The 144179-nt window shown below is 42.6% G+C and overlaps 3 protein-coding genes and 3 pseudogenes across 3 annotated transcripts in view; 3 read left to right on the plus strand and 3 right to left on the minus strand.

The window, feature by feature from the left end:
• Window positions 1–21368: 21368 nt before the first annotated feature.
• LOC147148107 (uncharacterized) lies at window positions 21369–35905 on the minus strand (annotated as a pseudogene).
• A 4298-nt stretch (window positions 35906–40203) lies between these two features.
• On the plus strand, window positions 40204–49558 carry LOC147148108 (uncharacterized). The gene is made up of 2 exons (XM_086029466.1): window positions 40204–40247; window positions 48838–49558. Exons 1-2 carry the CDS (start codon window positions 40204–40206, stop codon window positions 49556–49558), a joined length of 765 nt encoding a protein of 254 aa, XP_085885592.1.
• Window positions 49559–59731: 10173 nt separating this feature from the next.
• LOC147148109 (uncharacterized) lies at window positions 59732–62773 on the minus strand (annotated as a pseudogene).
• Window positions 62774–68655: 5882 nt separating this feature from the next.
• Window positions 68656–72517, minus strand: LOC147148110 (uncharacterized). Its single transcript, XM_086029467.1, has 4 exons — window positions 72455–72517; window positions 72001–72067; window positions 70051–70106; window positions 68656–69965 (listed from the first exon to the last, which is right to left on the minus strand). The coding sequence occupies exons 3-4, from the start codon at window positions 70091–70093 to the stop codon at window positions 69334–69336; spliced, it is 675 nt and encodes a 224-aa protein (XP_085885593.1). The 5' UTR covers window positions 70094–70106; window positions 72001–72067; window positions 72455–72517; the 3' UTR covers window positions 68656–69333.
• Window positions 72518–93497: 20980 nt separating this feature from the next.
• On the plus strand, window positions 93498–94268 carry LOC147148111 (uncharacterized; annotated as a pseudogene).
• Window positions 94269–136829: 42561 nt separating this feature from the next.
• Window positions 136830–144179, plus strand: part of pard6a (par-6 family cell polarity regulator alpha) — a 22543-nt gene continuing 15193 nt past the window's right edge. The window contains exons 1-2 of the mRNA XM_086028258.1: window positions 136830–137178; window positions 139618–139840. Coding sequence (XP_085884384.1) covers window positions 137065–137178; window positions 139618–139840 — 337 coding nt within the window. The 5' untranslated portion in view covers window positions 136830–137064. The remainder of the gene's footprint in view (window positions 137179–139617; window positions 139841–144179) is intronic.

A 144179-nucleotide genomic window follows, 5' to 3' on the forward strand; every position in this document is an offset into this window, starting at 1 on the left:
GTCAGAGTCATCATTCGTGTCAATCTGTGGAGGAGGAAGATTATTATTACGACACATACTTTTATGATGTGACAAGGGTACTCTGTAACAAGAAATTTATCCCAAGCCTTGATTACATGTTGAACCTGTAGCAAGTGCCCACCGAGTATCAACAAGTCAAAGACACGGCCCAGATAGTTCTGAGAGAGTTATCGCATGAAAAGAAGATTTTTGACAAGCTCTGAGGGAGTACATGGGCCTCTAAAGGCATCAACATCTCTGACAAAGATAGAAAAGTGTTGGAAGATTACTAGGACAACGAGAAGTTACAAGCCATAGACTTCAACACTGATGAACCTGTTGAGAGAAAGTGATTTTGTTGAGATAAAGTGTCAAGATCTATGTTTTTTTATGTTTGAAATAAACGCTTACCTTGTCAGGTATTCACCTGTTCTCATCAACCCTGCCCTTTAGGTCAAACAGTAACACCTTCTCAACCCTTCAACAGTCTGTTTTTTATTTCTATCAATAAATACTTTTTGAAAATTCCTGTAATTTTGCATATGTTTAGGTAAGATTTATCGATATTGTACTTTAAAAAAAGTGTTCATAAATGTATACTTTACACAATTATACAGTCTCTAATTAATAATCTACAGTATAACGATGAATCATATTACAAGTACAACCAAAGATTACATACAGCAACTCATATTGTTAAGATTTATTGATACTGTACTTACAAAAAAAAAGGTTAATACATTTATCCTTATACTTGAAACAATTATACAATCAATGATGTTTTTACAATTTTTCATTTATTTAGGTGAGTTTCAATAAATGCAAAAGGCAAAATAAGTATTTGGAGGTCTTCTAGATGTGCTTGGATGATTTTTTTTGTTGGTTTACAGCTATTTAGGTCACAGTTTGGTCATTGTAAATTTAAGGGCTTATTTCAGTATATTTGAGAATATTTAGGTGATAGAGTATGTAATATTTAAGAATTATTTGACTACTTCCAGCTCTGTTAAATTCACATTGTAATTGTACAAGTGGACTAGGAGCTGCTCGATTATGAAAAGGTATACAATTAGCAATTAGATTTTTGAAACAACGGTGCAAATGTATTGTAAGAATAATAATGTATTTTATTATTCATGTGTTGGATTCTTGTGGACAAGGCCTGTTAGCTTTATTAGCTTGTGGGTTTAGCTTTAGCTTTTTCCAAATCTACGCCCAACTTGCTTGATGTGCTTTGCTTCCACATATTAATTTATTTATTAGATAATCTATCTTTTCTTTTGATTGAAGATAATTTTTTTCTATCTTATCTTACTGATTCTAGTTCTTAGACTATACTACTGTTCTGTCTTTTAGTTTTGTTGCTCTCTGCCGTTGTCAGCTTTTAGCTCCAGTGTTTCCTCACGGGGCAGCCCCCGCTTTGAGGGAGGGGTGGCTGCCCTTCCCCCGGGGGCTGTCATCGCAGGGACCCCTTGGGTCTGGGTGGCCGGCGGCCTCTACACTTTGTGTGGGGTTCGCCTGTCTAATCGGGGCCTCTATGATGGTGGCGCCCCTGTGGCCGTGGGCTGTCATTCCCCTCGGCGCGGAGAGCTCCCCTTGGGTACCCTTTCCTCATATGGTTTCTCTGTGCCTTGTCATGTCTTTTTAACACATTTTATCAGGTTGTGCACTTTGTGTGGGTGTGTGTGAATGATTGCTGATGTACTAATGGATATCTGTCTTGGGTTTGTTGGGAGGGAGGACATGAACGGATTTTTTTTTTTTTTTTTTTTTTTTCTAATTAGCTATGTTTTGCTTTGACTGTTTTAAAGCACTTTGAGTTGCATTTTTATGTATGAAAAGTGCTATATAAATAAAATGTGATTGATTGATTGATTGATATGTATGCTATGCTTTGGTCATACCGGAAGGGTCATAAATGACGTGTTAAAGGGGTGGGCACTAGGAAGTACCAAAATGGCGGACAGGAAACAATGCATGGCAATGTAAAATGGCCGACCGGATGTGAGATATTGGGGCGGGGTTAGGGGTAAAATTGCGTTCCCAGACTACAAAGGGGTTTGTGGTTGGATGAGGTATTGGGCGTATTTAGGGGTGGGGCCATACTTCAGCACTACAACATCATCAAAGCACGCGGTTAGGGGTGGGGCTTATGGATTACAAAATGACGTCATCAAAGGGGTGTGGGCTAGGTGAGGGGCTCTACTTCCGGACTACAAAATGCCGTCATCAAATGGGGTGGGATTCAAACCAGATATGACCTCATAAAGGGGCGTGGTTACGGCTTGACTTCCTGCGTGACGTCACACCTGTCAAAAGTTTGACGAAAGTGGAATATTCTTATTTTTTTCCTGTAGATATGAGGGACAAGCCTTGTCCCATATCACTTACTACACTGTCATCAAATGACAATTAACTTAAACAATCAGCTGGGCAGATGCTGGTTATGTTAAAGATTCTGCCATTTCTCATTGACACAACTGGAGAAAATGCTCACATGCAATTGTTACTTAAGTTGTTGGAGAATTCTGTTTTCACCTATTACTGCATTTTCAACTCGTTTTAGGCTGTAGCAATTAATTGAGCAGCATTTAAGACATTTCAAACAGCTGTTTCCAGATGTAAATATTATAGCCAAACAACATTACCTGCTGCATCTTCCCTCCCCGATTAAAGTACTAGGTCCTACTGTGAGGCATATGTGTTTGCGTCAAAGCACTGCTTTTTCAAGCAGTGGGCTATAAAAAGCAGTTTTAAGAATATTTGTAAATCTCTCGTGAAGCACAACCAACTGTATGAATGTAGTCATAATGTATATGAGAAACATCCTATTTTTTTGTAATGAAATTGATATTGGCCCAGCATCTGAGGGGAAAAATGTTCACTATGTAGAAGGAAAGATAAAAGAATTCTTAGGAAAAAAACGCATTGAATATGTAGTGTCTGCCCGGTGGATTGCGCAACACGGAAATAAACATACATGTGGAAAATCTTTGGTTATTTCTAATGTTTTCAATAATACCCCAGAGTTCACACTTGTAAAAAACATCTTCAGTGTAAATGAATCAGTGTATTGTTTCGAATGCCAACCTCTCTCTCCAATTGGTTGGCATGAACAGTATTTGTCTAATGAGGTAGAGATTCCTCACCTTGAACAAGCAAATATTTTTGTGGATACTGAAAATTGTGTGGATTTTACACCATATCCTTGTGTTAACTTTAATAATGGCATGTACGTTCCATTGAAGTATGATCTCACCGACATCATTGCATGTCACTCTTGATATGCATTCTATCAATTGCTGCAATATGGCATAATGCTGTGCTTTTATTTTGGACAAGCTTTTGACCTGCAGTTTCAACGAAGCTGTGTTGTTTCAATTCAAGTTTGGCCTCTTTCTGGAAACAAGATTTTTCACCTTACAACCTACATCCAAAAAGCAGAAAAACCTCATGACGTGTCAAAAAGCTTATTTCGTCTAAAATATTTCTCAAAAAAAGATCATTTCAAGATTTTCTCACCTACCAAGATATTCAAGATGTACTGTCTTGAAACAAGGGATTTCCCTCCTTATAATTTTTGTTATAAGTCATATTGTCTAAAATTATGCACATAGTCAAAATTTGACTAGAAATAAGACAAATGTTCTTGGCAAGATTTCATTTTTTCCAGTGTAGAGAGCATAAAAGCTCCCTCATTCCTGTTGATAGGCCTTGGGCCTCGCTTGCGGATCTCAATGGCCCCCCTGATCCAGCGCTGATGTTTGTTTTCTTCAGTGCGGATGACACTGGCATTCTCCCAGTCCATAATGTGTTTTTCTTTTTTATAGTGGTCAGTGATGGCTGACTTGTAGTGTTCCTGTTGTGCTTCTTCTTTTATCGCTTTTTTCTTGTTGCAGTTTTGAAGGGTTTTATTATTAGTTTGTGAAGAAATATACATGCAGGTTAACCATTTATTACTGATTCAAAGTTGTATTACAAATGAGTAGAAGTAAAGCTGTTTTAAGGTTGCAGTATCAGGGGAGCGGATGAATCAGAGGAACACAATGTGCGGGCGGTTTGATGGTACCAGGTGCCGCCAGTGAAAAACAGGAAGACAAAGACAGGGGCCACAGTTTCTCTGAAGGCCCCGGCCTCTTGGAATGCAGATAACTTGGTGTTTTCAGGAGCTACGACCCAGCAAGTCACGTGGACAAGAAAAGGCGTCATCTGAGACGGCGGGGAAAACAGAACCAATCAGCATCTTAAGAAATATATTGCAGATACCATGTAACTAATGAAATGATAGTGGCTAGTGTTTTTGGTGTGTTTAATTTGCATATTGTTTTCTATAACTGTTCGGGGCAACTCGGGTGTGGTGTCGCTCTCTGATGGCCACAGGAGCGCACAGATCTGTATTGAGAGGGAACCGAGCCCCCGATACTGTATTAGCTTTTGCAGTTAGGAATAAAATCTCGGTGATTCGACTGATTGGCTTTCTGGAATTCTCTCTTTCGGAACGAGCACGCATAATTGTTAGGTAAGGTGAAGCTAAGGTTAATGTCGGTTCAAATAATAAATATATGGTAAATAATTTGGAGTCAGATAATTAGGGTAAATGTCGTGATTTAGACCTTAAACCTAACAGTTTCCTTCTCACACTCCTTCTTATGTTCTTTTTTTATTGTAATAAAACTCTTTCCTGTCTCGCCGATGTATGATTTATTGCATGATTTGCACGGAATTTCATAGATTGGAATTGCATTTATTTACCGGGTTTATTTTGTCTTTTGAACCAAAATCTGGCGGACAGTTGTGTGTGGCTTGACGGGTGTGTTAATGTTGTATTTTTTCATTGCCTTTTGGATACGTTCCCTCTCATGTACGGCAACGTTACCATGCCTCTGTGTTCTTGTTTGTTTGTTTGTTTTTTCCTTCCCCCATGTGTTGTGTTATTTTTGTTCTTGACCTGCCCTGCACCTTTTGTTATTGCCCACTGTGGATACTGACATCTTTTTAGTGCATGTTGTATGTGTTTTTCCTCCTGTGTTCTGTCCTCCGGGTCCGTGATTATTGTGGTGCGTTCATGTAATGTTCCGACAACTGACAATTTATGGGTAGTGGGTTGTTCTGAAGTCCAAAGGAGGTATTGATCAGTGTCTGTGGGTTTCCTGTGTACTTTTATTTTAATGTCCCCGTTGTCTGTGTGATGTATGTTTAAGTCCAGAAAAGCTATGGATTGCTCCATTTCTTCTTCATTCATGAATTTGATGCTGCCTGTGGTATCTATGGAGTTGAGGTGATCTGTGAGGTGTTGCATGTGTCCGGCTTTGATTTTTTCCAGAATGTCGTCCACTTAACGTTTCCATAGTTGGTTTGTATTCTTCCGGGGCTGTTGAGATTGCCTTCTGTTCCATGTCCTCCATGAAAAATCCACACAGGATGGCAGAGAGTGGGTCTCCCATGGCAAATCCTTCTTTTTGTGAGTATATGGTGTTTCTGATTTGGAAGTATGTAGATGTGGCGATGAATTGGAGTAGCTGGGTAAATGTCCTGTGCTGTTAGATTTGTGTGTTTTTTGAGTGTCCTGTCTGCTTTTAACCTGTCCTGTACTATCTGAATGGTGACTTGTGTGGGTGTTTTGGTAAAAAGTGAAATGACTTCATGTGAGATGAATATTTCGTCTTTCTATACTTTCATGTTGGTGAGTTCTGTGGCGAGCTGTTTTGAATTCTTGTAGTGTTGGTCTGTAAGTCCCAGTAGTGGTTGTATTATTTCTGCGAGTGCTTTTGATAGATTGTACGTAACTGATCCTACGCTGTCTACTGTGGGGCGGGGAGGTGTACCTGGTTTATGTATTTTTGGCGTGTCGTAGATCCTGGGGATGATGTTTGGTCTGGGTATCATATGGTTTTATGACTGTTTGTCTATTTTATTTTCGTTGAGTAGTGGTTTAAGTAGTGCTTTAAGTTTATTTTTCTCGTCTTCTTTTGGGTCTTTCTGTAATATTTCATAGACGTCGTCATGTATTAGCTGTGATTGGTCGTTACCTGAGCCCTGAGCAGTTGTGATGTAATTTTCAGTCAACAGAAGTGACAAAATGGCTGTCCCCTGAGATGGCTAAAAAGGGGTGGATTTTGCTGCTTCACTCATATTCCACAAACGGATCAGAATAATCATAATGCCGTGTTTCAACTATTGGGCCTGCTGGGAATATATTTAAAAAAATATATTTGGGCTGGGCGGCACGGTGGTCGACTGGTTAGCACGTCCGCCTCACAGTTCAGAGGTCGTGGGTTCGATCCCGGCTCCGGCCTCCCTGTGTGGAGTTTGCATGTTCTCCCCGTGCCTGCGTGGGTTTTCTCCGGGTACTCCGGTTTCCTCCCACATTCAAAAAACATGCATGGTAAGTTAATTGGATGCTCTAAATTGCCTCTAGGTGTGATTGTGAGTGCGGATGTTTGTCTCTATGTGCCCTGCGATTGGCTGGCAACCAATTCAGGGTGTCCCCCGCCTACTGCCCAAAGACAGCTGGGATAGGCTCCAGCACGCCCCGCGACCCTTGTGAGGATAAGCGGTACAGATAATGGATGGATGGATGTTTGGGCTGATGTTAAGGCTCCTTTATTCTCCTACGGGCGACATCCGCATGCACATCACTGCGGCAATGCTGCGTGCAGTTTGCCTTTATACTCGCACAAAACCCACACGCGTTGTTTTGGAAAATGTGTTGCAGTTTCACTCCAAGTTGGGGGTCGTCGCTACAGCTGATTTGGGCATTTTTATTGCCGAGCAACGATCAAAAAGACAGCGACAACAATGGATATCGTGCCTGCTACAAAGGAACCTAGATGACTAGATGGTGCATTTAATTGTATTGCATAAACAATATGGAAGGTGGCGGCGAAGGTGGTACATGCATGTGTAGGCTTCTTTACACATGACAAAACCTACACTGCTGCCAAACTAGTTTTCTTTGCAGCAGCAACAAGCTGTGTGATGGATCCTCTACAATATCTCTTGTATGTGCACTTATACGCTGCGCACATAAAACGACAGCGGCAAAACAATTGTGATGTTATGGCTAACTACACTTAAGTGTGGCTTGGAGATTTGTATTCTGTTTAGTGACATTGGCTAAGATATTTCATGACCCAGCACAATCCCTGAAAAGTTTGTGAATTTTTTTTATTTTAAACTTACGCTGTTGCTGTGACGATGCGCTGTATAGGTCTACAGTGAAAAATTATGGTGATTTTGAGGGTCTAAACTTGGGCGAAAACTCATTAAACTTTGCACACACATGAAAATAAATATTTTAGAGCAGGCATATCCAAAGTCCAGTCTGGGCCTGGCCACATACGGACTGTGTTCAAATTTCCATCGGCCCGGCCCGCAGGCTCTAAAATTAATAATGTGTGACCCATCAGTCCTGTTGACCACAGTAGAAATAGACGTGTAAAATAGGTATTATGTATTTCACCAGAAGATGGCAGCAGACCTGTGACATAGTAGTGGACCCTACAAATGTTTAACGAAGCATTCTTGGTTCCATGTTTCACCTAGATCTGTGAAAATTGGGGGACATGTAATAGCCGTCGCTACAAAAATGTATTTTGGAGTCATGTGCTAAACCTAACAGGAGGTCTGCCAGCTTGAATTTAGTTTTGAAATTTTGCACCTATTTTGGCCTGTTATAGAACAAACTCCTCCTGGAGATTTTATCCAATCATTTTCAAACTTTGTTTCATCTCAACATGTTGAAGATGAAAATTTATTGAACGCTTTTTATTTCGCCGCATGCTGATGCCATGGGGATGCACTAATTATAAAAAAAATTATGTTGTTTTTGTCTAAACCTGGGTGAAATCTTTGAACAGACATGGCATGAAAATACATACTTTAGAGATTTCTTGTGCTGGTTTTTCTTATTTCATGCTATATAAGTATATACTGTATAGCAATCATAGCACCTCCTACAGAATTTTAAATGCATTTTTTGTGGCGTAAATTTAAAAAACCCACCAAACTTTGCATATTCATCGGGCCTGGGGAAAATGTGGGTATTTTAAAGTCATCATGAACAATGCAAACAAAATGTAGCACCTAGTGAGGAAAAAAAACAAAACAATCAGGATACATTTGACCTAGGGCTACGAAAATTGACAGGCACATGTAGCACCCCGACATACAAAAAAGTCCATTGCAGCCTTGTGCTAATATGAACGGGAAGTAAGTTATAAAGTAATGAATGTCCAATTTTGGCCCATTTTTGTACATTCTCAGGTGTCATACTTTTGTACCCTAATCCTAGAGCGTGCATCTGATTTACTTCAAACTTGGGCTAAGCCATCTGGGAAAACAACAGGGGAAAAAAATCTTGAGTTTTCAAAATACTATATGACTGGGACGAGGCATCAAATTTTGCGTTTCATATTTCCTTCGTCACAAATGAGGAAATGCTTTATAACTCCCCTGCACATACCCCAAACTTCACGTGTGTATAAATAGTCGCGGCCTGAGGACATCTGTATGACATTGTTTTGGTATAACTATTGTGCCACCTAGTGGTGACAATAAATGTCTTATTTTACATTTTAATGTACTGCATCGAGCCCATTGAACAAATCCAACTGAGAATTTGTCAATTACGCCTCAAGATGCTGATCATGCTCTACACTGAATATTGTGAACTTTTCAGCAAAGGGCGTGGCCATCACGGTGCCACAAATTATGAGGATTCACCGTGACAATAATAGCTGCTGTAACTTGACCCTGATGATACTAGCGTCCCACATTTGTTGATAGTCCAGACCGAAAGACTTCTACAAACTTGTTATTCGTGGTAGTTGTACCGCCTACTGACTAAAGGCAGTAAATGTTTTATTCTTTGTTGTTTTTCTCCTAGAGGGGTAACCAAACCTATCTCATATTTGCTCTGTAGAGTGTTTAGGCCTTCATGATGTTGAAACACTATTGCCATAACAACGCACTGTTGGCCAAGAATATTGAGGGTATAAACGTGCATCAAAAGTCATGAAACTTTGCGCACACATCAGACTAAGCAAAATCATCAACAATCAGTTAATTGTGTGTAAATGTCTTTTTTTTTTTTTTTTTTTTACAAATGTCTCAGTAGCGCCCCCTACACATTTTTAAGCAGCCCCAGTTGATCATTTGCAACCCCAAGTGGACATTAGTGGGTGCGCTCGAGAGTGGTTTAGATCCTATTTGGGTGGCAGGACCTTTTTTGTTAGCCTAGAGTCCCGCTCTGCCCCTCTATCATATGGCGTTCCACAGGGTTCTATTTTGGGGCCATTGCTGTTCTCGTTGTATTTGCTGCCGCTGGGTTCCATCCTTCGAAAACAAGGTATTTCCTTCCATTGCTATGCGGACGACTGTCAAATCTATATCCCGTTGAGCAAAAAAGAGGCATTCTCCATAAGACCACTTTTGTCCTGCCTAGAGGACATCAAAGACTGGATGTCACAGAATGTTTTTAAATTCAATGAAAAAAAAACAAGTTATGGTCTTCGTGACCAGTGGCTCGTCTGCATCCCACCTTGTTGACCTGGGCCCCATGGCTTCATATCTAAAGCCAACAATCTCAAATTTGGGTTTTAAAATGGACAGTGATCTTAAATTGGACCAGCAAATCAGCGCTGTTGTAAAGTCGAGCTTCTTTCACCTTAGACACCTGGCTAAGGTAAAGCCCCTCCTTTCCCATCAGCACTTAGAAACAGTCATCCATGCCTTTGTTACATCTCGGCTAGATTACTGTAATGCACTTTATTTTGGAGTCAGCCAGTCCTCTCTCAAGCATCTCCAGTTGGTCCAAAATGCTGCTCCCCGCCTACTAACTGGAGCTCTGAAGATGGAGCACATTAGACCAATCCTGGCCTCCCTTCACTGGCTCCCAGTGCATTTTAGGGTTCAATTTAAGATTCTCCTATCCGTCTATAAATCATTAAATGGCCCCGCTCTGTCGTACTTCTCTGAGCTCCTCCACTCCTACGCACCTTCCCGCAGCCTCGGGTCTGTGGACCAGGCACTGCTCGAGGGGCCGAGAACCAAGCGGAGCCTCAGAGGGGTTCAAGCATTTTCAGGTGCTGGTCCTTCGCTTTGGAATGACCCCCCATTGGATGTTAGGCAAGCCCCCTCTCTGTCCATTTTTAAAACCCGGTTGAAGACACATTTCTATTCTCTAGCTTTTGATCAGACCTGAAATTTTCTGCTCTTTTCCGGTGTCTATTGTATATAGTGTTTTATTCAAATTTATTAATTCCACTTGTATTATGGCCTTTTTATTGTTTGTATGTAAAGTGCTTTATTACAGCTCTAGCTGTTATGAAATGCGCTATATCAATACAATTATATTGTATTGTATTGTATGGATCTTCAAAAATGTTGTGTGAAATGCAACAGCCCGGGCAGCACTGTGAACAACTGGTTAGCACATCTGCCTCACGGTGCAAAGGTCGAGGTTTCGAATCTGAGCTCTGGCTTTCCTGTGTGGAGTTGGCATGTTCTCCCTGTGTCTTAATGGGTTCCTCTCACATTCCAAAAACATTTATGGTAGGTTGATCAATCATTCTGAATTGTCCCTAGGTATGATTGTGAGTATAAATGTTTGTCTGTGTGTGCCCTGCAAATGGCTGGCAACCAATTCAGGGTCTACTGCCCGTAGACAGCCAATAGGCTCCAGCATCCCCGCGACCCTCGTAAGGATAAGCAATTTGGATAATGGGTGGATAGATTTGACTGTCATCATTACACATTTTTTTGTGATTGACATTTTACTTTGAACATCTGCATTTGTTGTATCAACCTGACATTGCGAATTGATTCTTTTATTTTTTACATTGATGCATATTTTAAGCATTCATTCATTCATTCATTATCCATACCGCTTATCCTCACAAGGGTCGCGGGCGTGCTGGAGCCTATCCCAGCTGTCTTTGGCCAGTAGGCGGGGGACACCCTGAATTGGTTGCCAGCCAATCGCAGGGCACACGGAGACAAACATCCGCACTCACAATCACACCTAGGGGCAATTTAGACAGTCCAATCAACTTACCATGCATGTTTTTGGAATGTGGGAGGAAACCAGAGTACCCGGAGAAAACCCACGCAAGCACGGGGAGAACATGCAAACTCCACACAGGGAGGCCGGAGCCGGGATCGAACCCACGACCTCTGAACTGTGAGGCGGACGTGCTAACCAGTCGACCACCGTACCGCCCATATTTTAAGCAGTTTAAATCTATTTTAAATAGATTTTCGATTAATCATTACATCCAAAGGCCTAATTTAAATCAGAGCGTCTTCCGTGTCTGAATTGGATGTATTCTTGAGATTATAAGGTAACAATATGGTTTGGCTAAAGGAAAATGTTGCTTTCGTCCATACTATTAGGAATTTAGACTATATTGAGAAGGTTAAATAGAATTGCATAACTGAAAAGAGCCTAGAAAACAATTTTCTTTGACTAAAATTAAGACTAAAATGTCATCAGTTTTCGACTACTTAAACTAGATTAGATTAGACTAGACTAAAATGAAGAAGCTTGAGCTTGTTTACCTGCCAGTTGAGTAGAAGCACCTGTGGCTAAATCCAAACTGTGGCAGTGTTTTTACTTTCTGAACCTGCATTTGCAACCTCTGCTAAAATGTCATCAGTTACCTTTGACTAAAACTAGACTACAATAGTTATGGACACTTCTGACTAAAGTAAGACTAAAATGTTCAGACTTTTAGTTGACTAGAACATGACTAGACAAGAGTATGACACGCCTAAAACTACTAAAAACTAAATCGACAGCTTGACACAAAGACTAGACTAAAACAAAAACTGGCTGCCAAAGAAAACACGAATTGGTGCTGTTTAATCCATCTTTTTTTATTTTAGGCAGATGGGTAAAATAAAGCTTCTCCTTTCACAACAGCTCTTACAAGCAATAATGCATGCCTTGGTTACATCTCAGATGGATTACTGTAACACACTTTATTTTGGAGTCAAGCCAGTCCTCCCTTAAGCACCTCCAGTTGGTCCAAAATGCTATTTATTGGAGTTTGTAAGAGGGAGAACAAAACCCCAATTCTGGCCCGCCTTCACTGGCTGCCTGTACACTTTAAAATTCATATTAAGATACTTTTGTTTTAAATGGGATGACAAATTTTTTTAAATGCCTGGACTAAGCATGGCCGGAAGTGGATTTTAGTCTTTTTTCTTTTTTCTTTTTATTTCTTTTTTTAGTCACTAATCGGCCCTCATACGTTTGACGTGGTCGCAAGGCGGCCAAATTTAATCTCAACCTACTCAGTGGAAGGGTGAAAGGTTTCTTTTTAGGCTTATTTCTACTCCCGCGTCAGCGCGAGCGACAACTGCCGCATTGATTCATGTGACCGACGCATTGTGCTGTTGGCGACAGGTCTCTAGTCATCTTGGTCCCTATATGGTTGTACCAGGCACGATATCCATTGTTGTTGCTGTCTTTTTGAAGCGATGCCCCCCGACTTGTTTCAAAACTTGTGTCCATGAATATATTCAAGCTGCGCGCAGCACTGACTCAAGGATGATGCTGGCATATCAAGGTGGAGTTCATGCACTTCATCTGGCGTTTTCCCTACTTTCGGAAATATGTCGTAGCAAACCTGCTGTGTATTGTGGTTTGCTGGTATGCTTTTATTTTGAAGGCCGTGAAGGAGGGGAAGTGTGCAAAATAAATAAGTAACTTGTTGACGCGACTTCTGGCCGTCTGTTGGACCCAAATAATTATACAATACGACAAAACCAACCCTGGGGCTCGCAATGGAAGTAATCACACGCAGTTGGGTAAGTAGTAAAGTACTAGTGCGCATTTTGAAGCGTGTCCATAGTGGCTTTGAATAGTAAATTAGCCAGCTAATGATCCTTAAAAAGCCTCTGCCGTTCGCATCCCTCCCGCGGCCGCGTCAATCATGGACACGGGGGGGGGGTGATCATTTTTATGAATAAGGACGGGGGATCGCCGCCGGAAGGGTACCCAGGTCAAGGGTGGAGGGTCCCGGCCGGACCGGCAAAAAAGGGTCAAATGCTCAGCTCTGCCGAAGACTAAGATGAGGCTCAGTGGGGATCGAGCCTTGTCCTTTGCCAGTCTCCCTTTGGAATGGCCTTCTGTTAAATGTTAGGCAAGCTCCCTCTGTCAATTTTCAAAACTCATCTTAAAACACTTTTTCATATGATGGCTTTTAACTGGCACGAGTCTGCATTATTTTAGTGTGTTATGGCATCTGCTGCATCTGTATTATCAATTTATTGTTTAAATTGTGTTTTTATATGGCATTTTTTCACTGCATGTACAGTACTTTGTATGCAACAATGCTTGTTTTAAAGTGCGCTATAAATAACATTGAGTTGGCTAAGATAAGATAAGAAGATAAGAATGCCTTTATTGATACCACAGTGGGGAAATTTTCAGTGTTACAGCAGCAAAGATATAGGTCACACTAGTAGGAAAAGATATATAAGAAGATATAAAAGAAGTACATATTGATGAAAAATCATCTTTATTACTAGAATTGAATGCAGGTGGCAAGGATGGGAATCTTGCATTTACACATCAACGATCACACAATGATCATTACGATTGGGATGGAATGCTTGATGACAAGTTTTCTTTTGGAAAAAACAACTCACTTTCTACTGTCTGAGGTGACATGTCCAGGTAGCCCAGGTGGTGGACTAGATGATGGTCCAACTGGTGGTCCAGGTGGGTTGTGTTCATAAGAAGTAACAGGTTTTCCGGGTGGGCAAGGTGGTGGTCCAGGTTGGTCGTTTTCATCTGGAGTAACTGGTTTTGGCCAGGTAGGTCCTGGTGGGGGCCTAGGTGGTTGTCCAGGCTTGAAGGGTCATGCTCCCGGTTGATTATTTTCGTCCGGAGTAACAGATGATCCGGTTGGCAGGGTTTCAGGTGGGTTGTTTTCATCTGGAGTAATTGGTGTTGGCAAGGGTATTCTTGGCGGTGGTCCACTCTGGGACAAGTAGTGGGGCAAGTTGACAATTTGTTCTCCAAGTGGGTGGTTTTATCCAGGACAACAGTGGTGTCTTGCATTGGTCTGGGTGGCTAATTGTGACATTAAATAAAATGTGGTCCATGTGGTGGTCCCACTTGGTGGTCCAGATGGGTCATTTTCATCCACAGTAATAGGTGGCCCTGGTTGTTAATATAATGGATCAAAAACTGGTTGATCAGCTGGTGGTGGCAGTGCCCCATGTGGCGAATATTTTTGTGGCCCAGGAGGCCAAGGTGGTTGTGGCCTGGGTGGCCAAGGTGGTAGTGACCCAGGTAGCCAATGTTGTAGTGGCCCAGGTGGCCAATAAGGTAGTGGCAGAGGTTGGGAAGGTGGTTGTGACCCAGGTAGTCAAGGTGGTAGTGACCCAGGTAGCCAATGTTGTAGTGGCCCAGGTGGCCAATAAGGTAGTGGCCCAGGTTGGGAAGGTGGTTTTAGCCCAGGTAGAAAATGTGGTAGTGGCCCATGTACCCAAGGTGGTAGTGACCCAGGTAGCCAATGTTGCAGTGGCCCAGGTGGCCACAATAAGGTAGTGGCCCAGGTTGGGTAGGTGGTTGTGACCCAGGTAGCCAATGTTGTAGTGGCCCAGGTAGCCAATGTTGCAGTGGCCCAGGTGGCCAATAAGGTAGTGGCCGAGGTTGGGAAGGTGGTTGTGACCCAGGTAGCCAATGTTCCAGTGGCCCAGGTGGCCACAATAAGGTAGTGGCCCAGGTTGGGTAGGTGGTTGTGACCCAGGTAGCCAAGATGGTAGTGACCCAGGTAGCCAAGGTGGTAGTGACCCAGGTAGCCAAGGTGGTAGTGACCCAGGTAGCCAATGTTGTAGTGGCCCAGGTGGCCAATAAGGTAGTGGCCCAGGTTGGGAAGGTGGTTGTCACCCAGGTAGCAAAGGTGGTAGTGACCCAGGTAGCCAATGTTGTAGTGGCCCAGGTGGCCAATAAGGTAGTGGCCCAGGTTGGGAAGGTGGTTGTGACCCAGGTGGCCAATAAGGTAGTATCCTAGGTAGGAAAGGTGGTTTTAGCCCGGGTAGAAAATGTGGTAGTGGCCTATGTAGCCAAGGTGGTAATGACCCAGGTAGCCAAGGTGGTAGTGACCCAAGTAGCCAATGTTGTAGTGGCCCAGGTAGCCAATAAGGTAGTGGCCCAGGTGGCCAATAAGGTAGTGGCCCAGGTTTGGAAGGTGGTTGTGACCCAGGTAGTTAAGGTGGTAGTGACCCAGGTAGCCAATGTTGTAGTGGCCCAGGTGGCCAATAAGGTAGTGGCCCAGGTGGCCAATAAGGTAGTGGCCGAGGTTGGGAAGGTGGTTGTGACCCAGGTAGCCAAGGTGGTAGTGACCCAGGTAGCCAATGTTGTAGTGGCCCAGGTGGCCAATAAGGTAGTGGCCCAGGTTGGGAAGGTGGTTGCCACCCAGGTAGCCAATGTTGTAGTGGCCCAGGTAGCCAAGGTGGTAGTGACCCAGGTAGCCAAGGTGGTAGCGACCCAGGTAGCCAATGTTGTAGTTGCCCAGTTGGCCAAGGTAGCTGTTGCTCGTATCAATAAGTGAGTGGTAGCCCAGGATATCCAGGTGGTCCTGTTGAACCAGGATATGACCCATCTGTGTCATGTTGAGTAACATCTGGAGCAACTTGTCTCTTTATCTTAGAAGAAAGACAGCTGGTTCCTGTGATGAAGAGTTGACAACTTTTGTTATATGTTGACCTTTCACTTGCGCTTTGTTACTTGGTATTTACGATTTTGATGACTTACCAAACAGCACAAAGGCAACAGTGAACACCTTGAGAATGATCATGGTGACTGTTATCCTGAAAGACAGTGAAAAAGAACGGTAAATGTACATCGAGAGAAAGTCAGGTGAACATGATGGCAGCTGAACATGATGGCAGAGCTGGCTGCTTAGACAGTCCCAGTTTGCTGAGGCCCAGGTTCCATGCTTGGCCACGAGGCACCTGCACTGTCCTTGAAAAGAAGATAACTCTCTGCCAATCTTCATGTCGTCACCGACTGAAAACACTTCTTTTTAGGGAATCAACATTTTTATTCAGTTGCTAATTGCTTATTTATTATGCTGTCATTGACAAACATGGCGTCAGCAGCAACCATGCACTTCAAAGTCCACGATCACACCGAGCCCCCACCGTGCAAAATTTTCCTTTAACTTCACAGAAGGATTTATTATCAAATGCTTGCATCGTAGAACACAGTGGATTCTACACAGTTTAATCCTACCTGGTGGCCCATCTTGTCTAAGTGTTCAAAAAAAGGTTTAATTCTACCTTTCTACCTTTTTCTGTTCTTTAGTATTCAGCAAGAGAACATAGCTAAGTTTTACGGAAATCACCCACTTCTTACAGAATCTGGTGAACAATACCTATTTGTGGACACAAACACCAAGCAGAACAAAGACTTTGACGATAATATTTAAAAAATATATTTTTCAAATGCTCCTCCTTTGCCAGACTATTTTGCTAATGTGTCCACTCCACATGTCCCTCATGGTGATTTTGTGTTTTTGCTTTTTGAAAGAACTTTTATTTTTCCCTGTAAGGTTTTTTTTTTTTCCTTGCGGTTGTGATGACTTTTGTCACCAAGTCTGCACCTGGGTCCCTTGCTCCTTGATCAAACCCTAAATCTTTGTTTTAAAAGTTATTTCATTTTTGAATGCTTTTAAATGTTGTACTTGTAATCATGTGCTGTATAAGTAAGGTTGCCCTTCCCTATCGATCCAAATGTATTTAAAGCAAATATTTATGGTGGTGGGTAATTATAGGGATGCTCCAATCGATTGGGCACCAATCATGATCGGCCAATTTTTGTGAAAAATTACGCGATCGGAATTTTCGATCAAAGTCTTTTATTGCCGATCAAAACATCCGATCACCCGCTCATTCTTGGCTGCCGCGAGACGAAATGCCAAAAAAGTTGATTTGTTTTAATACGCGACGACTTCTCTCCGTCCAAAAGCATCACTCACGCCGCCCTGCACGCAACCACGCCCACCCGCACGAGCTACATTGACTCCAATTGAAACGCGCCGCCAGAAAGGCTCCCTAACACGGCCACGGCAGAGGGGAGGGTTGCAACACAAGGCTGCGAAGCATGAGCTGCGAGTGATCGGATGTTTTGATCGGCAATAAAAGGCTTTGATCGAATATTCCGACCACCGCGGTTGGTGTGAACATAGCATTGTCTGCTGTGTGTGTGGAGTATGCGTCTTGTAATACTGTATATGCCATGAAAAGGTACCTCACGCGGAGAGCATGGCCAAAAGTTTCAACACAACCAACTTAATCCGACATTTGAAGAACAAGCAATTGGGAAACTATGGTAAGTTTACGAGGCTCTCTGCATTGAATAAAGTCAAGGCAGACACAGCGAAGTATAAGTGGCATTATTGCCACAGGGAGACACATTGTAGGTCACTTGTGGGCAACAGACCCACTATATCGTTTTATAATTCACAAAAAGATTAACAGTGACTTTTTTCTCGTTGACAAATGCACAAGACAATAATGTTCCTGAGTTGTTTCAATTTGGGAACTCATTGAATAGTTTATTCAAGTGAAGCCTGCATGTGACTATTTTTTCTACTTTGATTATATTCTGAACCATGCAATGTTTAGGTGGCATGTTATTTATTTGGCTTTTTGCGTAATTAAGTGTTTTGAGACTACTGATTATTTTGATCTGTTAAAAACTGTGTTACTAAAAGCTGGTAAATTTAAGTTTTTCAGTTATCTTTGTGGCTGAGTAATTGTTGTATTGTGCCAGCAACAGTTTTGTATTTCTTCATGCTTTTGAAAATATATATAGATTTTTGTCAAAATTCCGGCAATACTATGGCTGGGTTTTTTTTCAGATAATATTGCATAATAGCAGTCACCATAAATAAATGGAAACATATACAGATATTCCATGTGATCGGAATCGGTATCGGTCGATCTCACTCGTGCATGATCCGTATCGGTGTCATAAAACCTGATCAGAACATCCCTAGTTAATTCAATATTTTTAATTTATCATGTGTTTTCTTTTTTCAATGTACACAATGCAAACTCCACACACTCCACTATGCATGCAAACAATCTTGAATCAGAAACACTAAATACTGTCACACACCTTTTGCCAAAATGCCTCCAAAAAACCCAAACAATCAAACAAGGACCGCGATGCTTCAGAGCTGTGCAATGCCGCGACTCGGGTTATTGCCTGTCCCAACTTTAGTATTGAGGGTGGTAATGCTTATGCTAATCCTGCAGCTACCTCTGTTCCTATAACGGAGGCTTTGCTTAAGAGTATTGTATCGGCTGTGGCAGCTGTGGCAGATGGTGAAGTGCATTGATGATGCCGTTGCTGCTACAGCGGCGCTTGTACGACAGAGGCTGAATCGTGCATTTCCTGCTTGGAGGACGGTATAGCTCAGATAAATAAGCGACTCAATGCCATGGCGAAAACTAATAAGGCTCTGAGGGACAAAAGTAACTGACCTGGAATGTCAACAAAGACGGAAGAACATGAGGCTGCTAAATCTCAATGAGTCAGCCGAAGGGAGAGACCTGCTCATAATTTTTGAGGGTTTCATTCCTAAACTGCTGCAGCTACCTGTCCCGTTTGTAGCAATCGACCGTGTCCATTGGGCATTTGGAGTACCTGGAGACGGACGTCCGCGCCCGGTTGTGGTGGAACTCCAGCGGTCTAAAGATGTCTCGATGGTGTTTGAGGTAGTGAAACGCCTTGGGAATCTCCACAACACAAAATGCTTGCAAAAGGCAAGTATGCTACAACCAAGAGTACGTAGATCTTAATTAATACAGAAAATAATAAACACTACAATGATCAAATACACAGTGATGCGGAAAATATACTTACACATGTGAACAAGATTATGACAGGAAGGCAAAGCAATGAATTATGAGTCAAAATTATCTATAATGTGGAGCAATGATCATGAGCAAAGGAGAATAATCCGACAACAGCTTGCTGTTGTCAACGTCCTTTTAAAGTCCCCTGATTAGGATGACCAACAGGTGGGTGTGACACTGGAGGTAAGGCCCCTCAGTCAATCAGTTTCTGCGAGGAAACAAAAGCACACACATGACAACAAACAGACATCCCAACCATGACAGTGCCTCCCCCTCAACGGATGCGCCCTGGCGGACCACCCGGCTACGACGGATGTGAATCGTGCAGTCGTGCAGAAGAGATGGATCCATGATCCACGAGCAGGGGACCCATTGGCGCTCCTCAGACCCGTAGCCCTCCAAGTTGACCAGGTATTGCATACCCGTGCCGTGAGAAGGCACGGTGGAGTAGGAGGAGGACTCAAGGGGCTGGCCCTCACCGGCTCGAGCAGTGAGACGTGGAACACAGGATGGACCTTAAGGGTCAGTGGCAGGCGCAGCTTTATGGACATAGGGTTCATGCCCAGGTGCAGATCACGGGTGGACGACAACACTTGTTGGCCAGCTTGGTAGGCAGGCGGCGGTCTGCGATTTGTTTATTGCAGGACGTGGTGTGTGATAGTGCAGCTCTGGTCTCCCTCCAAACTCGGTGGCCTGATGTAGGTGGAGTTGTACAGACGGTAAGTTTACTTGGGCCTCCTGTGATAGGAACAACAGAGGTTGATACCTATAGGCAGACCATGAATGGGAACTTACCTGAGGGTATTATGAGCATATTCCACCCAAGGCAAATGGATGGCCCGGGATGCTGGCTGATGAAGACACAGGGACGACTCCAGCTCCTGATTGCCCCTCTCTGTCTGGCTACTGGTCTGTGGGTGGTACCCCGAGGACAGACCCGCTGTTGATCCCATCGCCTTGCAGAACCTCTTTCAGACCTGTGACACAAACCTGGGACCTCGTTCAGATACAATGTCTCAGGGAGACTGTGTAGGCGAAACACGCCGTACCAACAGTTGGGCGGTTTACAGCGAGAACGGGAGCTTAGGCAAAGCCACGAAATGGGCCAGCTTGGAAAATCTGTTCATCACTGTGAGTATGACGATTTTTCCTCGGGATGCACGTAGGCCGGTGACGAAGTCGAGTAAAAAATGGGACCATGAGAGAGACAGAACGCAGCAAACCTCATGCTCATGCTCATGCTGTTCTACCATTTCTCCTTGGCTGGCCAAAGCTTTTCTAACCTTGTCCAAGTCTACGAGATCCATGGTCAGATTATTCTGTCAGATTCATTTTAAGTGAATGAAAGGGATCCCAAAAATGTAGACACAAACAAAATTTTGAATGAACAAAAATAGATTTTATTACAGAAAACTCAGATAACGGCAAAGTACAACAAAAGACGCTGGCATGAAACAGCCAGGATAAACGAAACACAAAACGTTGCAAAAGGCAAAAATATGCTACAACTGAGAGTACGTAGATCTTAATTAATGCGCAAAATAATAAACACTACAATGATCAAACATAAAGCAAAGCGGAAAGTATACTTACACGTGCGAACGACATGACGACAGGAAAGCAAAAATAACCCCAGTGTAAAAAAGTGCTGTACAGAAAGAGTGAATAAAATACAATAGAAAGCCTTTATTATCATGTTCTACGGTGCAGATGCAGCAAAATTGAAATTATGAAAAAATAAAAGACAAACAATCATAAAATAATCGTCATGTGAGGATCGCCAGTTGGACCCATACGCGGACATGACACGGAAGTAGAAGAGTAAAAAGTCTTGTACAAAAGTACAAAGTAACGACAGAGATCAAGACTGGAAGAGAGTTTGCATCCTCATTCAAAAAAGGTTTGACGTACTGACGTGTCACTGTGTAAATCAAACTTTTAAACTGTAAGACCTCAGGCCTATATGATCTCATAAAGGAAAAAAGCATAAGAGGACCACAGAAACTGCAGAGCAACTGATACATCACGTAACCAGTTATAACAATACCCCCCCTAAGGGGCAGCACTTGGTGCCCAGAATCTAAAACAACAAAAGGAACATGGTCAAAAAATGTTTTAAAAAAAAATAAACAAGTATAAAACAACAAGAATTAAAGTAACTAAACAAACAAACCAGCTGTACTTGGATCAAGACAGTAAACAAAAAGCAGTTAGACTCGACAAAGACAATGAACCAATAAAGACTGACGAAAACAAAATGAGCAACACAACGAGCAACACTGAACAAGGCACAAAGTGTACAGAGGGAGGTCACACAAGGGATCGGGGTAAACGAGCACAAGTGGAGATTACCTGCTTGCAACTTGGAGTAAGACAGCAAAGAAAAAAACGTAACAGAAACAATATACTAACAAAGATAAAGGAAAGCAAGGAACTAAATACAAAATGATGAGATGAGGAACGCCTGGACAAGTCACAAAGTGTTAGAGTGAGGTGACCGAGTACTTCAAGGGATCTGGTAACCGAGCACAGATGGACACCAGTCCGGTGCGCGTCCAGGAGGCCTGACGAGAGGGTCTTGGCAGGACCAGTCTGGTGGGCGACTCGGAGGGCAGATGAGAGGGTTGTGGCGGGGCCAATCCAGTGGCTGTCCCAAAGACCAGACGAGAGGTTCTTGACGGGGCCAGTTAGTTGGGCAACCAGAGTGCCACACGGGATGAAGGCAGCCTCAGGCCTTGCGCTGTCGCAGAAGAATCCAAGGGCAGTCGCAGGGGTTGCACCGCCGGAGCAGAGTCAGAGGGCAGCCGCAGAGCTTGCGCTGCCAGAGCAGAGTCAGAGGACAGCTGAAGGCCTTGCGCCGCTGTAGCAGAATTGGAAGGAGTTCGAAGAGCTTGCTCTGCCGTAGCAGAATCCAAGGGCAGCCACAGAGGTTGCGCCGCCGGATTAGAGTCAGAGCCTGGTGGTGCTGAGGAGCCAGGAGGGGGACCTGCATTTGCTGAGGCGCCAAGAAGGGGGCCTGGCGCTGTAGAGGCATTGGGATGGGGGCCTGTATTTGCTGAGATGCCGGGAAGGGGGCCTGGCACTGCAGAGGAGCTGGCATGGGAGCTATAGTTGCCGAGGTGCCGGGAAGAGTGCCTAACACTGCCGAAGCACCGGGTGCAGAGGAACCGGGCATGGTCGTTTCCCAACCCGGAGGTTGTGGGTTCTATCCCTAGCCATTGTGAACATGTTGAAGTACCCTTGAGCAAGATACTGAACCCCCAGTTGCTCATGATGCTGCATCAATATGTAGATGAGGTACAGTGTGAAGTGCTTTGAGTACCAAAGGTAGAAAAGCGCTATGCAAGTGACAGTCCATTTACCATTTGACTTTGTGTTGAACTTCATACATTAAACAATTTGTGATTTGAACTTTGCTCTGTTTGAGTCGTGCATTTGGGTTCAAACCTAGTTCAGCCGTGACAGAACGAACTAGCCAAAACATGAATCCAGCCGACTCAGAACTCCTGACTGCCACTTTACACTCACATGGTGCGGCATGGCTCAGTGGTAGAGTGGTCATTTCCCAACCCAGAGGTTGTGGGTTCGATAATCGGCCCTTGTAGCCATGTCGAAGTGTCCTTGAGCAAGATACTGAATCCCCAGTTGCTCCTGATGCTGCGCCATCAGTAGGTGAATGTGAACTCAGTGTGAAGCGCTTTGAGTGCCTTAATAGGTGGAAAAGCACTATACAAGTGAAAGACCAAAGACCATTTACATGGCGCCCGCCTCAATCAGCAGGAAGACCTGCTGATTTATCTGGAACATGGAGTAAAAGGACTGCCCAATGATTATGACTGTTTCAAGGCTGGCATGACCACCCACTCCTGTCTACCCAAGTGGAACTGTTTCTTTCTCATCTCACAAAGATTCCATCTTCCACGGATCCAGTTCTCACCCCAGCTTCAGTGCCTTCCACTGCACTGGTTTCATCACTCCACACCTCGGCTCTTTATCTATCTCTGCCTGAGAAGTTCTCCGGTGAGTCCGGGGACTGCCGGCCATTTATTGTAGACTGTGAAATGCACTACGAACATCTCCCATGAGCCTTCACCACAGAACGTTCAAAGGTGTCATTTATGGTGTCACATCTCACCTGGAGGGCGACGTTCTGGGCAACCTCTCAGTGGTCCAGGAGACCACCCATCTGTGACTCCCTCAGTGACTTTGTAGAGGCCCTGAGGTCGACTTTTGACCCTGTTTCATTGGATCGTGAGAAAGCACTAGAACTGTAACATCAGACCAAGTAAAGAGGCAGTAAGTGATTATGCAATCAGATTTCGTACCCTGGCCACGGGCAGTGTATGGAATGCTACGGCCCTTTATGATATCTTTTTAAAACGACTCTCTGACGAGCTACAAGATTTGTTAGTGCCCCTCAACCTACCCTCCAACCTTGACTCTTTAATCACATTAGCAATAAGAATGGACAATAGCTTACAAGAACGCAAGAAAGGTGTTTTCACAACAGGTTGGCTCGGCCGGGAAAGAGGAACCCATGAAGATGGGACGGCCAAAATTGAACCAGTTGTATGTCAAAGTAGAAAAGACTGAGTAACACCTGATGGCCGGAAAAAGGTGCCGCAATTCTTGGGATTTGCTAACTTTTATAGATGGTTTATCAAAAACTTCAGTGCCATAGCTGCACCTTTCCATGAGCTCACATCACTCCAGGTTCCATTCCGGTGGTCTCCTCTGGCGGAGAAAGCCTTCCTGCTCCTTAAGATGTGGTTCACCACTGCTACAATCCTTGTGGTTCCTGATCCAGACCGGCATTTCGTGATGGAGGTGGATTTGCTCCAATGATGGAGTAAGTGCTGTTCTCTCTCACATTGTGCCTTCTTGTTTCAGAAGGTCTCAGAGGTTTTGGTGTCCCTCAATCGAGCGGGACGTGAAAGAGTATGTGGAGGCATGTCCAGTCTGCGCCCACAACAAAACTTACTCCAGGCACGTATTGGATTGTTGCAGCCTCTCTCCATTCCTTCTCGGCCCTGGGCTGAGATCTCCATTGACTTCATCACTGGGTTCCCGGTCTCTCAAGGTAACACCACTATTGTCATAGTAGTGGAGAGATTTTCAAAGATGACCCATTTCATCGCTTTGCCTACGCTGCCATCTGCCAAGGAAACTGCTGAAATTATGACAGCTGGTGTCTCAGAACCTAGCGTCCTGGAGCAAGAACCTGGTGTGGGTTGAGTAGACTCACAACTCTCTTACCACCTCAGCCACTAGTATGTCTCATTTCCATTGTGTTTTTAGATACCAACCAAAAGTATTGTAGTTAACTACTTATGCACCAGGTAAAAGAAAAAAAATCAAAATGTGTGTAAACGGCTGAAGTCATTTTGGGCTTCTCTTTTCTTTACCTCATTTTTGTTATTTTCACCAGGTTTTGTCTATGTGCTTGTGAGCAACAAAGTCTAATGATGGGCATGTTACAAAATGTAGCCTTCCCTTCCAAAGAAATGGTCAATGAAGTGAAGTCTGCTTGTAATACCAGAGAGCAAGCATCTCCCCTGTGGTTTTGTGTTCAGGTGGAAGAAAACCTGAGGAATTTGGGTAGGGTGCGAGGGGGGGGGGGGTGGGGGGCAATTGCAGTGGGGTGGCTTCTGGGGCTAATAAACTTTAACATAATAGCTCGGCTGATCCCATGACACACACCCAACCAAAAAAACAGGCATGGAAACCCCGGGGGGACTGGTCAATTAACCAGGCAATGGAAGTTCTAGTGTTAAGGACACTAGAACTTCCATGTCCTTGTCATTTGACCAGCCTATCTGGACCTCCCAGGCCTGGTCATTTGACCAGGAAGGGAGGGGTGTGTCAGGGTCTAAGCCAAGCTATTGTTATGTTAAAGTAAATTAACCCCAGAAGCCATCAACCCTGCTTTGCAATGCAATCCCCCCCACTCTCTCTCAAATTCCTCAGCACAAAGGAGCACGCACAAAGCCACAGGGGGATGGTTGCTGTCTGATATTGCAAGCATTTCAATGAATTATTTTTGAAGGGACTCTTTAAAGCTTTACAGACTGATTTTAAGATAAATCATTAAACACACAATTAAAGATATCAAGTTAAACATTCACAACAATAAATGTCATCTCAGTGTCAGCCACCCTGGTCTTTGCACACAGTTGAGCACCACTGCACTAGGCAAACTCTCCTCGAGCAGCGTTTGTTGTACTGAAGTCTGAGTTGTGAAGCTAAAGACTTATAGGAGTGGCAATTGCTTCAGGTGAGAGCCTTCCTGATGGCTGAATGACCTTCAGCTGTTGGAAATTTTTGATTATAATTTTTGTTCTATCCTGTGGGGGGGAAATGGCACCAAACTCACATTTTTGAATTGGGGCTCTTTTGTTATTTTGAAGGCTTTTGCCTTGTGTAGAGTTTGCCAAGACACCTCCCACTCGATCTTTCCATGGATACATTGGGAAGATCGCAGACTGTAGGCGAATTAAGTGCGTGTGGTGGATTTTGATGGTTTCCTTTGGGATAGCTGGTCTTTGCCTTTGAGACTTTTGTCAGGGGGACACAGTAGCTTAAAAAGATCCTGATTTGGACATCTCTCACAATGCCTTTGTCGTCTGGGTTAGGGCTGACAACTCTGCCGAGCTTGAAGTGACCTCTTAGTGCGTTCTGGTCACATAACATTGCGTTCTGGTCACATAACATTTTGGTCCTCACCTTTGGAATAGCCTGCCAGAGGATGTCAGGTCTGCAGAGACTGTTGATATTTTTAAGAGGAAGCTCAAGACACACCTTTTTAGTTTGGCTTTCAACAACTTTTAAATAATTTATCTTTTCTTTTGATTGAAGATAATTCTATGTTTTGCTTTGAATGTTTTAAAGCACTTTGAGTTGCATTTTTATGTATGAAAAGTGCTATATAAATAAAATGTGATTGATTGATTGATTGATAACCAGACAATGTCTCTCACAGTGACATTTCTTTCAGCAGTATGCCATTTGCTTCAGACAACAAGATCGGGACCTACGAGTTGATTACAAGATTTCCAGAACCTGGTTACCTCTGCTTGCATTTCCCTGAGTCTTTTGTAGAGGTAGCTGGCAAAGTCAAATGTTTTGAGGTCTCCACTTTGAGATGCTTGACCAAGAAGGAGGCTATTTGGTGTGACATATTGGATGCAATTTTCCCGACTCTGAACTAAGGCATCAATCGGGCGCTTGTTAGCGAGGTTTGCTGCAGTGTAGAGGGCTGTCTGGAACTCTGAGAAGCTGAGCCCGTACTCTTTACCAAGACTCTGGAGTGCTCTCTTTACAGCTCGTACAGCGGCCTCTGCTGCACCGTTCCTGTTTGGTGTGTCAGCTGGGTGAATTTTCCACATCCACTTTATTCCATTCTTGGCTGCAGTATCTTCCAGCACTGTTTGATCCAGACAATCCAAGAAGCTGTACAGTTCCTCGAGGACAGATTTTGCGGCAATGAAATAGATGCCAGGATCAGACCAAATCTTTCTTGGATGCCCCCTGAGAGATGTGAATCGCTGATAAGACATCAGAAAGCTATCTGTTGATAGGATGTTCACCAGTTCAGTGTGGATAGCTCTGCTAGCCACGCAACAAAAGACAAATGCGGAAAATTTCAAGTATTACTCTTTTCTTGACATCATCTCGTACTTGGTACGGTCCGAAAAGCTCTACTGTTGTAAACTCAAAGGGTGCCGCAGGCTCTGTTCTCTCTGATGGCAAATCACCCATCACTTGTTGGCACTACTGCTCTAGACTTCCTGCAGGTAACCATCAACCATACAACCATCAACCACCTTTTGAGCAATTCTTCTTCCCCTTACAACCCAAGCTTTCATCCTCAACTTGAGCAGTGTGCCAGCCACTCCATGATGGCTCTCATTGTGGGCCTCTCGGGCTAACAGTGTAGACACCCAGGCATCATAGGGTAGGAGTGGGACACAGCAGTGGTTGTCCTTGAATGCTTGCACTCGGCCACCACAGACCAATAGTCCAGAGTCCTGGTCTTTGTAGACCACCAGCCTGTTAGTGGTTGAGTTTGGGAAGATTGCGCCCTCTTGTGCTGCAAGAAAAATGTCTCTCAGGGCATCTTTCCTTTCTTACACAGAGATGGCTCCTTTGGAGGAGACTGCCTCCCACTTTGGGCTATCCAAGGCCTGAACTAATTGACGGAAACTTTTTGCTGCCCTCCATACCATTGCAACTGTTTTGACCAGTCTGGTCAGCACACTGAACCATCCACATCCACAAAGCTTTGAACATCTGACCCTACTGGTTGTCTCCCCCGTTGTTTTCAAATTTGGTTCAGGTTATGTTTGGGCCCTTTTTCCAAAAACTGTTCCCGATCTTAGGCCCTTCTCAGCAAAAAGCAGCAAATGCTTTTCTTTGTAACTTTTTGATGCACTTTCTGGCAGTGGTTGCTAGTTCTTTAGCAGATTTGGTTGGCCATTTACTTTCTAGCAGACTCAAGAACTTGGGTCCATTTTGCCACTTTGACTGTTCATCCAGATCCTGAGGGCCTGCTCCTCTGGTGATGACATCTGCAATATTTTGTGAGCCGGGGATCCACCACCAGTCCTGTACTGCTGTGCTGTTATGAATTTCAATGTCAACAAAGTGAAACCACCTTCTGACGTGGATTTGGCTGTGCACTTCAAAGAACTTCCTGAGTCATGAGGCAAACAACTGCTCCACACATTTCTGCTTTGACAGCATCACCTTTATGGTCCAAGGGAGTTAGTTTTGCTTTGTATCCAACCAGTCTAATGATGGAAGCTTGGTCTGTGGTCCATTTCAGATACATCACTGCTTCATAAGAATGCTCACTTCCATCAGAGAATGTGATCACTGAGGGTGGTTCAATGATGGAGCTTTTGGGGTTAGAGCCCTGGTGAACATATTCTTACTGATGTGATGGTCCTCCTCAAACAGATAGATTGCATCACCTCTGAGTCCATCTGAGAGTGCAATGTCCCATCTTGTCCCATCTGTCTTTGACTGGACAGCTTTCAGCCTTTGCCTCTTGAAACGCCGTCCGCTCCAGAATAGCTCCCTCTTGCTTGGCAGGAGTCACAAGGCCAATTGGATCATACAGTCCTGACACTTGACTGAGAAGTTCTCTTCGTGTCAAGGGGTAGGGTGTCATGGCTCTGAATTCCTCTGGCAGAAAGTCTTTACCCAGCCGCATCTTTTGCTTCCTTTTAGGAAAGTTGATTCTGATTCTGATCTGGAGCTTATCTTCCTCAACTCTATAGCCCAGACCAAGTGCCTTGTTGTCATCTATGCCCATCTGATTTGGTAGGATAATGGTCTATTTAATTATCCTTTCCTCTTCAGAGCACTCCTTCCTCCTACTTTGCCCAGAGAAAACCCATGGCTTCAGCTCAAAACCTCCGGCCTTCAGGATCTTCTCTATATTGGCGGTGATGGTGTTTAGCGGGTCAAGGTTGTTGTGGGAAGTGAGGATGTCATCAACGTAGCTGTCATGGTGAAGCACTAGACGTTCCTCTTCAAGTTGGGCAAAGAGAGGGAGTTTTGCAGTTTCACACATTGCCAGCTGCGCTATGCACCCTGCTGGTTTGTCTCCTATGTTCACACTTGTAATTGTGTATTCCTCTAGGTCCTCATCCTCGACAACCCGCCAGAGTAACCTGTGAAGGTGCACTTCCTGGTCTTCCAGCCAGACTGAGTTATACATCTTTTTTATGTCTCCCAGGGCAGCATATACTCTACTTCTAAATCTGAGAAGCACACTTCTAATCTGGTTGAGGACGTCAGGGCCTTTCATCAGCAGATCATTCATGGTGACACCTCTGCACCTTTGACTGCTGTTCCAGACAATTCTTGCTGGAGTTGTAAGTGAGTGTGGGTTAGGGGCAATGAAGTGACTGAGATACCAAACTGGTCCATCCCAAATGGTGATGGCGTCTTTGGGTAGCTTAAGGGCTGCTCGTCGATTAACCATGTCATGCACTTCTGCAGCATATTATGCTGCCTTCCACTCTGGTGTTTTGGCTAGTTGCTTTTCTGTTCTCAGGAATGTAGCCTCAACTGTTTTTCTGTTGTTTGGTAAGGAAATGGATACCTGAGTTGGTAGTATGCACACACTGTTCACCAGTAGCGGAGTTTGTGATCATAAAGTGCCATCCATTCTACCTGCTGAGGGAGTTTACCGCGATTCTGCTAGTTGCTGTTTACATTCCAATTGTCATGGAATGCATCACTATTGTCTCACCGCCCTCGCTCTCCCGTGCCCCTATTTCATTAGCTGATGCGCATAGAGGCTGCTAGGAAGGAGTCATGCAAAGTTGCTTATGTTGAGGAAACGGTCGGAGCCGCATTTGAGTCTGGTTGGCTGCAGCATAGCAGGTAATCTTTGTGTTCTTGTCCCGATTCGAAGAACAGAAACCTGTTAGTTGGGGTCTCTATTTCAGTTGGCCGCTACTGCTTTAAATAAGCTCTCAACTGCATTGCAAAGCAAGGGGGGGGGGCTTCTGGGGCTAATATTCTTTAACATGACAAAAGCTCAGCTTATCCCCTGACACCCACCACCCTTGCTGGTCAAATGACCAGGCCTGGAAGTTCTAGTTAGATTGAAAAACAGTGTGAGTCCTAGTGTAAACATGTTTAGGTGAAATTCCTGAAATTTGAAAACGATCTGAAAAAATCTCCAGGAGTTAAAATATGACATCTATAAATAGCCAAAATAGGCGTAACATTAAAAAAAAAATTAAAATGGTGGACTTCCTGTTAGCACAGTGGTGGCCAACCACTCAAAGGCAAAAAGCCACAGTTTTGACTGTGTTACTGCAAAGAGCCACAGCAAACACAAAACATACCTGTCAACCCCGGGGTGTATCGAATCTTACAAAAGTTGTAATTTGCCCGTATATATCTGTATCCAGTATAATCTTACAAATTACACATTATTTTGGAATGGCTGCTGTCACGTGAACGGAAATCAGCTTTAAAAAAAAAAAAAAAAAAGTAAACATGATGTTGCGGATATTTGTGACAACTTGTGCGTGACGTGTGGGTGTGTTGTGCGCATGTGTGAGGAAGACCCTTGTCTCCCTCTGGTGTGTTGCTGGGCTAATGGTCCCTCCCTTTTCTACGATCTGCGACGGTTGCACTGTTTGGAGAAAGCTCTCCTCTGTGTCTGCTGACTAAGGTTAGGCAACAAAAACAGGAATGGATAACACTGATAAAATTGACATTACTGGTACAGATTCGCGATATACGCGTACATGTTTGAAAAGGTGTTTCCACCTGTACAAATTACACCGAAAACGTACAACTTGACAGGTATGACAGAAGCACTCAACTCATAAACTGCTCCCTTGCGTCCCCTCACCCCCTAACACTCGTTTGCATGACAAAACATTTTGACAAACTCCCATGCATTGCATATCGTTGTAGGCCGTGAAATGTTCTAAGCAAGTTGATATGAGTGCTCCATAAATTTTGGGAACAACTATACTTTTCTGCCTGACCTTTTAAAGCGAAAGTCAACCCAAACATATTTTTTCAAGAATATGTTCCCAGCAGGCCCACTAGTTGAAACACGGCATTCTGATTAATTTTGCGTTTGTGGAGAGAGATAAGTTAAGCAGAACAATTCACTCGTTTTTAGCCATCTCTGGAGGCGAGCATTTTGTCTTGTCGACTGAAAATGACATCACAACTGCTCACAACGACCACTCACTGCTGACCTGTTTTCTGAATCTGAGCCGTAAAGATGAGTGCATTTTGCTGCTTAACTTATATTCCACAAACGCAAAATTAATCAGAATGCCATGTTTCAACTTGTGGGCCTGCTGGGAACATATTGTTGAAAAAAATGTTTGGGTTGACATCTGCTTTAAGTGAACAACCTGTGATTGAGAAGTTCATTCCTGGTTGATGTTAGAATGGAGGGAACCTAAACACTGCTGAAGATTTGAAGCCTTGAAAGGTTCTAATGATGCACAGGCAGAATGGTTTGCCATTAGGCTTACACTACACAACTTTTTTTCCCTCCAAGTCATTTGTGTGAAAGTGCATGCGCATGGTATGCGGGCACTTGGTACCTTGATTGACAAATGTAATCTGTTCCATCAGCACGTTCAAACGTGCCCTCCCACACACACTGTATTGCTCACTTTGAGTAAAACAGAGGTCAGCAATTTAGTTTGGCGGCAGGCCAAGGTTTTCATCACGATGGTTATCATGTGAAAGCTCACAGCACTGCAGTAAGCCTCACTGTATTGCTGGAAGGTTCACGGTACACCGTCTGCTCACTGTCAGGCTCATCAATTAGACATTTCATAACACAACACCAATGAAGAGGAAGACACTCAGTTCCTTGTTACCAGCTCATGAGGAGAGCGGAGAGATAGCATCATTTCTGCTTCCCGCTGTCCTCATGAGGAGAACGCCTCATACGTTCTAACCTTATCTCTCCGTAACCTCTCTTTATTAACTTTCAGGATTCCCTGGTTACATGGGTGTTTCCAAACTAAGGGGCGGGGAATTTATGCAAGCCATTGGAAACACTTGGAACTTGTTTCTCTATGTGTGTGTATGTGAGTGAAAGATTCAGTCACATCCTCAACCTTCTAAACCTTATCAGATGGTGTCAACAAGTCTGCTATTGACAGATCTGAAAGCAGAAGCAATTTCTTCATTGCGAGCACATACAAGAGCGGAACCAATATTATTCTTTGCAGGCAAATATCACATCGTACTTATATGCAGTTTACAATACACATATACATTGTAAACTAAATCACTCAAACATATGTTCATTTAGCATAATCAGCAAATGTGTGATAACTATTTTATAATTATTCCTTCATTTCCCACCTGTTTATCCCACATTTGCACACAATCATTCATCATGACACAAAAACTCCCATCAGTCTTTATTAAATGCAATCATTCATTCTGAGCAAGTATAGTAATGCCCAGAATCTCACAGTATCATATTTCTTATTTATAGCATTAGAAATGTGATACTGCCTAATTACAGTGGTTCATTTGCTTATCGATTTGTCCAATATTAGAATCGGGCTCGTAATTACTGAGTCTAGATGGATGGCTTTATATTAGCCAATATGTTAGCCATATGTTGATCAGACGGTAATTGCATTACACATTTTTGGTCATCACACACAAACAGCTAAATGTCTTTACACATTAGCAGTCATATAACAATCAATAGTAAGGGAAGAAAGAAAACTCTTGTGGATGGAGAAGATCAGAACCAACAGTTTTGATTAGACATATCTGTCAGGACAACACTATATATGTGAGGGTTGCATCTTTGACAGTGCCATTTTCTCACTTCGGCTTCCACGAGTATGTTGAGATGAATATGTGATGAATACTATTTTAAACAAAGGTGAAGATTAACTTTGGCCTCCTCGCAACCACGTCACACACGAGGGATGATTAGTGGGCCGGACTAAAATCCACCTCTGCCCTTGATTAGTCCGTCCCATTTTTAAAACTTGTCGCGCCCCGTCCTCCATCCCAACAATGGGCGTCCGTCCGGGTCGGACCGTTCCGCCCCTGGGACGGACTACCCAGCTCTGAATACAACTTTATTTATATAGTGGATTTCACAACAGCTACAGCTGTAACAAAACACTTTACATTACAACAACAAAATAGCAATAAAATAACTGGTGAAAGCAATAAATTACACCCAAAATCCTATATACAATAGACACCGCAAAACAACAGAAAAATGCCAGTCTCACATTGGACCACTTCCTGTTTCCTGTTGGCTGCACCTTGAGCTTGCTCTTAAGCTGCTGTTGCTACTTTTTAATGATATATGCAGACCCTTTAAACATGTCAAGTCAACATACACTTTATTCCATTGTTTGTAGTGGAAAAGTGTTTAAAGGTGACACGTTGTTGAGGATTGACGGTTGCAAGTGGAGATATCTGATGGATTTCAGTTTGGGCCTAACTGAGGCAGCTCAAGCCTTGGGCTGCTCAAGCCTAGGACCTACGTGAGGGCGAGGTGGATGCTGCAGTGTATGAATTGATCAGCACTCAACAAAGCAAGTTGGATATGCTTGACTCCCTACAACATGACACCCGTGAGTTGAAAACCAGCTTGGAGTTTAGTCAAAAAGCAGATAGAAGACTTGAGACAAGAAAATGCCTTCCTTAAAGGTGTGGCGGAAGAAGTACAGAAATCTGCTCTCTCACCTTGGGGAAGAAGCTAATGAAAGAGACCTTAATGTGCAGAGAGATGAGAAATGTTTTATGGCATTATTGAGGATAAGGCTGAGCCTGAACAAACTGTGAGAGACTTTATGTCCAAAATGTTAATTAGGGACATAACCTTCTCTAGGTTTCACAGACTGGGAAGACCTGTGGAAGGAAAAAACAGACCAATAATAGCTTGCTTTGAGCACTACAGGCATAAGAAATTAGTGAAGCGCTGTGGTAAGGAACTGAAGGGGACCTCACTGCAAACATCAGCCATCTAACCTCGACTTAAACTCTTATCCATCCATCCATTATCTGTACCGCTTCTCCTCACAAGGGTCGCAGGGCGTGCTGGAGCCTATCCCAGCTGTCTTTGGGCAGTAGGCGGGGGACACCCTGAACTGGTTGCCAGCCAATCGCAGGGCACACAGAGACAAACATCCGCACTCACAATCACACCTAGGGCCAATTTAGAGTATGCAATCAACTTACCATGCATGTTTTTGGAATGTGGGAGGAAACCGGAGTGCCCGGAGAAAACCCACGCAGGCACGGGGAGAACATGCAAACTCCACACAGGGAGGCCGGAGCCGGGATCGAACCCACGACCTCTGAACTGTGAGGCGGACGTGCTAACCAGTCGACCACCGTGCCGCCCTTAAACTCTTATATCAAGCTAAAAATGTATTTTGATCTTGTTTTGAGAATAATATACTATGCAAGAGCAGAATTAGTAAGACAATTCATATTGTTTTAAGATTCTTTGTCTTTTATTTCTTACTTAGTTTGTAAATCCTAAAATTAGTTAATTTACAAACACAATATGCTAAATTACTGTCAGTCTCTGTTTCATGACTACTTTTTTTTCCCAGAATTTTTAGCAGTAAAAACTTGTTTTAAGACCTCCTAGTAAGTGTTACATGCACTAGTGGTGCATGGTGACATTATGACAAACACTGATGTAGTGCCAATAAACACATTTATTTACAAAGCTGCAATGAAGAGTAACATCACATGATGTATCAATTTAATATTGCAACACAGACAGTAACACAGCATGTTATGACATCACCACATCACCTTGGTCATTCATTTGAGTTTTTAAGTCCAATGACATCATCAAGGTTATATTTAGGTAAAACATATACACTACTTTTGAAACTGACTGGGTAATATGATGTATGATCAATGAGCTTTTCAGCATCTCTCAATTCAGTTGCCTGGGCAAGATTAGGTACTGCAACTTCATAGGCTAAAAGATCACTATTCCAACCCACAGTCTCATAAAGCTGGTATTCAAAACAATGCAATGAACTGTCAATCGCACAAAAGTTTTTTTATAAGCCCAAAGACAGGCACTATTTCATTTGCACTAATGATTATTAGAGACCTGCCACTTACGTACTTGTTTCCATTGAGAATAATACAGTTTACTTTAATGGCATGTTGTATTTCATAATTCCCCAAAAATTATTTAATTTTTTTTGCAATCTACTCCATATTTAGTATTTTGGGGACAGGACCCAATTCCTTCTCATGCACAAAAAAACGGATGCTTTGTTCCCATTTCATTTTGACAACATTCAAAAAGCTGATTATGGTTGACAAGTGACTTACAGACATTTTTGAAGTTCAGTTTTGATGACCACTGTTTAAAGAAACGGTGCTTTGATTCAAATCTCATGCACATATGTCTTATCAAAGGTAGATGCAACAGATAATGTTGCTTATGAATTACATTATTCTCAGGAAAAAGTAGCTTAAACTGTTTTAGATGCAGTTCAATCCAATTTTTTAATTTAAATATACTCTGCACAGATAAAACAGGGGCAAAAAGTATCTGAACTATCACAACTAAATCCAAAACAAATTGAACATATATTGAACATGAGGACTGTTTGAGTTTGTTATCATTCGATGCCAAGGTACTGACACTAATAGGGCAGGGCTTATCACGAATATCTATTGGTGACAAAGGAAAACTCTGCACTGCTGAATTGAACATATCCAACTCCATCTGTCCAGAGAGAACGGGATATTTTAAAACACACTTAATTTCCATAGGTGCAACACCCTCAAGAATTATGTGCATTATATCCTGAGGAGTTTGCTGAATGAGGTCAAAGGCTGGAAAATCAATCAATTTGCTTCTTCTATTCATCCCATAGGTGGTTTTGAGGGAAGATTTCAAGAAATCTGTAGTAGCCTTTTCTATTTCACGGCACTGTTGAATATGTTTTTCCATTGTCCTTTTAGTAAAACTGTGTTCATTAAAAGCTCTCTGCATTTCCTCAAAGTTACCCTCACAATGCCTACACTTACTGTATGCAAAACCAAAACCTTCTTTGAAACGAGCAAGCTCATGTTGTGCAAGTGTGTCACCACAGACTGAAATTACAGCACCAAATAAATCCATCCCACCATTTTGTGTTTGAATTGTAACACCACGGTACAGCAACTTTAAGTCTTCATCAATTCTACGTAACACAACATCAACACCACACTTGTCTATATCATCAGCTTTTGCAATTGCAAGTAGTCTGATTGCAGCAAGCTTTGACCTAAACTTGGGGTCTATGTTTCCTAAAATATAATAAATCATCAGTAATTTGTTTACTGAAGCATGTGACCCAAGGGGATTGCATATCTCGATTTCATCAGCATACAAAATTATCTGCAAAGCTGAGGGTTTTACTGAAAATAGTGGGTGGGATTTGAAAAGGCTCCCATCAGTAATGTCATACAAAAAACCCTCTTTGCGGCAACTCTGTGGTGTAGTGTTGATCATTTCAAAAATCCTTGAATTGGACAAAAGCTGTTCAAGACTCTTAATTAGGGGGATATAGTAACAACTTTTGTTTTTGATGGAAATAACTCTTGATTGTCCTTTCTTTATTCTACAAACCCTTTGAGACATTACTTCCTCCTCTGTTTTAACTGGGTTGAAAAGCATTTGGATGGTGCTGTCTTGCATGTATGTAGTGGGCATCAGGGAGAAAGGATCTTAAAAATTGTCCGGCATTGCCAGTGCCTGGAGTTGCTCCATACTGTCCGAATGTCTTGCAAAGATCCTATTCATTGCATCTTGCAAGCTAGTCAGAAGGGCAGTTTGATACTGCTGGACTCCAGAGACAATTGTATTGACACTCCTCTGCAAGACAAACAAGAAAGAAGTATGAGATAAATCACACATAGATTACTGACCAGTCTAACAGTGAATATTGCAATATACAGTTACTTAACACTTTTTAATGCATATATATACCTGTACACACATATATATATATACACGGTGGTCGACTGGTTAGCATGTCCGCCTCACAGTTCAGAGGTCGTGGGTTTGATCCGGCTCCGGCCTCCCTGTGTGGAGCTTGCATGTTCTCCCAGTGCCTGCATGGGTTTTCTCCGGGTACTCCGGTTTCCTCCCACATTCCAAAAACATGCATGGTAAGTTGATTGGACACTCTAAAATTGCCCCTAGGTGTTATTGTGAGTGTGGAAGTTTGTTTGTCTCTGTGTGCCCTGCGATTGGCTGGTAACCAATTCAGGGTGTCCCCCGCCTACTGCCCGAAGGCAGCTGGGATAGGCTCCAGCACGCCCCGCGACCCTTGTGAGGATAAGCGGTATCGATGATGGATGGATGGATGGGTCTTTCCGCATTACAGACATCGCGTTAATGTGAAAATTAAAAAAGTTTCCAAAATTGGAGATAAGGACAGTGACGATATGTAAAGTTGATTAAATAAAACTAGAAGCATAATATTAGTCCTGGTGATAATGATTGTGTGACGTCATGATCAAGCTGACAAGGAAGTTAGTAACTTTGAACTGAAAGCTGATTATTCTATTCTAGTGGAATACAACATTGCACTGTTCAGGGCACTCCCCACGCTCTTCCCATCTCCAACCGCACTACCCAAAAAACTGCGACATGCCAGTGAGGCATTGCTTCACGTCCTCGAGGTGTGATCTTGTTCACATTTTTTTAACACTCAATGTATGCTGTGTGTGTTCTCCTTTGTTTGTCTCTAATGTGTGTAATGAATATGGGCAAAGCCTGGAAAGGGACAACGTGAGGAATACAGCATTGATTTCTTCTTTTTTCTGCATCTCTGCTCCCCAAATAATAATAATAATAATGACAATCCCAGCATTAAACTGCTTTTGCAGTTTTGTTTTTTTCCTATCCGGAATAATTTTTCTTCTTTTTATTTTCGCCAACAGAAGATCCTGTCATATACCTCCAGAAGAGATCTTTCTCCAGCCCTCTGTTGCTCTTTGATGGGACGGGCTGTGTTGTGGCAATTGGAACCACTCCCATCACCACCTCGGTCATCCTCCAGGGAGTGGTCACCTGGGCAGGCGGCGTCTCGGCCCGGGACAAGAAGCGGCTGGACAAACTGGTCAGGAGGGCCTGCTCTGTCCCGGGCTGCTCCCTGGACTCTGTGGACTCGGTGGGGGACAGGAGGATGTTGGCCAAGCTGTCATCAATGCTGGACAACCCGGACCACCCCCTCCAGGGCACCCTAACAGCACTCCACAGTACCTTCAGTGACAGACTGTTACACCCTCGCTGTGCAAAGGAGAGATTCCGCCGTTCCTTCTTGCCTGCTGCTGTCAGACTCTTTAACAAGAACATTGTGTAGTCTCTACAAACTGGCGGACATTAGTGCAATTGTGCAATTGTGCAGTCCTGCACCTGAGCTCATATCGTGCAATACCCAATATTCCCCACTACTTTAATACCGTGCAATACTCAACATTCCCCACTACTGTTAGTCTAGTTTTATTTTTATCCAATGCTGTCCCTTACATCTCACTACAGCACTGCAGCACTGTCACTTACTTTTAGTAGAGTATTTTTCCTCTGTACTATGTACAGGCCAAAATGAGTGTTCCTCATACTTTTTATGTAGATGTATGTTGGTGTGTATATACATGTGTATATACACATGTTACTGTGTATATTTACATAGGTTTGATCCTGAATGTTTGCCGTCAATGTTATACATTAATGGCTACATTATGCCGCCGTCCCTGTGTGACCTATATCTTTGCTGCTGAAACAATGAAAATTTCCCCACTGTGGGATCAATAAAGGCATTCTTATCTTATCTTATCTTTGCCAAAGAAGATCTTGGTCAAGATCTGCTATATCTGCTGGCTTACTACTATACCTTGCATCTTACCTATCCAAAGTAGTGGCAACCCTTCTTTCTGTCATTCAGACAGAAGTATTAAAGGACAGTATCCATGAGCGAGACACCACAGGCTCATACAAAAGAGCAATGGCAGAGTGGAAGGGATGTACTGAAAAGTAGAGCTGCTTAGACTGTGATGGGGACCTTGTTTGGGATTTTTCAAATCTATACCCAAAATGTTTTGCCCTATAAAGTTACTTAAAATGTTAGCGGCAGTTGATTATATTTAAAAACATATTTGTACTGCTGGGAGCTGTACAACATAATGCACAGTTGTGACTACAGTGCTGTAGGATAAAAAGAAATTGTATAATTTTATACACAGTTTATATTGAAATGCTTCAAGCAATTATTTTTATTTTTAGAAGCAACAAGCAATCTTTGTTAGTAGTAGCACTGACTGTATGTATGCAATGTTTGAAAACGCAGTTCAAATAAATGGTATTGACAATTCTAATTCTGTGTGGTTTCATGTGGTATTCATGCTTCGTTTTATTTTGAGCTGGAAAAGCTAATAACTCTTGAATGAAGATTAATAATCTTGTTTTGTTGTTCTGGTTGTAAAATGTTTTCACCTCAATTGAGCAAGTTACAAGCAGTCAAAGAAGAATTAACTAACTAGTTTTGAGTTTATTTTATTTAATATAGTGCTTGGAATTAGTGTTTCACCACTTGTATTAAGGTATTTTTGTCTTTTCAAAAGCCGAGATATTTTTCTTATTTCAAGAAATCTTACGAAGTGTAATTATCTTACTGCACTGGCAGATAATTTCACTAATTTCACTCTGAATCCTCTCAAAGCAAGCATTTATTTCTTATATTTAGACAATTAATTTTTAATTTAAATTAGATTTAATTTAATTTTTTAATTTTTAATTCTCTTTGGTTAAATGACCACTTTCCTGTGGAGGTCAATGAGAGGAGGAAAAATGTAAAAGGAACAACTGTATCGAGATTCAAATGTGACCCCCTGGCTGTTTTAGTTTGAGTATGTGTGTGTTTTTACATTTATTTTTTTTACTTTAAATTGCTATGACTACATACAATACTGTTATGTCCTGCATTAAATCGGGCCTTCAAAAGGGCCTAGTTTTAGCACATGTGATAGTATGCAGTTTGCATTACAAGTATCAAGATCAGGGGCGGAGCGTAGGTGTCAGCACAGAGGGGGCGGAGCATTCTTGATGGGCCCTTATGAAAGTCACTTTACTACCGTTGCTAATATCCCTAGCAAATGAGTAAAACAAACAGACGTATTCACCACTTGCACCCCCCAAACCCCCTGCCCCACCCACTTGCCTTATTCCAAACCAATTCTAGTATGTTGTTTCTACAGACCCCTTAGTGCAGATGTTATGTATTTGATTGGATTGTGTAATGAGTCTAGGCATAGATGGTATTAACTCTGGGACATGCATTGGACATATTTATACAAATGTTTCTGAACAGTACTCTAAGGCACCGTTTCCATTTTCACTTCCGGGTTGTCGTTCGCCAGGCACTCACTTCGGAAAAACAATTACTTTTTATTTTATTTATTTATTTATTTATTTTCATGCTTTATTTTTTGTGTTATGTTTAATTGGATCGAGGTAGAGTCAACAGCCCGGTCCGGCTCCAGAGTGGTTAGTCCGTGCAGACTTCCCTGCGGCAGACTCTGCCTCTCAAATTCACCGGAGGGACGAACGACGAATGAGCGAGTCTTTTTCCCCCCGCATCCTACGACTTTCTTCTTTTTTGAGACTACTCCGAAGTTTTTCTTTGGTAGCAGCGGATCGCCGATTCCATCAGTCTCGGCCACACAACAACTCTGACACCGGCGAACTTCCTCGGCTGCCCTCCAGCTGCTCAACTGCCTTCATCCACCGGGCGACAACACGCAACTATGTCTTCGTGCACCACTTGCGCTCGTCTCATTGAAAGGCTTTCAAATCAAATCAAATCAAATCAAATTTATTTATATAGCACTTTTCATACAAATGCAACTCCAGTAAAAATGTCCAGTAAAAATGTCCAAAATGTCCAGTAAAAATGTCCAAAACACAACATAAAAAGTAAGACCCGCTCCCGCCCTCCTTCCCAACAAACCCAAAGATATATATCCGCCTGTACATCACCACTCGCACTTATACACACCACACACACACACCCCACATATACACACAAAGCACACAACCGTATAAACTTTGTTAAAAAAAGACATGACAAGGCACAGAGGAACCATATGGGAAAGGGTACCCAAGGGGGGCTCGTCCACGGGCCACAGGGAGTGCCGCCATCACAGAGACCCCCGGCCCGGATCAGCCGGGTGGACCCCACACAAAGTGTAGAGGCCCCCGACCACCCGGGCCCAAGGAGCCCCTGCAATGACGGCCCCTGCGGGAAGGGCAAACAGCGATTCTAAAACTGGTGTAATGTGCTCCCGCCCTCTGGTTCTCGTCAGCACCCGAGCTGCTGAATTCTGGAGTAGTTGTAAAGAAAAGATACTCTTTTTTGGGAGGCCAGAGAGCAGGGCGTTACAATAATCTAAACGACAGGAAATAAAAGCATGCATCAGCACTTCCGTGTTAGCCTGAGAGAGAAACGGGCGGACTCTGGTGATGTTCTTAAGGTGATAGAAACCTATCTTGATTACATTTTTAATATGAGGAATAAAACTGAGCTCAGAGTCAAAGATGACGCCCAGATTCTTCACACATTCTGAGGGTTTAAAATCTTGTAGTTTTGGTAAATGTTTCTCTCTCTGACCTTCAGGGCCGATAACTAAAACCTCAGTTTTGCCCTGATTGAGCTGCAGGAAATTCTCTGTCATCTATGACTTAATATCTAAAATGCAATTTAAAAGGGTATCAATGGGTCTTGTTTCATCAGGAGACACGGCAATATACAGCTGTGTGTCATCAGCATAGCTGTGGAAGCTGACGCCGTGTCTCCTGATGACACCCCCAAGGGGAAGCATATAAAGATTAAAAAGTATTGGGCCTAAAATTGACCCTTGGGGAACCCCACATTTAATTTCATGGGTTCTCGAGGAACAAGTATCTATACTTACAAAAAAAAGATTGGTCTGTGAGATAGGAATAAAACCAGTTAAAAACAGTACTGGAGATGCCCACTAGGTTTTTAAGTTTTATTTAATAAAATTTGGTGATCTACTGTATCAAAAGCAGCACTTAGATCCAGTAGCACCTAGACTGTGAGTTTTCTCACGTCTGCAGTATACCTAATATCATTTAAAATCCTTAAAAGAGCAGTCTCAGGACTGTGGTTCATCCTAAAACCAGATTGATATTTCTCTAAGATATTATTTGTGTGTAAAAAGTGATTTAACTGGAGAAACGCCAGTTTTTCTAAAATCTTACTTAAAAATGGTAAGTTGGATACAGGTCTGTAAAAACGCTGGGGTCAGAGTTCCTCTTCTTCAGAAGGGCCTTCACTGCCGCCATTTTAAAGGCGGTGGGGAAGACACCCGTCTGGAGAGAGCAATTGACTTTGCTTAAAATTTGCACCTCAAAGAATCCATAAAATGTCTTAAAAAGAAATGTGGGAATTGGATCCAAAAGGCAGGTTGTTGGATTTACCTGGGAGAAAACTCGACCAAGTGTCCTTGCGTCAACCAGGGCAAAACTTTCCAGTGTTTCCTCAGGTAAATGTGGTTGTCCAGGTTTACTGAAACTTATGGTTTGACGGGTGTGAGAGAAATCGACAATTACATTTATGTCATGTTAAAAGCTTCATTTCAAAATGGAGAAACAAGTATGGTTTTTCTGGTGATCTAGATGATAGTGAAGAATTGGGGAGAGTATTGAGTAAATTGGCGTTGAAAGATAAAGGGAAAGGAAAGAACAGTGAACACGGGAAACAATGGTTTAAGTGTAAAGCCCTCGTTGACCGGGCTGGAGTAAAACGAGCAAAGAAAACAGTAGAAAAAAGAAAAAAAATTGATGAGGACTTAACAATGGCCACTACAGCAGCCATTTATGATTAATTATTTTATTAAATAACTATCATTATTTATCGGTAATAATTGAAATCACGATTACTCAAACGATTATTTATTTTTTGCTACAAAACAAGAACAGATTTAAACATGTAAAAGATATTAATAATATATAAGATAATATATATAGTATAGATACTATAATAATTTAAGTTCCTTTTAGACTCAACAACATTTATTGAATTCATTATTTTGAAAATGTTTTAAAGTGCAAATGTTTAAATTGAAGTATGTTTTTTCCTTGTATGAACAAATAGTGCATTGGAGTTAACTTGCTATGCCCTTATAAAGTGCCAAAGTAATAATACGCTTGGAGTAAAATGCTAATTTTGACAGAATAACAGACATGCTATTAGTCTGTACATTTAGACCTTTGTCTGGAATTTTTTGTTTTTGTTTTGTTTATTAAGTACATTTTTTGTTTTTAAAGTAATATTTACAACACTTTAACAAAGTTAAAGTAATTTGCTTCTGATAACTTAATTTATGATAATACATTTAATATGCTGATTGGGTCAAACTAATTTAAATGTTGATTGTTACATACTAGTATGTAATCCATACAATATTTTTAAATTACAGTAGGTCATATATAAACTGTATTACAGTATAATGACCAATAATATGTTTGCAAATTTCATTTGAAGCAATTTGAAACAAAAATAAACACAAAAAAATTGACTTTATATAATAGACTACACAAGAAATTTAAATTAAGCCATAGAAATAATGTTTAGCATGGTTTCTATTTTTGTGCTAGTAAAAGTAGTGTATATTTGCATAAGATATGTTATTTAAAAGACCTGAATTGAGAATTTTAAATTATGCACGAAATTTAGAGCGAGTTGAGAACAAGAAAAAGAAGACTGAGAGTCACGAGACTAACATTTATTATACCGAAAAAAATAAATAAATAAAACACCAAGAAAGATCCTTATTATAAAAATGGAAAAAAAAACAAAAAGGCCATTTGATCCCTCCAAATTGACCCCAGAGAAACAACAATGGCTCAAAGAAGGCAGATGTTTTAATTGCGGTAAAACAGGCCACATTGCACGACAATGCAAACAATACCAAAAAGATAGACGCATGCGGAGCTGTCCTCAGATGAGGAATTATGACTAGAATGGGGAAACACAGAGGAAGCAGTCATGAAGGCTGTAAAGCCCTCTCCGCCTCTGTTAGAACTCATCAATACTTGCTTTTCCAAATCATGACAAACCTTTTGAACAAACAGTAACAGTTAAGCAAGGTTTTATGACCTCGACGTTGATGCAAAAACATGGAACAAAAATGAGGCCTGTAGCTTATTATTCACAACAACTTGATCTTAGGCTAGAGCTACTCCTGAGTACGTCCAAGCAGTGCTGGCCGCAGCATTAGCGGTTGAGACATCGGCAGAAGCAGTTTTGTTTCATCCTTTAATGTTGAAGGTCCCACATGCAGTCTCCGTGCTGCTCTTAGAAACGAAAATGATATTTTTGTCACCAGCACGACACCTACACTGCACCGCGCTTCTCCTATCACAGGGACACATTAACATTGTAAGGTGTGGCACATTAAACCCAGCGACACTTCTGCCCACACCAGTAGATGGCACGCCACACGACTGTGGTAGCCAAGTCCAAATTTCCACCAAACCCTGACTCGACCTAACTCACATTCCTCTCTCGACTGGAGAAATGGTTTTTGTTGACGCATCAGCTAGCAAAGGGGAAGACGGCCGCAAAGAGGGTGGGATATGCAGTTAAAACACAGACCAAGATTTTATTTCAAGGAACGTTGAAGTCAATGTGTTCAGCACAATTAGCTGAGGTATCAGCATTGATTCAAGCATGCAAAATGTTTCAAGGGAAAGATGTAACCATTTGGGCAGACAGCCACTACTGGGGTTCAGTGCATTGTTCTGTCAAACACTGGGCAAACCGAGGGTTCAAAACCCCAACAGGAAAAGAAGTCGCCCACAAGGCATTACTTCAACAGCTACTCGAAGAAGTACAACTGCATAGAAAAATGCAAATGTAAAGCACATTTGACAGGAAATGACCAAATCACAATTGGCAACTGGTTAGCTGATAAAGCTGCTAAGGAAGTGACCCAGGGGATTTCCCCAGTTGACACAACATTAGCACATGAACTGTTTGCAGCAGAAACACAGAACACAACACAAGACATTTTGAAGTTGCGACAAAAACAAGCACCACATACAGAACAATATTGGGAAAACACGGGGGCAAAACTAGATGACACAGGAATAGGAAAATTGGCCGACAGTAAGCTATGGCTACCTAAATCCTTATATGAATGGGCAGCAAAATTGACACATGGATAGAGTCATGTGTCAACAGGAGGGATTATAGCACAGGTACACCAGCACTACCACACACATGGATTTACACACTATTTAAAAAAAAAAAAAACATAACTTGTGTAAAAAAAAGCAACACACGATACACATGAATTAAACTGAATTGAACAAAACACAAGGGAAACAGAATTGTCTTGTTATTGTTGATGTGTTTTCAAAGTGATTGAACTGTTTCAAGCACCCACAATGATGCGAAAACTGTTGTAATGGCATTATGTGAACGCATAATTCCAACGTTTGGAATTCCATCTGTAATCAGAAGTGACAATGGAACACACTTTGTGAGCTGTTAAAGATTGACTTGAAGCGACATTGTGTGTACCATCCACAGTCAGCTGGACTAGTGGAACGAACCAATGGAACAGTTAAAGCCAGACTCATTAAGACCATGAAAGAAACAAAGGGACATTTGGGATGATTGCATTCCCATTGTAGCCACAAGAATGAGGATAGTACCTACAGAAGGGAAAACCTCGATCCCCATTTGAAATTCTGTATGGATGACCACATAGACTTCCTGACCTTGCCCCAGAGCAACCAGTAGCAGGGACCTCTATCCCTGTCCACATGAAAAGGCTGTTCGACCGGAAAGAAATGCATAAGCACAATGACTTGCCAGTGTGTTCTGCTCGACAGACGCGGCAGGTCCAGATTGGAGACATGGTCTTCCTCAAAGGTGCTGAGACGACCCCGTTGGGACAGTGAACGCTGGAATGGCCCCTTCCAGGTGATTGCAGCAAGTCCAACTGCTGTAAAAGTCGAAGGGCGTGACGGCTGGATCCACCAATCGCAGTGCAAGCTCCTTCGGTTGGTTCCCTGTTGATGGGCTTTGCGACACCAGTCCTTCAAAGTAGGATCAGTAACCAGTGCGCTGACTGCGCACCGCCGAAAGACCACAGTTGGAGAGAGGGTTTTCCATGCTTACACACCCCTCTCGGGAAGATGGAGCAGACCACAGGCCGGAAGCTGACCGCAGTCCTGTCGGCTAAGGACACTGTTTGCATCCTTGCAGGACTGTGCCTGATGGAAGTTGGCACACAGCCTCGTGACCAAGAAAACACCCACACTGAACAATCACCTATTCGGTGACTGCTGTCTACCTCTATCCTGGGAAATTTACAGCTTCTGACGGACAAAACAGGGACAATGATGAACTGGTGTATATGTTACTAGAGTCCAGCAAACAACCTCCTATGTTGTCAATGATGATGTGGTGACACTTAACAGTACACACAGAGCGAAAAGACATTTGGGAAGTGCTAATTCAAAACTTCAGATTACACAGAACACCCCTGTTTATTTTGATGCAATTGGCCAACCTCGAACTATTCCAGATAAAGATAAATTATTAGATGAAATAAGTAAATTAGTAAATAAATAATTCACACAGTTGCCACTTATAGGTTATCTTTTTCCTCTTACCACGTATGAGCACACCGAACTGATCAATTATCTGAATCACAAGGTAAACACTAACAAATTTCACAGAAGCATTATTTACGCATACAGCTTCACAATTGCATGCAACTTCACGTGTGGCTTTGCAGAATAGGCAGGCATTAGACCTCTATATTAGCGGAAAATGGAGGGGTTTGTCAAATGATTAAAACTGGTGATTGTTGTATATCCCTCTACACACATTGTCTAATGTATCATTAACAGAAACCCTTACACTGCTTACAGCTTACAGAGAAAACTCAAAATATGTATGGAATTGAACCAAACACCTTTTCGCAATGGCTACAGGATACATTTGGAAATTGGAAAGGTATAGCTGTCGCTATAGCAGCGATTATCATTAGTATTTTATTATTATCCTGTTTTTGTTTCTCTTTGTGGTATTCCCCTGTGCAAAAATTTGTACTGCCAATTTTTTGGATGTTGATGAATTGAAAGTAGCTGCTCATGTTACTGTAGCTATGTCTGAATACCAACAAGCGTACATGAACTCTAATGATGATGATGATTCTACTATTTTGTAATCCTTTTTGAAGACTTCACAGAAAAGCAATGCAGTTGTGAATGTTTGATGTTTCCGGGTTTACATTGTACATACATGTATTGGACCAGAAACAGCTTTAGTGCTTGCTATATACAGTTTAGGTACTGCTTGGGACGGGTTTTCTGCCCAAACGGCGTGGGGCAGTTTTTCCTCCCACTCAAGCAATAGCTTTTGGGTGATGAATGGATGTTTATGTTTATATTATTTTAATCATGATATACAGGAGGGAAATGTGAGAAAAATCGACAATTACATTAATATCATGTTAAAAGTTTCATTTCCTTGAATGTCCTGTGGTGACTGTTTGTTGAACTCACCCACATAGTCTCCATATGTAGCAAAATGTGCCGTGCAAAGTGTCAAACAGGAAGCTGTCAAGAGAAGACGTTTAACCGCAGACTGTTGCAAAGTGCAGACAAAGAGGAGGTACCTCTATTGTCATGTGTCTGTTTCTCGGAATGTATGTTGCTTGAATTCAATAAAATGAGAACAAGGGGGGCACGGAGGCTGACAGACTGGGGGAGAAACCACCTTGAGGGGCCTCCACTGTCCCGCGTGTAAGAAAAGTCAATCTTGGCTGGTCTGAGTTGCTTTTTACAGTCCTCTATTAGGCTTGTCTCGGTCTTCCGAGTGGACTTCCCTGACAATGGGCTAAAAAACTGGATCTTATGTTATTGATTTTACTTCTGAAGTGGTCTGCAAAGTCCTCACAGAGAGCGTCTGTTGGTCTCTGTGGGGACTTGTTAAGATCAGAGCTCGTTAAAAGTTCAAAGATGGAGAAGAGGAATCTGGGGTTGTTTCTATTAACTGTAATGAGGTTTGAGAAATAGGAAATTCTTGCCTGTTTGACTGTTTTATTGTAGCATTTTAGTTGTTCACATAATATTTTGTGGTATACTGTAAGTCTAGTTCTTCTCCACCTCCTTTCTGCACTCCTGCATTTTCTTTTTGAAATTGTGATTGAATTATTTCTCCACGGGGGTACAGTCTTTGCTTTTGTCATTTTTATTAAAAGTGGAGCTACTGAGTCCAGGGCTGATTTCAGGTTCTGGTTTAAATTGTCAACAATAAGATCACAGGTTGCAGGTAAAATGTCGGCAGGAGTGCACTATAAAATGTCGATAAAATTTGCAGCCACCTCAGAAGATAGGTAGCGTTTCCTCACTGTTCTCACCGAGGCTGCCGGATGGTTAAAACCGGTAATGTTAAAATACACACAGTAATGGTCTGACACAGCCAGGTCAACAACAAAGGACACACCTGCGGTCAGGCCTTAGGTAATGACCAAATCTAGGGTGTGTCCTCTGTTGTGAGTCGGCTGTGAAACATGCTGTTAAAATCCATGCTGTTTAAAAGGTTTAAAAATTCTCTGGAAAGCGGGTCCGAGATATCATCGACGTGTACATTAAAATCGCCGGTTATTAAAATTCTGTTATAAGTACAATATAAAATGGATAAGAATTCTGAAAACTGAAAGGGGAGTGATGGGGAGGTCTATAAACGGTAACGCAGAGTATAGGGGGACTGCTAAAAACAAAGGCATGATGTTCAAATGATAAATAGCTGTTAAAAATGATCTCCTTTGAGAAAAGAGTATTATTAAAAGTTGATGCAGTCCACCCCCCTCTTTTCCGATCATTGGTAGAAAATAAAAAGTTAAAATTCGGTGGGCAAGCCTTGGTGAGAGCAAACGGGGGCATCTATACCTAGCCATGTCTCAGATAAAAGAATACCTTGTAAATTGTTGTCTAAAATCAGGTCATTAATGATAAAAGTTTTGTTTGTAAGGGAGCGCACGTTCAGCACGGCCAGGTTGATTTTTGTGCTGGACGTGCGCTCACGGTGGCACGGAATAGGATAGTTAAAATAAACAAGATTCCCATTACTAAGACCTCGTTTTTTCTGTGTGCGAGGTAAGCGTCTGTCAGTGATAGTTTGGATGGGGAAGCTGGCCGATGGTGGTGATGCTAATGGGGGCCTGCAGGGAGAGCCGGTGAGGAGGGTGGTGGTGTGAGCAGCTGAGATTGGTCTGTCGGTGGCTGTAGTGAAATTGTTATTGTGGTGTGAGGAAGCGGGAACAGGTGCTGGGTGATTAGTAGTCATCTTGAGTCAGCTGGGAGTGGAGTTATTGACGGCATGGTGGATGTTAGCAGCTAAAGGGACGTGTCCGCCAGCTACAGCAAAATAATGTGGTAACCGTAGATGAGGCGGACACAACTGTTAGTATGGGTTGTAGCCAATCTGTTAGTCCGGTTAGCATTAGCCCTAAGCGGCCTGCTAATCACGGTGAGCCTGTTCAGACGCATAACAGATTCAGCCCGTTAGCTAGTCCCATTCCACCTCGGTCTACTGGCTCCCGCACTTTAGTAATAGGTGACTCCATTACCCATAACATTAAGTTTAAAAATCCAGCCACAGTAATGTGTATTCCTGGGGCCAGAGCACCCAACATTGAAGCTAATCTTAGGGCGCTGACTCGCAAAAGGAATAGACATCAGCAAGGGGCAAACAACACGAGGTACTCCAACATAGTGATACACGTCGGCTTCAATGATACTAGGATGAGGCAATCAGAGCTCACAAAGAAGAACATAGCTATGACTTGTGATCTCGCCAGAAAGATGAGTCGGCATCGAGTAATTGTCTCTGGCCCCTTGCCTGCGAGAGGCAATGATGAAAGGTTTAGCAGATTATTCTTGCTTAACCGGTGGCTGGCTATCTTTTGTAGTGAGCAGGCACTGCAGTTTGTAGATAATTGGCCTTCTTTCTGGGGCCGACCCAACCTGCTTAAACTGGACGGCCTTCACCCTCACTGGGAAGGCACCATCATTCTTTCTAGAAATATAGATTACTGTTTGAGCCTTCCATGACAGTTCACAGAGCAGGTCGGGTTACAGGCGATTAGCGAGCATGTAAGAAGGAGTCTGTAAGGCTAGATTTAACTAGCGCTATGCTAGACTCTGACAACACACATAGTTTTTTATTTAGATTAGAGCCGTACACACCACACATTCCTGTATCACATAGCGGTATTGTTTCTCCCGAGGTGGTGCAATATGATAATAATTGTACTCGAGAGCCGATAAATAACTACCATATCCCGACAGTCGTACCCTCCCGCCGTGCTTATAGTTTGAGGTACAATACAGGACCTAGGGAACGCAATCTTATTAATATTATGATTAGGAATCCTGCTATAGGCAATTATCCGGATAAACCTATTTTACTGAAACTCGGTCTGTTTAATATTAGATCACTCTCTTGGAAAGCCCTGTTAGTTAATGAACTCATAAGGGACCATAAACTTAACATGATTGGGCTTTGCAAGACCTAGTTAAAACCTGATAATTTTTTACCGCTTAATGAGGCCTCGCCTCCAAACTTCGTTAGTTCACATGTTGCGCGCCCTCATAAGAAAGGTGGGGGTGTAGCCCTTATTTATGAAAGTGATTTCAAACTTAGCCCGCATTCCAGCGACGCCGTTAAAACATTTGAAGTGCTCGTTATGCGATCTATAGCCTCATTTCCGTTTTTTCTCGCAGCTATTTACCGTGCCCCCCGGCTCGTACGCTGGATTTTTAGATGAGTTCTCTGAGTTTATGGCGGATTTGGTAACTCATGCAGATAATATAGTGATTATGGGTGACATTTTAACATTCATATGAATCTCCCGTCGGAACCACTTGCAGCGGCGTTTCAGAAAATAATTGATAGTTTTGATTTTACGCAGATAATTAACGAAGCGACGCATAAAAATGGTAATACTTTAGATTTGGTACTAACCCGAGGTTTAGCATTTTCAAATGTAATGGTATTACCGTATACTACTCTAATATCGGACCATTGCTTTACAAAATTTGAAGTGCGGTCTCATGACCATCGTCCTGACCACAATCAAAGCTTTAGCAGCCGAAATATTAGTTCTTCAACTACCGCCGCGCTGTCTGAGCTACTGCCCCTGGCAACTGCTTCGTTTCCGAGCTATATTGGTTCGATTGACAATCTCGTGAATGATTTTAATGCTGCTCTTTCAAATGCTCTTGACTCCGTAGCACCATTAAGACTTAAAACCCGTCCTAAACGGCCTGCTCTGTGGTTTACTGAGGAAACCCGCTCACTTAAACAAGCATGTAGGAAGCTAGTGCGCAAATGGCGTGCGACTAAACTTGAGGTCTTCCATCAAGCATGGTGTGATAGCTTACCAATATACAAAGAAGCACTCGCCTTAGCCAAAACTAATTACTTTTCCAGGTTAATTGTTCTAAATAAAAACAATCCTAAATATTTATTTGATACAGTGGCAATGCTAACGCAACAGCTGCCGACCTCAAATAACTCCTCCCATTCAGCCCATGACTTCATGCAATTCTTTACGCAGAAGATTGAGCGCATACGGGATGCGATTAAGGACACCACTCCTAAAACCCCGTTGAATACTGATGCTAGCAGGGGTATTATGGCTGACAACTGTCTAACAACCCTATATCTTTTTAATATAGTACCTCTTGAAAGCCTAACAAAATTAGTTGGTGCGGCAAAACAGACAACTTGCGTGTACGACCCGCTTCCTGGTAAACTCATCAAAGAACTGTTTACAACCCTAGGACCCTCCATTTTAAATATCAATAACCTATCCCTCACCTCGGGCACTGTACCAGCAGCTTTTAAGACAGCTGTTATTCGACCCCTGCTTAAGCGGCCAAACCTTGATCCAGAGAACCTCAGTAATTATAAGCCGGTTTCAAATCTCCCGTTTATTGCGAAAATTCTCAAAAAAGTTGTAGCACAACAGCTTAGTGACTATATGGCCGCTAATAATCGATTTGAAATTCTTCAGTCAGGATTTAAAGCCCATCACTCTACTGAGACGGCTCTCACTAAAGTAACTATTGATCTTCTCCTAGCTATGGACTCCGACACCTCATCAATACTACTTTTACTTGACCTTAGTCCTGCTTTTGACACCGTCGATCATAATATACTATTAGAACGCCTTGAGGGATGTGTTGATATCTCAGGGTCAGCACTTTCTTGGATTAATTCCTACCTCTCAGAAAGGACGCACCGTGTAATTCATGGCAATACGACTTCTGAGTTTTGTAAAGTTACATGTGGAGTCCCGCAGGGATCCGTACTAGGACCCCTATTGTTTAGCATCTACATGCTTCCGCTTGGTGATATTATACGTAAATATAACATTAGTTTTGATTGTTATGCTGATGATACCCAATTATGTATGCCGCTCGAGATAACAAACCTGGCTAATTGCTGTAATTTAGAGGCGTGCTTTGCCGAAATCAAACAATGGATGTCTCTCAATTTTTTGCTCTTTAACTCCGATAAAACCGAGATCTTGATTATTGGCCCTGCTCGTCATCAGCACCTATTTAAGAACACCACCAGCTCGATAAATGTACTATTACCCAAAGTGATTCAACAAAAAATCTTGGTGTTATATTCGACCCAACTCTGTCTTTTCAAATGCACATTAAGAATATTATTAGAACTGCATTTTTCCATCTCCGTATTATTGCTAAAATTCCTCCAATTCTGTCGATCAGTGATGCAGAAATTTTAATTCACGTGTTTGTTACGTCTCGCCTCGATTATTGTAACGTTTCGCTCTCTGGTCTTCCCATGTCGAGTATTAAAAGTCTGCAGTTAGTCCAAAATGCCGCAGCAAGACTTTTGACAAGGACGATAAAGTTCGATAATATTACTCCGATATTAGCCAATTTGCATTGGCTCCCAGTCCACTTGAGATGCGATTTCAAGGCTTGACCATTCTCTACTGGTTGAGAAATTTAAATGTTATGGCTTTAAGTCTTCTGCTTTAACGTGGATTCAAAGTTATTTGTCCTCCCTGTCACAGAAGGTGTTTCTAAATGGCTGCCTGTCCAGTAGCAGAGGTCTTGAGTGTGGCATGCGGCAGGGAAGTTGCCTAGGTCCATTGCTGTGAGAGAAATCGACTGTTACAATGATATACAAGAGGGAAATGTGAGAGAACTCGACAGTTACAATGATATCATGTTTAAAAGTTTGTTTCTTTGATACTCCTCTTTTAGTGTTTAGTTGAACACACCCACTCAGTTTCCATCTGAGTAGAATGTTCTGTGTAAAGTTTGAAACAGGGTGTTTGAAATAGAAGACTGTAAGCCCACAAACAGGTGCAATGTGCAGAAAAGAGGAAGTACCACTGGTTTCGCATGTCTGTATTTCAAAATGCATGTTGCCTGTACTGAATAAAAGGCGAACAAAAGGGCACAGAGGCGACGGTCTGGAGCAACCACTTCTTTGCTTCTGCCGCGCCTCGTGAGCGAAAAAGCCAATCTTGGCTGGTCTCAATTGCTTTTTACAGTCCTCTAACAAGGCTTGAGTTGAATTCCCTGACAATTGTTCTTCTCAGTTTTTACTAATAACCTATCTTGGGCTGCCAAATGTGCCAAAATGGTTCTTTTTGCAGATGATTCGACATCATATTATGCTGCAAAATCCTGTAATGTACTAAATGACGTCTTGAGCAGAGAATTAAAAGTTGTGCATGACTGGGTTATTTGTAATGGACTTGTGCTTAATATGTGCAAGACTAAATGTATTGTGCTGGGAACAAAGCACAGGTTATCTTTGCTGTCCGGCCTCTGGTAGGCAGATAATTTACTGTTATTCAGACTTCCTGATTATAGTCTGTGATTATTTCTAACTTTACTAATTTGATTCCGTAAAAGTGTGCTGTTCCTTCAAGAGCACGCCCCGCGACCCTCGTGAGGATGCCTTCTTCAAGAGTCTTGTGATTAGATCCCGGAAGTAGTGCCGTCGAGAGAACGTCGCCTCGTTTCTTTCTGCCAGCTCTGTGACCTTTAAAACAACCAGAGCTGGGCAGTCCGTCCCTGGGCCGGACCAGTCGGACCCTCCGGCCCGGCCGGATGCCCATTTTTGGGGCGGAGGGGTGGGGCGTTGACAAATTAAAAAAAATGGCTGGACTAAGCATGGCCGCAAGTGGATATTAGTCCGGCCCACTAATCGGCCCTAATGCGTGTGACGTACTCACAAGGCGGCCAAAATTCATCTCAGCCTACTCGGTGAAAGGCTTCTTTTTAGGCTTCTTTCAAAACAACTTGTGTCCGGGAGCAAGTTCAAGCTGTGCGCAGCACTTAAGTATGGCACATCATGCACTTTCCTACTTCCGGAAATACATGCTTTTATTTTGAAGGCCGGGAAGTATGAAGGAGGGGAAGTGTGGAAAAATAAGTAACTTGTTGAATGCTTGCAGACTTATCGTCTGTTGGACCCAAATAATTATTAATTATACAATACGACAAAACCAACCCCAGGGCTCGCAATGGAAGTTAGTTTTTGCAGCTGGGCAAGTACGTGAGTAAGTGGCGTGTTTGAAGTGTGTCCACAGCGGGTTTGAATAGTAAGTTAGCCAGCTAATTGTCTTTAAATTGTCTAATTGTCTTTGCAGACCACTTCAGAAGTAAAATCGATGACATAAGATCCAGTCTTTTAGCCCGTCAAAACACAAGTTTTAATAAACCCGGACAATCATATTTACATGAGGAAACACTGGAAAGTTTTGCCCTGGTTGATGCAAGGACACTTGTTCGAGTTTTCTCCCAGGTAAACCCAACAACCTGCCTTTTGGATCCAATTCCCACATTTCTTTTTAAGACATTTTATGGATTTTTTAGGGAACAAATTTTAAATATAGTCAATTGCTCTCTTCAGACAGGCGTCTTCCCCGCTGCCTTTAAAACGGCGGTGGTGAAGCCCCTTCTGAAGAAGAGCAGTTCTGACCCGAGCGTTTTTAATAATTACAGACCCGTATCCAACTTACCGTTTTTAAGTAAGAGTTTAGAAAAACTGGTTTTCATCCAGTTGAATCATTTTTTAAATACAAATAATATTTTGGAGAAATATCAATCTGGTTTTAGGATGAACCACAGTACGGAGACTGCTCTTTTAAGGATTTTAAATGATATTAGGTGCACTGCAGACGTGAGAAAACTCCCAGTCTTGGTGCTACTGGATCTAAGCGCTGCTTTTGATACAGTAGATCACCAAATTTTATTAAATAGACTTAAAAATCTAGTGGGCATCTCTGGTACTGTTTTTGACTGGTTTTGTTCCTATCTCACAGACCGATATTTCTTTGTAAGTATGGATACTTGTTCCTCCAAAACCCATTAAATTAAATGTGGGGTTCCTCAAGGTTCGATTTTAGGCCCCCTACTTTTTAATCTTTATATGCTTCCCCTCGGGGATGTCATCAGGGGACACGGCATCAGCTTTCACAGCTATGCTGATGACACGCAGCTGTATATTGCCGTGTCTCCTGATGACACAGGACCCATTGATACCCTTTTAAATTGCATTTTAGATATCAAGTCATGGATGGCAGATAATTTCCTACAGCTCAATCAGGACAAAACTGAGGTTTTAGTTATCGGTCCCGAAGGTCAGAGAGAGAAGCTTTTACCAAAACTACACATTTTTAATCCCTCACATTGTGTGAAGAACCTTGGCATCATTTTTGACTCTGAGCTCAGTTTTATTCCTCATATTAAAAATGTAACCAAGATTGTTTTTTATTACCTTAAGAATATCGCCAGAGTCCGCCCGTTTCTCTCTCAGGCTAACACGAAAGTGCTGATGCATGCTTTTATTTCCTGTCGTTTAGATTACTGTAATGCCCTGCTCTCTGGCCTCCCGAAAAAGAGCATTTCACCACTGCAACTACTGCAGAATTCAGCCGCTCGGGTGCTGACGAGAACCAGAGGGCGGGAGCACATTACGCCAGTTTTGAAATTGCTGAATTGGCTCCCTGTGTGTTTCAGGATCGATTTTAAAGTACTTTTATTAGTTTATAAATGTGTTAATGGTCTTGGGCCATCTTATTTATCTGATTTGATTTTATCATACCAGCCCTCGCGGATCCTGAGATCCTCTGGCGCCGGCCTTTTATTTATTCCAAGGGTGAGGACCAAAATGCATGGCGAGGCTGCATTCAGCCGTTTTGGTCCTCACCTTTGGAATAGCCTGCCAGAGGACGTCAGGTCTGCAGAGACTGTTGATATTTTTAAGAGGAATCTCAAGACACACCTTTTTAGTTTGGCTTTCAACAACTTTTAAATAATTTATCTTTTCTTTTGATTGAAGATAATTTTTTTTTTTTATCTTATCTTACTGATTCTAGTTCTTAGACTATACTACTGTTCTGTATTTTAGTTTTGTCTGGGTGGCCGGCGGCCTCTACACTTTGTGTGGGGTCCGTCTGTCTAATCCGGGCCTCTATGGTGGTGGCGCCCCTGTGGCCGTGGGCTGTCATTCCCCTCGGCGCGGAGAGCTCCCCTTGGGTACCCTTTCCTCATATGGTTTCTCTGTGCCTTGTCATGTCTTTTTAACACATTTTATCAGGTTGTGCACTTTGTGTGGGTGTGTGTGAATGATTGCTGATGTACTAATGGATATCTGTCTTGGGTTTGTTGGGAGGGAGGGCATGAACAGATTTTTTTTTTTTTTTTCTCTAATTAGCTATGTTTTGCTTTGAATGTTTTAAAGCACTTTGAGTTGCATTTTTATGTATGAAAAGTGCTTTATAAATAAAATGTGATTGATTGATTGATTGATTGATTAAATAAACCTCTTCCGTTATCATCCCTCCCGCGGGGGCATCATGCGCGTTTTTTTGGGTGGGTTTTTTTTGGAGCGGGGGTCAGAACGGGGCAGGGGCCAACAATGTTTATGAATATGGCCGGGGTGTCGCGGCCGGAAGGGTACCCAGGTCAATGGTGGAGGGTCGCGGCCAGATGGGCAAAAAAAGGTCAAGTGCCCAGCTCTGCAAAAAACTAGCTACATCTTGTCCAGCCGTGGCATCGTTGGTATGTACTCTGGCTTCTTTTAAGTTTAGTAGTCTCATAATGCCTTATTTTGGACGCCAATTGTTTGCACTACAACACGGGAGACAGTCTATGTAAGTAGTTGGCGTCATACCATCTATTCTAGCAGTTAGGCTGGTGGTATGCTGTTCATTTGTTGCATTACGCTGTCCTCTAGTGGCCATTTTGTGTCACTATTTTTGCCATGTAAAATATATTTTGTGTCAAATCCAAGTATGTTTGTTTTAGTACACAATAATTTGGAACACAGTGAATTAGACTGTTGGAAGCAATTTATTTTCATATTTGACAGTGAATGCTACATTTCGCTGGTAATTTAGTTATCAGGTCATTTATTTCATATTACTGATTACGCCATATGTTTTTGTATTTGACAGTTTCACCCTTTCAATTGTCAACAAACCTGGAGTCAACTGGTCAAGCTGGTCTTCAGAGTCTTGATGAGCGGAAGGTGTTGAGCTTACTGCCTTCGTGTTCAGTGAACCTTTGGAGGGCAGAATACGTGCTGTTCAAGTCGGTCATGAGCACAAAACCCCAGAGTTTATAAATAAACAGATTTGGTTTTAGGAATTGAAGGATATGGGGGACTTCATATTAGCCAATATGTTAGCAAGATGTTAGCCAAGTGATTATTGAATTGCATATGGATAGTCATGGTTTTATGTGAATCAGTATATTAGTGATACATGGATCAGATAGTAATTGTGTTACACATTTTTGGTGATGGCATTACACATTTATGGTCATCATACACAATTAGCGAAAACTGTGTCTTGTGTAAGCTCACAGACACCCAAACACACATAAACCCACTCCCACACATACCAACAGGCATTCATTGTTATGCACACTTTTATCTGTACACGCATATACACACAAGCTTGTGGAGGGAATGTGGCCTCGAGTTGTTTCACAGGGCTGAGTCCTTGGGACTCTGGAGCCGCCAGCCAAGAGAAGGACTTGAGACACCAAGATGACCTGAAACTTGGAGTGATAAGCCACGGAGGGAGAAGATTTGAGCCGACCGAAATTTTTTTAGATTCCTCTGTTAGGGCAATATGGTATATATGTAAGGGCTGCATTTTAGATGCGCTTTTCTGACTGTGCCTGTCATGGGAACGAGTCCCCGCGAGGTTAAGGAAAGCAGCCCAGCTTGACTTTTGTCAGATTCTTGAACTTCAGAGACTGAAAGAAACAGACGGAAAATCCAACCAACTTGTGCGAGACTTCATTTATATTTGAATGCCTTCTTGAAATCCCAGCTCCGGCCTCCCTGTGTAGTGTTTGCATGTTCTCCCCGTGCCTGTGTGGGTTTTCTCCGGGTACTCCGGTTTCCTCCCACATTCCAAAAACATGCATGGTAAGTTGATTGGACTCTCTAAATTGCCCCTAGGTGTGATTGTGAGTGCGGAAGCTTGTCTCTGTGTGCCCTGCGATTGGCTGGCAACCAATTCAGGGTGTCCCGCCTTCTGCCCGAAGACAGCTGGGATAGGCTCCAGCACGCCCCGCGACCCTCGTGAGGATGCCTTCTTGAAAGATAAAACGAACAAGTTCCAGTAATGGACAGCTCATATTACTGATTCCATGGAGTAATTCTCTTAGGAGATCTTTTATTTAAAGGTCAATGACTCTGTGGAATAACCTGCCTCATAACCTCTGCTGCATATACGTACAATTAATTAACTTTTAAAAAGAATCTAAAAGTCTACTTAAAACTGTAAAGTTTTGTTGTTTATTCTTTTTGCATTTTTTATTATTTAATATGTAGCGAATATTGGCATTAAATATTATTTTGAAAAAATGGACTGCGATTCGAGTTAATGTCTGCACTAACTCTTGATCGCCACTAGGGGTACCACGCCCATTTTGGATTGATTCTTTGGACAAAAACCGAAGGAAAGTCCTCATAATTCAGTCTTAATATATGAAGGAGCTACATTACAAATATGTAAATCCGATTTACCAGATTAGTGATTGATACTTTGATTCAAACACACACAATTCATACTAGATTTCTGGATATGACAATGCTTTATTGTCTACACCTATTGAAATCCATATGAGACATACTACAATGGTCAGGAATAGAAATAGGAACATAACAAAGAAATTATATGCTAAGGCATTTAAATACTTAAAAAAAACAATCATTTATCAACTTATTATGTTATCATTTGGTCATCACCATTAATAATGGTGGCTATGGATTGAGATTCTGCTCTCTTAGTCAAGTATGCAAGATATTTCTCAGGTTTATCACCATGTTCATAAAACCACTGATTAGTAAAATCAAATTTTTCTCGTCCGGCAACATAACTACAGACCTCACAGCGAGACAACAATGTAAAAATGTTATGAAAGACAACATCAACTAAAAGTTAATGACTTACGTACGATCAATCAGTCTGATAAGCAGGAACAAGTCTGTCGGAAATTCCCCCAAAATTCCCTTAAAGTGGCAGTCAGCCCAAACATATTTTTTTCAAGAATATGTTCTATGCAAGCCCACTAGTTGAAAAAAGGCATTCTGATAAATATTGTGTTTGTGGAATAAGAATGAATCCACCCATTTTTATCCATCATGGGGCACACCATTTTGTCACTTCTGTCAACTGAAAATGACATCACCAAGTCAAGTCAAGTCAAATGTATTTATATATCCCTTAATCACAAGAAAGTCTCAAAGGGCTTCACATATGCACCAGATCATATACACGACATCCCCTGATCTTAACCCCCAGGAGGGCAAGGAAAAACTCAAAAAACCCATTTGGGGAAAAGTGAGAAACCTTGAGAAGGGACCGCAGATGGGGGGGATCCCCCTTCCAGGATGATCAGGCTGCAATGGATGCCGAGTGGGCAACATTAAACACACATTATAGTACTATACAGTGTTTGTTAAAGTGATGTGATAGTTAATCAAATGAAATGCTGCAGAATGATGACATCGGTGAGGTGAGCAGGGGCCCAATGGTCAATGTAAAAATCTCCATAGCAGCGCCTCCGAGGATGTGGTCAGCCTCCAATCTTGTCGTAGTCAGTTGCTGTTGAATCGAACAGCAACCTCCAATTCGGTCGTCATCACCTTGTTCCCAAGCCTGGAAAAAGAATCGAAGCAGCAGTAAAGAGGCCAAAACAAACAGTTCAACTAAATGCAGAATCGTACAAATAGGTCTTAAGTCGTGTTTTAAACATTTCTACTGAGGTAGTGCCTCTAATATCCGCGGGTAGAGCATTCCAAAGCATCGGTGCCCGAATAGAAAAGGCTCTGGAGCCTGTGAACCACTTCTTGGCTCTAGGATCACTAAAAGGCCGGCACTTTGTGACCGAAGGTTTCGGCTCGGAACTATGGTATCACTAAGTCTACGAGATAGGAAGGTGCTAAGCCGTGCAGTATTTTGTAGGTAAGTAGGAAAACCTTAAAATCGCATCTCAAGAGGAACGTGAGACAATACAAATTGGCTAATATCGGAGTAATATTATCGAACTTTCTCGTCCTTGTCAAGAGTCTTGCTGCGGCATTTTGGACTAACTGCAGACTTTTAATACTAGACAAGAGAAGACCAGAGAGCAAAATGTTACAATAATCAAAGGCGAGATGTAACAAACGCATGGATTTTATTCAGTACAGGCAACATGCATTTTGAAATACAGACATGCAAAACCAGTGATACTTCCTCTTTTCTGCACATTGCACCTGTTTGTGGGCTGACAGTCTTCTATTTCAAACATCCTGTTTCAAACTTTACACAGAACATTCTACTCAGATGGAAACTGAGTGGGTGTGTTCAACTAAATGTCACAAGAGGAGTATCAAAGAAAAACTTTTAAACATGATATCATTGTAACTGTCGATTTCTCTCACATTTCCCTCTTGTATATCATTGTAACAGTCGATTTCTCTCACAGCAATTGACCTAGGCAACTTCCCTGCCGCATGCCACACTCAAGACCTCTGCTACTGGACAGGCAGCCATTTAGAAACACCTTCTGTGACAGGGAGGGCAAATAACTTTGAATCCACGTTAAAGCAGAAGACTTAAAGCCATAACATTTAAATTTCTCAACCAGTAGAGAATGGTCAAGCCTTGAAATCGCATCTCAAGTGGACTGGGAGCCAATGCAAATTGGCTAATATCGGAGTAATATTATCGAACTTTATCGTCCTTGTCAAGAGTCTTGCTGCGGCATTTTGGACTAACTGCAGACTTTTAATACTCGACATGGGAAGACCAGAGAGCAAAACGTTACAATAATCGAGGCGAGACGTAACAAACGCGTGAATTAAAATCTCTGCATCACTGATCGACAGAATTATATTACGGAGATGGAAAAATGCAGTTCTAATAATATTCTTAATGTGCATTTGAAAAGACAGAGTTGGGTCGAATATAACACCAAGATTTTTTGTTGAATCAATTTGGGTAATAGTACATTTATCGAGCTGGTGGTGTTCTTAAATAGGTGGCGATGACGAGCAGGGCCAATAATCAACATCTCGGTTTTATCGGAGTTGAAGAGCAAAAAATTGAGAGACATCCATTGTTTGATCTCGGCAAGGCACGCCTCTAAACTACAGCAATTAGCCAGGTTTGTTATCTCGAGCGGCATATATAATTGGGTATCATCAGCATAACAATGAAAACTAAAGTTATATTTACGTATAATATCACCAAGCGGAAGCATGTAGATGCTAAACAATAGGGGTCCTAGTACAGATCCCTGCGGGACTCCACATGTAACTTTACAAAACTCAGAAGTCGTATTGCCATGAATTACACGGTGCGTCCTTTCTGAGAGGTAGGAATTAAACCAAGAAAGTGCTGAGCCTGAGATACCAACACATCCCTCAAGGCGTTCTAATAGTATATTATGATCGACGGTGTCAAAAGCAGGACTAAGGTCAAGTAAAAGTAGGATTGATGAGGTGTCGGAGCCCATAGCTAGGAGAAGATCAGTAGTTACTTTAGTGAGAGCCGTCTCAGTAGAGTGATGGGCTTTAAATCCTAACTGAAGAATTTCAAATCGATTATTAGCGGCCATATAGTCACTAAGCTGTTGTGCTACAACTTTTTCGAGAATTTTCGCAATAAATGGGAGATTTGAAACCGGCTTATAATTACTGAGGTTCTCTGGATCAAGGTTTGGCCGCTTAAGCAGGGGTCGAATAACAGCTGTCTTAAAAGCTGCAGGTACAGTGCCCGAGGTGAGAGATAGGTTAATGATATTTAAAACGGAGGGTCCTAGGGTTGTAAACAGTTCTTTGATGAGTTTACCAGGAAGCGGGTCGTACACGCAAGTTGTCTGTTTTGCCGCACCAACTAATTTTGTTAGGCTTTCAAGAGGTACTATATTAAAAAGATATAGGGTTGTTAGACAGTTGTCAGCCATAATACCCCTGCTAGCATCAGTATTCAACGGGGTTTTAGGAGTGGTGTCCTTAATCGCATCCCGTATGCGCTCAATCTTCTGCGTAAAGAATTGCATGAAGTCATGGGCTGAATGGGAGGAGCTATTTGAGGTCGGCAGCTGTTGCGTTAGCATTGCCACTGTATCAAGTAAATATTTAGGATTGTTTTTATTTAGAACAATTAACCTGGAAAAGTAATTAGTTTTGGCTAAGGCGAGTGCTTCTTTGTATGTTAGTAAGCTATCACACCATGCCTGATGGAAGACCTCAAGTTTAGTCGCACGCCATTAGCGCACTAGCTTACTACATGCTTGTTTAAGTGAGCGGGTTTCCTCAGTAAACCACGGAGTAGGCCGTTTAGGACGAGTTTTAAGTCTTAATGGTGCTACGGAGTCAAGAGCATTTAACAGAGCAGCATTAAAATCATTCACGAGATTGTCAATCGAACCAATATAGCTCGGAAACGAAGCAGTTGCCAGGGGCAGTAGCTCAGAAAGCGCGGTGGTAGTTGAAGAACTAATATTTCGGCTGCTAAAGCTTTGATTGTGGTCAGGACGATGGTAATGAGACCGCACTTCAAATTTTATAAAGCAATGGTTCGATATTAGAGTAGTATACGGTAATACCATTACATTTGAAAATGCTAAACCTCGGGTTAGTACCAAATCTAAAGTATTACCATTTTTATGCGTCGCTTCGTTAATTATCTGCGTAAAATCAAAACTATCAATTATTTTCTGAAACGCCGCTGCAAGTGGTTCCGACGGGAGATTCATATGAATGTTAAAGTCACCCATAATCACTATATTACCTGCATGAGTTACCAAATCCGCCATAAACTCAGAGAACTCATCTAAAAATCCAGCGTACGAGCCGGGGGGAACGGTAAATAACTGCGAGAAAAAACGGAAATGAGGCTATAGATCGCATAACGAGCACTTCAAATGTTTTAACGGCGTTGCTGGAATGCGGGCTAAGTTTGAAATCACTTTCATAAATAAGGGCTACACCCCCTCCTTTCTTATGAGGGCGCGCAACATGTGAACTAACGAAGTTTGGAGGCGAGGCCTCATTAAGCGGTAAAAGATTATCAGGTTTTAACCAGGTCTTGCAAAGCCCAATCATGTTAAGTTTATGGTCTCTTATGAGTTCATTAACTAACAGGGCTTTCCAAGAGAGTGATCTAATATTAAACAGAACGAGTTTCAGTAAAATAGGTTTATCCGGATAATTGCCTATAGTAGGATTCCTAATCATAATATTAATAAGATTGCGTTCCCTAGGTCCTGTATTGTATCTCAAACTATAAGCGCGGCGGGAGGGTACGACTGTCGGGATATGGTAGTTATTTATCGGTACTATTATTATCATATTGCACCACCTCGGGAGAAACAATACCGCTATGTGATACAGGAATGTGTGGTGTGTACGGCTCTAATCTAAATAAAAAACTATGTGTGTTGTCAGAGTCTAGCATAGCGCTAGTTAAATCTAGCCTTACAGACTCCTTCTTACATGCTCGCTAATCGCCTGTAACCCGACCTGCTCTGTGAACTGTCATGGAAGGCTCAAACAGTAATCTATATTTCTAGAAAGAATGATGGCGCCTTCCCAGTTAGGGTGAAGGCCGTCCAGTTTAAGCAGGTCGGGTTGGCCCCAGAAAGAAGGCCAATTATCTACAAACTGCAGTCCCTGCTCACTACAAAAGCTAGCCAGCCACCGGTTAAACGAGAATAATCTGCTCAACCTCTCATCATTGCCTCTCGCAGGCAAGGGGCCAGAGATAATTCAGCTCACTAAAGTGGAGGTCCATGGGGATAACTGTTTGAATATTTGGAGTTTATAAGAGGAATTGTCTCTCCTTACTATGCTTTCTTTTTTTTTTATGTAACTCGGGTTGCTCAGTATTAGTTGTTGTCTATTTAGTTTTCTTTGTTTTAGTTTTGTTTTGTTGTTTTTCTTTTTCATTTTTTTTGTTTGTTTTTTTGTTATATAAGAAGTAAAATTTCAATAAAATATATTATCAAAAAAAAGAATGCCGTGCTTCAACTAGTGGGCCTGCTGGGAACATATTCTTGACAAAAATGTGTTTTGGTTGATTTCCACTTTAAGTAGCAACAACACGCGCAGCTGGCACATCAAAGGGCTATAAAAAGTCTCTGACCATCAAACATTCCGTGTGTCCTGAATTCACCTAGTACATTTCAAAGTAAACAAACATTAAACAAACATTACGTTATCTGATAAGGCCCTTCAATAAGATTGAAACCTGATATGGTTAAAACATAGTAAGTCTGAAACTCACAAAGATAGTCAGAGCATCATACGACTATAAACCACAAAGAGGATCAAAACACCAATATAATAAATCTGTTATACAAAGAAAAACAACTACTCTCATTACCACACCCATTTCACATGCAACTCGAGAATGCAATTTCTGGAGAAATTGCGTGTGAAGGCAAAGGAAGCTGAATGAAACCTGTGGAATGCGTTGGAATGAAGTTGAATGAAGTTGAATGTTGTTGAATGAAGTTGAATGATACTGAATTAAGTTGAACAATACTGAAAGAAGTTGAATGATACTGAATTAAGTGGAATGAAGTTGAATGTAATTGAATGAAAAGGAATGCATTGAAATTAAGTAGAATTAAGTTTAATGAAGTTGAATGATACTGAATGACGTTGAATAACCTCTATGAAAAACTGTAGAATGCGTTGAAATGATACTGAATGTAGTTGAATGAAGTTGAATGACCTCAAATGATATAGAATAGCCTGGAATGAGGAGGACATAAATAATCAGAAGGGAAGAAAGAAAAGAGAAAGTAAGGAAAAATTAAAAGAAGGAAGTCAGGAAAAAAAGAAGGCAAACAAGGATGGAATGGCCAGAGATTGAACCCACAACCTCTGGTTGGGAAACGACCACCCTACCACTGAGCCATGCCACCCCCAATGTGAGAATGTGAGTTGAATGAGCTGATTGTTGTCAATTTGAAATTGGAATGGTGTAAATGTTGAATGTGCCATTACTGAATGTGACGGGTACTTGGGGTTCACTTCGGGGTCACTTCCGGGTCATTTGTGGTAACTTCCGGGTTACGTGGGTCACTTCTGGGTCATTTCAGGGCCTTTTGGATCACTTCCAGTTCATTTCTGGGTCATTTGGGTCACTTCCGGTTCTATTCCGTGTCATTTGGGTCACTTCCCGATCATTTTAGGGCCTTTTGGATCACTTCCAGTTCATTTCTGGGTCATTTGGGTCACTTCCGGTTCACTTTAGGGTCATTTAGGTCACTTCCGGTTCATTTCCGGGTCATTTGCGTCACTTCCAGTTAATTTACGGGTCATTTGGGTCACTGCCCAAGATTTGCTGCCGCACTGGGGAGACCTCTGGGTGAGTATCCCCAGTCCGGCTAATGTCCCTGCCCAAGATGGTCGCCGCACTGGGGAGACCTCGGGGTGAGTATCCCCCCGCCCCGTTCCTATTCGAACCGCTGTGGACACGCTTCAAAATACGCCACTAGTACTTTACTACTTACCCAACTGCGTGTGCTTACTTCCATTGCGAGCCCCGTGGTTGGTTTTGTCGTATTGTATAATTATTTGGGTCCAACAGACAGCCGGAAGTCACATTCAACAAATTATTCATTTTCCACACTTCCCTTCGTTCACGGCCTTCAAAATAAAAGCATACCAGCAAACCACTATACACAGCAGGTTTGCTACAGCGTATTTCCGGAAGTAGAAGACGCCAGAATAAATGCATGGAATCCACCTTGATGTGCCTGCGTCATACTTGAGTGCTGCGCGCAGCTTAATATACTCCTGGACACAAGTTGTTTTGAAACAGTTAAGTTCCAAGTCGGGGGGCATCGATTAAAAAAGACAGCGACCACAATGGATATCGTACCTGCTACAACCATAAAGTGACCGAGATGACTAGACTATGCATTTAATTTTATTGCCAAACTATTTTGCTTTTGCAGCAGCAACGAGCTGCGTGCTGCATCCTCTCTCTCCTCTCCGTGTGGGAAACTGTGTGTCATCGCAACATGTGACATAATGGACCGATCAGAGCAGCAACAATTCCTGATGGGTGCGTGGCATGTGTTGCAGACCTGTCGCCAACAGCACAATGTGTTGGTCACGTGAATCAATGCGGCAGTTGTCGCTCGCGCCGACGCAGGAGTAGAAAGAAGCCTAAAAAGAAGCCTTTCACTGAGTAGGCTGAGATTAAATTTGGCTGCCTTGCGACCACGTCAAACGCATGAGGGCCGATAAGTGGGCCGGACTAAAATCCACTTCCGGCCATGCTTAGTCCAGCCATTTTTTAAAATTTATCACCCAGCGCCCCCCGCCCCAAAAATGGGCATCCGGCCGGGCCAGAGGGTCCGACCGGTCCGGCCCAGGGGCGGACGGCCCAGCTCTGCAAACTACGCAGTGTGACGCAAAGTTCTTTGCAATGAGCAACACTAGGAACGAACTTAAACAGTAAGGAACAAAGATACATAATTGTATTGGTGTTATCTTCGTTCCTTGTGCAGTTGTTTTTCAAAAACGCTGCCACACACTGCGCGATGAGTTCAAACCCAGCTAGAAAGAATGTTTTTTTTTTTGTTTTTTTTTTAAATGAAGAGGAAATTAGTGGAGGGTGTGAACGAGAACAAAAAGAACAAATGGGATCAAATTCATGATTGGAATGTACCCGACACGTAATGGTCGCTACATTTTGGCCACAAGCTGTGTTGTACTGAATTCCGGCTTATTACTGTACTTTGTGAACCGGACGACATATGACGTCACCATGCTCCCGCGAGGACGTGCAATTTACGGCAGGGCTGCTGTTTTCGGCACAACACCAGCGGCGGACCGAAAAGTCTCCCCTTTACACTCAACCAAAGCACGCCAGGAAGTGCGAGGCTTTAGCATTGCTACAATCCACTTCATAAAGTGGATTCATTTGGCGTGGCGACGGGCAAATGTCACTCTCTTTCAGAAAATCTAAAAATGTATTTTTAGCGTGTGTGATGGCCTGCGCCCTGCGTGTCTATTTGACGTCATCGCTTTGACAAGACCCATTTCTTTCATGCAGAAAGACTGTGGGTGTGGCTTGGCAGACACACGGCACTCCACAAAGGTCCAGCAATGGTCACTTCGCCATCTACTGGGGAAACACAGGCACTGCAGGGACAAGATTAAATCATTAAATGATTGATTTCTTTTTTTTAATTGGACAAGTTCGGCATGCCGGATTAAAAAGGCCATTTCTGGCCCACGGGCCGTAGTTTGCTCATGCATGGACTAGCCTGTGACTGAGTGTTTGTGTGAAGGGACAAGTAAGAGCAACGAGTTGAGATAAGCATAGGGAATGAAGCTCAGCTTCAGAAAACAGGTCAGCTGTGATTGGTCGCGACCTGAGCTCTGAGCAGTTGTGATGTCATATTGATTGAAATTAAAAGTCAGGAACATGGACTCATATTTTTTGAGTCTGAAAGACTTGTGTTTGTGTGTGTTTGTGGCATTCTTGCGCTATTTCATTTAAATGAATGTGTGTGTAGTTCTACCATGATTTGCTGAAATAAATGTTTTAGAACATAATGGGCATAATTAGGGATGTAACGATTCACTCAAGCCCCGATTCGATTCGATTTTCAGTTCCCGATTTCGATTCGATTTGATTTTTAAAATATTTTTTAACAAAATGAATGACTCATTTTATAACGATAAGATGTTTGTATTTTAGCATCTGCATTTTGTCCTTGTTGCATACAGTAACATTCTGTAACTTTATAAACAAAAAAAACTTTTTTCACTGTTTAACTACATTTTTGTCTTATCAGTTTCTGTCGGAACTAAACATGAAAATAAATAAATGTGCCATCGATTTGACTGGGCGGCATGATGGATGACTGGTTAGCTCGTCCGCCTAACAATGCAGAGGTTGTGGGTTCGAATCCGCCCCTGGCCTTCCTGTGTGGAGTTTGCATGCTCTCACCGTGCCTGCATCGGTTTATTATGGTTTCTTTACACAATGTAGGTTGCATTGAACATTCTGAATTGTCCCTAGGTATGTTTGTGAGTGTGAATGTTTATTTGTCTGTGTGTGCCCTGCAAATGGATAGCAACCAATTCAGGGTGTACCCTGCCTATTACCCGTAGACAGGTGGGATAGGCTCCAGCACGCCCGTGACCCTAGTGTGGATAAGCGGTTTGGATAATGGATGGATAGATTTGGCTATAAATGTTTTTTGTGATTGACATTTTACTTTGAACATCTGAATTTGTTGTATCAACCTCCCTGAAGTGCCTCCAAAACGCTACTGCTCGCCTACTAAGTGGAGCTTGTAAGGAGCACATAACCCCAATTCTGGCCTCCCTTCACTGGCTGCCTGTACACTTTAAAGTTCATTTTAAGATACTTTTATTTTCAAATCTTAACACACATTTTTATTCTATGGCTTTTAACTCAGCATGAGACTTGGCATTTCTTTAGTGTTTTATGGTGTCTGCTGCAATTTGTATTATTAATTTATTTTCACTGTCTTATTATTTGTCAACTTTTTTTTCCTGCATGTACAGCACTTTGTATGTAACAATGGTTGATTTAAAGTGCTCTATAAATAAAGTTGAGTTTAGTTGGATAAGTGGAAGAAGATGGATGAAAAATCTTTATTATTGAATTGAATGCAGGTGGCAAGGATGGGAATCTTGCATTTACACATCAACGATCACACAACGATCATGACGATTGGGATTGAATACTTGACGACAAGTTTTCTTTTGGAAAAAACAACTCACTTTCTATGGTCTGAGTTGACATGTCTAGGTAGACCAGGTGGTGGACTGGATGATGGTCCAACTGGTGGTCCAGGTGGGTTGTGTTCATAAGCAGTAACAGGTTTTCCGGGTGGGCAAGATGGTGGTCCAGGTTGGTCGTTTTCATGTGGAGTAACTGGTGTTGGCCAGGTAGGTCCTGGTGGGGGCCTAGGTGGTGGTCCAGGTTTGAAAGGTCATGTTCCAGGTTGATTGTTTTCATCCGGAGTAACCGATGGTCCAGGTTAGCAGGGTTCATCTGGAGTAATTGGTGTTTGTAGGGGTATTCTTGGTGGTGCTCCAGGTGGGACAAGTGGTCGGGCAAGTTGACAATTTGGTCTCCAAGTGGGTGGTTTTATCCAGGACAACAGGGGGCTGAAATGGTATGTTTCATTGGCCTGGGTGGCTAATTGGGACATGAAATAAAATGTGGTCCTTGTAGTGATCCTGCTTGGCAAGGTGATGGTCCAGATGGGTCATTTTCATCCACAGTAACAGGTGGTCTTGGTGGCCCTGGTTGTTAATATAATTTAGCAAAAAATGGTTGATCAGGTGTTGGTGGCGGTGCCCCAAATGGCGAATATTTTGGTGGGCTAAATGGTAAATAAGGTGGTTCCCCAGGTGGCCCATAAGGTAGGAATGGTCGTTTTGACCCAGAAAGAAAATGTGGTATTGGCCAAGGTAGCCAGGGTGGTAGCCAGGGTGGTAGCCAGGGTGGTAGCCAGGGTGGTAGCCAGGGTGGTAGCCAAGGTTTTAGTGGCCGAGGTGGCCAATAAGGTGGTTGTGGCCCAGGTGGCCAAGGTGGGAATGGTAGCCCGGGTGGTCCTGGTGGTCCTGGTAGGCCATTTGCTCCAGGTGGTCCTGGTGGCCCAAATGCTCCAGGTAGTCCTCTTGGACCACCTGCTCCGGGTGTTCCTGGTGGACCACCTGCTCCAGCTGGTCCTGCTGGACCTTTGGGCCCTGCTGGACCCTTTGGTCCAGGTGGTCCTGGTGGTCCAGGTGGTCCAGATGAATCACTTGGATCATCTGAAGTAACTGTGTCATTTGGTGTAACTGTGTCATCTGAAGTAACTGAGCCATGATCAGTGTCATCTGTAGTAACAGCTGACGCAGCAACTTGTCTCTTTATCTTAGCAGAAAGACAGCTGGTTCCTATGATAAAGAGTTGACAACTTTGTTACATGGTGACCTTTCACTTACTCTTTGCTACTTGGTAGTTGCGAGTTTGATGACTTACCAAACAGCACTAGGGCAACAGTGAACACCTTGAGAATGATCATGGTGGCTGTTTTCCTGAAAGACAGAGAAAAAGAATAGTAAAAGTACATCAAGAGAGATCTTCAAGTGAACATGGTGGAAGAGCTGGCTGCTTGGACAGTGCCAGTTTGCTGGGGCCCAGGTTCCATGCTTTGCCACGAGGCACCTGGATTGTCCTTTGGTTAGGGAGACTGGTAACTCTCTTGCCAATCTTCATGTCGTCGCCGTTGGACAGAACCCTTGTATCAACTGAAAACACGTCTTTTTAAGAAATCCAATTTTTGTTCAGTCACTAATAGCTGTCATTAACAAACATGGCGTCAGCACCAACAATGCATCAAAGTCCACAATCACACAGAGCCCCCACAATGCCTTTTCCTTTAACTTCACAGAAGCATTAGCGAATAAATGCTTGAATCGTAGAACACAGAGGATGCCCCGCATATTTGTGGTTTGTCACGCACAAATTCACCGATTTGTAGATTAATTTTGAATTTGTTTTTTTGTATTTTGGGGTTGGGACCATCCCCCATTTTTTCTTAAAAAAAAGTGATTATGGCTGTTTATTGCCAATTATTTAAGGATTCCTGGGGTTAACCAGTAGACAAAAATAGTTTAATTCTACCTGGTGGCCCATTTTGTCCAAGTGGTCATTTAAAACGTTTAATTCTATCTTTCTGCCTTTTGCGTTTTTTGGGGAATTAGCAGGAGAACATTTTACAAAATTTGTCGGCTTCTCATAAAATCTGGTGTTCGATAGCTGTGGAAATGAACACCAAGCAGAAAGGCTTCTTTGACGCTAATATTTAAAAAAAATATATATTCAAATGCTCCTCCTTTGGCAGACTATTTTGCTAATGTGTCCACGCCACATGTGTCTGTGCTCTCCAGTTGTTCTCCAGTGTCTTATTTCCAGTTGAGACTGTCGTCTTTTCATGATTTTGTGTTTGTGCTTTTTTTTTTTCCTGAAAGGTGTTTTTTTTTTTTTTTTTTCCTTGAGCTCAAATAAACTTTTGTCAACAATTCTGCACCTGGGTACGTTGCTCCTTGATAAAACCCTAACACTTTGTCCTAAAAGTTTTTATTTTTAAATGCTTTTAAATGTACGTGTAATCATGTGCTGTATAAATAAGGTTGCCCTGCCCTTTCCATGCCTATCATTCCAAATGTATTTCAAGTATTTTTAAAAATTCTGCATTATGACAGCTTTAAATCTTTGATGCCAATTAAAATACTTTATATACATTGTTCCAGTGTACGAATATGGTATACATAAAGGAAAAACGTACAGGTTAAACTGATAAGATTCTTTATATTATGCAATTATTTGAATTTAATTATTTTAAATGAGGACAATGGGTTTGCTTTGCCTCAATAAATAACATTATTTGTGGGTAAAATTTTCAGGTTGCACCACTTGAATATTTTTAAATTGATCAAAGCTTAAATATTTAATGTGACGGGTTGCTTCAATATTTTTAAGTTTATCACGTGTTTTGTTTTTTCAGTGTACACACTGCAAATTCCACACACTCCACTCTGCATGCGTACAATTTTGGATCAGAAACACTAAATACTGTCACACACATTCATTCAAAAAATTAAACTTGTGCCCCCCCAATCATTAAAGTTCCCAATGCCTGTATTAGACAGAGTGTTGAACATCAGCGTATGAAGTAATTTTGTGATAAAAAAATGGAGGTATAAAGAGAAACAGCAGTGTCTCATGTGCAGGGATGACGCTGCACCTGAGCTATGGGGTGCTATAACTCCAACAGAAATTTGTGTAGCCCCAATTAAAATCCAGTATTTTTTTGATATTCTAAAATACATTTACCAATGACTTTCTCAGCCCCCACAATGCATTGTTCAAGCCCCCCAGGAGAAAAAAAATCCTGGATCTGTGCCTGCTTTTGTGTGAGGGTAATACCTGCGTCAATTAATGTCCGCGAAGTCGCTTGAGGCACGAAGGGAGCGGTAACTCTTCCCTTCTTGCCCTTGTATGTGAACAGAAAATACGAAAAAAAACAGCTATTTTAATGATGAAATAATTATTGAACATTATTGAAAAATAACATCAATATTAAACATGGACTCGAGAACTAAAATGTAAAAATATTAATGTAATCATAATTAGTTTTTTTGTTTGTTGTTTTTTTCTTTTCACATGCAGGGCAGGGGAGGCTGCCCTAATTTTATGTCCCTGCTTTACAAATTCATTGGACAAGCTTGCCAAAGTCCATGAAGCAATGTCCACTTTGACCTGAGTCCAAATGCATATTTTTCCTTTGATTGAACAAAGTGCAACACCACCAAGTATGTTCAACATTAAGGTTGTGTTCGCTGATAACACTTCAAGGATCAAGAGAAGAGAAAGTACTCACCACACACACAAACGTTTGCTCTTGGAGCCCCTCTCGGGTCTTGTGTTAGTGTCGGTCCTGCTCCCGTGTCTCTTATGTCGCCTCGCGGAGGGCTTAAATCACTTATCCGGCATTATTACAGTAGGTGGTTTCTATTAGATGGGTGTTGTCAAGCCGTAATTCTTCATGTTGCCATGCTCTCATTCATCAGGTAATTGAGCCACTTTGAAGTGAATAGAGAACACAAAAGGTCACCACCGCTGAAATCTTAAGCTGTTGTACTTGGAATCCAAGCATGTTTTCAAATGGCTGGGTACATCCATCCATCCATTATCTGAGCCGCTTATCCTCAAGGGTGCGCTGGAGCCTATCCCAGCTGTCTTCGGGGAATAGTCACCTTGGGACAATTTAGAGTGTTCCATTAACCTACCAGACATGTTCTTGGAATGTGGGAGGAAACCAGAGGACCCGAAGAAAACCGTGCTGCCCAGCTGGGTACATGTTTTGTCTTTTTAAATTTGTTTTATTTTTCTTAATAAATATCCGCTTGGCAACAAGGTGCTGGGTGGTGTACTTGATGAAGGCCATTGTTCCTTTGCAAAGACGACAAAGCTGTTTGTCTCTACTAAAGCCAGGCATTTCCAAAGTCAGGCCCAGGGGCCAAATGCGGCAATTTAGTGGGCCGGACCACTCTGGATGGACCATGGTCTGATGCCAGGGGATGTGCACGTGACAGGAAGCACGTTATTTTTATTTTTTATTTTTTGACACACTAGAACAAAGTGTAATTGCACATCCACTACAGTAGGTGACGGTGGCGCTCTCATTGTCATAGTGTGTGCATGGAGTATTAACTCTGAGGTGTATGTTTTGTTGTTGTTTTTTTTCACCAAGTATGTGCACACGCACCACATAGCAGGAGATCAAACAGTGAACAAACCCTTAAGAGCATGTATACATGTTTAACAGGGATGACAACAAAGGCGGAGATAGACTATAAAACAAAGAACGTTAATAAAGTTTTCCTTTGTTGTAAGTTGATTGATATTCCTTTGGGGTTTTTTTTGCTTTCTTTAATTTTAATGAGAAAACAATGTTTTGCTGAGGTGTACTTATAACAAATTTATAGACAAAAGATAGTATTTATAGTCATGGTAGAGAGTTGGGAGGACATGAAATATTTTCTTCTCCCTTTGGGGGGGGGTGTAACAGAATATAATTTAGAAGCACTGCCTTAAAGGAAAAGTCCACCCCAAATTTTTCTTGACAAGAATATGTTCTATGCGGCCCCACTAGTCGAGGCACGACATTCTGATTAATAGTGTGTTTGTGGAATATGAGTTACGCAGTCAAATCCACCCATTTTTGTCCATCTCAGGGGCGGCCATTTTGCCACCTGTTTTCTGAACCTGAGCCATGATTGGTGGTTAACTGAGCCCTGAGAAACTGTGATGTAATTTTCAGTCGACAGCAAGGGACAAAATGGCCGCCCCCTGAGATGACTAAAAACAGGAGCATTTTGCTGGTTAACTCATATTCCACAAACGCAATATTAATCAGAATGGGTGTAACAGAATATAATTTAGAAGCGCTGCCTTCGAGCTAATGCTCTCTGCGCACACTCTGACAATGACAGCGCCACCGCCACCTACTGTAGTGGATTCGCAATTACACTTTATTCTACTATGGCAAAAAACAAAAGCATATTCCCTGGGGTCACACCCTCACCAGCATCACACAGAGCCCCCCCCAAACGGGGACCTGCCCCACTATTTGAGAAGGACTGATTTAAAGAATGTGCTAATTTTTCCTCTTGAGGGCTACCAAGTAGCTTGAAATAAGCAAAAACAAGAAAACTGTTCCTTGCCTCATCTTTCTACTGGAAACGCGCAATGTGCTGCAGTACATATGATCCATTAGATTTTTTCCAAAAATCATTCAACCCTAATCCTAAATGTCCTTTGCAGTCAGATTTTGTCCTCTTTTGTCTTGTTTTCGCTTTCCCTCTCATCTTTTCATCAATTTTGGAGAGATGTCCAGTTGTTATTTTCACTGTTGTGCCACTTGATGATGACTGTCTTGACCATGATCCTTCTCCTGACTGAAACCTTTGAACAATGAGATCTGTCTGCTGCGCCAGAGGCTCTCCGTGGACTATTGATTCTGCTGTCAGATGTGGCTAAAAAAAAGAACAATCCTATTAGAACAGCTAAACTACATTTTGGGGTTAATCAGATGCACTTCAAATGGTGGCATTTGTGTGCAGTTTGCATATAGTACATCTGAACGTTATTGGTTCATTGTAAACAGCCACATCACCAGTTATAAGAGGTTGAGCACACTTGCATAACTTCTTTCTCAAAAAGATTTTCTTTTTTTTTCTAATTAATTCTAAATGCTATAGGTCACATTAATGCTGGAAATTATTTATGTTGGTCTCATTCATTCTCCAAATTGCTTATACTCACTAGGGTAATCTCAGCTGTTTTAGGTATTTTGGTCTCATTTTTTTCAAATCACAAAAACCTGGCATTTGTAAAAGAGTGTGTAGACTTTTTATATCCACTGTAAGTCCAATATGGATGTTTTGTTTTGAGCACTCTAAGATGGACAAAGCAATCACCATGTCCAATGAAGTATGAGGCTTTTGGGGAACCGCTTGGTTCTTCCGACGGTATCCCTCCTGCTCTGATGTTTTCTATGTTGCCTCGCAGCTGCTAATGAACGACACAACTTGCTACCTTAAGTACAATCCCGCGTTGCATGTTATACAAAAGACCTTGTTGAAGTTATTGTGCAGAGAAAGTTAAGGCATTATTACCTCTGGCGACCGAAAGAAGTAGAAGGAGGCAACGAAGAAGAAGTTTTACTTTCCCTTTGCACAACAACAATGATGACAAGCATTGAAAAGTGCAGGATTGTACCTTTGGATGAAATGCACTACAACTTTCTAGTTAAGGTAAGTCAATTTTATGATAAAAATTAAAACTTTAAAGTAGTTATTAGCTAACGTTCCAACGTAATCGCCCGCTGCTGCGGTTGAAGCTCAAATCCTCTCACAACCTGCAACTTGGTATTTATTCTTCATTTTGCATTTTTAAAGTTCAATTTATTGTTTTATAAGTATTTAGAAGAGTGGGAACCATGTCGGGGGTTCGCAACAGCTAACAGGCGTAAATCTCCCCAATATAAAACTTTAAAATAGATATGATATAAAATAATAATAATAATCTTAATAATAATAACAATAAGTCAAACTCTACTTCGCGGTCTTTCACCTATCGCGCCGGGTTCTGGTCCCCATTAATCGCAATAAATTAAGGATTACTGTACATACATATCTTCATTTTACATGTCAAAAAGTGTTTACGGCTCTCAGTGTTTTCTTTTCTGTGGTAAATGGGTCGAAATAGTAATCCTGGTTGGAGATTTAATATTAACTGGTTCAACAAATCAATCAGTTAAAATTACTGTTAACTAACTTTAACTTGGCGGCACGGTGGTCGACTGGTTAACACGTCCGCCTCACAGTTCAGAGGTCGTGGGTTTGATCCCGGCTCCGACCTCCCTGTGTGGAGTTTGCATGTTCTCCCCGTGCCTGCATAAGTGGTATGGATAATGAATGAATGAATAACTTTAACTTTATTCAACTAATTAAAGATTCTACTAGACTAACGACTTCTTCTGAAACATGCATAGATCTTATCTTTTCCAAAAAATGTGAGAGGATTCAAAAGACGTTCAATATGATCACAGGACTGTCAGACCATAGGTTCATTCTGTTCTCAAGAAAGTTATCTAAAAATAGATACTCACGCTCTAAGAAAACAATATCAGAGCAGATGAGAGTACCAAAAAGGGAGATTCCAAATTTGACACAGGCGCTAAACAATATCAATTGGAACCATTATATCTCCCATCATCATGTTAATGACAGCTGCAATATTTTCATCTGTTATCCAAGACACTGTGTCTGTATTTACAAGAAAAATGAAAACAAAACCATCAAAAAAGAATAATGTCCCATGGTTAAATGAAGCCATACAGATATTAATGAAAGACGTGATCATGTTCTTAAAATATCACTTAAAACAAAAAGGGTTAATGACAGACAGACATTTACTTCTCTAAGAAATAAAGTCCATCCATCCATTATCTGTACCGCTTATCCTCGCAAGGGTCGCGGGGCGTGCTGGAGCCTATCCCAGCTGTCTTTGGGCAGCAGGCGGGGGATACCCTGAATTGGTTGCCAGCCAATCGCAGGGCATAAGAAATAAAGTAATAAAGGAAATTCGATCTGCAAAAGCAAATTTTTTTATCAAAATAATTAGTACTGCGAAAGGACACGCTAAAGAGATCTGGACAAATATTAAAAAACTGACTTGAAATACTTTAATACACACTTTTTACAGACATCAGGCATGGCTAAACCATTTATATATTTAGAAGGTTATTGTGCAGTATCTTATAAATGGCCCCTTTAATTTTCTCACAAAACATGCCCCGTTGAAAGTTTCATCGAAATCTACGAAAATTGAGAGGCATATGTAACTGCCCAAGATCTACAAAAAAATATTTTCATACCCTAAAGAGAGTCATAACCTAAACTTAACAGGAAGTCCATCATTTGCATTTGCATTTGACGATCGCAACAACTCAAGAATCAGCATAAAAGACGCCAGACTCCCTGCGTCTTTATTCAATTAGCTCGTCTCTGGTGGATGTGCCAGGGAGATCAAACTCAAAGATGACGTGCCCGAGAGGCGCCGCCGCCAGTTGGAATATACATCCAACAACCGAACCACACATTACTAGGGCAAATGTGACCCCTAGTGCCGAGTGTGAAGATGGACTTGCCAGCGCCCACAGTTGGACACTAATTAAAACTATGTTTTAATATGTGTTCAATGTGTTCGCTTTGGATTTGCCTCCACAGGTTGGAGGCATGTGAAATGCAAACATCCAACACGTTGATTGACTCATATTGCATTTTGTTGTGTTCGATGCGACCACTTGTGCTGATGCAGTTACAAAAAATATATATATTTTTTTTTTATGTATGCGTTCCATCACACGGGAACGAAGCTCACCTGCTCTTTAGATGCTCGTCCCAAAATGGTTTTGAGTGATAAAAAAAAAAAGTTTCAACATTTCTGGTGACTTGTGCAAAACTCTGAAGCTAAAAAACTACAAAATTAGGGAATCCTCAGGCAATGCCCAAACGTGGGGGGGAAATCAGCCAACCTCATTAACATGCCTAGCCTCTATGAAAGGCTGTGCAAAACTATCCTGCCTCTCTTGAAACAAAAAAACTCTCTTGGAAAACCTGCTCTTGAAAACTCCGTTCTTGGAAAACTCACTCTCTTATAAAGCTCTCTTAAACAACCTTTTTTTGAACCTTGCCTTTCTCACTCCTCTCCGAAATCAACCGTGTTCTGACCCGTCCTGGGTTCCTGAACGCTTTCTTTTTTTTTGGTTATGCTTCCCTTTTCGTTTTGAGGGTCGCCCACAGACCGAGACCATTTACGGCGCGCGCGCGGCAATCTTCTTTTTTTTTTTCAACCCGATCCGGTTGGTTCTAGTGCCTACCAGCTTAGGCAGCAAACAGCGCATCTGCACCCAAAACAGGTGCGCCACGTCCAAACGGTGACCATAGCGTGCGTCCCGGCAAAACCGACCCTCTATCACGACCAGTGTCCGTGCGACCGTAGCCCAAATTTGTCGGAACCACGCCACGTGCTGAGCCGCAAAACCTCCGGGGCCATTCCAATAATTTCTCTTTGGTTTAACTTTTAATTTTTGGACTTGACTCTTTCTTCCTCTTCCTGGTTCCCTGTGAGCAAGCCGTTTTTCCCTCCGTGTCAAGCGACGACAATCAACACCCGTAAGTTCACCTTGCAATTTCCTAAAGTACATACAGTTGGTGCATAATTCAATTGGGAATCAAACAGAGCTTTGCACAATTCAGTTAATCTTGATTTGGTACGCCAGCTCACCTTTCATCACACGCACACGCACACCCCCGCACGCACACCATACACACACACACACACGCACGCACCCCCCCACACACACACGCACCCCCCCCCACACACACACACACCTCATCAGTTCCCCATTTTCCCTTAACTTCCAATCTTTTGATATTCATTAATTTAGGCTTGCTTTAGCATAGGATTTCATTATGTTTATGTTTCTGACCATTGGAAAATGTCATGTCATCTTCCAAACCGCTTATCCTATACAGGTTTGCGGGGAGTTGCTGGAGCCTATCCCAGCCGTCAATGGGCGAAGGCAGACTACACCCCGAACTGGTCGCCAGCCAGTCGCAGGGCACACATAGACACTGTCACTGAGCGGGAATCGATCCCACGCTGCCCGCACACAACTCAGGCGTATGTACCACGACACTATCAGGGACTCCATTGGAAAATGTCTCGTATAGATTTCAATAGCTGTAGAGAAGAAATCATTGTCATGATTTCAGCTAACAGCTAAACATTCACAAACAAACTCCACAGACTCTAGGTGTGCAGCAAAGTTGCCTGTTTATATTGTGAAACTGCACAAGAAACAGAAAATACTATCAATCTATGCATTACATACACATGTATTTTCATGGACATGAACAAGATGAGCCTATGCTAACGATTAGCGATCGCGATTATCATTAGCGATAGCGATTAGTATGTTGAGTCAACAACCTACAATCATCCACAATTCAGCTGGTATATAAATGTCATTACACACAATTGTCTGAATTAGTTTCAGACGATGGTTGAACAAGAATGAACCACAAACTGGGTGGGGTATTGCATCATGCAGCCACACACGTAAGAAGCCGAGCACAGAGGAGACGAAGACATAATTACGACCGAATACATAAATATATTTGGAGACTTGGAATCTTTTTACATGGTCGGCAATAGATAAATGACTTATTTATTCAATCTACAACCGTTTTGGTTAGTTTTAAATGATCTGACAGTAACTTTCTTGTATGCTACATGTGTGAATGTTAGCTAAATGTTACCATCGTAGCTCGGTGGAAATAATGTGTACTAAGCGCACAATTTCCTCCCAAAATGCGACTTATACTCCAGTGTGACTTATATATCTTTTTTTTCCTCTTTATTATGCATTTTATGGCTGGTGCGACTTGGACTCCGGAGCGACTTAGAGTCCGGAAAATACGGTACATAGTTTTAATGTAGCTCCTTCATATATTAAGACTGAATTACGAGGACTTTTTCATCCGTTTTTGTCCAAAGAATCAATCCAAAACGGGCATGGTGCCCCTAGCGGCGATCGAGAGTTAGTGCAGGCATTAACTCGAATCGCTGTCTATCTAATAAATAATATTTAATACCAGTATTTGCTACACGATTATGATGTTAAAACTAGGGCTGTCAAATGATTCAAAATTTTAGTTAATCACAGCTTAAAAAAGAATTGATTGTAATTCATTTGAACTATCGCCAAAATATGCGATAGTTTTCTGTAAACTGTTGTTGGAATGGAAAGATGAAAGACACAAGACGGATATATACATTCAACATACTGTTCATATGTAATATATTTTTTTTAAATTTGGTCCCATTTTGGCCTTTTATTGAGGTAACATTGAAGAAATCGTTTTTGATTGTCTTGAAACTGTTGGTGTTTCATCTGAAGATGTTCAAGATAAAATGTAAAAGCAAAGCTTTTTATTTTGTCGAACGATATTTCCTGGGAAGAAGGCCATGAATGATTACACTGAGGCCTCATTTAAAGCTGGCCTTATTTGACCCTCCTCTTCTCTGGCAGGGTTTTTTTTTCCCCCAAAAAAAGATGGGACTCTCAGACCATGCACTGATTACGTCCCACTTAATGATAACACTGTCAAGAATCTGTGTCCTCTTCCACTCATGGCAGCTGCGTTTGATCAGCTTCAGCAGGCCAAAATCTAAATTAGACCTGAGAAACACTTATCACCTGATTAGAATTCGAGATGGAGATGAATGCAGAGCAGGCTTTAACACTCCTAGTTGTCATTATGAATCCCTTGCCATGCCCTTTGTTCTAACTAATGCACCTGCTGTTTTCCAAGGAATGATTAATGACGTTCTCAAAGACTTCCTGAATATATTTGTAGATGTGTACTTGGATGACGGTTTAATCTTTCCCGAGTTGTGTTCAATAAACACATAATAAAATGTTAGATAAAGGCTCATTTTTGAATGTCGAATTTTTGAAGAAAAACAGAAGATAGTTCGTCCCGTTCAATGGAGACAGCAACACTGCCTCTTTGTGGACGGAGGAGGGATGGCCTTTCAACGCATGTAAATGTTGAGGCGTGATGTTTGTGTCAAAATAAATGCGCGTATCCGCTGACCCACAAAAGCACATTCGACAATCTGCGCGCATTCATGATAAAAGCACCACAACATTAAAAACACGTAATGTAAAAAGTGTGTACAGTACATGACTTTATTATGGGTTAACAGAAAAAGTGACCAAATCTGCTGGGTCAAAACTATACATACAGTAATGCTAATACTGTATTTGGTAACATGTCCCCTTGCCATTTTCAAGTCAATTAAGCGCTTTTGGTAGCCATTCACTCTGGTTTAATCTTTGACCACTCGTGTTGACATACTTGGTGCAGTTCAGTTAAATTATTTGACATGGACTCAGCATTGTCCAGATGTACTCAATGGTGTTTAAGTCAGGACTTTGGGAAGTCCATTCTAAAATCTTAGTTCTAGCCTGATTTAGCCAGTCCATTACCACTTTGGATTTTTGATTGGGGTCATTGTGTAACAGGGCCAGGAAAAAAACTTGGAACTACTTATTGTACGACATTATAATTACACAAAATCTGTGAATTCATACCTGACGTGTTCTGTTGTTAGGGCTGTCAAAGTTAAAGCATTAACTATGGAGTTTAATTTAAATATTATAACGCATTAAAAAAACATTAACTCCGTTAATGCCGTTTTATTTACTTCCTGTTGTATCTGACCTCTGCTCACTTTGCAGCCAAACTTAGAGGAGAGTCACTGTCGCAAAGACAGACTTTTACGTAATTTTACTTTAAAAAGTTGCTCAACAGACCATTATAGAAATCCAGAATGATTTATGCACTTTTCATAGCCAACTTCAAATTCCATATTAGTTGTGCGTCTTTGGTGTATTGTTCAAAAGTTATTAGGTATAAGTTTATAGGAATGGCGGCACCTTGGCCGACTGGTTAGCACGTCCGCCTCACAGTTCAGAGGTCGTGAGTTCGATCCAGGCCCCGGCCTCCCTGTGTGGAGTTTGCATGTTCTTCCCGTGCCTGCGTGGGTTTTCTCCTGGTACTTCGGTTTCCTCCCACATTCCAAAAACATGCTTGCTAGTTTAATTGGACACTCTAAATTGCCTCTAGGTGTGATTGTGTGTGCGGATGTTTGTTTGTCTCTGTGTGCCCTGCGATTGACTGGCAGCGAATTCAGGGTGTGCCCCGCCTACTGCCCGAAGACTGCTGGGATAGGCTCCAGCACTCGCTGCGACCCTTGTGAGGATAAGCGGTATAGATAATGGATGGAAGTTTATAGGAAAGTAATCATATTCAAACGTCAAAGAAAGCTATTAGAGCAGGCTTTGAATCAAAATATACTTGTGTCTTTACAGATTAATTCCAAGATTTTGTTCAAGTAACTATCGGTTCCAAGGTTCGTAAAAAATTCCAGTTGAAAAATACGATTAATCATGATCAATTATGGAAAATTTTGTGATTAATTAGTTTAAAAAATGTAATCGTTTGACAGCACCAATTATTATTATTTATTCTTTTATTATCCTCCAGAACCAAGGTCTCAAAAAATTTGCATATGTCATCCGACCAATAAAAGAAGTGTTTTTGATAAAAAAGAAAAGTCAACCTTCAAATAATTATGTTCAGTTATGCACTCATTTGGTCGGGAATCCTTTTACAGAAATGACTGCTTCAATGCGGCGTGGCATGGAGTCAATCAGCCGGTGGCACAGCTGAGGTGTTATGGAGGCCCGGGATGCTTCAATAGAGGTCTTAAGCCCATTAACAGTGTTGGGTCTGGTGTCTTCCAACTTCCACTTTACAGTATCCTACAGATTCTTGATGGGGTTCAGGTCAGAAGAGTTGGCAGGCCATTTGAGCACAGTAATACTATGGTCAGTAAACCATTTACCAGTGGTTTTGGCACTGTGAGCAGGTGCCAAGTCGTGCTGAAAAATGAAATCTTCATCTCCATAAAGCTTATCAGCACATGGAAGCATGAAGTGCTCCAAAATCTGATAACTAACTGCATTGACCCTGCCCTTGATAAAACATAGTGGACAGCTGACATTGCACTCCACTAACTGTGGGTACTTGACACTGGACTTCAGGCATTTTGGCATTTCCTTCTCACCAGTCTTCCTCCAGACTCTGGCACCTTGATTTTCGAATGACATGCAAAATTTGCTTTCATCCGAAAAAAGTACTTTGGACCACTGAGCAACATTCCAGTGCTGCTTCTCTGTAGCCCAGGTCAGGCGCTAATGCCGCTGTTTCTGGTTCAAAAGTGGCTTGACCTGGGGAATACGGCGCAGATACCCCATTATCTGTACACGCCAGTGCACAGTGGCCCTGGATTTTTCTACTCCAGACTCTGTCCACTGCTTCCAACGCGTGCCCAAGGTCTGGAATCGGCCCTTCTCCACAATCTTCCTCAGGGTCTGGTCACCTCTTCTGGTTGTGCAGCGTTTTCTGCCACACTTTTTCCTTCCCACAGACGTCCCACTGAGGTGCCTTGATACAACACTTGATATGCTATTTTTTTAAGATTTTGGGTTTTCATGAGCTGTATGCTAAAATCATCAGTATTAAAACAAAAAAACACCTGAAATATTTCAGTTGGTGTGCAATGAATCTAAAATATATGAAAGTTTAATTTTTATCATTACATTATGGAAAATAATGAACTTTAGAAGGACGTGTATTGAGGTTATCTAGCAAAACAGCCGCACGACATAATACTACCACCACCGTGCTTGACAGTAGGCATGATGTTCTTGGGGTGAAAGGCCTCACCTATTCTCCTCCAAACATATTGCTGGGCATTTTGGCCAAATAACTCAATTTCTTTTTTGTCTGACCACAGATCTTTCCTTCACAATGTCTTATTCTGGCCATGAGATCATTCGCCAAGCTCAGTCGAGTCTTAAAGGTGCTGCTTTTTGGGCTAGGGCTTCCTTCTTGCACAGCAGACTCTCAGTCCAATGGCGGTGCAAAACACGCTAGACTGTGGGCACTCGCACCTGTGGTCTACCAGCTTCTAATTTTGGCAGATCTGTTTTTGATGGTTCTCCGTTGACTCTTCACCCTACTGACCAATTTTCTGTCAGCAGCAAGTGATAGCTTTCATTTTCTACCTGATTGTGGCAGTGACAAAACAGTGCCATCCACTTTATTCTTGGAAACATTGTTTGTACTGTTGTTCTTGGTACCTGCAACTGTTTTAAAATGGCTCCAAGTGACTTTCCTGACTTCTTCAAGTCAATGATTCGTTTTTTCAGATCCGTGCTTAGCTCCTTTGACTTTCCCATTGTAGCTCTGTGGGCATTTGTATCCAATGAGCCCTATTTAAATGGACTGAGGGAAGTCATCAGCTATATTAACTCACAAGAAGTTAAGAGGCAATGCTATTAAGCTCATTCCATTGACACAACTTTCTAAATCACCAAAATTACTAATTCAAGTTGCTGTATGCATATTTTTGACCCAGCAAATTTGGTCACTTTTTAATCCATCATAAACTCATAAAAGGACCAAACTTCATGAATATTTTTTTGTGACAAAGAAGTATCTGTTGCAATCATTCTTTCAGAAAAAAATCAGAGGCGTAGAGATAACTAGAAACTCAAGAGAGCCATGACATTATGTTCTTTACAAGTGTATGTAAACTTTTGCTCACAACTGTATGTTTTTGTTTGAATAATTTTGAGACAAATCTCTCCCCAAAGACAATGGCAGCAGAAGAGGACTCTTTCCTCAAAACAAGGACGGAACAACGCAAACACTACTACATTCGTTAGTCTTGTTTGAATGAGAAACTTTCTGGTTAGGATGAGTTCTAATGAGAAAGATATTTCAATTTTTTTCTCCCTATGTCACTTTAGGGGCTCTGTAGTTTGACACAGCAACATTCATTCATTCATTATCCATACCGCTTATCCTCACAAGGGTCGCGGGCGTGCTGTAGCCTATCCCAGCTGTCTTTGGGCAGTAGGCGGGGGACACCCTGAATTGGTTGCCAGCCAATCGCAGGGCAAACAGAGACAGACATTTGCACTCACAATCACACCTAGGGGCAATTTAGACAGTCCAATCAACTTACCATGCATGTTTTTGGAAAGTGGGAGGAAATCGGAGTACCCGGAGGAAACCCACGCAGGCACGGGGAGAACATGCAAACTCCACACAGGGAGGCCGGGGCCGGGATCGAACCCACGACCTCTGAACTGTCAGGCGGACGTGCTAACCAGTCAACCACCGTGCCGCCCGTCACAGTAACATCTATGTCATTATTTGTTGACATTTCAAAGAAACCTGGTATTGAAGTAATGTCAAGATAACATCAATAAAATCATTATTTGACATATCAAATATTTATTTTACTCATTTGCTAGCTTGTGCATTTAATATTAGCATTACGCGACGGAGACAACTTGACATGCGTTAAGAGTCATAGATGGATGTAACGGAGAGAATCCAGTCACTTTTCAAAATAAAATGTTTTTCAGCCTCGGATAATAAATAAACTGGAAGTACTGTACTTTTTTTTTCGGACCGGGTGGTTGGGGACACCTGCCCTATAGAACGTGCCAAGTAAGCTAGCTGATCACAGGGTCCCAGACTGCAAGTCAGAGGTGGGCAGACAACCTGCGCTTTAGAACCACCTCCGAGAGCCGTTCCATTGTCACCGCTAGGCCCCGAAAAAGTCTAATGGAAAGGCAACTAATTGAAAAGAAATTAAAGCGAACTATTAACTAGTTCATTCTTTGAACAGTAAACTTCAGAAATATGAATTATGAACTATTAAGTGAATGTGTTTATTTTAAAATTTGTAAACTGAACTTTGAACTATTTAAAGTAGTAAATTAACTTTCCCAACACTGATCAAGTTGAATAATAGCAGATCATTGCTGGTGTCAAAGGAAACCCGAGTCTGACTAGTCTGGAACAAGAGACAAGACCAAGACTTTTGGAAGTCGAGTCTGAGACAAGCCCAAGACTTTTAAAATGTGGTCTTGAGTGTTACAACATAATTATGAAAAATAATAATAAACACTTTTGAAATTAATTTATTTTCAGGCAGCACACCTGACTCATTGAATGTCCCGTGGTATGAGGGTTGGAAATCACTGGAAGACCAACCATTTTGTTCTCTTTGCGAAGCAACATTGGCTTTCATCACTTTTTATTTATTTTATATTATCGATCACATTTACCTATCTGATTTTAAGGAGGTGAATCATGACTGCCTAGCTCATGAAAAAAAGTCAACGTGGCAAGCAGACAAGGCCGTTTAGATGATGCCAGATGCCTGCTGAGTTCTCTTCACACTGACTGTGGAAATTGATTAATTACAGCATGGAAGAAAGAAGAAGAAATGTCAACTGTAGTAAATGATTCATTACAGCATGCAAGTATCTAGAACAAATGTTGCTCGGCAAAACCTGCCTCAGAAACCAGCACTTGTACCTGTGTGAGAACAAAAGGAAAATCAATTAAATGCCTCGCCTAATGATGGCGTGACCTTTATGCCGGGCAAAAAAGTTGCGTCTTTCACTAGCAACTGCAAGGCAACATTGAAAACATCACCTAGCAGTGGTTACCAACCTTTTTTGGCTTGTGTAGCTTTGTGGCTTTTTGTCATACTATGAGTACCCCCTCACTCGTGCGTTGTCTGACACCGCTTGCAGCCGCCAGCTTCGGCGTGAGTGAAGCGGCGTGAGAATGAGGTAAGACCTCATGGAACAAGCGTCAATGTTCAGCAAACAAAAAGTTCCATCGAGGAGGCTGACTGCACAGCAGAGTGTGGCCGCATTGGAACATACCGTTTCGGCTGTTTACGTTCCACTGGACGGCGTGTTGTCAGTCGAAAAACTGTGACCATTCCTCATCCAAATAAATGTGCACATCCACTCATTCCCACTTAAGTCTCTGTAAATATCTTGACTGGTGTTAAATGGCTCGCCCGTCCTAACTGTGATCAGCAAAGAAGCAGTGTTTTTTTTTTTCATAGCAAAGAAACAGTGTGCGCTCATCCCATCATAAATCTATGTAGCTCTGCTCAGTTTCCCATTTCCTCATTCTCATATAAATCAGCCACGGAGAGGTTAATGCTTTTGATATGTTGAAGTGGTCATTATTAAGGATGTCCACATAAATTTTGGTGCCAATTGATCACCGTTTTTGGACGTTATAAGCAATGAAAGTACAATGATTTCCAATGGAGAGTTTGTAATCGGTTCCTCCAGTGACTCCGACCGAACAAGGATAGAACGGTAGGGGGCGCGGCCATTCTCCTCATTAACAAGAGACGTTATTCATGGAGTCACTTATTTCCTAATTGCTCTCAAATTTATTGATAGAATAGAAAATGACAACCCTTTCCATTTTCCTGATCAAAAAATATATAAAATGAACTTGTTGGACTCTGTTGCGCCATGACTGTTTCTATTTTGGACGCGCTTCTTAGCTGCCCCGGCACCTCACTTTCTTATCAGCTGCACGTCACTGTCAACCGACTGTGTACTTGTTTGTCCTTACACGGTGCAAGGTTGGGCCAAAATAATTTAACATATTGAAGATCCCCAACTGGAAGTCGGACGTCCTCCCAAGTGGTCGAGATCAGTCTGAGCACACCAGACACGGCAGGATTATCTGATAAAATGATCTTCGGAGCCATTACGAGAATCGGGGCCGATCTACAATTTTTGGGAGGGGAGATTCGGGACTTAAATCAGGCCGATTATCCTGCCGTGTGAACCAGGTTTAAGGTAAACACTGAGTGCCATGGCTAGCCTACAGCTAAATTGAGATCTATATTTTCGTGTTTAGTTGTCTGATTTTATTTTCATTGGTAACATGCAGGTGGAATTAAAACCATAAAAAAACTAAAGAGAGAGACATGCATTTAAAACAGAAGTTTGTAGCCTAAATATTTTAACAGTAGGCTAAGATCCATCTGAGAAAAGATTTTTCATTAAAGGTAAACAATCTTAAAATTGCCCCCTGTTTTTAATGTTAGGAAAAAAGCATCAAGTTCTACTGAAAGGGTACTTGTTCGTGAAGGTCATGTACTGTATAATCTGTAACCTGCCTCACAACATAGAGCTAATTCAATATGAATGATTGAGATTTTATACAACATAGTTGTATGCATTTCTTTCTCTATTATTTTTGTTGTCTACTCAACTTGTCTGGCTACCTCAGTGAAAGCAAAAAAAAGTTAACCAATGTCCTTTTGTTCGTTACATTAAAATGGTAACAGTCATTATCATAGCCACAGTTATAAGGCAAGATCTGCTTAATTAAAGGTGACTGAGGTATTGTGAAACAAATAAAATATTTGCATTTAATTTGTTATCCTTATATCAATATGGAACAGTTTTGTTAATAAATGAGTGAAATTGACATATTGAGGGTCCGTGTATTTATATCACACTATGCAGATTACAATGAGAAACACGGTGTGAATCAATTTGTGCTATTCGATGTCATTGAGTGCTGTAAGTAAGAAAAAAACCAAGAAATTTGATAAAACAACACAAATGGAAACATGTTTGCAGAAAGGTCTACAGACTCTGCTTCATCTTCTATGCCCATTCAGTTAATGATAAATGCTGGTTTAATGTTAAGAAAATTAGCAAATTTCCTGTATTTTTTCCTACAGACAGCATTTGGTGGCCTCAAACAACAAGGCTATGGATTGATTCACACTAGTTTTCATCTTTTGAAGGGTACTGGAAAAACTGGAAAATTGATTTTCAAAGTCCTTAAAAAGTGATTGAATTTGGCCATGGAAAAGGTGTACGAACCCTGCATTTTGCTTTGCTAAAGTACTTGAGTGTCATCACCTACTGGTGATAAATTCCTTGGGCATTTTAATTTGGCAAATAAAGATTATTCTGACACACTGACATTATAATTTTTGCCGCGGGCGACATCATAGTTATGGTGTCCCTCGGAGGGCCGTTACGACTGTGAACCCATGGAAATGATTACTTTATATTATCACATATACACACCAAATGGTGTTAGTTTTGAAATCAGAAGCCAGTTAATAGTTTGTTCAACTCTTTTCAATTGATTTTAAAGCGGAGTTGGTAACAAATGTTTTCAATATCTCATATCGTTGCTGTCTTGTTAAAAACACGTATGTCCAATTTAGGAAACTTTTTTAGTTTTCACATTAATGCAATGTCTGTAACATGGGAACACCATTCATGTAAAAATAAGAAAAATGAAAAAAAAAGGAGATAAGTGTTTTTTACAGGACAGCGATGAAATGTAGTGTTAAAAGTGAAGACAATTTGAAAGAAGATGTCAAGTCAACACAAAGATTTGCCTTCGCAGGCCACATAAAATGATGTCGCAGGCTAGATCTGGCCCCCTTGAGTTTGACACCTGTGTTATAGGGTATATAAGAAGTGAAAAGCTGTGTTTTCTTTTCATCTGCATATTCTAAGTAATTGTTCATTTTATTTTGTGGATAAATTTGCCCTCACACACTAATTTGGCACAGTTTAGTGATAGGAACTTCCTGATTTAGAGGAGACAAACTGGTTTGACCTTTTTGTAAAGCCACAATGGCCTTCATGACATACACTACCCAGCTCCTTGAGCCAGGCAGATTAAAAAAAAAAAACAAACATGTACCCAGCTGTTTCAAAACATGTTAGGACTCCAAGTACAACCGCACAAGATTCCAGTGGCCTTTTGTGTGCTCTTTTTCACTTCCAAGTGACTCAATTACCTGATGATTTACAGCACGGCAACATGAAGAAGAAATACTGCTTGGCAATACCCACCTAATAGAAACTGCCAACTGTAACTGTGTGAAAACAAAAGAAAAATCAACTAAATGCCCCACCTTAACAAGGGCCCCACCATAATGGCGGCCGGACAAGTGATTTAAGTCCCCCCAACACAACACTGTGTAAGCAACGGTGGTTGTTTTAAAGTGTTCTCTAAATAAAGTTGAGTTGAGTTCAATGATTTCATCATTAAAGTAGCTGATTTTTTGCATTTCCTGTTGGAATAGGGTTAGGGAAGAGCAGGAGTCATGGTTCCCTTTGTGCCTCAAGTGACCAAGCCCACATTAATTGATGCAGGAATTATATTCACACAAAAGCAGGCACAGCTCCGGCAATTTTTTTCTCCCAGGGCTAAAGAGGGATTGGCAGATGCATAGTGGAGGCTGAGAAAATCAAATGTATTTTAGAATATCCAATAAAATACTGAAGGAGCTCACTTGGAGTTACACCGATTTTTGACGGGGCTATAGCACCCCCTATCTCTGGTGTACCACTATCCCGGCACAAGAGTTTCTCTTTTAATCACCAATACATATTTTTATCACACATTTACTGCATAGGCTGACATTCAGCAGTTTCTTGAATACAGCGATGAGCAACTTAAATGATAGCGGGGTGCACACAATTCTTCATCAGTACCACTGGGGGGCCACATAGGACCACACACTTCCTAACCTGGTTAAACCAGATGTGTGACATCAAAACCATTTTAAATATGCACAAAGCATGTGCATACAGTATGTGCAAAATACACGCTCTTAACATATTTCATTTTACCGAATACATATTTCAGTGCAGGTGTAAGAGATTCATCCTTCAACAACAAAGGGTTTGAATAATCAAAAATTAACCACATACTGTGATTTTTAAAAAATATTTTAATTACAATGTAAAGGGCTCTCGTGCATAAGAATTGCCATTCAAGGAAAATCAAGAAAAAAAATGTTTGTTTTTTTTAATTATTGAAAAAAAATCTGCGAATAAATTAGTTTGCGGTTGCCCAGCTGCGAGTATTCGTCCACTGTAGTGTGCCCCATGCGACTCGTCGGCCGCAAGTTGCCCATCCCTGGTCTAAGATAGTTAATGAATGTCTGTGACATTATTTAGCCTTTCTGATGCGTGCAGTGTGGAGTGTGTGTAGTTTTCAGTGTGTACACAAAACATAAAAGACAATGCAGTAGATGCGGGAATAGGGACCGGACTGGCCTGTGAAGAGCAATAACCCGTGAATAATTGACACGTGTTCCACTACCGGGACCGCTCTAATTGTGTGTGGGAGAATCTCAAATCTAAAATGGTGCGTCAATACCATCTGTTGGCGGTTGTGCATCATTACACTCCTCTTGAGCTTAGAACACACACCAAAACAGAATCAGACACTTCACCGCTCCCAGTGAAAAAATTGTCAAAAAACAGAATTTGTTTTCCGTTATCCTTTCGGTGTCACTCACAGTGCTTGTATATCATTAAATACATTTTTATTTTGTCAAAAGCCATTCCTAAATGTTGTTTACCTGCTTTATAGAATGGAACCAGGCGGCACGGTGGTCGACTGGTTAGCACGTCCGCCTCACAGTTCAGAGGTCGTGGGTTCGATCCCGGCTCCGGCCTCCCTGTGTGGAGTTTGCATGTTCTCCCCGTGCCTGTGTGGGTTTTCTCCGGGCACTCCGGTTTCCTCCCACATTCCAAAAACATGCATGGTAAGTTGATTGGATACTCTAAATTGCCCCTAGGTGTGATTGTGAGTGCGGTTGTTTGTCTCTGTGTGCCCTGCGATTGGCTGGCAACCAGTTCAGGGTGTCCCCCGCCTACTGCCCAAAGACAGCTGGGATAGGCTCCAGCACGCCCCGCGACCCTTGTGAGGAGAAGCGGTACAGATAATGGATGGATGGATAGAATGGAACCACTGAAAAGACCATTTACACAAAAAGCTATTTCCCTACAGAATGTGTGAGAAGTGGGTGAGTTTTGTAAAATGTAAAAATGTTCTCCTGCCAACTGCTTAAGAAGAGAAAAAGGTAGAAAGGTAGAATCTTTTAAGTTCACAGGTTAAGACCCAAAAATCATAAATAAGTGGCTATAAGCTTTTTCCATGAAAAATTGGAGGTCCATCCATCCATCCATTATCTGTACCGCTTATCCTCACAAGGGTCGCGGGGCGTGCTGGAGCCTATCCCAGCTGTCTTTGGGCAGTAGGCGGGGGACACCCTGAATTGGTTGCCAGTCAATCGCAGGGCACACAGAGACAAACATCTGCACTCACAATCACACCTAGGGGCAATTTTAGAGGGTCCAATCAACTTACCATGCATGTTTTTGGAATGTGAGAGGAAATCGGAGAACCCGGAGAAAACCCATGCAGGCACGGGGAGAACATGCAAACTCCACACAGGGAGGCCGGAGCCGGGATCGAACCCACGACCTCTGAACTGTGAGGCGGACGTGCTAACCAGTCGACCACCGTGCCGCCCAAATGGTAGGTCCAATACCCAAAATATTTTTAAAGCGCATAGTGTCGTGAAATACTGAGCTCTCGCTCACCTGCAGTTGGACTGAATTGCATTCCTGTTTCCAGTTGCTGTGTGAAAGATGAATGGCACTGATGTAGTAGTGAATCAAATTGTGTCTTAACAATATAACGATGTTGAAAATGAAACGTTGAACTAGGAGTGGGCGATATGGGAAAAAAAATTATATCTCTTTTTTTTTTTTAAACTCAATAACGATAATTTGACAATTCTACAAAAAATGTGCAAATCCAAATTAAATTCTTGGCTACAACAAGATCTAACTGTTTTTGGAAGAACATGTTTAACTAAAATGGAATCTCTAGCAAGATGTATTTATCCAGCATATTCTATGGCTATACTAGATAAATCAATAAAAGCAATAAACCAATAAAATTTTAATTTTATCTGGAAAAACAAAGTCCACTACATAAAAAAAAATCTGTAATTGTAAAAGAATATAAAGACGGTGGATTTCAGGCAATTGATTTTGAAGATAGACGCTGTACTAAAAATTAAATGGTTAAAGTGTTTTCTGATTGAAAATAATAGCATCTGGTTCTGTCTCTCCAATGGTATATTTAAAACAATGGGAGGTACTGAATTTGTCCTGAGGTGCGATCTTAATGTTGATAAACGGCCATTTAAATTATCGTGCTTTCATAGACAAATCCAACTAAGGCGGAAACTTAGGTACAACCACAATTTACACCGCATGAAATACCAATATGGAACAACAGATATATTCTTTGTAATAGAAAATAAATCTTTTTGCAGAACTGGATGGATAAAGGTGTGTGGTCATTACGCAATCTAATGGATGATCAGGGAAACTGGCTCTCATTTGGAAAGTTTTTGTGCCCTTTACAATAGTACATGAGAGATTAGAGAACACCGCTTTTGTCAAACCTTTTTGACAGGTTTGTAGTCCGGAAGCAAAAGAGGATGTGACGTCATTTCGTAGCCCATAAGTCCCGCCCTAACCACGTCCCTTTGGGACGTCACATCCGGTTTAAGTTTCGCCCCTTTGATGACGTCATTCTGCAGTCCAGAAGTAAGGCCCCTCCTTAACCACGCCCCTTTGATGACATCATTTTGTAGTCAAACAAGGATTTGTGAATTATGAAAGGGCCTCAAGACCAATGGCACGCACCGCTTCAGCAACAAAGAGTTGGGGCACCCATGGAGCCGATATGAATATGTTCCAAACGCAACATATTATCCACACGCGCCGCGCCGACTCGGCACAAATTTGCCGGAGAGACGAACGGCGAACGAGCGAGTCTTTTTCCCCTCTTATGACTTTCTTCTTTTTTTTTTTTTTTTAAACTACTCTGAAGATTTTTTGGAAGCAGCGTATCGCCGATTCCATAAGTCTCAGTCGCACAACAACTCGGACACTGGCGGGCTTCCTCGGCTGCCCTTCAGCTACTCAACTGCCTTCATCCACAGGGCAACTACACGCAACTATGTCTTCAGGCACTACTTGCACTCATCTCATTGAAAGGCTTTCCCTGCTAGAGGGACGTGTCCGTCAGCTAGAGCAGAATAATGTGGTAACCGTAGATGTGGCGGACACAACTGTTAGTATGGGTTGTAGCCAACCTGCGAGTCCGGTTAGCATTAGCCCTAAGCGGCCTGCTAATCGTGGTGAGCCTGTTCACACGCATAACAGATTCAGCTCGTTAGCTAGTCCCATTCCACCTCGATGCTCCCGCACTTTAGTAATAGGTGATTCCATTACCCGTAACATTAAGATAAAAAATCCAGCCACCATAATGTGTATTCCTGGGGCCAGAGCACCCGACATTGAAGCTAATCTTAGGGATCTGACTCACAAAAGGACTAGACAACAGCACAGGGCAAACAACACTAGGTACTCCGACATAGTGATACACGTCGGCTCCAATGATACTAGGATGAGGCAATCAGAGATCACAATGAAGAACATAGCTAGGACTTGTGATCTCGCTATGAAGATGAGAATATCATTAATTTATCACTCGAGTAATTGTCTTTGGCCCCTTGCCTGCGAGAGGCAATGATGAGAGGTTTAGCAGATTATTCTCGCTTAACCGGTGGCTGGCTAGCTTTTGTAGTGAGCAGGGACTGCAGTTTGTAGATAATTGGCCTTCTTTCTGGGGCCGACCCGACCTGCTTAAGGTGGACTACTTCACCCTAACTGGGAAGGTGCCATCACTCTTTCTAGAAATATAGATTACTGTTTGAGCCTTCCATGACAGACACATCAGAGCAGGTCGGGTTACAGGCGATTAGCGAGCCTGTAAGAACGGGTATCAATCAATCAATCAATCACATTTTATTTATATAGCACTTTTCATACATAAAAATGCAACTCAAAGTGCTTTAAAACATTCAAAGCAAAACATAGAATTATCTTCAATCAAAAGAAAAGATAAATTATTTAAAAGTTGTTGAAAGCCAAACTAAAAAGGTGTGTCTTGAGCTTCCTCTTAAAAATATCAACAGTCTCTGCAGACCTGACATCCTCTGGCAGGCTATTCCAAAGGTGAGGACCAAAACGGCTGAATGCAGCCTCGCCATGCATTTTGGTCCTCACCCTTGGAATAAATAAAAGGCCGGCGCCAGAGGACCTCAGGATCCGTGAGGGCTGGTATGATAAAAGCAAATCAGATAAATAAGATGGCCCAAGACCATTAACACATTTATAAACTAATAAAAGTACTTTAAAATCGATCCTGAAACACACAGGGAGCCAATGCAGCAATTTCAAAACTGGCGTAATGTGCTCCCGCCCTCTGGTTCTCGTCAGCACCCGAGCGGCTGAATTCTGCAGTAGTTGCAGTGGTGAAATGCTCTTTTTCGGGAGGCCAGAGAGCAGGGCATTACAGTAATCTAAACGACAGGAAATAAAGGCATGCATCAGCACTTCCGTGTTAGCCTGAGAGAGAAACGGGCGGACTCTGGCAATATTCTTAAGGTGATAAAAACCAATCTTGGTTACATTTTTAATATGAGGAATAAAACTGAGCTCAGAGTAAAAAATGACGCCAAGGTTCTTCACACAGTGTGAGGGATTAAAAATGTGTAGTTTTGGTAAAAGCTTCTCTCTCTGACCTTCGGGACCGATAACTAAAACCTCAGTCTTGTCCTGATTGAGCTGTAGGAAATTATCTGCCATCCATGACTTGATATCTAAAATGCAATTTAAAAGGGTATCAATGGGTCCTGTGTCATCAGGAGACACGGCAATATACAGCTGCGTGTCATCAGCATAGCTGTGAAAGCTGATGCCGTGTCCCCTGATGACATCCCCGAGGGGAAGCATATAAAGATTAAAAAGTAGGGGGCCTAAAATCGAACCTTGAGGAACCCCACATTTGATTTCATGAGTTTTAGAGGAACAAGTATCCATACTTACAAAGAAATATCGGTCTGTGAGATAGGAATAAAACCAGTCAAAAACAGTACCAGAGATGCCCACTAGATTTTTAAGTCTATTTAATAAAATTTGGTGATCTACTGTATCAAAAGCAGCGCTTAGATCCAGTAGCACCAAGACTGGGAGTTTTCTCACGTCTGCAGTGCACCTAATATCATTTAAAATCCTCAAAAGAGCAGTCTCCGTACTGTGGTTCATCCTAAAACCAGATTGATATTTCTCCAAAATATTATTTGTATTTGAAAAATGATTCAACTGGATGAAAACCAGTTTTTCTAAAATCTTACTTAAAAACGGTAAGTTGGATACGGGTCTGTAATTATTAAAAACGCTCGGGTCAGAACCGCTCTTCTTCAGAAGGGGCTTCACCACCGCCGTTTTAAAGGCAGCGGGGAAGACGCCTGTCTGAAGAGAGCAATTGACTATATTTAAAATTTGTTCTTCAAAAAATCCATAAAATGTCTTAAAAAGAAATGTGGGAATTGGATCCAAAAGGCAGGTTGTTGGGTTTACCTGGGAGAAAACTCGAACAAGTGTCCTTGCATCAACCAGGGCAAAACTTTCCAGTGTTTCCTCATGTAAATATGATTGTCCGGGTTTATTAAAACTTGTGTTTTGACGGGCTAAAAGACTGGATCTTATGTCATCAATTTTACTTCTGAAGTGGTCTGCAAAGTCCTCACAGAGAGCATCTGTTGGTCTCTGTGGGGACTTATTAAAATCAGAACTAGTTAAAAGTTCAAAGGTGGAGAAGAGAACCCTGGGGTTGTTTTTATTGACTGTAATGAGGTTTGAGAAATAGGAAGATCTTGCCAGTTTTACTGTAGGATTTCAGTTGTTCGCATAAAATTTCATAGTGTACTGTAAGTTTACTTTTTCTCCACCTCCTCTCTGCACTCCTGCATTTTCTCTTTGATATTTTGATAGCATTGTTTCTCCACGGGGGTACAGTCTTTGTTTTTGTTGTTTTAATTAAAAGTGGAGCTTCTGAATCTAATGATGATTTAAGATGTAGGTTAAAATTGTCAACAATAAGATCACAGGGTGCAGGTAAAATGTCAGCAGGAGTGTTTTTTAAGATCTCGATAAAATTTGCAGCCACCTCAGAAGATAGGTAGCGTTTCTTCACTGTTCTGACCGGGACTGCTAGATGGTTAAAACTGGCGATGTTAAAATAGACACAGTAGTGGTCTGACACTGCCAAGTCAACAACAGAGGACACACCAGCAGACAAGCCATAGGTTATAACCAAATCCAGGGTGTGTCCTCTGTTGTGAGTTGGCTGCAAGACGTGCTGTTTAAAATCCAAGCAGTTTAAAAGGTTTGAAAAATCTCTGGATAGTGGGTCCGAGATGATGTCCACGTGTATATTAAAATCGCCAGTTATTAATATCCTGTTATAACTGGAATATAAAATGGATAAGAATTCTGAAAATTCTGTAATAAAAGAAGTGGAATGATGGGGAGGTCTATAGACGGTAATGCAGAGAATAGGGGGACTGCTAAAAACAAAGGCATGGTGTTCAAACGATAAATAGCTGCTAAAAATGATCTCCTTTGATAAAAGAGTATTAATAAAAATTGATGCAGTCCCGCCTCCTCTTTTGCCATCCCTTGTAGAAAATAAAAAGTTAAAATTCGGTGGGCAAGCCTCGTTGAGAGCAACTGGAGCATCTGTACCAAGCCATGTCTCAGACAAAAGTATACCATGTAAATTATTGTCTAAAATCAGGTCGTTTATGATAAAAGTTTTGTTTAAAAGGGAGCGCACGTTCAGCACGGCCAGATTAATTATTGTGCTGGACGTGCGCTCATGGTGGTACGAATGAGCAGTATTAACATATACTAGATTACCACTGTTAAAACCACGTTGTTTGTGTGTGCAAGGGAAGCGTCTGCCGGTGATGGTTTCAATGGGAAAGTTGTCCGATAGTGGTAATGATAATGAGGGCCTGCAGGGGGAGCTAGTGAGGGTGGTGGTACTGTGAGCAGCTGGTATTGGCCTGTAAGTGATGGTAGTGACATTGTCATTGCAGCGTTTATGAGTAGAAGAAGAAATATGATTGGTAAACAAGAGTCAGCTGGGAGTGGAATTGGTCTTGCTACCAAGAGAGTTCGGATGAACACCAGACGGGATAAAAAGACGGGCGATTCCAGAATAGGTTAAAATTGTCAATAAAAGCAAAGTCAAGGTGGCCACAAGTGCGTAGGAGCCACGTGTTCAAGCTTAAAAGGCGCCTGAAGCGCTCGGCTCCGCGAGACAATGCCGGCAAAATGCCACTCACCCAGACCGACAGACCGCAGGTTCTTAACAAGGCAAAGAGGGCGTGAAAGTCTCTCTTCGTCTGCTCAGACTGTCGGCGTATTGTCTCGTTTGTCCCAACGTGAACGATGAGCCGGGTAATGGATGATGGCAGAGAGTCAAGAACACCCGGCAGGATGTTAACTATGTCCATGACTTTCGCTCCGGGAAAACAGCGGGTGACGCAGCCGGGATAGTGAGTACGTCTAATGGTGCTGTCGCCAATTATAACGGTGGTCGGTGGGTGACGTGAGGAGGGAACGCCAAGGGACTCACCACCGGCGGAAGATTCACGACCCCACTGTCCAGGATGGCTCCGCCGAGGCCGAGTGAAGACAGTGGATGACACCGATGAGTGTCGCCGATGATGCTGGTGATGACGACCACCCTTGTACCGGGACACCGCGTCCCGGAGCAGCCCGACGTGTGAGTAGACGGCCGTGTCACCGGCGGACCCGCCCAACATGGGTTTCCCGGCCGAGGTCGTCGCCGTGGGTGGCGGGGAATCCGAGGGGGCCCCTGGGAGCACAGCCCCAGCGTCGGACGCAGCAGTCGGTGTCTCCGACTGCTGTAGTGCAGTGATGGGAACAGGAGACTCACTCGCCAGGACGGCGAACCGATTCCCCAGGACCAGTTGGGGGCGGTGGGGTGGCTCCCCGGCCCTCCGGCCGCGGGACACCACCTTGACCCACTCTGCAGCGGTGTCGAGCAGGATGGCCCCGGGCAGGCAATTGGATCCCACTTCGCCGTGTCCGAGAGGCCAGCCGCCTCAGCCGTCATTGTCGCCGACAGGATTTCACGAGCGCGCCTCCTCATGACCACCGCGGAGAGTTCGGGGAAACGGGTCGCGAAGCAAGAGATGACCGATTCCTTCTCATGGAGCTCCTCTGAGAGACGACGAATATCCCTTCTTAGGTCAGAGATTGTCTTATTTGCCTTCTCCAGCAGGCCATTGTGTTCGTCGCTGTCGTCTGAAGGCATTTTAATACACTAGCTCCAAGCTAGCCCCAAGCTAGCCCGTTTCCGTCTCAAGCTAGCTGTATGCTAGTCCGCGAGATCAAGCGACCCAGAGATTAACAAAAATTTAAATAAATAAATAATAATAAAAAATAAGATAAAAATAGTCTCCAAAAATTAAAAAGAGTAAAAACGCAACGCGCAGGTGAGGTAGATTCGAAGGCGAAAGTGCAGAAGTGCAATCGATACCATCCACGTCCAAACTCTGGAGTCTATAAGGCTAGTTCACTAGCGCTATGCTAGACTCTGACAACACACATAGTTTTTTATTTAGATTAGAGCTGTACACACCACATATTCCTGCATCACATAGCGATATTGTTTCTACTGAGGTGGTGCAATATGATAATAATAGTACTCGAGAGCCGATAAATAACTACCATATTCCGACAGTCGTACCCTCCCACGCGCTTATAGTTGTTCGAGGTACAATACAGGACCCAGGGAACGCAATCTTATTAATATTATGATTAGGACTCCTGGCGGCACGGTGGTCGACTGGTTAGCACGTCCGCCTCACAGTTCAGAGGTCGTGGGTTCGATTCCGGCCCCGGCCTCCCTTTGTGGAGTTTGCATGTTCTCCCCGTGCCTGCGTGGGTTTTCTCCGGGTACTCCGGTTTCCTCCCACATTCCAAAAACATGCATGGTAAGTTGATTGGACACTCTAAATTGCCCCTAGGTGTGATTGTGAGTGCAGATGTTTGTCTCTGTGTGCCCTGCGATTGACTGGCAACCAATTCAGGGTGTCCCCCGCCTACTGCCCAAAGACAGCTGGGATAGGCTCCAGCACGCCCCGCGACCCTTGTGAGGATAAGCGGTACAGATAATGGATGGATGGATGGATTAGGACTCCTATTATGGGCAATTATCCGGATAAACCTATTTTACTGAAACTCGGTTTGTTTAATGTTAGATCACTCTTTTCGAAAGCCCTGTTAGCTACTGACCTCATAAGAGACCATAAACTTAACATGATTGGGCTTTGCGAGACCTGGTTAAAACCTGATCATTTTTTACCGCTTAATGAGGCCTCGCCTCCAAACTTTGTTAGTTCACATGTTGCGCGCCCTCATAAGAAAGGAAGGTGGGGGTGTTGCCCTAATTTATGCATCTGATTTCAAACTTAGCACGCATTCTAGCGACGCCTTTAAAACATTTGAAGTGCTCATTATGCGATCTATAGCCTCATTTCCGTTTTTTCTCGCAGTTACTTACCGTCATCCCGGCTCGTACGCTGGATTTTTAGATGAGTTCTCTTGAGTTTTTGGCTGATTTGGTAACTCGTGCAGATAATATAGTGATTATGGGTGACTAACATTCATATGACGGGACCACTTAGAGCAGCGTTTCAGACAATAATTGATAGCTTTGATTTCACGCAGATAATTGACGAAGCGACGCATAAAAACGTTACTACTTTAGATTTGGTATTAACCCGAGGTTTAGCATGCTCAAAAGTAATGGTGTTACCATATAATACTGTTATACGGTTCCGGCGCCGCGCGAGTGGCAGCCCGCTACAGTAGCTCCGGCCCACCGGTGAGCCTTTTCGTGGGTTTTTGTTCCTTACTATTACCCTACCTCATACCTTTTTCATATAGTTGATAGTCGTAACTTGCGTAGCAATGGACACCCAAACTGCGGTATTCTTGCTGCTGCTGGAGGCTATTTTTTGCGCGATCGTGTCCGGCGACTTGGCTCGGAGCCGTGCTCCCATTGTTTACAGCCGGAATCAGCTGTTAGCACTCCGTGCTAACCCTGCGCCGGCTCCCGGGGCGAGACTAGTAGTCTAACGGACACCGTTACAGACTATATAAATTTCTGCATGGAGAACACCATACCCACCAGGACAGTAAGGTGTTTCTCCAACAACAAACACTGGATCAGACCAGACATAAAAGCTCTCCTGAAGGAGAAGAGGAGGGCTTTTGCATCAGGCAACATAGAGGAGCGGAAGACTGTGCAGCGCCAGCTGAAGAGGAGGATCAGAGAGGGGAAAAGGTCCTACAGGAAGAGGATGGAGAAGCAGCTGTTGCAGAATAATGCCAGGGGAGTCTGGAGGGGCCTGAAGACCATCTCAGACCACGGACAACCCAAGACCCGGACTGGGGGGGGGGTGGAACCTGCAGTGGGCAAATGAGCTGAACCTCTTTTTCAATAGGTTCGATCAGATGCGTGCCCCCACTCAGTCTCTCCTGCTGCACCCTTCACCTACTCCTCCTGCTGGGTGTGTCACCGCCTCTCCCCTTTTCTCCACAGTCTCCAGCTCCCAGCTACACCAGATAGCCACCACTCCCTCCTGCCCAGCCTTGGCCTTCACAACATCTCAAGTGAAGAACCAGCTGAAGAAGATGAAGACGAGGAAGGCAGCGGGTCCAGATGGCATCATCCCCCAGCTCCTCAAATCCTGCGCAGACCAGCTGTGTGGAATTGTCCAGCACATGTTCAACCTGAGCCTGAAGCTGGGCAGGGTCCCCCAGCTATGGAAAACATCCTGCCTGGTCCCGGTGCCAAAGCCCCCCCACCCGAAGGAGCTCAACAGCTTCAGACCAGTGGCGCTGACGTCTCACCTGATGAAGAGCCTGGAGAGACCTGCGCCCCCTGGAGACCTCCTCAATGGACCCACTCCAGTTCGCATATCAGCCTGGCATCAGTGTGGATGATGCCATCATCTACCTCCTCCACACTTCACTCTCCCACCTGGAGAAGGCGGGGAGCACTGTGAGGATCATGTTCTTTGATTTCTCCAGTGCTTTCAACACCATCCAGCCCACCCTACTGGGAGACAAGCTGGAGCGGGCGGGGGTGGACCACCACCTCACCACATGGATCCAGGACTACCTCACAAACCGGCCACAGTATGTGAGGACACAGGACTGTGTGTCTGACGTGCTCCTCTGTAGCATGGGGGCCCCACAGGGAACTGTCTTGGCTCCCTCGGACTTCAACTACAACACCCCTACCTGTCACCTGCAGAAGTTCTCTGACGACTCTGCGATTGTCGGCCTCATCACAGGCGGAGATAATCGGGAATACAGAGAACTTACTCTGGGTTTTGTGGACTGGTGCCAGCAGAACCGCCTCCTGATCAATGCGGGGAAATCCAAAGAAATGGTGGTGGATTTCGGTAGGCGCCAGCACTCTTCACCTGCACCAGTGAATATCCGGGGAACAGATGTTGAGAGAGTCTCAACTTACAAGTACCTGGGTGTTCATCTGAACAATAAACTGGACTGGAGCGACAACACAGACGCCCTCTATAGGAAAAGTCAGAGCAGACTCTTCCTACTCAGGAGACTGAGGTCTTTTGGAGTTCAGGGGGCACTCCTCAGGAACTTTTATGACTCGGTGGTTGCATCGGTCATCTTCCAGGGAGTGGTCACCTGGGCAGGCCGCGTCTCGGCCTGGGACAAGAAGCGGCTGGACAAACTGGTCAGCAGGGCCGGCTCTGTCCTGGGCTGCTCCTTGGACTCTGTGGACTCGGTGGGGGACAGGAGGATGTTGGCCAAGCTGTCATCAATGCTGGACAATCCGGACCACCCCCTCCAGGGCACCCTACCAGCACTCCACAGCTCCTTCAGTGACAGACTGTTACACCCTCGCTGTGCAAAGGAGAGATTCCGCCGTTCCTTCTTGCCTGCTGCTGTCAGACTCTTTAACAAGAACATTGTGTAGTCTCTACAAACTGGCGGACTTTAGTGCAATTGTGCAGCCCTGCACCTGAGCTCATATCGTGCAATACTCAATATTCCCCACTACTGTAATACCGTGCAATACTCAACGTTCCCCACTACTGTTAGTCTAGTTTTATTTGTATCCAATGCTGTTCCTTACATTTCACTACAGCACTGCAGCACTGTCACTTACTTAGAGTATTTTTCCTCTGTACTATGTACAGGCCAAAATGAGTGTTCCTCATACTTTTTATGTAGATGTATGTTGGTGTGTATATACACGTGTATATACACATGTTACTGCGTATATTTACATAGGTTTGATCCTGAATGTTTGCCGTCAATGTTATACATTAATGGCAACATTATGCCGCCGTCCCTGTGTGACCTTTGCTGCTGTAACACTGAAAATTTCCCCACTGTGGGATCAATAAAGGCATTCTTATCTTATCTTATGTCTGACCATTACTTTATAAAATTTGAAGTGCGGGCTCATTACCATCGTCCTGACCACAATCAAAGCTTTAGCAGCCGAAATATTAGTTCTTCAACCACCGCTGCGCTGTCTGAGCTACTGCTCCTGGCAACTGCTTCGTTTCCGAGCTATATTGGTTCGATTGACAATCTCACAAATGATTTTAATTCTGCTCTGTTGAATGCGCTTGACTCCGTTGCACCATTAAGACCTAAAAACTTGTCCTAAACTGCCTACTCCGTGGTTTACTGAGTAAACCCGCTCACTTAAACAATCATGTCGGAAGCTAGAGCGCACATGGCGTGCGACTAAACTTGAGGTCTTCTATCAGGCATGGTGTGACAGCTTACTATATAAAGAAGCACTAGCCTTAGCCAAAACTAATTACTTTTCCAGATTAATTGTTCTAAATAAAAACAATCCTGAATATTTATTTGATACATTGGTAATACTAATGCAACAGCTGCCGACCTCCAATAGCTTCTCTCCTTCAGCCCATGACTTCATGCAATTCTTTACGCAGTAGATTGAGCGCATTCGGGACGAGATGAAGAACACCGCTCCAAAAACCCTGTTGAATTGCGCGAATACTGATGCTAGTAGGGGTATTATGGCTGATAACTGTCTGACAACCCTATCTCTTTTTAAAATAGTATCTCTTGAAAGCCTAATGTAGCAGAGTCACAAACACATATCCAATATTATGCTACTGGGTCAGCACTAGGTTCTCATAGAGTGGGGTAACATATAAAGTTGAGCCAGAAACCAGATAGCTTTTAAGAATATGTAAATTTTAGTTTAAGTAAACACAAAAACACAGATAACAATAGTACAAACAGCCTGTAGGTAGCAAAAAAATATTATTTATCTTTCACCTCAACTCTTTTCTTAGAGGTAATTTATGTAACTCACTAAATCTCCTAGTTAGATGATTTATTTAGTTTAGATAGTTTAGTTATGTTAGACCGGTCTATCTAAATTGAGGTTAATTCACTTTTGTTCAATTATCTTCCTGAGTTAACTCTTTGTTTTTCTCTTCTGCCAAGTGAGAGGATTAATTATAAAATTGAAAACCCCAAAATACAGTGTAACATACATGTATATATCTAAACCACAACAATGTCAATTGAGATATGGAAATACAAAATATGACAATTATATTCGGAGTTCACTGTGTTCCAATATTTCTATTGAGAGTTTAATATGTTCCGATACTCCTACAACTCAGGCAGAAAGTTCACCAATGAGTCCATCCTCGTGCGGCGGGTTCTCCAGCACGATAAAGAAGAACTCTTTTAGAATCGTCCGTGGGTCTGGCACGCCACCTGGAATCCTTGCAGTCTGTGTGTGTGCAGTTCTGTCACGCACATGCAAAGGCCTCCTTGATCCAAACTTCCAACGCGAAGTTTAGTAAGGCAAAAAACCTGACCTGCACAACAGGTCACAAGTAAAATAAATAAATGTATTCATATCAATCAAATTGATTTATATGCAAATAATAAAATTGTGTGCTCAACACACATCATCTCCACCGAGCTACGATGTTAACACTTAGCCAACATACACACATGGAGCATAACAAGAGAGCTACGGCAAGATAACTCCAAACTCACCAAAACGGTCTCAGATCGACCAAATAAGTCGTTTATTCGTCACCGACCAAGTAAAATACCTTCAAGTCTCCAAAGTTATTTATGTATTTGTTCGTATTTATTTCGCTGTGGACTGGTTAGCACGTCCGCCTCACAGTTCAGAGGTCGTGGGTTCAATCCGGGCCCCGGCCTCCCTGTGTGGAGTTTGCATGTTCTCCCCGTGCCTGCGTGGGTTTTCACCGGGTACTCCGGTTTCCTCACACATTCTAAAAACACGCATGGTAAGTTGATTGGACTCTCTAAATTGCCCCTAGGTGTGATTGTAAGTGCGGATGTTTGTGTTTGTGAGCCCTGCGATTGGCTGGCAACCAATTCAGGGTGTCCCCCGCCTACTGCCCGAAGACAGCTGGGATAGGCTCCAGCACGCCCCGCGACCCTTGTGAGGATAAGCGGTATAGATAATGGATGGATGGATATTTCACTGTTCGTCTTCTCCGCTCCATACGTGTGGCTGATGCAAGACCACCGGCAGGCATGGCAAGTTTTGTTGTGCACCATTTTGCATAGATGCATTGATACAGTCATATTGTCTATTTTTCCATATTATTTTAATTACTTATTCAATAGAATATTAGATTTTAGCCGTTTTAATTTATTCAAGCATTTTAATGGCTTTTAGTATTCATCTTTATCTTTTTTACGTGGGTTACACTAACAAAATTAGTTGGTGCGGCAAAACAGACAACTTGCGTGCTTCGACCCGCTTCCTGGTAAACTCATCAAAGAGTTGTTTACATCCCTAGGACCCTCCGTTTGAAATATCATTAACTTATCAGCAGCTTTTAAAACCGCTGTTATTCGACTTCTGCTTAAGCGGCCAAACCTTGATCCAAAGAACCTCAGTAATTATAGGTCGGTTTCAAATCTCCCGTTTATTGCGAAAATTCTCGAAAAAGTTGTAGCGCGACAGCTAAGTGACTATATGGCCGCTAATAATCGATTTGAAATTATTCAGTCAGGATTTAAAGCCCACCACTCTTGCTAAAGTGACTAATGATCTTCTTTTAGCTATGGACTCCGACACCTCATCAATACTACTCTTACTTGACCTTAGTCCTGCTTTTGACACCGTCGATCATAATATAATATTAGAACGCCTTGAAGGATGTGTTGGTATCTCAGGCTCAGTACTTTCTTGGTTTAATTCTTACCTCTCAGAAAGGACGCACCATGTAATTCATGGCAATGCGACTTCTGAGTTTTGTAAAGTTACATGTGGAGTCCCGCAGGGATGCATACTAGGACCCCTATTGTTTAGCATCTACATGCTTCCGCTTGGTGATATCATACATAAATATAACATTAGTTTTCATTGTTATGCTGACGATAGCCAAGTATATATGCCGCACGAGATAACAGACCCGGTTAATTGCTGTAATTTAGAGGCGTGCCTTGCCGAGATTAAACAATGGATGTCTCTCAATTTTTTGCTTTTTAACTCCGATAAAACCGAGATGTTGATTATTGGCCCTGCTCGTCATCGGCACCTATTTATGAACTCCACTCTTAGGCTTGATAAATGCACTATTACCCAAAGTGATTCAACAAAAATTCTTGGTGTTATATTCGACCCAACTCTGTCTTTTCAAATGCACATTAAAAATATTACTACATCTCAGTAATATTGCTAAAATGTGTCCAATTCTGTCGATCAGTGATGCAGGAATTTTAATCCGTGCGTTTGTTACATCTCGCCTCGATTATTGTAACGTTTTGCTGTCTGGTCTTACCATGTGTAGTATTAAGTCTGCAGTTAGTCCAAAATGCCACAGCAAGACTCTTGACAAGCACGAGAAAGTTTGATAATATTACTCCAATATTAGTCAATTTGCATTGTCTCCCAGTCCACTTGAGATGCGATTTCAAGGTTTTGCTACTTACCGACAAAATACTGCACGGTTTAGCACCTTCCTATCTCATCAACTTAGTGATACCATATTGTCAGGTTCACACCAAGTGAGACATTAGTAAACAATGCACACAATGAGGAGAGAAGACACTCGACAACAATATTGTCTTTTTACTTGCAAGGAGACCGCAGGGAAGTGTACGATTACAGTTCCTAAAACCCTCTGCCCGGCTCCCGCGCCTCCTCTCTTTTTATTTTCTTCGGAGTCCCTGATTACAAAGGTGTTCCAGCTCTAAGGGAAAGGGGAGCGAAAGCAGCTGGAACACTATGAACTTGTTTTGTCTATGTGTGTGTGTGTGTGGGGGGGGGGGGTGCGTGCGTGTGTGTGTGTGTGGGGGGGTGTGTGCGTGTGTGCGTGTGGGTGGGGGTGTGTGGGTATGGGTGGGGGTGGGTGGGTGTGTGTGTGTGTGTGTGTGTGTGTGTGTGCGTGTGTGTGTGTGTGAGCCATTAGCATACAAATGTGGAAGCAAAGCACATCAAGCAAGTTGGGCGTAGATTTGGGAAAAGCTAAAGCTAAACCCACAAGTTAATAAAGCTAACAGGCCTTGTCCACAAGAATTCAACACATGAAAAATAAAATACATTATTATTCTTACATTCCCCCGTTTTTATATAATATAAAGCTAAAACTACAAAGCTAACAATCCTAATCATGAAAAATCTAACACATGAATCAGTATATACACCATTCTTCTTACACATATGTTCCGATCCAAAACCTTCGGTCACAAAATGCCGGCCTTTTAGTGATCCCGAGAGCCAAAAAGAAGTTCACAGGCTCTAGAGCGTTTTCTATTCGGGCACCGATGCTTTGGAATGCCCTACCCGCGGATATTAGAGGCACTACCTCAGTAGAAATGTTTAAAACACGACTTAAAACTTTGTATTTGTATGATTCTGCATTTAGTTGAACTGTTTGTTTTGGCCTCTTTACTGCCGCTGCTATTCTTTTTCTGCCCCCTTTTCCCAGGCTTGGGAATTAGGTGATGACGACCGAATTAGAGGTTGCTGTTTCGATCCAACAGCAACTGACTGCTACAAGATTGGAGGCTGACCACATCCTCGGATGCGCTGTTATGGAGATTTCTAAATTGACGACCATTGGGCCCCTGCTCACTTCATCTATGTCATCTTCCTGCAGCACTTCATTTGATTAACTTTCACATCACTTTAACAAACACTGTATAGTACTATAATGTGTGTTCAATGTAGCCCACTCGGCATCCATTGCAGCTTGATCATCCTTGAAGGGGGATTCCCCCATTTGTGGTCCCTTCTCAAGGTTTCTCACTTTTACCGAGATGTTTTTTTTTTTTAGTTTTTCCTCGCCCTCCTGGGGTTAAGATCAGGGAATGTTGTGCATATGATCTGGTGCATATGTGAAGCCCTTTGAGACTTTCCTGTGAATAAGGGCTGTATAAATAAATTTGACTTGACTTGACTTGACTGTGGACATTATGTGCCCTATTCCCGTGACGGACAGATGGATCCGTCACGTGCCGTGTGCGATGGACTATTTTACAAAGTGGCCCGAAGCCTACGCGCTGCCAAATCAGGAGGCGGAGACAGTGGGATATTCACTGTTGGAGGGCATGTTCTGCTGGTTTGGGACATACTCCACAGATATACTCCACAGTGATTAAGGCAGAAATGTTGAGTCTAAGGTTTTTGCTGCTCTTCATGAACGCTTGAACATGTAGAATGCGCTAACCATCCCTTTGTGTCCGCAGAGTGATGGTCTTGTAGAACATTTTAACCGCACCATGCAGCAGCAGCTCACCATCCTCACCTCCGAACACCAACGTGATTGGGACCAGTACATTCTGCTGGTGTTGATGGCTTATCATTCGGCTGTCCAAAGTTCCACAAGCTGTACTCCTGCTCTACTGATGTTTGGCCAGGAGATCCGGACACCGGCAGAGATGGCGTTTGGGAGACCAGGCGGTTCTGAGGATCGGCCGGGCTGGAGTATACCCGATGACTACAGGATCGATTGGGAGCAGCGCATGCGTTTGCCCGGGACCAGCTAGAGAAAGCCGGTGTGCATCAGAAGCGGAACTATGACGTACCAAGCAAAGGGGGGACCTTCCAGGAGGGCTGGGCGAATCAATCCAAATATCGATATTATCGATACCAAGCAAGTACTTGGATCGGATCGATACTATTGTCCTGGGATCGATACTTCGCTCCTCCACCAATTTCCTCAAAGCGCCGCTTCTCTGAGTAAGTAGCGCCCCTCCCCCTCTCTTGCCCAGCGCCTCCTGCTACTCTCTGAGGCCCTGTCTACACGTAGCCGCGGTTTTTGAAAACGCCGGATATAAGCCTGCGGTTAGCCCTATCATCCACACGTCCCCGGAGATTTTTCAGTGAAAACCCCGGCCGCAGTAGAGATTTGCGGATATATCCGGATATCTCTTTCTCCGCGTTTTCGTCTGGACGGGTATAGCCGGAGATTTACGTCGTTACCGTGCGACAACAATGCTTTGACGTCACTTGCGCGACTTCTGTTTTCATTAGAGTCAACATGCACTCTCGCGGTGCTGCGTTGGTTATAGCCATTCTCGATGCGCTTTTTGCTTTCTTATTTGTCCGCAACCAACCACTGCTTCTTGGTGAAAGGTTTATAAGCAATTCTGACCTTTTGTCAGCACTCACGTATGACACTGGCACAACATGCACTTCCTTACTTCCGGAAATACGCCGCAGCAAACCTGCTGTGTAGTGGTTTGCTGGCATGCTTTTATTTTGAAGGCAGGGAAGTGTGAAGGAGCGGAGTGTGGAAAATAGGTAACTTGTTGCTTGCAGACTTGTCTGTTGGGCCCAAATAATTATACAATACAACAAAACCAGCCCCATGGCTCGCAATCGAAGTAAGTACACGCAGCTGGGTTGTTGTATCTTTCACAACTTAATAACTTGAAGAAGTCTCGGAGCTCAGCTTCTATTTATTGCGTAAACGGCATTCATTCAAAGACGGGTTGAATCGCTGATAACACTTGAAATTATATCACCCCGCGCACGTCGCGGTGCACTGAGGAAATCACTGGTAATATCATGCAGTTTGTTGTCAAAACTCTTTGATCCAAGCCTTGATTTATGGCTTTTTGGATCATAGGTCATAGTCATAAATATTATATTTGATTTTACACAAGGTTGACCGCACGCGTCCGACAACACATGCTGTAATTGGCGATTATTATAAATTATATGGTTAGAATGCTTTTTGAGGAATGATTTAATACTCGTAGGGTAATAAACGGAGTTGGGCGGTAATCCGAATGGGTCGAAAAAAGTTGCGATGCCATCTGCCTCTATCGTTAAAGCCAGCCAATGTTCCCCCGGCATGCTACGAGGGTGTGTGTTTACAATATAGTATTTAGGGGGTGTGTCACTCACATATGTCAACTCATCCGACGCAAAAACTCCGCCGAATAACCCGCCCTGTAGACGTTTCATAATATCGTTCAATTCCACGGCATTCATCGTGTTAATAATAGTCCATCAACACTTCTCTTTTCGAGTTGATCTCCAGAATGGAATCGTAGCACGCATAAACTATGAACATCGTAGTGTGCCTTAGAGGAGCTCTGAAGCGTAACTCTAGCCTCAAAACACCCAATGTAACGGCAGAGACAGTTCCCGAATCAGTGATAGGATTTAGGTTAAAAACAAAAAGTAACCGTGATTGAAGTCCTCATGATCAATACACAGCGGTAAATCTTTCATATAACGCCCAGTAGCCGTGTATAAATTATGGAATTTGCGTGTTGCATTTACGGTATTAAATCTGGGTTGGAAGGCTTTCGAGGGAATTTGTCAGTCTTCTTGTGTGAGAGCCAAATATTCAATGTGGTGATGTGCAAAATTAAACAGATTTAAATCACGCCTCCCTATAAATGCATGATGGTTAACCAAAGCCAGGACTATTTGTTTAGGAGCCTGTCCGAGAAAAAGATTATCGTGATTACAGATCCTTGAGTTTTGCGGGATAAATGTTTTGACGTTCACACGGGTGAGTGGGTAGAGGGCATTCCCCTTCTGACCCAAAGCCACCGCGGGGGATACAGGTACTTTTTTCACATAAAGCGAGGCTCCTAATATTTTAAGACAGATGTTGTCCTGCGCGCTCAGGCAGAAATCGTCGCTGGCTATGGTTAATTTCAGCCTTAGATCTACGTTATCTAAAAGATAATGCTCACAGAAAAAGATATCGGCATGCAAAGGTCCAATCACCTCAAAGTCACGTGACCCCTCGATTTGACGCGATTTTTGTAGCATGCCCATTTTGACGTTGGGTCCCTCAAAAGCTATGGAATCCATTTGCCCCCCTGTATCTTTGGTAAACATAGATGCGCTGAATTGTGAATGCAGCGAGTTGCTGGAGAAGTTTAACAAAGTCTCGATCATGGCTCTGTATGGGTAGGTGGAGCTGGACTGCGATATCAGTCTATCTCCTAGTGTCACGTCTATCTGACTGAATGTGGTATTCAACGGATAATTTATTATTCCCACACATTCGGGTGGTGGGATGTTTGAACCATCTCTACGGACGTTTTTTAAATGTAAATGTAACAGCGTATCCGTGAGATCTGTATTTAGATGATGAACCCGGAAGAAAGAATTCCAACAGCGCACTATCCACTGTAGCCGCCAGGGGGAGTATTTCTATGTATTTACTCTGGTCGATGAAGAGTTGCGTCATGGGTGGTGAGAACAAATATAATTCATTTACTGCGCATTCTTGCGATTTATTGTGTATGAGAACCATTTTTAAGAGAATATATCCACGATGCTTCTCCTGCCACGTCTAACGGGTAATGATTTTTTGACGGCGCGTCGTCTTTTTTTATAATACCTCTTACGCCGACAGGTCTTTTATTCCCCCTACGGTTTATGACAACAAGACCGGATCCACGCTGCTCGTCGCCTTTACGTTGTATTTTCTCAATCACGCGACCGGCTACATCACCAGCGATAACTTTTACTGCTGTCTGAAGGTGTGGTTTGGCCATGGTGAACCCTTTTTTTACCAAGGGCGCTACAAAACAGAATAATTTGGAAAAAATAGATCCTAAGCCATGTCCGTACTGTACAAGGCTTCCGTGAAAACCCGGAAAGGCCCCGCCTGCCTGGGAATAATTTACAAAGCGTTGCGGGTCTTGGTGGGTTGTGAGCATAACCATGGTTTTATCTCGGTCTCAAATGTAGGACGATGATAACTTTACTGTATTTAAAATAAACAGGTTTGTTCTGGTCGGTTCTGATGCGGATTCCAATATGCTGTATATGTCTTTGATTCACAGGTAGATAATATGTATGCTTAAATGATTTATATATAACGTCACCGTATTTCCCCTCAATCGGTATCGTGCGCAGCAGAGGAGTGAATGCGTCACTGACCGCTTGATGTTGAATCACGTCAGTATAAATGAAGAAATGGTAATTACCAGCCTTTTTATCAATAGGGTGAGGAGCTGGAATTAATCTGTTTAATAGTGAACCACTGGCCGGAGTTCATACCGAGAATGTACGCTAGAGGGGGCTTGAACATGACTTTATGATTATCGGGTCCAGACCAGTGGAATTTGTACTCTCGAGGGTCATATTGCAAGGTAAACTCTTTACCCATTTTCGCCTGTAAAAGAGTTTATTTATCTCGGCCCAATCTTTACGGATCGATAATGACGCCGGGTTTTACATGTAGCTGTCGAGGTAAAAGACGATCTACAATTTCTTCACTCGTTGGTATTCGTGCTTCATGGTCTGTGCGGTACGATAAATTTGTAATAAAATGCTGTTCAATCCGCGGGTATAGTATGTAGCGTCTGCGGGTATGGTATCTGTGTTAATCCTACTTCCCAATTACCTTCCAGATTAATGTGTTGTGCCAACGCTACTCTGAATTCGGATATCGTATTATCTGTGTAAATGCTAATGCTCGCGTTTGATGCTAATGTTACAAAGAAGCCTTTCTGATCCGCGGTCGCCATACTGAATACGTCACCCGCTCATGCGCAGTCTCCTTTGTATATTCCTAATGTCAGATGTCAATACCCAGCTGTCAAATTTGCTAGGCCAGCCTTTCCAATGCACCAGGGATTGATTTACACCGTGTATTTTACGTTTTTTTTATAATCTTCTCAACATGGTATGCAAGTGCTCATGTTGTGATTACTTTTTGTAACTCGTGCCCGTAAAATGTGCCTCCGACTCCCTCTCCGTCGTAATATTTCAGCCTGTAGACGGGGGGGCTGACGTGGGATGCATTCTGATATCGTAAAGATCTCGTCCGTAAAACGCTGCTCGTATTTTTGATCAAATACAGCGCATGATTTCGAAATGCGTACGGGGTGTCCTTTTTTAAAAAGCATTTTTCTTCTCCCCTGGTGTATGTTTATTTTGCCATGTAGGTTATGAAAGACGCGCTGTTTATTTTCAGACGTGACCTGGCTCGGTGTCATTTTGATACTGCTGTGATAACTATCGTTGTAACTTTTTATCAAGTCCGGAAGCACATCGACAACGACACGTTCCTTCCGGTAAAAAATCTCCACACCCGTGTTTTTAATGTTCTGTTAAATCTCTCAACAGCTTGAGCCTTCAGATCGCTGAATGTGGTCAAATGATCTGTTATGTTTTTTCGTCAGTTTATGAAAATGGTTGTTGTAAAATTCTTTCCCTTCGTCCGTTTGCAATCTCAATGGCGTCCCGCTCTCTGCTAAAAAAGATTTGAAAGCCTTTGCGACTTGAATTCCGGTCTTATTGTTTAAGACACGGGCCTATGCCTGTTTTGAAAACACATCGATGACCGTGAGTAGATATTTATATCCATCATTGAATTCTGATAAAGCCTGCATGTCACATAAATCTGCCTGAAATTATCTCATAGGACCCCTTACAAATACTCTATTTCTAGGAAAATTAATTCTGGCTGGTTTGTGCAGTGTGTACGCGTCTTCACCCGCTAAATATTCTTTAACTTTAACGGGGTTTAATTTTTTAACCTTGACCTGCTCCATACCCATACGCAGATGGTTGACGCCTCTGTAACTACCGGGGTGATTAACATCATAATATATTTTGGACATTAGTCTCTTTGTTGCCATGGCTGGATATCTTATGATAGATAATGATGCATGCGCCAGTAAATGAGTGATTCGGACTCACGTAATGTCTTTTTCTTTTCTTTTTTTTAATTGATTACATGGTTGTAGAAAAATACATTCAGACGCTGTGTAGGGAAATACATTCAAAATAAAATGTTCACAGGTTTTGTAGAAAATTACATTCAGAATGGCCTGGCTGGTAAGACACTATGACGATTTGCCAAGTGACGATTGCGGCCAGCAGTGAGCAGCCCTGGTGACCCGCCAAGCCCTGTGAGCCCCCCGGAGGTGAAGATGGACAGAGGGCATGGAGACCTCAGATTCCTGGAAAGGAAAGAGCGTAGGCTGATACCCATAGGCAGACTTGAAAGGGTACAGTCCAGTGGCCGAGCAGATCAAGGTGTTATGGGCGTACTCCACCCACGGAAGGTGGAGAGACCAGGATGTGGAATGCTGTTGACACACACAACGAAGCGCGGCCTCAAGGTCCTGGTTAGCCCGCTCGGTCAGGCCATTGGACTACGGCTCCCATGGGTCTGCAGAACGCCCTCCATACCCTGGACGTAAACTGGGGCCCTCTGTCAGAGACTAGATCCACTGGGATGCGAAACACATTCTTCACGAGCAGATTGGCTGTCTCAAGTGACGAAGGCAACATGGGCAGAGGAATGAAATGGGCCATCTTGGAGAACCGGTCCACCACAATGAGGATGACGGTGTTGCCTTGTGACGACGGAAGACCAGTGACAAAGTCCAGAGGAACATGAGACCAAGGATGGGACGGAATGGGCAGGGGATGAAGGAGGCCCGCTGGTGATTGATGGGAAGACTTGTTCCTGGCACAGACAGGGCAGGCAGCAACAAATACACGTATGTCTGCGGTGAGACCAGGCCACCAGAACCTCTGTTAGATAACTGTGTGCGACTGATCCCAGGATGACATGTCACTCTCGACTCATGCCCCCGTGCAACACCTCCGACCGCAATTCCCTCGTCACGAACAATTTCCCTTTGGGACACTCCACAGGCACCTGTACTGTCCTTAATGAGTCAGCCACTCTCGTCTCCACTTCCCATCGCAGAGCCCCCACCACTCGAGCCCCAGGAACGACTGTCTCCGGGGCGGGCTCCTCACTCGAAGGGCTGTAGACACGGGACAGGGCATCGGGTTTTACGTTCCGAGAGCCTGGGCGGTAAGTGATTATAAAGTTAAATCGGGTCAAGAACAAGGCCCACCGAGCCTGACGGGTATTGAGTCTACGGGCTGTTCTTATGTAAGCCAGGTTCTTATGGTCAGTGAAGATTTGGAATGGCTCAGCCACTCCCTAAAGCCAGTGCCTCCACTCCCGAAGCGCAAGGACGATGGCCAGGAGTTTGCGGTTACCGATGTCATAATTACTTTCTGTGGGGGTGAGGAGACGCGAAAAAAAAGCACAGGGATGAAGCCTCTGGTCAATGGGCGAGCGCTGAGACAGGACGGCCCCCACTCCTGAATCCGAGGCATCCACCTCTACAACAAAAGGAGATTTGGGATTAGGGTGCGTGAGAACCGGCGCAGTCGTAAACATATGCTTCAAGTGAGCAAACACCCTCGCAGCATCTGGCGTCCACTCAAAAGGCCTTTTGACAGGCGTAAACTTAGTTAGCGGTTCTGCTTTATTGCTAAAATGGCGAATGAACCTCCTATAGAAGTTGGTGAAGCCCAAGAATCTTTGTAACTCCCTCCTAGACGGAGCGGGCCAATCAACCACAGCCTGGACCTTGGCTGGATCGGCACGCAATCGACCCTTTTCCACTATGAAACCTAAAAATTGTACTGACGTAGCATGAAATTCACACTTCTCCGCATTGACGAACAATTTGTTCTTGAGTAATCGCTGAAGTACCATCTTAACGTGTTGGCGGTGCTCCTCTATATTCCGGGAGAAAATCAAAATGTTGTCAAGATACACGAAGCAGAATTGATTAATCATGTCGTGCAATACATCGTTGATTAGGTTTTGAAATACTGCAGGCGCGTTAGTCAAACCAAACGGCATGATGAGATATTAAAAATGTCCAATCAGTGTATTGAATGCCGTTTTCCACTCGTCACCCTCCCTAATACGGACCAGGTGGTATGCGTTACGCAAATCTAGTTTAGTGAAGATTGTCGCAGAGTGTAATGGGGTGAACGCCGAATCCAACAGGGGTTGAGGGTACTTATTTTTTATCGTAATTTCATTAAGACCCCAATAATCCTTCTTGTCAATGAAGAATCCTGCTCCGACTAGTGATGTAGATGGACGAATGAGACCTGCAGCAAGGGAGGATGACATCTACGCCCTCTGAGTTTCTTGTTCTGGTCTGGACACATGAAACAACTTAGCATTGGGAAATGGGGCATTAGGTACCAACTCAATCGAACAATCGTATGGGCGATGCGGAGGGAGTGATTGGGCTGTTTCTTTGCTAAAAACTGCCTTAAGGTCATGATACTCCGCTGGAATGTTTTTTAGATTGATGAGCTCGCGCACTGAAAAATTAGACAAAGCTGGGCTGGTACTAGCAACCTGTAGGCAGTTAGCATGACAAAAGGCACTCCAATTTTTTAGTTTAGGGGTGTCACAATTAATGCTGGGATTATGCATTTTGAGCCACGGTAAACCTAATACTAATGGTGCTGAGCTGGATGGCATAACAAGGAACCGCCTAGCCTCGTAATGGTTACCCGACAATTTCAGGAGGGTTTGAGAGCAGTGACACAGGCTTTATTCCAGAACACCAAAATAACAGTAAAGAAAAGCTACAACCACGGAACGTTAACGCAAAGGCAAAAACAAATGAGGCTAGTTCTCTAACAAAAGTTGAGCAGAGCTAGCTAGAAAAAAACTGAAACCCAAAATCACAGTAGAACTTAACTACACAAACCTCTAATTCTACTGGACGACGACCTGGGTTGCAATCGAGTCAATGCGGGAATGGCAAGCAGCAAAACAGCACACAAAACAATACTCCGGCACCTTGCCTTGTTTGGAGCCAAGCCTAAATACTACCACTGATGGAGACAGGTGGTCGGGCAGGTGCTGAGGCGGAGAGACCCCGCCCACGCTCTACTATTGTAGACTGAGAGAACAGATTAAGAGGCCACAACACAGGACATGATACTATTCATCTATACATGTAGACCTTTGTCTGAAGTCTTTTTTGTTTTGTTTTTAAAGTAAAATGTAAATATAGTAAACACAGTTAAAGTAATTTTCTTATGATAAATTATAAATGTAATATGCTGATTGGGTCAAACTAATTTAAATGTTGACTGTTACATACAATACATAAATAATCTATACAATACTTCTAAATTACAGTGGGCCATAAATAAACTGTATTACAATATAATGACCAATAATATGTTTGCAAATTGCATTTTAAGCAATTTGAAACAAAAATAATCAACAAAATTTGACTTCATATTATAGACTACACAAGAAATTTAACTGAAGTCACAGTAATAATGTTTAGCATGGTTTCTATTATTGTGCTAGTAAAAGTGCTGTATATTTCCATAAAGATATTTTATTTAAAATAAATCCCACATGCTGATGGCCAAGTGGAGTCTGTGTCCGAAACATTTGGAAGCCTTGTCCGGGCAATAGATTCTGCTATCTTTTTGTGTGTCTCCGATGTTGATGGGTAGGGGGTTGCTGTGTACAGTGTTTCAACAACTAAGAATCGCGTTGCGAACGACGCCATAATCTGATTCGGTGTTTTCTTGCTCTGGTTTATCATAACATCATCGTAAAATAAAAGCATACCAGCAAACCACTATACACTGCAGGTTTGCTATGGCGTATTTCCGGAAGTAGTGAACGCCAGAAAAAGTGCTTGAACTCCACCTTGATGTGCTAGCGTTTGAATATACTCGTGGATACAAATTGTTTTGAAACAAGTCAGTGGGTGTCGCTTCAAAAAGACAGCGACAACAATGCATATCGTGCCTGCTACAACCATAAAGGGATGACTAGACGATGCATTTAATTTTATTGCGAAAACCATCTGGAAGGTGGCGGCTCAGGGGGAACATGGGTGAGTAGCTTGTTTACGTTGTGTGATGGGACTTTGCAGCAGCAGCAACCAGCTGCGTGGCTCATCCGTCTCCGTGTGGGAAACTGTATGTTATTGCAACATGTAGGACAGCAACGTGCGCTCAAGCGTGTTTGTATTTCCTCATTGTCACATCACGTAACCCGCGCCTCCCACCTGCAATTGGGGCATACCATTACAAGAGGGGAAAAACCATAATCCCTATAACAGCAGTTGTCGCTCGCGCAGACGCGGGAGTAGAAGGAAGCCTAAAAGGAAGCCTTTCACTGAGTAGGCTGAGATTAAATTTGGCCGCCTCACGACCACGTCAAACGCATGAGGGCCGATTAATGGGCCAGACTAAAATCAACTTCCGGCCATGCTTCGTCCAGCCATTTTTTTAAATTTGTCACCCCCCACCCCTCCGCCCAAAAATGGTCTGGCCCAGGGACGGACTGCCCAGCTCAGCAATTAAGTGATTACGACTTGCCTTGCTTGTTTACAATTCGTTCCTGTGGCAGGTCTTGTGCCATGTTTAGGTCTGTTACTCTGTTAAAACTGGCTAGCTAGCTATCTTGGAGAGGACGGCGCATCAGAGTACGTGTGCGCATGCCTCAAAACAACTCAAAATTAGTATTAATAATCGTTTTTTATGGTTGTGCCAATTTTGAAAATCGTGGAGTGTAATAATCGAAATCGTAATTGAATTTCGATTAATTGCACAGCCCTAGCATGGTCATTATGTGTTCTGTGTTTCAACATTATTGTTGTTGCTTTGTTTGATGAGTGTCTCTGTGCAGTCACACTGGATATTTATACAGATTACATAAGATGCAGAGGCTCATTCTTTCTTTGAGTTCATTTTCTATGCATGTTTTCCAGGAGGAGCTTTACTGACTCGACACCAACAGCAGCCTGTATATGGAGTAAGTGTCACCAGGTGACTTGGCCCTAGCCTGACCCACAATTGACGCACTGATTGGCAACAATTAGTCCCAACCAGATGCAGGTGCGCAGCCTGGGCCAAGGGGACTGTGATTGATTGGAGGACAGGGTACACGAGTTGTGCTCTTAAACCCCTCTCTGTCAGATAGCGCGGGGCGTGACACATGTGCAACACGTCGTGTGAAAGGCTCTGGACCGAGGTGGCACTGGACAGGGATGGCAGCTGGGTTGATCGGGACCTTAAAGAACCGCGATACCCATTGAGTGAGTGGGGAAAGTGGCCTTCAAGAGCCCGGCAAGAGACTCCCACGGCGCCCAACAGTGCCTTCTATTCAAAGGACTGGTGTCACTAGAATAAATAAAAGAAGCAGATTGCTGATCCTCTGTACTCTATTGACGTGTGTCATTCCTTGGGGCAAACGGATACACAGCGGTTGGCCTGGCACGCCCAACCGGGTCACAAGTGGCGTTGTCGGAGTAACACTCCGTCAGTATGACAGAGGAGGCACCAGCACATCGCTCAGCAGCTCTGAAGCATGGCCCAGCAGTAATGACGGTACTCATGGGAGCCCCATGGGTACCTAGATTCAGTGGCCTGAGTTCGGAGAGGACAGTAGGAGAATGGGTTTTGCAGACCACATACCTGGCCAGCCTTCAAGGACTAGGTGAGCAACAACAAGTTCAGTTTGTACTGGGCTCGCTGGACGGCGAAGCCAAGAGGGAAGTATTGGCAGTTGCTGAGGAATACCGCGACACACCTGAGAAGATTTTCGATATCCTCAAAGGGCTGTACAGGGACAACACACCAACAGCAACCTTGAGAGCACAGTTTTTCAACTGTAGACAAGGGGCTAAACAATCACTACGATCCTTCTCATAGCAGATTAGAGAACTCTTTTCTAGACTGAAAAACCAAACTGATGCTGGCTTGAGCGAGGGTGATGCCCTGGTGCGTAACCAGTTCCTCCTTGCCTGAGAGAGGGGCCCATTCGGCAAGCCCTGAAGAAGCAGCTCCGGCGGATTCCAGCACATACATTTGAGGATGTCCGGAAGGAGGCTCTGGCACTGGAGATGGACCAGGTGGAAAGTATGGACCAGACTATTGACTGTCTAGTGGCGAGTTCCATTGCTCCAAAGGCAGGTACAGTAGTTGATTGGAAGCAAGAGTTAAGGGAAGAAATTATGAAGGACGTAAAAGCTCACATGGGTGAGTTGTCGAAGATGCTGCTCGCGGAGCTTCGTAGCAGCCAACCGACAGATTTACCCCGGGACAGGTCCTTCTCTGATGATACACGGTGGACAAGAACTCCATCAAGCAGACTACACCACTCTAGATTTCAGTGGGATAATAACCAAGGACAGCCCATCTGTATCCAATGTGGAGTCGCTGGACACATCAGCCGTCACTGTCCTGCCCGCCCAACTTCCCAGGTGGACTTTCAGAGCGCCCGGCCACTGTGAGGAGAGTGTATGGTATAGCCTCCACAAGTTCCTCATCCCACACACGAAATGCCTTAGTTGGACAATGTCTAGTAGTTGAAATTAGAGTTAACAACCAACCGGTTCAGTGTCTGGTAGACACTGGCTCACAAGTTACTCTGTTTGCTGAAAGTCTGTGTAAAGAACTGTTTGGTCAACCGCAAATACAAGGGAGCCAGAGTCCGTGGCTTACTCTACGTGGAGCTAATGGGCTGGATATATCATATGTGGGTTATCTATTGGCTGATTTCTAGGTGCGTGGAGTCCAGGTGCCAGATAAAGGGATTGATTGCTAAAGATAACTGTTTGGGGGCTCATCGGGCCCTGCTAGGAATGAATGTCCTTGCTGCATGTTGGGAGGATCTGTTTCAGGGAGACAGCCTGACAAGATGCTGCACGAGAAGCCCAGAAGACGTATCCAGACCAGCACGGCCCACCAAGAACGAACAGACACTGCCCGGGCAGCCTGCCGCGATGCCATCACCACCCCAGGTCGCAGTGAGTCGCTGATCTGGGCTAAGCTGCCAGCTCTGACTCATGGATCGGAGGACTGGGTGGTTGTGGAGCCACATGATGGATGCACAAACGTCCAGGTGGCCCGTTCGCTCGCCACAGTCCACAAGGGACGCATTCCTGTGAGGGTGAGAAACCTGCACCCACAACCAGTGACAATTCACAGAGCCCAGGGGCTTGCCCGGGTAACCACAGTAGCCCTTGACCAAGTGAGAGAGAGGAAGGACATCGATTGCACGCTGGTTAGTCCAGGTGTGGTTGAGGTGGGGGTGATACAAACTGGTCTGGGGCCTGATGTGCTACCGAAATGCCTGGGCATCTATCCTGTGACACGTTACAGGGTGAAGGCCTGGACGCGAACCAACAGCAACTGCTGCAGCAGTTCCTGATTAGGTAGCAACATGTCTTCTCTGCCCATGAGGAGGATTATGGTTGCACTAGTGTTGTCAAACATCAAATACCTACTGGTGATACAGCCCCTATCCGTGAGCGATACCGCCCGGTACCCCCCACCCTCTACCGAGAGATTCGCACATTACTACAAGGTATGTTGGAGGGGGGGCGTCATTCAGGAGAGCAGCAGTCCTTGGGCGGCCCCTATCGTTTTGGTACCGAAAAAGAATGGGGCATGGAGTTTCTGCGTAGATTACAGAAACCTAACAATGTGACCCGGAAAGATGCTTTTCCTCTTCCCAGAATTGAGGACTCTTTAACAAGTTTGACCCAGGCCGCGTGGTACTCTACGCTGGACCTTGCCAGCGGTTACTGGTAGGTCCGGGTGGAAGAGAGCCACCAGGAGAAGACTGCATTTACAACCCCCTTCGATCTGTTTGAGTGGGATCGAATGCCTTTTGGTCTATGTCATGCCCCAGCTACCTTCCAGAGGCTCATGCAGTGGTGCTTAGGGGGGCAACTAGCAGAGTCTACACTCGTATACCTTGATGATGTGATTGTCTTCCCCCCAGACTATACCACCCATCTGAGCCACCTAGAGAAGGCGTTCAGGGCCATGGAGCGGTATGAGCTGAAGCTGTGTCCCGAAAAATGTCATCTCTTCCGGAAGGAAGTAAGGTTCCTAGGGCATTGTGTTAGCAGTCAATGGGTGGCTCCTGACCCTGAGAAGATTTCTGCAGTACAGACATGGCAGACACCAACAACAGTCAGGCAAGTGCGGTCTTTTCTGGGGTTTACGGGCTATTACAGACGATTCATCAAAGGCTTCTCTAAGATCGCCAAACCACTCAATGAGCTATTGGTGGGGACTGGACGCCCCAGGGGACGGCGGTCCCCCATGATAGCGTGGATCCCCGAGTGTGATATCGCCTTTCAAAGAACGCTACTACAGGCACCCATTTTAGCTCATGCAGACTTCACAAAGCCCTTCATTGTTTACACTGATGCAAGCAACTGGGGCAGGGAGAGTCATTGCATACGCCAGTCGGAGCCTTCACCCGGCCGAACGGAATGATTCAAACTACAGCTCTTTCAAACTTGAGCTCTTGGCTATGAAGTGGGCACTATCTGAAAAATTCAAAGATTACCTCTGCTATTTTTGCTAGAATTGGCATACCACAAACACTAATCAGCGACAATGGACCTTGTTATAATTCACGAGAGTTCAAAGACTTTGTTCGTGCATGGGATTTGCGCACATTACAAGCAGTCCACTGTACCCACAGAGCAATGGGTTGGCTGAAAAGACTGTCCAGACAGCCAAAGCCCTTATGCACAGCATGCAGACCCCAATTTGAGCCTGTTGGAGTATCGGAACACCATGGTCGATGGACTGAAATTGCCAGCGCAGCTGTTGATGAGCAGGTGTTTGCGCTAAATCCTTCCATCCACTGAGAAACAACTTCAACCTGAGCTTGTCTGTCGCAGCACAGTTTACAGTCGGAGAGGAGTTTATCAGAAAAAGCTAAAGCTTTATTACAACAAAAACTGCAAAGGCTCTACCTATCCGGCCTGAGAGAGCCACGATTCGTTACCAACTGCCAGATGGGAACCCGCAACAGATTAAGCAGTGTAAGAATAATAATGTATCTAATATATATAATATACCAATCACAGCTCACCTGTTTTCTAAAGCTGAGCCGTGATTGGTTGTTACCTGAGCCCTGGGTAGTTGTGATGTCATTTTCAGTAATCAGAAGTGACAAAATGGCCACTCCCAGAGATGGTTAAAAACGAGTGGATTAACACTTATTCCACAAATGCAATATTTATCAGAATGTTGTTTCAACTAGTGGGCTTGCATAGAACATATTCTTGAAACAAAATATGTTTGGGTTGATTTCCTCTTTAAATTCCTTGAGATGGTTAAAAGTGAATGTTGTGTAATTGTTCACATACAGTAATCTATTTTGGTGACCACGATACTCATACTGCATATATTTGAATAATTTTGCCTTGATGTTTGGCAGCTGTGATTGTTCGCAACAGTTCAGCTCTTTAAAAGAAAAAAACCTGAGCAAAAAGTAGTTTATCGAAGTATACAATAAGTAAACTTTTTTCATACTAAAATGGAGGCAGTATACTTGAAGTGTACTTTTTAAATATTACATTTTTTTAAACTTCACAGAAGTATGCTTAAGTATACATGGCTTGTACTGAAAAGTATACACCAAAGTTTAAGATAAACTTATATGGAAGCTTCAAGTATACACGTTCCTTCTGTAAAGTATACAGAAAAATGTAAGACTATAAGTACATTAATACTAAGAATTAAAATTATATGAAACCATATCGTTGCTGTCCTGTGAAAAGTATGCATGTCAATTTTTGCTCCAATTTTTAAATTTTTATGTGAAGGGAGTTTCTGCATTACAGATATCCTATTAACGTGAACACAATTTAAAAAAAAACACAAAATTGGACATGCATGGACATGCAAGATATACTTCTTTCTGCCACAAAGTGCTAATACTTAGCCTTGTCAGTATTGGTCCAATTACAGGAAAAGGAAATATGCTTGCATTCAATTGAGAAGTTTAGATGTTTTTCACGACTGACAAGCAGTTTGCTTTAGTTTGTACATGTTCACCATCATAGTACTGAAGTTAACAGGTTCACAATTGTACAGTGCTCAACTGTATTGTCTTTATTTACATTAATCCAAATTACTAAACGTAAAAAATAAATAAAAGAAAGTGCTTCACTGCTATACTAGCGAGGCATCGTTTCGCCCCCTGGCATCGCCTGCGAACCTATCGCGAGAAGAGGTCACGTGAGAATGTCACGAGAATGTATGGTGGCTGTGGGAATCGGAATGCGGTTATTGTTTATTCAGAGGCAGAACATGGACACGTTTTATTAATAAATATTTCGCATACATACAACTTTGCAGGCCGATCGCATCTTTTTCTCCCCTTTCCGCGATCACATTTGTTACCATCCGCGACAACGGGCAGGAAATGTCGTCGGACATATGCGGAAGTGACTTCACCAATGTGGCAATAATGCACTTTATTTTAGTTATTTATATTTATTTGTTTATTTTTAGTAACTCAGAACATACCAACACAAGAACCAACACAGCACATACCAACACAAGAACCACGGTTTGAAAAACGGAAAATAAATAAATTACAGAATATACGATTACAGCGTGACATCATCAGCAGGCGCTGCCACATAACCAATGGGCGGCGAGAGTAGCAGATTTAAAACTTGGTGCCAAAACTTACTTGAATCAAAAGAAAAAAACGGCCTAGGTTCAAACGGATACTTTGCAGCGTGTCGTCTCGTTTTTTTATAAGCATTAAAATAAGACCATGGCTTTTGCCATTTATTACCGGTATTATAAAGATAGGGCTGTGGAGGTTGGCAAGATTTCTTGTATGACTTCGGACAATCAACAAAATTACCCAAAACAAATCACGGAGTGCCCTTTGGACAATGAAGTTGGATGGATTCAAAACCTGATGCTATACTTGGTGAGTGCATTGTATGAGAGTTGTAAACGACCCACAATGATTTCTGATACTATGTAGTGTACACTACCTCTCAAAGTGGCTAATTTTATCCAGTTCCCCTGTAGCATGTATTGCTTATTACTCTGAAGTTAAATTCAGAACGGTATAGAAAACCTTTCATGTCTTGTTAATTGTGAGTGGTTTACCGAAAAATAACATTTGAGTAATGTTTTATTTCACATGTTTTTTCTCACGCACAGCACATACTCAGGTGAAGTTCCCTGATCCACAATCTAAGATTCTAAGAAAAATGTAATATTAGTTATGTGAAACAAATAAATGGGGAAAATGGAAACAATTGAAATCCTGAACTACCTTTCTAAATAAAGAAATATTTGATATCGTGACTTTTTTCCTTCTCATTTTACTTTTATTATATATTTGGAAGGCGGCACGGTGGTCGACTGGTTAGCACGTCCGCCTCACAGTTCAGAGGTCGTGGGTTCGATCCCGGCTCCGGCCTCCCTGTGTGGAGTTTGCATGTTCTCCCCGTACCTGCGTGGGTTTCCTCCGGGTACTCCGGTTTCCTCCCACATTCCAAAAACATGCATGGTAAGTTGATTGGATACTCTAAATTGCCCCTAGGTGTGATTGTGAGTGCGGATGTTTGTCTCTGTGTGCCAACCAATTCAGGGTGTCCCCCGCCTACTGCCCAAAGACAGCTGGGATAGGCTCCAGCACGCCCCGCGACCCTTGTGAGGATAAGCGGTGCAGATAATGGATGGATGGATATATTTGGAAATGCACACTAAGCTATCTTAAAATGTCTTGTACAAGTATAATGGTGCATCAATGATGTTATACTTAAAGTATAAACCTGCGTTGTGAAACCTGTAAAGTGTTAACTAGAAGTATACAATTTGTATACTAGTAGTATATAAATGAGTGCACTTGTAGTACACTTCATGAGTATACTTATAGTATACTTTTATAAACTTAATTTGTTCCAAATTAGTATAAAAAAAGTATTAAATTAGTATACTTTAGTACACTACAAGTACATAGTTCAGAGTACACTTATATACTTTTACTCAAGTATACTTTATAAAGTATACTTCTTGTATACTACTTTTTCGTAAGGGAGATGTGGTTTTTGGCATATTACACATCCACTAATTGATGACGTAAGCAAGGGCGCAATGCAGAAATGTGGAAGCAATAAAAGTTGGCACGTATGCCAGAGTGAGACCAAAGCAGAGCTTGTCTTCATTTATACCATTGAATATTACACCTATGTCCTTTTGTTGTTTCTGTTCACAAGTACTCTCGTTATATGCACGCATGTACAATGTATTTACTTTATTTATGAGGGAAAACATTTTAAGGCATTGACTTTTCAAATAAACACGAACAGTCAACTTTTAAAAAATGACATTGACTAGTGTATTTATTTGACCATGATAGCTGAAAGATAGGAGTGACGGAATGTAACATTCTTTGGTTGCCTTGACTTCTTTCATCCACTAGATGTTCCTCATGTTGCTTTCACCAAAGCACCAACGTTCCGAAACTATTTTGGCACAATTTGAAGGAAAGCCTCAATACTTAATGCTTTTCCCGCCCATCTCTATGGATAATTATGTGATAACCCATCCCCCCCTCCAAAAAAACCCCTTTCCTTTCATGATTGTGTTGAAATACTGGCCATTATTTCTCTTCTTCACTGGGTCTTCTTTTATGCTCCAGCTTCTTCTGTTTTCTGGTGACTACACGTGGCTGTGCCGCACGGGCCAGCCACGGATAGTGGGCACGCCCGAATCATCTCGCGAGAGGAAGCTCGTCTCCTGGAGAGTCAGATTCGAATCCTGACCGGAGCGCAAATAAATGTCACTTACGTGCCTATATTCAAATGTTGATTTTTGAGCATTCTAAATTTTAATTTTCTAAAGTTTAATAAGAATTCGAAGGCATTAAATGATCAAAGTGGTTTTGTTTTATATCCTTTTTTTTTTTGTAATGTTGTTGCTATAGTATTACAATTTCTATGAAAAAGCAATATAAATCCAAACACTCTGTGTGAGAATGGGTCATTTAAAGCTCATTTGCCATTCTATTGATCTGATTTCCAAGCAAATTTGTTAATTTTTAAAGATGTGCATAAACATTTTTAAACATTTTTTCCTCAGTGGTGCTGATTAGCCTTTAGGCTACTCCTTTTATTTTAGGCTTTATTGTATTTACTGTGAACTCATTGTACTGAACTAATAAGAAATTGAAACGAAACCTGTTCAAACACAGATTTTTATTCACAAAGAACATGCACTGCCTGACTGTATACAAAAATTAAATACAAGGATGAATAAAAGTAAATAGTTAAAAAAAAAACAGTACAATGACAACATTTTTTTTACTACACCAAATGAAGGCATTCCTCCATTACAGAAAGATGACAATCACATTCAACAAGAATGAACATGAGGAAAAAAAATACTACAATGAACTTTAGTAATATTACACACATACAGAGTCAGTATTAACATACTCAGACTCACTGTATTTTGTAGTATTAACATAAACAATATTCTACAATATGTACATAAACTGCACACACACACCTACGCAATCAATTCCGACACTCCAGCCATCGCTGCTGCTCTGTGTCATAAAAGGTTGGATGCCTGAAATTTTGACCAGGTCATCTCCTTGTCCATGCCCTTGTCCTTGTATAGAGCGTAAACTTTGGTTTGGCAGTGAATGTATCATACCTGTCAACCTCAGCCAATTGCTCCCCTTATTAATGATTGCAATTCCCCTTATCAAGCAATAATAAACCTTACAAACACAACACGGCACCTATTTACTCACAGAAAGACAGACTATGTAAAATAAGAACAAAGATAATTTGAGTAAACAAGTTTATTTTATTTACCAAATAACCTTGTCATCTGCTACCAGTGACCGAGAAGATCCGGATTAGAGCCGAAATGGGCAAGATGAGATCGGTCTAACAAAAAAACGATTTAAAAAACAAACAAAACATTTTTCCCGTACAAAAATTGTTATAAGGCGTACACAATTTGAAATGATAAATTTTTTTATAAAATACGGGTAAAACGCATAAGTTGACAGGTATTTGCCCGCATGCCCCGGAAAGGCTATATGAATGTGAGGGCTGTCAGGTCCTTGCTTTAGCATCTGACGGCAGGTACGACAAAGACGGCCACTTTGACGAGTCTCTTCCCTTTTCCTCTTCTTCTCAGCCTTTGCAACCAAACGGTGCCTGGTTGCTTCCATCTCTTTCTGGAAAAACTCAGAAGCTGCAAACATTTGGAAAGGCATCATTGGATTGGAGTGCCCCTTGGCAGCATACGTGGCGTGCACCTTTCGAGAGCAGTAAAAGTACCTCGTTGACCCTTGCCGGTAAAAGAAGTGGACGGTCGAGCTGTCCGTCTCAAACTGAGACTTGGGCTGTCCACGGGCCAGGCAGGTCTTCATGCGTCTCTTTGGTGCCGCCTGTAGTTGCTGCTGAAGCTGCTTGTCCAAGACCTCCTCTGTGATTTTAGTAATGGAGTCTTTTGTCAAGGGCATAGGGCCTGAGAGGGCTCAGTGTCAAGGCTCTCTCATGTATCTGGTCCCTTCCAAGAGCAGGTGACTTGTCCTAAAGAGATGGGTCATCCTTAATGCGCCTGACATCCGCAGACGGCTCTAGTATGAGGTAGCCAAGTGACCCCTTGCGGAACACAAGTTGGACTATCCCAGGGAAGAAGTTTCTTCCAGACATCTATAAAGAAATAAATGCTCTTTACCAGAAAGCACATCTTACATTGTCATGTTTAAAGTGGAAATGAATACACAAATTTAATATTCATGCTTAATAACACTGTATTCGCCTTTCATACAAAATAAAACATGAAAATAACTTTTAGAATAAATAAATGTGTACGCTTATGGTCTACAGCAGGGGTCTTCAATCCTGTTCCTCGAGGACCGGTGTCCTCCCTTAGCAAAAAGTAGTTTATCGAAGTATACTATAAGTAAACTTTTTTTATACTAAAATGGAGGCAGTATACCTGAAGTGTACTTTTTAAATACTTCATTTTCTAAACTTCACAGAAGTATGCTTAAGTATACTTGGCTTGTACTGAAAAGTATACACCAAAGTTTAAGATAAACTTATATGGAAGCTTCAAATATACACGTTCCTTCTGTAAAGTATACAGAAAAGACGATAAGATAAGATAAGATAAGATAAGAAGGCCTTTATTGATCCCACAGTGGGGAAATTTTCAGTGTTACAGCAGCAAAGATATAGGTCACACAGGCACAGCGGCATAATGTAGCCATTAATGTATAACATTAACGGCAAACATTCAGAATCAACCCTATGTAAATATACGCAGTAACATGTGTATATACACATGTATATACACAGCAACATACATCTCCATAAAAAGTATGAGGAACACTAATTTTAGCCTGTACATAGTACAGAGGAAAAATACTCTAAGTAAGTGACTGCAGTGCTGTAGTGAAAATGTAGTGAAATGTAAGGAACAGCATTGGATAAAAATAAAACTAGACTAACAGTAGTGGGGAATGTTGAGTATTGCACGGTATTACAGTAGTGGGGAATGTTGGGTATTGCACGATATGAGCTCAGGTGCAGGACTGCACAATTGCACTAATGTCCGCCAGTTTGTAGAGACTACACAATGTTCTTGTTAAAGAGTCTGACAGCAGCAGGCAAGAAGGAGCGGCGGAATCTCTCCTTTGCACAGTGAGGCTGTAACAGTCTGTCACTGAAGGAGCTGTGGAGTGCTGCTAGGGTGCCCTGGAGGGGGTGGTCCGGGTTGTCCAGCATTGATGACAGCTTGGCCAACATCCTCCTGTCCCCCACCTAGTCCACAGAGTCCAGGGAGCAGCCCAGGACAGAGCCGGCCCTCCTGACCAGTTTGTCCAGCCGCTTCTTGTCCCGGGCCGAGACGCCGCCTGCCCAGGTGACCACTCCCTGGAAGATGACCGATGCAACCACCGAGTCATAAAAGTTCCTGAGGAGTGTCCCCTGAACCCCAAAAGACCTCAGTCTCCTGAGTAGGAAGAGTCTGCTCTGACTCTTCCTATAGAGGGCGTCTGTGTTGTCGCACCAGTCCAGTTTATTGTTCAGATGAACACCCAGGTACTTGTAAGTTGAGACCCTCTCAACATCTGTTCCCCGGATCTTCACTGGTGCAGGTGAAGTGCTGGCGCCTACCGAAATCCACCACCATTTTTTGGGATTTCCCCGCATTGATCAGGAGGCGGTTCTGCTGGCACCAGTCCACAAAACCCTGAGTAAGTTCTCTGTACTCCTGATCATCTCCGCCTGTGATGAGGCCGACAATCGCAGAGTCGTCAGAGAACTTCTGCAGGTGACAGGTAGGGGTGTTGTAGTTGAAGTCCAAGGTGTAGAGGGTGAACAGGAAGGGAGCCAAGACAGTTCCCTGTGGGGCCGCCGTGCTACAGAGGAGCACGTCAGACACACAGTCCTGTGTCCTCACATACTGTGGCCGGTTTGTGAGGTAGTCCTGGATCTATGTGGTGAGGTGGTGGGCCACCCCCACCCGCTCCAGCTTGTCTCCCAGTAGGGTGGGCTGAATGGTGTTGAAAGCACTGGAGAAATCAAAGAACATGATCCTCACAGTGCTCCCCGCCTTCTCCAGGTGGGAGAGTGAAGTGTGGAGGAGGTAGATGATGGCATCATCCACACTGATGCCAGGCTGATATGCGAACTGGAGTGGGTCCATTGAGGAGCTCACCAGGGGGCGCAGGTGGACAAGGACCAGTCTCTTCCTCTCCTCTCTGCTGAGTGTGCTCCTCATTACGTGTGTGGCTGCATGATGCAATACCCCAGCCAGAGGCAGGCAACTGCCTGTTTGTGGTTCGTTCTTATTCAACCATCGTCTGTAAGTAACTTAGACAATTATGTGTACCGGTAATGACCATGCAACATTTATATAGGAGCTGAATTGTGGCTGATTGTACTGTGTTGTTGACTGAACATACTAATCACTATCACTAATGCTAATCACGGTTGCTAATCGTTAGCATGTCTGCCTGTTTGTGGTTTATTCTTGTTCATCCATCGTCTGAAACTAACTTACACAATTGTGTGTAATGACATTTATATACGACCTGAATTGTGGATGATTGTAGGTTGTTGACTCAACATACTAATCGCTATCACTAATGCTAATCTCGATCGCTAATCGTTAGCATAGGCTCATCTTGTTCATGTCCATGAAAATACATGTGTATGTAATGCATAGATTGATAGTATTTTCTGCTTCTTGTGCAGTTTCACAATATAAACAGGCAACTTCGCTGCACACCTGGAGTCAGTGGAGTTTGTTTGTGAATGTTTAGCTGTTTGGATAAGCTGGCTTCCTCTACTCGCAAGGCCTATTAGTTTAACAAAACATTAGACTTTAACCGTTTTAATTATTCATGCATTTTAATAGCTTTTAGGATGTATCTTATGTTTCTTTATGTTGGTTACAATTACATGTGAAATGATATAGAAGTAATTGTCATGGCTTGTTAGTGCTGACTTGTATTTATGATGTTTTGTCTCCCTCTGCAGGCGCTTTAGCGCTAAAGCGCCTGCAGAGGGAGGCAAAACATAAGTCACAAGTCAGCACTAACAATCCATGACAGTAATGTGTTAATAATTTCACACATAAGGCGCTCCAAAGTATAAGTCGCACTCCCGGCCAAACTATGAAAAAAACTGCGACTTATAGTCCGGAAAATACGGTATACGGGCCAACTATAAATGTGTACATTACACACATACACACACACCCCTACACACACACATACACACACACACATTATTTGCACACGTTTGAAATATTTCTGTCACTGTTCTGAGGCCCTTTTGCATTTTTGTTTTTGTAGTGAATAAAAATACTTCTTCTACAGAAATAATGTTAATAATTTAACTTTGGAATAGCCTGCCAGAGGACGTCAGGTCCGCAGAGACTGTTGATGTCTTTAAGAGGAAGCTCAAGACACACCTTTTTAGTTTGGCTTTTTACTAATTTTTAAGTAATTTATCTTTTCTTTTGACTGAGGATTCTTCTCTTATTTTACTGATTTTAGTTCTTCAATTATATTACTGTTAGCTTTTAGCTCCAGTGTTTCATCATGGGGGGACCTTCGTGTTGGAGGGGGTGGCTGCCCTTCCCGCAGGGGCCGTCATCGCAGGGTCTCCTTGGGTCCGGGTCGCCGGGGGCCTCTACACTTTGTGTGGGGTCCACCCGGCTGATCCGGGCCGGGGGTCTCTGTGATGGCGGCACTCCCTGTGGCCCGTGGGCTGTCATTCCCCTCAGCGTGAACGAGCCCCCCTTGGGTACCCTTTCCCATATGGTTCCTCTGTGCCTTGTCATGTCTTTTTTAACCAAGTTTATCCGGTTGTGTGCTTTGTATGTATATGTGGTGTGTGTGTGTAGGTGCGAGTGCTGATGTACTGGCGGATATATATCTTTGGGTTTGTTGGGAGGGAGGGCGGTAGCGGGTCTTCCTTTTTTTATGTTGTGTTTTGGACATTTTTACTGGACAGCACTTTGAGTTGCATTCTTTTTGTCTGAAAAGTGCTATATAAATAAATTTGATTTGATTTGAATTTTAATTTAAATATTTTAATTTTCATCTCATGAGGATTCGTTGTTGTAATAAAAATATACATTACATATGAACAGTATCTGTGTGCCCTGGCAACCAATTTGGGGTGTGCCCCGCCTACTGCCCGAAGACAGCTGGGATAGGCTCCAGCACGGCCGCGACCCTTGTGAGGACAAGCGGTATAGGTAATGGATGGATGGATATGAACAGTATGTCGAATGTATATATCCATCTTGTGTCTTATCTTTCCATTCCAACAAAAATTTACAGAAAAATATGGCATATTTTGGAGATAGTTTGAATTGCGAATAATTACGATGAATTATTTTTTAAGCTGTGATTAACTCGATTAAAATCTTTAATCGTTTGACAGGACCTAGTTTAAATGCCCTTCAATGGCGTCAATTATAAGTGGATTTTTGCTATTCGCGGGTCGGCCCAGTCCGTATCCCTTGCGAATAGCTGGGGTCCACTGTATGACTAATTCACTAATTTGAACAAAATAATCATTGGCATTATTGAATTTTAAAATAAAATCATTACAGAATACATACAGAATGTAACACAGAATAGAGAACAAAAATGTTAAAGAATTTTACATTTTACGCACACCTTTTAGGGTTGTCAAAAAATCGATACGTCAATATGAATCAATATTAAATCCAGTATCAATTCAAGATATTCAATTGCTTTGGTATCGATACTTCTCAGTCTCACAACCTCATTCTGATTACACTGACACGCACGGCCCTTCCAGACACCAATGGTGTCACTTTGTACACCAGTGTGTGGGAAATAGACGAAGAGGAATCTGCTTCCTCCAACCAATTCACAACAAGCCTCAGACCACCTCCGACCGGCAAAACCAAAACTTATCAAACTAAAATGACAACAGCAGAATCACAGCCTGTTTTGCTTGAACATCCAAAATGTGCTGTTTGGAAGGATTTTGGGTACGAGGCTGACGAGTCGGGAAAGCCAACCAACTGTGACCGGCCGGTCTGCAAGCATTGCTACAAGGCAGTGAAAGATAGACACCCCAAACTCGACAGAGAAATGAAACAGGTGGGTAAATATTATTGTGTATGGTTACTAGTGAGTGTATATCGGGTTGCACCAACAAATAACTGCTTGGAGACGTTGGCGCTAAACGCCACTTGAGAAAATATACGTAACACTAAAACTAACGGTTAGCTCCTTCTATTTTTACATCTATCGGAACTGGTTACTAGTGAGCATATGTCGGGTTGCACTAACAAATACAGGAACTGTTTGGCGAAGCTGGTGCTAAATGCTTCTTGACAAAATATCCGTAACACTAAAGCTAACGGTTAGCTTCGTCTATTTTTACGTCCATTGTGGCACTTTTGGCAAAGCTTATTTGTCTACAATATTTTACACGTAATATGTTGTACTGTTGTTGTCAGACAGAGACAAGCCCACGCGGAGAAATTTAAAGTTGCATTACACATAAAACAGTACATCCGCAAATAAAGCTTGCTCCACAAATTTCACAGGCCAGCCATTCAATTCCAGGAACTTGTTTATATTTTTTAAGTTAGGTTAAAAGAGGGTCTAAAAATGTCTGGCAGAGAATGAGTTAATATTTACAAAAATGTAAGAAAAATTTGCATTTGTTTGCACTGTTACAACAATATCTTGATTGTTGAATTGATAAGCATCCATTCATCCATTATCTATACCGCTTATCCTCACAAGGGTCGCGGGGAGTGCTGGAGCCTATGCGAGCAGTCTTCGGGCAGTAGGCGGGGTACACCCTGAATTGGTCGCCAACCAGTCACAGACAAACAAACATCCGCACTCACAATCACACCTAGGGGCAATTTAGAGTGTCCAATTAACCTACCAAGCATGTTTTTGGAATGTGGGAGGAAACCGGAGTACCCGGAGAAAACCAAAACAGGCACGGGGAGAACATACAAACGCCACACAGGGAGGCCGTGGCTGGGATCGAGCCCACGACCTCTGAACTGTGAGGCGGACGTGCTAACCAGTCGACCACCATGCCGCCTTGATGAGCATTAACTATTTAAAAATTCGAGGTAAAAAATGTTCAATAACGTGATTCCATTTTTTTCCACAGTTGTATCGAAATCGGTATTGAGTAGTTTTTGCTAGTATCGAATCGATGTTAAAAATTTGGTATCATGACAACACTAGTATCTTGAATTGTTTTATTTTTACTTTCATGTGCAGGTAGGGGTCTCTGCCTCTCCTGACCGCTTGTCCCTGTAAGGAAGCCTTTGCCAATGTTGGTCGCAATCAAGTGGCTTAACATACCTTGTGGATAGCAGTAGTGAAGGATGACAAATGTCGATAATATCGATGCCAGCTCAGTATCAAAATTGGATCGATACTGCTGCGATGAGATTAATACAGTAGTTTCAGTTTCGAGTTAGTATGCACTGCTCAAACAGGGGACAGCTAGGTTTCCAGACTCACTGATCATGTCCCAGAGCCGGGACAGTTTGAACGCCTCACCCTTCCCTCCATTCTCGCACCTCTTGTGTTGTACAGTCTCCCATCTGCCATGTGCCTTAGCAGCACAAAGAAGCAAGAAATCCACCCGCCCTCCAGCACATATGAAGCAGCTCACCGGATTCTCTCACAAAAATCTAATCCAAAATCTTTGTTCTGTACAGGGTAGCTTCTTTTTTAACTTTAGGTCTGTGGGGATTGTTTAATTGTTTAATGGCGATTTGCCTGAATGAGACTTGACAAGTGGGCCCTCTTGCTTTGGTTTTGTATTGGATTCCCTGAACACTGATTGTACTTTGAAAATAATTGGTTTATTGTACAATATTTGTCGTGGAGTGATCATTTTGAACAACTTAAATAAGTTGTTAATTGTTGTTAATTATAAGTAAAATAAAAAGAATCAGAAAAGAAGGGTAACGAAGGGAGAAAAACCCAGATGTTGACAACGTATGGGGAAAAAGTAGTATTTTCTATTTACTAATTAAGTTTGTCCTAATTATGTCCTGGCTTTTAACTATGAAATAATAAAAAAGGAAACATCACAGAAACACCTAAAGGTTGTAAGAAATAATGGTGATTTAGCAATATGATGATGCACCATCCTCAATTATTATCAAGTATCGGTATCGGTGATACAGGCCCTATATTTACTTGGTATTGGAAAGATACCGATATATCCAGTATCACATACCAGATGATTGTTCTAAACAAATGTGACTCCTTTCTCCCTTTGAAGAGTTCGGTTTATGGTTTATCCATCCATTGTCTGAACCTTTTAACCTCACCAGGGATTTAAGTTAATTTTGGTTAAGGTTAAGAATTCATTAAAGAGATTTTAGTTCTAGTACATTCATCTGTTATTAATTTGTATTCACAAAGCAGTTTCAGAGTAACTTTACAGTTAAGTAAAAAAATGGACTGGTCTTAACTATTGGCATGAAAGTGATCAAAATGACCTCAAAGGCATCTTTAAAATACCTTTTTAAAAAACACTTTATTCCAAATTAACCTCTTAATTGCTTACCTCATTCACTACCATTGACAGCTGTACTCTACTGCAAATGTCAAAGATTATCTAGGACAGGAAGCAGTGAATTTAATAGATGTAAACCTATGATAGACAAAATAAAAATTATTAGCTTTAACAAGAAAATTGAAAACTCAGTGCGATGTACTTGAACAGGGGCCTGTCTCTGGCCGGACTGACAATCCTGCCACACACAACAGCAAAGAAAATGAATGCAGAGTTACAGGTCCACGCATGATTGCTTCAGGTATACTTAACTGCATTTTTTTTTTTTCGTTTTAACAGTGGCTCTCCATGAACTCTTGCAAGAAAAAAATGTATTCACATTGGTTAGTCAGTGCTAGTAAGGAATCACAGGTGGATTTTTTTTATGTGGCTACATAGTATGTAGCTGAAATTTGTGGTTCTGTACTATGTCTACAGTCAGTGAATGTAACGTGTGTTAAAACACACACACACCCACACACACGCACACACACCCCCACACACACCCACACACACACACACACACACACACACACACATTACTTCTTGATGCAAACGTGGATCGTCCTTTTGGAATTTTGGTCAAAAAGTTCAGCCTTGATTTATTGGCTCATACAATCTCCCAGCACTTGTGGGCAAATGTGTTGTGTGATGTACTTTTCTCCCCGTCACCTTTGACCCTTATAAACGTGCCATATGTGATACTGTGAAAGAAATTCAACCTGACAGGTTTGACCAGGGGCCAGCCTGGAATGAATGAAGACACCTTGCATAGTAAAGAACCTGTTCTTCGACACAACCCCTGTCACACCTTGATACAGAAAAATGCCACTCAAGGGGGGTTGGGAAAATATCTAACATAGCACACATACTGCACACAAGAGACCTTGAAGAATGTCAAATTACTTTGAAAAAATACAATTGATATTATGTTGTACTGAGAATGTTGATGATTGTTGTTTTACTGAGTTTTAAACATTATATACGTACTTAAAACAGCACCCCCTCTCTCTCTCACACACACGCACACGCGCATACAAGTGTATTGTGGTTAGGCAATTTTCCGAATAGCAGCAGGTTGGCATGCCATTGTTATGAATGTTTTCAGTCAGCTTCCCTCATGCCCCGCCCTCTGCCGCCAGCCTTCTCGGATTGGAGGTGGGTCCACATCGGCTCGCCTCGCATCACATATACTACCGTAATTTCAGAAGATCCCACCTGTCTCGAAGGCAATGGATTTTAGCTCATCAGCCCCTGGCACAATATACCACGAGAAAGCAAAACGTGCGTGTTATGCAAAGTGAATTTCGCCAGTGCTCTCTCACGCGCCTGTTCGGTGATGAAATTGCTTTAACCGGAGTGGACCAGGAAAACAACTGTCATATTGCTGAATGATTTTAGCCGCAGTGCCGCAGTTTGTCATCCAACCCGAGCGAAGAATGTCTCGACAGCAACAGCAGACGTCGTTCAAAGCCACGGACAGCGTGGTGGAGGTTAAAAGTAAAGTAAGTGATTGGTGAATGGTGTGGGGTTGATATCGAGGCAAATGGATTTGATGCACTGATTGCTAGTCCTAATGTCCTTCATAAAAGATGGTTTTATGGAATTTCTTTTCTTAAACAGTTCACATACAGCATGTTTTTCAATCTGAGGCAGGTATTTTGAGCGTATTTTGAGCATGATGACGACTGCGACACTTGTCGCTAGACTACTTAAGCAGGCGGCCGAAGAACGTACGTTCCGCATTGTATCAGGCAATGTTTGAGAATTCAGTTTGTATTTTGGCAAACAAATAAGTCAATGCTGTTCATTTTATTGTACAGGACAATTCACCTCCTTCGACTCGTGATGCTGGTAGAACTACAATGCTCTGGTAGTATTTAGGCAATTAGCAGTCCAACATTAGATTTTTTATTTATTTAATGGTATAAAGCATACGGTGTCGGGATGATCTATACCACGTGTCAAACGCAAAGCCCGGGGGCCAGATCTAGCCCACGACATCCTGTTATGTGGCCCGCGAGGGCAAGTCATGTGTCGACTTCATGTTACGTTCTAATTGACTTCACTTTAAACAACACTGAGATACGAGACATTGCACGATATTTTTTAACCAATCTCCCCGTTAAAATAAATTGAAAAACTGTTGAAGAAACAATTGACTGGTTTCTGATTTCAAAACCAGTTATCTATCAATTTGTTGTGAATATGTGATAATAAAAGATGATCATACTTTTATATGGGTTCGGCCCTCTGACGGCAACCATAACTATGATGTGGCCCGCGACAAAAATGAGTTTGATGCCCCTGATCGACACCCTTATTTGTTTTTTGGTGACATAATGCCCCGAGTGTCGGGGACTGATGGACAGATTGGATGAATTTCTCTCTCGTGCGTGTGCTCAAGCTCACTCAATCTTTCTTTCTGCTTTTCTGTACTCTCTAACCCAAACGGTCGAGGCAGATGGCCGCCCCACATTGAGTCTTGGGCCTGCTCGTGGTTTATTCCCAAGTGGGAGGTTTTCCTTGTTTCTACCTGCCAGTGCTTGCTCTTGTGGGGTTGAGTTGGGGCTCAGTTAATTTTTTAATTAGAGAAGAGTGTGATATTTGACCTGTGTGTTAAGTGCTGTGAGGATTTTGCCTGGCGTTTTGTAAAGAACTGATTTAATAACGTGGCGACTGTCGATACATTACGATCATAACCTTTGGCGAGATCAACCAAACGCATCTCTTTTTCATACTCTTCTATTATCTCTTGATTTGTTTGTATGGACAAAAAAAACTAAACGATTTTTTTCTTTTCCTCGTTTCTAATTCACGTAAAACTATGGGAACACCTCATGGCCTGAGGGACAAATGACAAATACACTGCATAGACATATCTATCACATATCTATCTGTCTATCTTCACACATAGACACATACGGTAGAGGTCCCTCTTAGCCAATGGGATGCCAGGAAGATGCTAGGTGATAGCCAATGGCAGAGCAGCTATGAGTTTGTTGCATTCAGGAAACTGGAGCTGCGAGTAGCAGCCCATATTGTATTTTTACCTTTCGTATCCTGAAATTTCTTTCGTAACAAGAGGCAATATTTTTCTGTTGAGGCGTTTCGTAACTTGATAATTTCGTATGAAGATACGTTCCTAAGTAGAGGTACCACTATATATAATGTGAGGCAGAGTATACGAGCCTGTAAGGACATAATGTTAAGCGAATACCGAATCCGAATCCGGCCGACTTTTACTCACTCTGTTCAGTGCCATTTAAACCCTTTAAGGAGCAACCACATGACTTGCAAAACCACGTAATGTCACTTAATTTTCTACCACAAAATATAATGTGGACTCTTAACAACAAATCAAAATGTCACGCTCAGTTTCGCTGTCACCTCCTGTCTCTTCTTATCAATCCGCGATATGGTACATTCCCTTTTACATTTACATTAGTGTTGTTTGACTTAGCAATTACAATTTTCTCTGGGTACTCCACTTCCCTCCCACATTCCCAAAATATGGATGTTAGGTTGATTCAAAACTCAAAATTGTCATTAGATGATGGCCATGACCCTAATGAGGACAAGAAAATGGACAAGAATGTAAATATTAAAATACAATTTACACCCTTAATAAAGTCCACTGATAGTGTAGTGGTACACACGCCTGAGTTGTGTGCGGGCAGCGTGGGATCGATTCCCGCTCAGTGACAGTGTCTATGTGTGCCCTGCGACTGGCTGGCGACCAGTTCAGGGTGTAGTCTGCCTTCGCCCATTGACGGCTGGGATAGGCTCCAGCAATTCCCCGCGACCCTGTATAGGATAAGCGGTTTGGAAGATGACATGACATGACATGACCCTTAATAAAATACACATTTAGTTCAATCTGACATGCATGTAATTTAATTGTTTAAAATAGCATTTCTTGCTGTTCAATGTCATGTTTGCAGTTTGACGCAGAATACCGTCGCTTTGCTTTCAAGAGGAACTGCCCAGGTGGCTTCCAAGAGTTCTATAGCCTCCTCCAGACTATCCACCACATCCCTGAAGTAGACATGTTATTAGGATACGCAGATGACCATGGAGACCTTCTTCCAATCAACAATGACGATAACTTCCACAAAGCTGTCTCATCAGCAAATCCCTTGCTTCGCATTATCATAACCAAGAAAGGTAAGGATGGAATAATAATTGTATTCTGTTAATTGGAAGTTTTTTTTAAATGCCAGTTAAAATTTCATAAAGGCTCTAAACAAGGGATGCACATTTGAAAAAAAAATCCTTTATAAACAATGGAGTGAAATCAACAATCATTAAAGGAATACACTGATACCACTTTTTTCAGACTGAGTATGAGTACAAGTACTGTACTTATATTTGAATACTCGCCGTTAGAGAGTACCAGAGATGGGGACTTGCAACCTAGGCTCAGTGTGTGTGGGTGTGTGTGTGGGTGTTTGGGGGGTCGGGGGGTGTGTGTGTGTGTGGGGGGGGGGGGTGCGTGCGTGCGGCTCGGGTCAATCACCAGCATGGCAAACTCGGAGCAACAGGCTGCTGCAACTCTGCCATTTGTTATAGCTTTTGTCTTGGACTCGTCGTCAGGGACTTGAGACTTGACTTGTAACCTAAAGACTTGGACTTTAGGGTCAAAGACTTGAGACTTGACTTGGGCTTGGCCTTAGAGACTCATCCCATCTCTGGCAAGTACCAATTCTTGATAATGCCATTAGGTCCTGCAATTGTGAAATTTAAAATTGTTTTATTTCAATCAAATATTGGTCAAATATTGGTCACTGCCATGTGTTTTACTCTAACAACTAGTAGCTAGTAACTAGCAGAGCTGGGCATTTTATTAAAAATTGAGTGTCTGTTATTCGTCATCCGTTTGCAGTGTGGGTACCCTTCCGTCGTCCGTCATTCGCCTTTTTTTCCAGGGCAAAAAAAAATACTGTCCGTCTATAGGTCGGTCCGCCTCTATTTTTAAACAGACTGAACTTTCACTCATACCAACCCCCACCCCCCACCAGCTGGACGGTATTTGAACAGAAATAATGGCTCGCTGCGCTTTGGAAGCCTGCCTGCTTGCTTTGACAGCCCGGTCCCTCACTCAAATCTGTCCCCCAAGCAACAACTCACTATTTTCCTGCCCACGCCCATCGCGGCCATCGAAGCTTCACCGCGAAAAATAGACTAATGACGGACTGCAGACAAATGGCGGACTAAATAAAGGGGTTCCATCTATGCTTAATCAGTCGATTTCAAGAATTTTCCCATCATTCATCAATCCGTCAGTGACGGATAGACAGACCGGTCCGTCACATAGACCAATGTTTTTCAAACTCTGTGCCGGGAGATATTGTCAGGTGTGCCGTGGGAAATAATCTAATTTGTGTGCCTGTGCGGTCTAGCGCCTGGCAGCGTAATCGTGTCTTTACTACATTGGAGTACTCTTCCATACCAGGTGGTAGCAGCAGCAGCAGGTAGCTAATTGTCTTTGTTTAGAGACAAGCGAATTAGTGACACTTTTATCTAAGCAGGCCCATGTTTTCAAAAATACTTTTTCTTTGTGTTTATTTAATTCCTATTCAAGACGTTATAAAATAACGTCATTCTTCAATGTTAAGAAATGGTTATACAAACAATATAACACTTATATTGTTAAAATTAGCTTTTTTTCCCACAATTTAAGATGGTGGTGTGCTGCAGGATTTGTTCAATGAAATAAATGTGCTTTGACTCAAAAAAGTTTGAAAAACACTGACATAGACGGAATGCCCAGCTCTGGTAACTCTACTAACAACTTGTCATTAAAACATGACAACACTATTATGTGTTTTCATGTTCATAACTTGAATTGAACTACTGTAATACTGAATGTTTATATAATATTCAAATTTATTGAGATGCACTTTCAAGATTTATTTAATGGTTACAATGAAACATTTAGTTCTGAACGCTCCTTTTTCCGTACAATTTGAGTTACGTGCAAAACGTTTGTTAAAAAAAAAAAAAAATTACCTTTACTTGCATACTATATTCGATATACGAACAGTCTTGGCATAAACAAGCGGATGGATCAATGTTGTAGTTATTCTCGCACTGCGTATTAATCAATGGTAACATAACATGCATAACACATTGCTGTGATCTGAGAACTAGTGACATCCATGGCTTAAGGCGGAAGCGTAACCATGATAAATATCCATCCCCACATGTTGTCACAAGTTCCACCTATATGCAATCCATTCACCCAATCACAGATTCCAGAAGCAGCCGTGTTGAATAAATGCAGAAGCCGGTCCAGTGTTGACAGACAGGTTGAACATTTGCCAAACGTAAATAAAGCTAAACAGTCAGAATGGCTCCTAAGAAAAGGGAAACTGCTAAAGGAAGTGTTATTGGAAACGCCTGTTATACATGAGCAGAAAGATGTGTCCTCTTCTTGTCGTGGTTTGTAACCAGGCTACAGATCTGTTGTCGTTTGACTTTTCTTAAGGCTCTGATACACCAAAACGACGTTCGCCAACAGCGACAGACGCTTACCCCCTGTGGCGTCGGGCCGGCTGTCGGCACGTCACGCTGGCAAAACACACCGCAACGCTGACCATTAGAGTACCTCCCTGTGCATGCATAAGATGTAATACCCTTCCACACCATCGGCGGCGGTTGTTTATCCGCATTTGTCACATCCCATTGGTGCTCCAAGCGCTGATTTGCTAGCTAACAGCCAATCAGAGTGACCAAATGTCACGACTGGCGACGCCGATTCAACATACGTAAACGCCCCCAAGACGCTTACAGACGGGTTACGACACTAAGACGGTGGCCACTACACCAATCAGACGGCGCTTAAAGACGCCACGACGCTTCACGACCTCCGACGTCGGTTTGGTGTATCAGGGCCTTTACACAGACAAATGAGAAAGCAATCACTGGTGATAGTGTGAGCGATGCAATCAAAAAATTATAAAAATGATCAAAAGATATATGTAGCGAATACATTTTTTAAATGATAATGTTACATTCCACTTTATCCATCCATCCATTATCCAACACGCTTATCCTCACAAGGGCCGCGGGCGTGCTGGAGCCTATCCCAGCTGTCTTTGGGCAGTAGGCGGGGTACACCCCGAACCGGTTGCCAGCCAATCGCAGGGCACATAGAGACAAACAAACATTCACACTCACAATCACACCTATGGGCAATTTAGAGTTTCCAATTAACCTACCATGCATGTTTTTGGAATGTGGTAGGAAACCGGAGTACCCAGAGAAAACCCACACAGGCACGGGGATAACATGCAAACTCCTCACAGGCGGGCGTGCTAACTAGTCGACCACTGCGCCGCCCGACATTCCACTTTATTTTATTTTTTTTTTACAGAAAAAAAGTTTCAGTGAATTGGTACGCCAAACTCACCCAATGAATTAGAAAAGAAACACATAAGAAACACTTGAATTAGATCTTCTCCATGTCATGGAAGAAGACTCTTTTTCAATGGAGGAGCTGTAGTCCTCTTCCCCTTTTTCCCTTTTCGGGTCAAGTTAATAAGCAAGAAATAGTTGTCATTTTTTTGCGTATTCTACCTGTTTTCTGAAGCTGAGCCATGACTGGTTTTACCTGAGTCCTGAGCAACTGTGATGTCATTTTCAGTTCACAGCAAGTTACAAAATGGTCCCCTGAGATGGAGAGAAACGGATATATGTCACTACTTATATTTTACTACTTAACTCATATTCCACATGCACAATATCAATCAGAATGCCGTGTTTAGACTAGTGGGGCTGCATACGATATTATTGTAAAGAAAACTTTTGGGTTGACTTCTCTTTAAACCTGGATACCTGCTCAGATTATCCATGCTCCAATGCAACTGTGATTGAGGCGAACCGCTGCACAAAGTAAACTTTTCATGGCCAGTGTTTGATGTCCAGTATTGTGCAGATGACAACAAATGACAACTTTATTGCACGCTTTACGATCCTGGTGAGGTTTAGTGCTTCAGAAAATGGATGGATGGAGATGGACAGCTATGGTGAGTGGTAGTTTAAATCATTTATTTTGGTCTTTGAGAATGTCTTCATATGAAAATGACCAATTGCAATTATCTTAAAATATGTGTGTGCACGGATATGTGCAATGTGCATTGTTGAATGGTCACTGTTAAGTAAATAGTTCTGTGATTTATTCTTTGAAGCATTAATATACAGTCAAACACTCCCACGCTCAGTGATGCTGTAATGTTCCTGACAGAATTTTAGAAATATGAAAATTAACATAAATTGTCGGAAGTGAGTTTCTGTAACTTGGCAGCTCTGTGAATGTGATTCAGTCATAAATTTTTAACTTTAGCACTTGTGTAAGAAAAGTAAAATAGTTGGGCGCATCCAGTTTACAAAAAATGTCTAGAGCCCTGCTTTAATTTATTTTGCATTTATTTTATTCAAGTGCAGTACATTCTCATGTTTGAGGTTGATGTAACCCAAATGTTTGGAATAAATGGGTCATATT

Source organism: Filicampus tigris, chromosome 4 (genome assembly GCF_054856515.1).
Source record: "Filicampus tigris isolate MCC_2025a chromosome 4, RoL_Ftig_1.0, whole genome shotgun sequence".
In the NCBI taxonomy this organism is placed as follows: domain Eukaryota; kingdom Metazoa; phylum Chordata; class Actinopteri; order Syngnathiformes; family Syngnathidae; genus Filicampus; species Filicampus tigris.

Excerpts from the sequence above, each read along its gene's own strand:
- LOC147148108 (XM_086029466.1), top strand. The coding sequence starts at position 40,204 with ATGTCTTCGTGCACCACTTGCGCTCGTCTCATTGAAAGGCTTTC. Across the intron at positions 40,248-48,837 it reads CGTCTCATTGAAAGGCTTTC|GCAGCTAAAGGGACGTGTCC; the intron begins AAATCAAATCAA and ends TGGTGGATGTTA.
- LOC147148110 (XM_086029467.1), bottom strand. The coding sequence starts at position 70,093 with ATGATCATTCTCAAGGTGTTCACTGTTGCCCTAGTGCTGTTTG. Across the intron at positions 69,966-70,050 it reads TGTTGCCCTAGTGCTGTTTG|GAACCAGCTGTCTTTCTGCT; the intron begins GTAAGTCATCAA and ends TCTTTATCATAG.